Consider the following 144,179-nt stretch of genomic DNA (forward strand, 5'->3'; position numbering starts at 1 on the left):
TTTCAGTTTATAAGAGTGCCAAAAGTATACATTACATGAGTCCTTTCAGAAGGTGGTCCTTCTGGAACTCATGTCAGCATATTTGCTAATTAGAATTGTCCAGTGCTGTGACTATCTTTAAGGATCTATAGTACAGAGAAATACTGCTTGCATTACTCTTAAGGATGTTGGTTTTGCTATGTCAGGTTGTCAATTGTTTAGTCATGCTTGCACTGTTCAATCCCTCTTGCCTGCTCACCTTCTCACTACCGTAACATCCCATAAGTGCTGGATGATTTCAGGGATTTTCTGAAAGAGATTGGTATAATCACCTTTATTATAATATTATTTGTGAAGGGGAAGGGAATATAAACAACAGCAAAGGCTAGTGACCTTAGCCCAGCTCCTGCCTTTGCAGGGACAATCTCCTGTGATACTTCTGCTTCACAACATCAGAGATGGTTGTATATATACCATAAGCAAAGAAAGAACACCTTCAGAGCTAAGCATGGAAAAGTCTGGAGAACAATCTGGCATCATTTTGCATGTCATTTTTCTGAGTGAAAATGCAGGTTCTGGCTAGCCCTGGCTAGAATCTTGCATTAGTGTGAAGGGCAAGGGGCGCTTGTGTGTGCGAGGAAAGGAAATGGCCAGCATCTTCATGAGTAGTTAGAGGTTTTCCAGAGATGAATGGGAAATTAATTGATTTATTTTTGCTTAAAGCTTTTGTCCCTTAGAGCTTGACGGAAGAAGTTTATAATCTTTATAAAGTTTCTGCAGAGAGTTTGTTTTCCCCGTTAACTTGCAGATAGATTGTGTGAAAGGCAAAGATTCTAAAGATGAATTATTTGTGGATTTTATACTGTTATGACCAACTGGTCATAATTTTCTAAATGCACACATACACTAAAAAAGCTTATGAACTCAGTTTTGTTTTGTTTTGTTTTGTTTTTCTGTTCCTTAAATGTGTCGAGAAACCCACTGGTTTTCACTCTTGTTTCTTTGCTTTTTCAGAACTGAAGTAAAATCTAAGCAAATCTCTTGGGATCTGTGAAAACCTAAACTCAAGCCTCTTGCCATTTCTGGTAGATAAAGGGGAAGCAATGTTAGTTTCTGAGACCCCTATCAAATGCTTGCAATATATATAGTTAAAAAAATGTGTGTATACATATATATATATATGTATATTCTGGAAGCTGGAATTAGACAGAAATTGGATAATCACTTGTGCTCAACATTTCGCCATGTATATTTGATACCTCCATTAGTGTCCTGTACATATAAGTTGAAACAGAGTTTTGGAAAATCTCTGAGTTTTGAGCTTCTTTTCTCTTCCCATGCATTACACAGCGTGGGCACCCAAAGTTCACAAGCATGTCTTGTGGCAGAGCTTTTCCAGGTTATCGCTATTACAGATGGGACAAAGCCATAGTCCTTTTCTGGTTCTGCCTCTACCAGTTTCTGACCATACTGAGCCAATTCAAAACATTGAACTAGCAGAAAAATAACTTGGCAAGAAAAACTCTATAATTTTTATTCAGTTTGTCAGCTGAAATGAGCAGGGTATACAGCAGTCTCTTTTGCTGACAATATGTTTCATCATTTTGGCTGTGGTGTTTAGCAAGCACCCAAGATGCCTGGAAATGAAGTAAAGCAATTGCAGTTAGATGGCATTACTTTGAGATTTTGTGCTTTGGTCTCATCAGGTTTCTCAAGTCAGAGAAGGTCATAGCTGGTCAGACGAGAAATCCCTCACTTCTCTTTCTTCTTTTCCCTTTAAAAGCCACAGCTAAAGCTAATATGTACCTGCACCCTGCGCTGATCTTCCATTTAGTCAGAGAGACAAAGAATGTGCAATAGCAAGCCTTTCATTTGGTTGAGAAATCAAAACAGGGACTTGACTTTAAATAGAATCAAACTATGTCTGGTCCAAGACCCTCAAACATCTGTTAATCAGACTCAGGAAATGCTAATGAAATTAGAGTTTATAACAGAGGTACTGCTAACAGGTTGCTGTGTAACCAAGAAGGATCTGTATTATTTGTTGTCATCTCTGAACTCTCCTACATCTGGATAGAAGTTGCATGTGCTCATTAGCACAAGTTTGTGGACAGCAATGAACTAAAACCTGGCAGTCTTTTCTCTGCCTGGACAGTGTAAAATAGTTGGTGTGTGCTGTATCATTTTTAGAATTTCTAGAGGTTGCTTTACCATGGCCCGTATTTTTTTGTTAAACCAGTTTGAATAGATTTATGCAATCTGTATATGATAGAAGGAATTTGAACTTTCTCTAACATCACACTAGTAGTTGGACTATTCACTCTCTTGTATTATTTCTGTCTTAGAAACATCTCAGAACAAGAAAGAAAAAAGGAGAGAGAAGGAAGGAAGGAAGGAAGGAAGGAAGGAAGGAAGGAAGGAAGGAAAAGAAAGGAGAAAAGGAAAAGAAAAAAAAGGAAAAGAAAAGGAGAGAAAAAGAAAAAAGGAAAAAGAAAAAGAAAGAAAAAGAAAAGAAAGAAAGAAAGAAAGAAAGAAAGAAAGAAAAAAAGAAAGAAAAGAAGAAAAAGAAAGAAAGAAAGAAAGAAAGAAAGAAAGAAAGAAAGAAAGAAAGAAAGAAAAAGAAAGAAAGACAATTCTATTATACTTTCTGAAAGGACTCATTAGACTACAAGAGGAAGTGTGCAGAGGATAATTGCATAAGAACAAGCCAAATACTGCAATATTACTGTAGGTCAGAAGAAGAAGGCTATGAAATGTGGGCACCTACACACATCACGGCTACTAAGGAGAAAGGAAAGGTAGGTAACCCTTTACTGCTACAATACTTTATTTCACTTTAAAACATTGAAAATAGTATTTTTTCTGCATTAGAAATACAAATGACACATTTTTCCATGATACCCTGCTGTCCTGCTAGCAAATGTTTTCCGGTCAATCAATCAGTCGCTCAAGCAGTCAAAATCTTTAACCACATAAAAATCTATTGAGAACAAGTTTTATTTACAGTGGTGACCTGGCCAAGAAAGCTCACAAACAGCAATATGTAACATCACTTACAGACATACAATCACTATTGTATATTACTAGAAAGTGCCCAAACATATCACCAGGCATAAATCAATTATATAAAATACCACAAACATCAAATAAACCAATAAAAGAGGGAAGGTCATAACACCACCAGACATGTCATGAATAACTGCTACAAACATCAGCCAGTGATTCATCCAGAGTATGAATAAATATATATATATATGTGTATATATATATGCAAGCAATTCCTTTTAGATCCTTTTGTGTTCTGTTAAAAATGTGTTGCTGTCTTTTGATGTCTATTTTACAACATTACTTCTATTTATATTTCACTAAGGACATTGATTATTTTTAAAGTCTATGTTAATTAAAATTGGGGGTGTTACTTGTTATATAAATGTGCATTTCAGCATGTTTGTTTTGCTTTACAAATCATTGCATATATTTCTGTGCTTGCTTATAAATGGTAATACTTTGCATTTAATATTATAGTTCACTATATTATTATAGCTTTGTCTACTAAAAGAAACTGGACCTAGAACACTATAGGGAACATAACTTGGTATAATTGTCATTGTCATTCCCCCACCCCTGCCCCAGATTATGAATATACATAATTCAAAAACCACTAAGATTTGAACTCTCTGTTTGAAATAATATTACAGACATGTTGTAAGCTTCAAGTCTTCATCACCTCTTAGAGTCTGCACCAGTATTTGTATATTAGCAATAAGGAGTGCATATAAAACCATCATTAAATGTGGTCTTTAGAGAGCTGAGAGCTTATACATAGAACAACATATCTGTAACTGTTAAATACGAGAATTGCAATCAACCCATTTTTAAATGCTGGACTATGGTTTTCTCAGTATGTCTGCATTCATCTGTGTCTTATTCCCAGAGGTCCATGTTAAATGCTACCAGTCTAGAGGGTCCTATTCCTCCTTGCTCCCAACTGGAATATACATTTACATTTTTGCAAGGGCCACAAGAGTTTAACCTTCACAAATTCTGTTTTATTTGATAGTTTGACTCATGCTTTTCACAGGAATAAATTACTGCATTCAGAACAGATGTCCCATGCATATCTCATCTATTTGAATGGAATTTTATGAAATAAATTATATAGAATGTGCAAATTTCCACCAATTGCTTATTCAATATGAAGATAATGTAAGTAAGCATTACTTTCAATCTGTCAATCAAACTTGGCAGAAAATTAGGTAGTATCTCTCATCAGATCTTATTCTTAAAGGGGATGTCTGTGAGCAACCCACAGTTTACAAGGTGTTGATATTGCCCACCATTTACACTCCAATAGTCTTCAGCTACTATCAGCAAGACAAACCTGTCTGCTAAATTGGCAACAAAAGTGTTTCATTGCTGAAAATGAGATTTGCTTTTAAACCTCCTTTATGGCTAAATTGAATGTATTTGAATGGAAAAAAAATGTATGAAAACATTTGGTTTATTTATATACATTCTCTTCCAGATATGGAGCTTATTCTGAAATTCAGAATAAATAGATCATCCAGACTCTTAATCTAGATCCCCTGCTTTTAAACTGATGATATTGGCTGAAAATCAGACTGCTATCATTTCAGATTAGTCATTTTTGCTTCATTGATAACATATGCGCTTAGAAGCAAGTTCTGCACATTTAAAAAAATTCCAACCCTTCTATGCATGCATTTTTCAGATATAGACCCAACTAGTATATGCTAACACTAAGCAATTTGTTTTGCAGCATGTCACATAATTCTCTTTTTTTTTACACCCAATATCTATGATTAAGAAATGTAATACATACTAAGAAAGTCTTAGATAATTTACACGATGCATTAAAGTGTTTTGCATGAGAATATAGTATGATGCAGACAGCAGAAGAATTATGTCTTTCATTAAAAGGTTTGCAACTCAGTGTGCTATGATATAACTATAGCAGTTTTTCTGTCTCGGTGAAGGTTTTTTATTTTAAACACTGCCTTGAAAACCAAGGGATGCATATGCAATAGCACTACTTTAGCTATATGTTTTAACTTAATATCACCTCTTAGTAATTACACACTGTCAGTTTACCTGCTGTCCCAGGGTTATGGGTGAACAGCTATGCTGTCACTGTTCTTCATCTCTCTGAATCTTGATGTAAGCAGTAAAATAAGATGGCATTTTTTCATTATTTAACGTTTTAAAAAAATCCTAGTTCAAAGTCTATTTGAAGCAGTTCATCAAGAATGATATACATTAAGGTCAGGATTAAAAGAAAACCAATTACATGAAAGAAATATGATTTTTGCCATGGATCCTTTATGTGCAAATTAGCATGTGTACTTGCTGCCTAATTTAGAAAGCACCAAAGGTCAACTTACAGGGATGCAGAGTGGCTTTTGGAGGAGTTCAGAATTGGTGTTTCCTGAAGAATTTAAGCGGGAAAGAGGAATGATTCACTTGACAAGAAGGCTTGTGCTTGGGGTAAAACCTAGTCATCATTCAGCAGGGCTTACACTATCTGAAAAAAACATTTTAGCTGGGGACCTGTTTTAACTAGCAACTTGGAAGCTTCTCTGGGTTGAAGTAATCTCCAAGTGTACACAGAGGTTGTCCTGCACCCTATTCATACCTTCACTGTATTGCTGACAGAATAAAAGTGAGAGCTCTTAGCTGATGCAGCATTTTGATGCTGTCTGGCTGTAAGAATGGCTTATAAGGCAGAAAAGGCTCAGCTCTTTGATTTTCAGGATCTGTTTCAGAGAAATTGGGGTCTATTCCAGCAGCACTGCAAAATATGCCAAAAGCCTTACAGGTGTCTTCCCTCTCTCCCATCCACTGAAGTTGAGATCGACTTGCTGTAACATTTTCTACCTGTTTTCATTCTTCTACATTGTCTTCTCATCACTTGTCTCCTTCATTTTGTATTCATCAGTTCTTCATGTTTTCACAATAAATATTTGCTTGGAATATGTAGCTATGAAGCTGTTCTTTCTTTCCACTTCAAAAATCCTCTTCTATATTTTCAGGAAAAACAATGGAGTGTACTTTTTTATAACATCCAGACACCATAACTGGCATTTTATGGAGTCTTTATCTCACCATGTAGATCAGCATGATAGGTAGTTATACTAGTATATTATCATACTATATATTTGAGCTTCTGGTGAAGGTAAGAACGATAATATCTATCTAACATTGGTGGCTATAAACTAAAATGCAGGAGATTGAGTTGTGTATCTGAAAATCCCTATATAATAATATTAGATAGTATAAGAGCTAATACCATTTCAGCTAACTTGTAAAAATGCTGCAGTATCTTGTGCTGAAACAGAATTCCTCTGTTTTGCTGTTTTTGACTAATATAACACACAGACTTAATAAATCCAAGGCGTTTAAAGGATATTTCCATAAATTATTCTGTTAGTATGTGGACTTTGGTGAAATTTGTCAAGCTGTATTAAAAAACAAATTGAAGAAGCAGTAAATCTTTTGTTTGGCCAGAGCTTACTTCTACTTGTGTGCAGAAGGATAATGTTCTACTGTGAGTGCAAAGCTGCCAACACTGAAAATCTGTATGTCCTCCCAAATGCTTGTTTATGAAGACAAGAAAACAGCATGGCTTGTTCTGCAGTGACACTTCACTATAAAGAGGTTGTTGTATTTCTTCTGCCTCCTTCTCCCCACAGACTCTGGCAGGTTGGAGTCACAACCCAGAGGCCTTGGGCAGCAGTGTATTCCCAGAGCGTAGGAGAAACCCTTATGCAACATAGAGCTATAACTACCCCATGCAACACCATGCTCTCAGATTAATGAGAGTAGTATGCAAATTCTTGACTATCGTACTGGTTTTGAAGGGTGTGGACATCTGGATGTCTTTTAATCTGATGGAGTGCTCAATTCACCAATGATACCATGCACAAAGATGCCAACGGTATAGGGCTATTTTAGTCTCCTTCCTGCTAACTGAGCTGAATTCCAGACCCCTGTAGTGAGGTCCCCATCCTCACTAGGCTTGCTGTCTAGTTAATAATTGGCTGCATGAATTACAAACCATCTTCCAAAGGCTCTAGGAATCTGAAATAGTGAAAGTGACAGTGATTCACCTTTTGAAAATGTGGTAAATTAAGCTACAAATGAAAACTGTTATTAAGCTATGACTGGCAACTGCTAGTAAGGCATTTGGCATGTCCTGGGGGCACGGGAACTCAGAATGGGTTGTTGCTACTTTTCAAGGGATGGCCCTGTGGAAATGTATTTATTTCATACCCAATTAGCTCAGATAAAAAATAAGTCTTCGGTCTATCCAATTGTCCTTCAGCTCAGGTATTTGGAGCCAGTGAGCCTTCACCTGATGTAATTCTTCCGAGCCTTCTCCAGACCAGAGCTATGGCAGAACTGGACTATCTCTGAAATTGCTGTTGAAAGATGAGGAATTAAAATTAAGCTCAACCAAATGAAAACTCTCCATAGATTTTCTGGGTTCATCTCTGACATCCATTGTCTTAGTGATGCCACATATCTTGCTCTGCAGCAAATTTGTATGTGGTCTGTAACTCTGTGTTCCCCTTTTTCTAAAGTTCCATATCCTGTGTGCCGTGACTTTCAGCACTGAAGATTGCTCACAGCAGAAGTCATTAGAAGTTGAATTTTCAATGTACTATGTCCTACATGTTACTAATTACTCATCCTCACTCTTGCCAAAATTTGCCATCTCGGATAAGCACCCAAATTTATTGGAAACTTCTAATTTTAATATCAATCTACCTTAAGTCAACAGCTGTGAAATAGAGGTAATAGCGCCTATTTAACTCAAAGAGATAGGAGACGGGTGCTTCACACAAAGTACTGTATTGATAAGGACCAAGGCATTCACCTGACAAAATGAACTCTGTCTTCAGAACGTGCTTCAAATACAGCATAGGAAATAATTCCTGGGACAGTACACCTTTGGTTAGGGGCATACATGCAACAGGTTTGAGTTATTTTTGTGCAGACATCCATTATTCTACCATTTCTTAACTTTAGTGTTCTTGGCTCTGTAACCGTATTATTTGGGTCATCGGTGAAATGTTGAATCAGAGTTGAAGGTCAAGTGAAGAGACAATTTGTCTGTGGTTTCCAGCTTAATACATTAGTTAAATCGCATGTGTTCAAGGATATTCTCATTTAAAAATAATCTAACCCAAAGTTATTCAGGTTTTTAGTATTGTCATTCAGCTGCTGCAGAGATGTCATTGTCACTGTGTGGCAAGTGCTCTGTAACAGCCTTGTTCTGTACTTCTCTTGGTTGCTAACAAGTTTCTACACACAAGGAACTGTAGAATAGTTTTTTAGTTTGCCTTTGTGTCTGGGCTTTACATATTAATTTGAGCTGTAAATTATAGAAACATGCAAATTATATGGTATAAAACCATTAGAAACACTAAGTTCCACAGCTTCAAGTTATCTTAGTTCATATTTCCACAACATTCTCCTCAAAAAACTGGCTGCTCGTGGCTTGGACTGGCGTATGCTTTGTTGGGTTAAAAACTGGCTGGATAGCTGGGCCCAAAGAGTTGTGGTGAATGGAGTCAAATCCAGTTGGAGGCCGGTCACTAGTGGAGTCCCCCAGGGCTCAGTACTGGGGCCAGTCCTCTTCAATATCTTTATCGATGATCTGGATGAGGGGATTGAGTGCACCCTCAGTAAGTTTGCAGACGACACCAAGTTAGGTGCGTGTGTCGATCTGCTCGAGGGTAGGAAGGCTCTGCAGGAGGATCTGGATAGGCTGGAGCGATGGGCTGAGGTCAACTGTATGAAGTTCAACAAGGCCAAGTGCCGGGTCCTGCACCTGGGGCGTAACAACCCCAAGCAGTGCTACAGGCTGGGAGATGAGTGGTTGGAAAGCTGCCTGGCAGAGAAGGACCTGGGAGCACTGGTTGATAGCTGGCAATATGAGCCAGCAGTGTGCTCAGGTGGCCAAGAAGGCCAACAGCATCCTGGCTTGTATAAGAAGCAGTGTGGCCAGCAGGTCTAGGGAAGTGATTGTCCCCCTGTACTCGGCTCTGGTGAGGCCACACCTCGAGCACTGTGTTCAGTTTTGGGCCCCTTGCTACAAGAAGGACGTCGAGGTGCTCGAGAGAGTCCAGAGAAGGGCGACGAGGCTGGTGAGGGGTCTGGAGAACAAGTCTTACGAGGAGCGGCTGAGGGAGCTGGGATTGTTCAGCCTGGAGAAGAGGAGGCTCAGGGGTGACCTTATCGCTCTCTACAGTTACCTTAAAGGAGGCTGTAGCGAGGTAGGGGTTGGTCTATTCTCCCACGTGCCTGGTGACAGGACAAGGGGGAATGGGCTAAAGTTGTGCCAGGGGAGGTTTAGGTTAGATATTAGGAAGAACTTCTTTACTGAAAGGGTTGTTAGGCATTGGAATGGGCTGCCCAGGGCAGTGGTGGAGTCACCATCCCTGGAGGTCTTTAAGAGACGTTTAGATGTTGAGCTTAGTGATATGGTTTAGTGGAGGACTTGTTAGTGTTAGATCAGAGGTTGGACTGGGTGATCTTGGAGGTCTCTTCCAACCTAGACGATTCTGTGATTCTGTGATTCTGTGATATAAATAGAAAAACTATTTTTAACTCTAAGAGAAAATGATATACTATCTCAAAAATTGAATATTATGTCTTGAAGGAGTAGTTAGCAAGAACACTAAAGGACACAGGAAGCTCTGTTCTTTCAGTATATGAAAAGCTTTTGAAAATTACTTGCAGAAGCTCCTGACATCATGACAGAAGAAAGAAAAGAGCCTGTCCCTGGTGGTTAGTAAAATCTAGGATCCTGAGTTCTGTACTCCGAGGTCTTGAAGATTTTGTCTCTTAATGTATTTGACTAGTTCGAAAAATGGAGCAGAAAAAATGATATAATTGTTTCATCCCACAGCCTTACAGTTTGTACATGAATATGTATACCCATACTGTTAGAATTTGGTCCCCTATTTACAGTTAGGCCATTTTCATAACCTCAGGAATAAATAAGATATTCTCTACAAAGCCAATCAGATTTTTTGAACAATGCTTATTGTTAAGATTTAAATTCACATAAAGAAGGGCAAAAAAATTTGTTGGCTTTTTTTTTTTCTCCCCATGATATTACAATGTAGCTATGTGATCATGCATAAATGTGACTTTTAAAGCCAATGGCAGTCTTTGACGTCAACAACCTGATCATTTTAATTATTTTAGCAGAAGTTAAGTGCTTTGTTAAAGACTCATTTTTAAAAAACAAAAAATCAAAATCCTTACTTTCATATCATTTTGTTTATTCCAAAACCATCCATTTTACCAGGTGGATTGAGAAAATGCCATAGCAACACAAATCACTTGAGTCCTACGGCAGGGGCTTAATATTAGAACTGCAAGACCAAGTAAGCAGTTTCTGGAAACTGAGAAAACTACATTTCTAATAACTACCCCACTAATTCCCTGGTAAATATACCAAACATTGTCTTGTCATAGCTGCCTGTTGACTGAGGAACGGGCCCTTAGACTACTGAGGTTGAATGTACGTTTTCTATTTCTGCAGAAATTCCAGAATTAAAGTCTTGCAACCACTAAGGTGGATAGCAAAATTCCCATAAACCTTACCAGACTCAGGGATTTATGCAGATACTTCATCACCAAATGGGAGTTTAATGGTAGTCTCTAACACCACCTGCAAAAATGAAAAGTACCTCAGAATGAGATCTGTACTACTTTGCCATATACTTAAAATTCTTATGCAAAACGTACTGATCATAAGTGAAATATGTTATTTCCTAAATTGACCTTACCTCACTATCATTTATGCATGTTTCAGCATGTATGTACAGACCCATTACTAAATGAACAATCTCTAGGCACCCCTGTAATAAATGAATGACCCTTTACACATTTATAATGTTTTAACATTTATGACACTGCTGTCTTTAATTTTGAGAAAAACAGAGTTTGCCCATAATTTAAATTTATGTGGCTAATTTACTGAATGTATAAAATGAACAATGCTTTATTTTAACATTTAAATTCCCTTAAACAAGGACAGAAGAACAATGTAGTTTATGTTAGCATTTTTTTTCCAATTATAGTACAGATACTGAATGTAGCTATGTGATCATGCATAAACATGACCCTTCCAAAAGAGGCCCCTGGCCTTAGAACAGTTCTTACTAGTGAAATTATAGAAGCTTGGATGGCCAACAGTATCAAGAAATAATTGCGACTTTATCAGGCTGTTCTCAAGTAAGTGCTGTCACTGCCTGAATCTGGTGATAAATTGCATTGATCATGTAGGTTACAGAACCCCTATCAGTATCAAAGCAAAGACATTATATTTTGACAGTGGTGCCTTCATTGTCAACTTCTGGAAGTATTGTACTGTACTACATTGAATGGCTCATTTAATAACTGTTTATAAATTAAACAAGCAGAAAAAATATTAACTATTTGAAATAGCTGGGAAATTTTTTAGAGCACTTAGTTTTAAGAGACACTTCAAATTAGGTAAAAGTTTGAATTCTGGATATCGCAAAAACATTGGCTAATGTTGTTGCAGATAACAAATTGGTGAACATGCATTCTAGAAGGCAACATTAAACATTTTTTTAAACATATATATGGGTGCTTATGGGAGGGTATTATGGTGTCTATGTCATGGTCAGTTAATAGCAGTTACAGAGGAGTTTCCACAAGCTGCATGGAAACCCTGGCTTCAAATCTGACAGGAGTTTTTCATATTATAGCAAGACTCTGATTCTGTATTCCCTTCTTACCTGTGAGTGGTTTAGGATTGCTGTAAAACTTTGAGATTGAACCCACAGTCCTAATATTTAATTTGAATGGTATAGCAGCAGGCTGTCATGCTGGATACTGGTATAAACAGTTAAAATGATATTTGAGAGTATTTTATTAAATTTAAACAAAAGGTGGAATTCACAGTAAAGTCAAATCCACCCAATAAACCAGACAGGTTGTGCTCATAAGCCTTAAGGAAATCTTTTGTCACCCCTTCTGGCTTGAACAGCTAGCCAAAATTCTGACTTTTTTTTGGTTATTTTAGGAGGAAAATTAATGATCGTCAGATACCTCTTTAATTTAGAATTTTCAACTTTCTTAATATGGGAATATAATTTATCAGAATGTGGTGGAAAAAAAAATTAGTTTATAAGTAGTGTAAAGTGAGGGTAGGTGTTGCCATTAGTCTAGGAACACTTTTTTTCTTCTGTACTCAGTATTGACTCATACAGAACAGACTGTTTTACACCAAATCTGTGACTAGAAACTGTCTCCTTGCAGGAAAAAATCCGATATCCAGTCCCTTGTGCTTCTAGTGCCTAATAGACAACAGAAGTTTTGTGTACTTGACTACAGCTTCCCTCAAACCCTTTTTTCACTAATTCTACTCCAGGTCTTCAGAAATGAGTGGCTTCATCCTTGGCCCACCTTAGCTTGCTTCAATAGGGAGAGTTAGGAATTCAAAATAAAGTGTCTCATAGGTTATGTCTGCTAACAAATTTCCACTAATTGACATCAAACTGGTTAATTTCCATATAATAAGTGTTGATTGATTCAAGGGTTTGACTGAACTGGCTAAAACTGTCCTTACAATGATCACTTATGGGCTACCTTTTTGGAACACAGTGGTATATTTAAGGTCTTGCCAGATTTCAAGGATGCTGGGAGTTGGAACAATGTTTTTAATCTTGGCTACTAATTATGTGGCAAAGGTATAAACTGGGCTTTGCAAATCATTATTTCCATTAGAAAGGTGTTGGAAGCAATTCCACTGAGGGCTTCCCTCCTATTTATGCAGCTGTTATTCCCATGGGAGGAGGCCATTGCAGTCCTGGCTGAAACATGGGCTTCTGTTCTGTTTCCACAGCACTTGGAAGAAAAACAAAACAGGACTAATGAAAAACACACACGGGAAATGCTTTATTATTTCATCATCCTCACCTACTGAGATCTGGCACCACTCTGTGTTTAGGAAGAACTTCTCCCGCCCTCCCTCTCTCGCAGTGTGGTTATATAAGGCTGACACTCTGTCATTTCCTGTCAGATCATTTCAGAGGAATTTGCTCTTATTTCCTCCCAGCCTCATCCCCTCCTCCCGGCCTCAGCCTTGGCTGCATGCCCCAGCAGCCATGCTGTGTTTACTTAACCGCATAGAGCGCTGGGCTGTACGGCTCAAAATTCTTGGGCAACACGCACACACGCACATCGCGAGCAAGTTCGCAAAAGTTAGCATTCCCACTCAGGAAACAGACAGCGATTCTTTTGTAAAGAAAGTATGCAGGGGCCAGTGCCAGACCTTAGTCTTTGTAGGCTATGGAGAGGCCTGACTGTTTTCACTAAATGGGGACAAAAATCTTGGATTTCTGTTGGCCCCTATGTCTCTAAGTAAATTTCTCTTGGGAGATACATTTTTGATCATTCCACATATTCAGACTAGGGTCTATTCTCAACATCTCTGTGCATCATGGAATTCATAGAGCATCACTAGCAGTTAACTTGACATTCAAACAATGTGTTAGTATTTGCTAAACATGTCTGGCTCCAATATATGTACCTACAGCACTGCACAAATACATGGTTACTCCTAACATTTTTCTACTTTGGCATACCTGTAACGGACTGGATAGATTAGTTAAAATGTCCATGCCATATAAATGGTGTAAAACTATTTTAGCACCCAACAATGGTGTGAAAATAAACCATGCAGAAACATACTTGAATGATGTGTGAGCTTTTCAGTGGGTAAAGTGGTCACAGTTCATTGTTTGAAAAAAAAAAAGAAAAAAAAAAAGTAATCTTTAGTCACTAATAATCTCCACACTAAGATTTATGGCAATGGATAAAAAGAACTAAGTAAACTATCTGACTGAGAAGTCATTTCTTCCTTCCCTGGCAGCATAGGATTTGTTTAAATGCTGTTAGAAGAAGGCTAATTAAAATAATTTTGCCAGAAGTCTAGGAGATCACTAAGTCCAACACGCGTGCTCTTGATCTAGAATGACAACTTGTTTCCTAACATAAACTAGAACTTTCTTACCAATACAGAAAATTAGAAATCAGAGTGAGAAATTCTTCCCTCTGTCGTAATTATAAAAATAACCATTATTTTGGGTAGCAGTCATAAAATAAATGACAATTGACATTTTGGGAAATTTAAGTTTTATTTAATATTATTGCTAATATTTATTTAATGTAAAGGTAGTAGGCTACCTTCCAGGCCAGGTCAGGATTTAATAGTTTCCATTCTACTTATGATTGATTTTTCTTGTCCAGAAGACTATGAGAATTTTAGAGCAAAATCATCGAATCATGATCTGTATGAGACTGTTATCACTAGCTGGAGTTAACATTTAATACACGTCCCCTTGTACACTAATACAACATAAGAAAAAAATTTGCAGTTTTTCATTTTATGATTCATATCTGTTTTGCTTTCCCTGTTCTATTGTACTCTAAGTAGAGGGAAATAATTGATGTAAAGAAGAAAATAGTATTTTTCCAGTCCCATTTCCACAGTATAGAGATTTCAAGTCTAAAATTAATGCAACTTTTGGAATTTTCCAGTTTCTAAATATATGAAATGGAAGTTAAAGAAATCCTAAATTGCCAAGCTAAAATTAAATTACAATAATGGAATTTTTGCATATATATTTGGAAGTGTATATATCTGGAAGTGTACTTTTTTTTCAAAGTAATTATGTCAGATAGTCACAGGTCTTTCTTTTATGATGTGACCTACTAAATAAGACATTTTAATGTTTCTGAGAAATGGTAGCAGAATTTTAAGCACATTTTCTCTATTTTGTCTAATTTGAGTGATGTCCTTCATAAGTCAGATTACTATCATATGCCATTATTTTCAAGATTATCACTATATACTTTCAGATTTCTTGAGTTTCTTTATATTCTTATCTTTCTAAGTCCTTCATAGCGATGACAGATCAAAAACAATAAATAATGTCAGTGGAAATATTTCAAACCAAAAAGAACATTTATTGTTGTTTAGCTCTCAATGAGAGAGAGAGAGAACCTAAGGAATGCAAGAGTAACTGGCTATTTGTAATAAAATAGTATGGAAAATTTATCACAAATACTGTCATCTCATCTAAACACGATTCTGCTCACAATCACCAACAATAATGATTTTCTTAAATTTTATTCATTACTTAAATGAATTCAGGAATTCTTTTTAACTCTGTTGAATTTACTATGAAGAATTTCCTATAAGTATTCATTACATGGTACTCAAAGTCTGAGCTATGTTTCACAGAGGTGATTGGGCAAGGCATAATACTAGCTTTGACATTTTATGAGTTCCGTTATGGACTGTATGGTCTCACCATCTCCTCTTGAAGTACTGTATTTCTTTCTTGCTGAAAAAATCTGCGGGAAGGTAGAAAACTGGTTACTGAAATGCTGAGATCTGTTCAAAGTATCTATAACAGACAATTACTGTGTTTGAGTCCACTGTCTTCCTCCAAAGCAGGAGTATCCATGCCATTTTAGTAGATGCTTGTCTAATCTGCTTTTAAAGGTTTGCAAGGATTAAAACTCCTAATCTGCAGATTCTATAGCAGCTGTAAGGTACACTAGATTTTTAAATATCGGTTTTCTGGAGAAGAGAAGAATTGAGATTTTCCAGAGAGGGATAGTTTACCTGAGAATTTGCTGAAGTTGCCAGGAAAAGACTGTCACTAGCCAGCAGTGACTAAGGCCTCAGAAAATATAGGAAAGTGGACAAAAAGGAAGGCGGGATGGAAAACTAGTCTTGAAGATAAAAATCCAAGTCATCTCCATTAAATGTACTTTAAAAATATCTATAAAAAAATCCAAGGCAATAAGCCTAGATAAAGAGGGCTATCCTAGGACTGTGATGACTCATTCCTCTGAAGACTCTGAAGAGAATAAATAAGATGAAAGAGGATCTACTGCAACTTTCTGTAGTAACTTCTCATATGGTAGCTTTTTCTATTCTGGGAGCTATAACTAAAATAATTTTGGCAGAAAAGACATACTTATCATGACAGGCTTTATGACAGGCTTTATGACTTATTAACCAGAAGCAACAGAATGACTGAGACAGCGTCTACAGCAGCAGAAAAATTGGAAGATTGTTCTACTGGGAATACATTTTGTGATCTAGTATTTTCCAAGGAAATGTTATTAGACAGAGGGATGAATTTCATATCTATTTTGATGCAGAGTCTGTAGATGAAATCTAGGATTGTACTGCTGTATTAAAAGTACTTTATTATGATTCTAAAAACCTCAGTCAGTATATGCCTGCATTTATAGGGCACATAGTAACTCTAACAGCAATTGTTTACCTCAGGATGACCTAAGAGTCCACAAAATTCCTCTTCTGAAGTCATGTACAGAAATAAAAGGGGCTGTTAGACCTGATAGTAAATGATCAGAACAGAGAAGTAGAAATATTTTTTAAATCCATGCTTTGACAAATATTTAAAGGAAGTGAAAATGCACATTTGGGCAGTAATCTTGAAGTTATATCTATGCAGCTGGGAAGAAAATAAGAAAGCTGTTCTTTACTGCATAATTAACCCCAAACCTACTAAAATTCCTGGAGAACAGAGCAATACAATGATTTTAATAGTACACCCTGAGTCCAAACATCAAGCTCTGCTCTGCCCCATAGATGTGCTGAGATCCTCCTGTAAGTGTAATGGTGACCAGGTGGAGGAGAGGTGGAGTGTTCCCTTTATGAATGGCATCAGTGGGAATGAGGTCTGACTGGAGATGGAGGTAACCACTGGGATGATCAGGAGCAGCATGCCTATGTGGATGAGTCTAGAGAAATGAAATGCATCTAAAACTTTCTCTCTGGCCATCACAGAAAATTATAGGAATTATGATGACTTAATGGTGAGGTTAATTAATTTATGGCATTTTTCCAAGTAAAAGTTCTAGATAGGCACAAGGCAGCATCTATATATGAGGATTCTGCAGTTGCCAGTGGGTGGCTGGGAGTTGCCTCAGAACACAAGAAAACAACAACAGGTGTTTACTTCAGCAAAGGCTTCTGGAAGGGAGGTAAGGGTCTGTGATAATTTAATCAGACCGAAGAAGAAGTCAAGGAGCAATTCTCTGCACTGTTGAAAATGGTCCATTAAAGCTATGAGGAGAGTTGTATTGATTTCAAAAGATAGAGGAGATAGTGGAAATTGGGATGCTTCTCTGACGGGGACTTTTAAGCTTAAAAAATAAAACAAAAAACACATACACTCCTGTATGTGAGACAGAACCAGGGACACTGTTAGATAAGGTGTAAATAAAGTCCTTCACTTTTTAATTGTAAGTAGAAGGCAGAAGACCATTAAGCCAGTTGGGAGACAATGTGGACCTGTGAGAATGCAGAGGGGTGTTCCTGCTTCCCTGCTCAGAGGGACCTCACACTCTGGACTCTGATGTGAGGAGGCCCAAATGTCCTCTTACCAAATGCTGGGGCAGGAGCCAGCCAGGCTCTAAGTCAGGAGAAAGGCAGCTGCCTAATTAATCCTCTTCAGACAGGTAGTCAGAACATTTTGCCAAAACTGAATATCAGAATTTGAATTATTTGTTTGTATTTGTAAGTGCTGACAGTGTGCTAAGTAGCACAAAAGAGAGAGTTCCTGTTTTAAGAGGCTTCCAAAATAAATATAATCTAATTTTTTTTCTGGAGTTTGGCCCAGTGCCTATTAGTAGCCGAACTGTGATACAATCCTAGAGCATAATGACATACTGTGCTCATTTTCCTCTGAGAAAAATGACTGATGATATTGCTTATGAAGAATTTCAGCTCTGTTACATGGGGACACGTGTGCACAGACTGCAGGGCCATGTGTCATTTGGGAAACAAGCATGCATTCAGTATTTTTCAGTGTTGAGGCAGTTGCGTTAATGACCTGACTTTTGCTGGTAATATTCACATGTGTAAAACTCACCAGGAAATAATTAGGAACACAAGATAAAATCTTGATCCCATTGGAGTTAAAAGGAATTTTCCTTTTGAATTAGAAGTTTGCAATATCTCCATTTAGCTTCATCAAGAGCATTCACCTTTTTGTTTTGCTTTTGTGCTTCCTATGTCCAAAACCTACAGCTATATTATGTAACTCCCTTTTACCAACTCCTTAAAGAGGAAAATTAACCTTATCATAACTGTTATATAACATAAAATTTCACACTGTTTCTTGATCTGATTTTTGGAATTTAAAATGATCTTTTTAATTAAAAATTAGAAATCAGGATTTCACAGTGCAAAAGATATAAAAAGGTCCTTCTTATTCTGTTACCTAAATTGGTGGTTTAAATTTAATTGTAAATCATAAAGAATGAGATTCAATATTTGAATATTTGCAGGAAATCCAATTACATACTTTATGCAATGTAGTAAACTGCTATTACCTTACCTAGGAACATTTTTAGCACACACATAAACAGATATGTTTCATCCATGCCTATGACAGGGAAAAGTGGTAGATACTTTTAACATGTTTTACTTCATCGGATTTGAATAGGGTCTTGTTTTTGTGAAATCTGGCTTGAATTCAAGTTAAAACATTGTTTGCTTTCTTTTTTTGTCTTCCTGCCCTTAACTATTCCTTTGCAGTGTGAAAATACCACAGCCTATGGTTGATGTCTTCATCACAGTGGAATGCTTTTAAACTTAATGAAGAGTTGCAATAAATCAGTATACTTCATTCTGCTTTCTATCATCAACACATATATACTTTCTTAGGTATTAATCCCCTCAGAGATTATTAGAAGTCAATAAGACATGTTAAAAATAATTATTATTAACTTTGTAAAGGATTGTATCTAGTATCTTAGCTGGTAGCTATCTTGTCTCCAATGACGTAACATTTATACATTATCCATTCATGTATTCCTCAGAAGATTTAATTAATATATATATATATATAGCTTACGGCATTTAACCACAGTCTTGCCTTAGGATGCTGAAGTTGAGCATGTGCATTTTGTGCAGAACTGGGGCTTTAGTTTAATGGCTCTTTCAAGCCAAGACTTTATGCCCTCCTGTGTTTGTTCAGCACCTACTATGAAACATTATTTTTCGATGCTTCTTAGTTCTAGATGTGGTAAATTACTTCAGGGATAGGCTTTTTCTTTCCCCTTAGGTTAATGGTTCCAGACTTTTTACCCCAAACCCACAGTAAATTTTCACCTCAGCCCTCTTTCTATGATTGTGGAAAACCAAAACAAGTTGCTCTCTCTCTTCTTAGCTGCAGCCTTTGCAGAAATTGAAAGCTGGATCTTTCAATTGACCAATTTCAATTGAGCAAACAGCTGGTCAAGTGATTCTCCAATTACTTCTAAACTTGCAGTTTTAATATTCTTGAAAAGGCTTTGGTCAATTTTTGGACAAACACTCAGGTCAACTCCTTTACTATTAGAATTTTATTGTCTTTTTTCTTTTCTTTTCCTTTCCTTTCTTTTCCTTTCTTTTCTTTTCTTTTCTTTTCTTTTCTTTTCTTTTCTTTTCTTTTCTTTTCTTTTCTTTTCTTTTCTTTTTTCTTTTCTTTTTTTCCAACCAACCTAGTTAGATCCTAATTAAATGTGCTGTACCTGAAACGTGCCTTTTTAAATACTGAGAGTGATGGCTAGGGCAGGTTGTTTGCTTTTGCCTCAGGTTTTGCTTCTTAAAGACAACAAGGAAACTAATAATTGGGTAAAGCATTTGTGAAAGCAATACAAAGCCGAACAAAGAGAGTGTATTCATTTTGTCTGAGAAATTTCTACAGTACATTTGCCTATGGGGTTGTCCCTAACCAAGGTTACCAGCTTATTAAGGAGGTTACTATGGCAACAGTGAAAAAGGGTTTCACAGATTTCTTGATGGCCCTTCTCAGTTAGGCTTTATTCTACTCCTTGTTACAAAATTAAATATACTTTTTCCATGAATAAGCAAGTCTCTCCTGATGGTAAATAACTTCTTGACAATTACAAAACATTAGAAGTCCTTAGAAAGCTGTTTAATAGTTTATTCTCCACAAGGATATAGCATATTTTATGAGATTATTTTTTGGGGGGGTCTAGAAACAAGTTTTATGCTACCTTTACTAGCAGCAAATTGTTAGTATTCAGTTTTTCTTTGAGCCCTGCGTAATAAACCTATAGTAGAGAGACGCCTGACTGATAGGCCATATAAGACAGAAAATATCTTCACACTTGAATTAAAAGCAACTTTTTAAAAGAATACTAAGTCCTTAAAAGAGCTATTTAGAAAAAAAGAAAAAAACTTTCATGTATATTATGAACATCTCCCTTCGGATGACACTGGAGTTATCTCCATGTTGCACCCATGAAAAGGAGTAACCCTCCCAAACTGGATATAATCAAGATATCAAGCTAGAGCTTCACTAGGGAGACTATGCAGATCTCTGGTCCGCTCACTTTTTTCCTACTTTGATACTAGACGTATCCAGTACTTAAAGACATTTATACCTCAGAGTATAACAGGAGAACAAGAGCAGTTCATCCCTCTCAGTACTTTTTAATACTTCTCCAAAAGTAAAATTACTGCTTGAAGTTCTTGGAGACATGAAAAGCAGTGGTATGTTGGATTAGACACACAGTGTTACAGTTTTTTCCTCAGCCATGGGTGCTCCTTGTATTTGTAAATGCAAGCTGAGATTTGGAGTAACAGCACAGTCCTTAAAATGAGAGGAGCTGCCCGCCCCACTCAGGTTTCACAGCATCCACGTTTGTGGGAAAGTTACTCCCTCACAAACTCATTCCAGTCTAAACGTAAGCAGAGCTGTACCCTCATAAGTTTCTGGCATATGAAACGAAAGCCTAAGAACCAAAGACTTTTCCTAGCATATACAAGAAAGTCTGCTGAATTTCAAACAGATTGGATCTGCACCACAGCAGTTTTGGAGCCTCTCAGTGGGTTACTGTTACTTCGGTGATGACTGGGAGGAATGTCATCTGCCCTGTGCAGCAGAATGGAATTAAGAGCGCTGTTTCATATAAAGAAATAGTCAGAGAAAACTTTCTCCCAATAGTTTTAGCTTTGAAATGCCTTCTTTACTTTTGAAGATGTATCAACTAATATATAGGCTAAAGGATTTCCAGTTGTCTCTGCTATTAACATATAACATATATTCTTTTTGCTTTGCTTTGGACTTAACCAATTTTCTCTAAAATACATCCAAGACAGATAGCCAACATCTAAGTTCATTTGGGGTTTGGGAGGTTTACACATTATATATGCTAACTTACAGGAGCCTTGGTTACCTGGAAGTCTTAAAATTAGAGCTCGACTCTTTGTGGGCACTGAATTGGACCCATTGCATTGATTCACTGCCCAGTAGTTTTCACACTGAAATGGATAAGTTACATGTTCATAAAATAGACAAGTCTGCTGGCTTTGCATAAATTCACCAACGATTTACATTGAAACATGTGAGTTTGCCACTAGCTTGCTGTTTGTTTTTGTACAAAGATAGCTGTGTATCTAACTGCTGACTATACTGAACAATTGCATTATTGTAATGTTTAAATTGCTCCTAGAGGCCTATTTTAGCCTGATAAAAATTATAAATGAATAAATTAAACTGTGTTTCAATATTCAGCATTTTACTACTGCTAATAATTTAGGAGTTGATTTTCTTTGCCTATTTTATTAATGTATTTATAGTACACAAGGAATAGGCAGAGGTTTAATTACTTTTTATTTTCAGTGCTTACAGAAATTCAAATTCTGTACTGGACCAAATTCCACTCTCAGGATAGGATATAACTTAAGATTTACCCTTAGCTGTGTATGCAGGGAAAAGGTTTGAGCCTACTGTGATCATTCTATTTTCTTATTTTGTTTTAATTTTTTTTTTTGAGAAGCTGAATTGAAAAATTTTAAATATTAAGTAATCCTTCAGGGTGTCTAACATAATCTTAACAGTTTTTTTGAGGAATGCAGATAAGGAATAATATCTTGAAAATTTATTAGGTATAGATGCTTTTTTTGCAAAAAAAAGACAGAACTAAAAAAGAAACAGTCAATTTGTCAAAACCAGTCTTGTTTGAAATATATGCAACACAAACTGCAGAAACTTCTTGTGTTACAGAGGAGAATAAGTGCTGAACAGAAAAGGTTGGCTCTTATCACAGACATCACTTAAAACCATCTTTTATAGTGCCGTAGGTACACACTTTACACACTTTACAGGGTTATAAAAAGTCCTGGTGGGTTTACAACCCACAACCATGTGCTTAAATACCTTGATGGATCAGGCCCTTAATAAGAACAAACTCACAGTGAGATGAGGTAAGAATGGCATCTAGGGAGGACTGATGGGAGGTTATTAAATGGGAAGCAGTGACACTGTGTGTGCACCCTGAATGAAAGAGGTTCTCTGCCCCAGAGACCCACCTCTGGAGGGCAGTCCTGCTGAGACATGGTGTATTCCAGACTCTCAAGACACATCTTTTTCTTTCAAGTATCTTTTTGCTATTGAACACTGTGAGGCTTCTTGGAAGAAACATTGGTCAAAAAGTAAAGGAAAAAGAAGTTTGTTCTGTGAACAGGGAAATACCTAGCTCAAGCACCACAGAAGTAGGAATACTAGACTTAGCTGAAAATAGGAAAAGTCCATAAAAATGTCATACTTAGTGCTTTTTCAGATATCAGAGGACAGAACTAATGCAGACCTAGTACAGCTTTTCATGCAGCAGACTACAACATTGAAAATAGTGGGTTTTGCACAATTAAAGCAAAAACGCAAACAAACAGATAATTTTACTCATGCTTCCACACACAGTAACACACTGTGTCTCTGTCCTCCAATCTGCTTTTCAGCCAAGCAAAATAAAAGACCAAATACAAGAGTGAAGAGGAAAGTTAATAATCAGTGGAAAAGACGTGTCACCTGTGTGTTGTGACAGCCATGGCATGAATCATGTGCTGCCCAGCCTTTCTCCACACTGGGGGATAATAATGTTCCAAACAGCAAATGGGCTTTTCAAGGATGCACTCTCAATCCCGACCTGCCTCTCTACAATCTCATTGTTCTTAAACCAAAGTACTAATATCAAATGTATCAATTTCTAGCTAAAATTCATTTGAAATTATTTTGCAACTCTTTTCTCCAGCTGGCAAGAAATCTGGGATTTCTCAGATAATACCTTGAGAGCAATAGGAATGTCATTTTTTGTAATATAATTATATAATAAAATGGGGCTGATCTGTGATGGAGATTTCCTCATGTACTTAAATAAATCAAAGCGACTACCAAATTCACTATACAGCTCAAGTCCCTCAGCAGAGTTCCCTTCAGGCATATGAAACCTATATGTGAACAGTTCTTTATACTGTTGCCCACATGAGACCTGAGGATCTAGGACTGTTGGAACAGCCTCTACCAGCAAATTGTGGAAAAGAAAGAAAGTAGGAAAGCTAGCATAATCAAATCATATGCACTGCATGTCAGAACTGCCAGAACAAAAAGTGCTGTCAATCACACAGCCAATGAGTGATGGATATGTGTATTGCACCTTGTCAGAGTCCTGAGTCTGCCTACAGAGCCACTAACCAATTTGCTAGCTCAAACCATAGCTGCCTCAATTCAAAGCAAAGGAATTCACAAATCTTCTGGCAGTAAGCCTGAGATAGATAACTGCCCTTAATAACAACAGAGCTATGGTGCCTAGATTTTTCATGTTAATTCACTGAGGAAATACATAAGAATAATATGGTTAGCTATCCAATGTAACCCTTCCTCCTGAATGCTCTTTCCTTTGCAGGTACATGGTATTCTCTAGAACAGGGAATTTATACACAACTATTCACTGTTTTGAAAGCATATTATTGAATACAAATATAATTCAGAGACTGTAAAGGCCCTAACACAAGCAATATTATCATTCACTTGTGACTGGAGAATTTTTGGATATTCAAACCTAGCAACTTACCGAAAGAGAAAGCTAGTCCATTAAATGGAAACCAGGAACAAAGGATAATCTTAATGCGCTATCTGATTGGCAGCAGGATGTATGGCCAAACCTTCTGGAGCATGTCAAAGTTGTGCCAGCAGATTAGGGAGTAAGAAAGTTTTCTTTATTCCCAACCATAATCTTGCAACATGCGTGGACTGCTTAGACCTCAAGGTAGGCCTAAGAGATATGTCTGCAGTGTTCAAACCATCGCCTGTTAGAAATTAGGATATGTTGGCAATATCAACCCGTGCTTCAGTAAGAGTCTTCCTGCTAAATTGACATGTATCTCATAAAGGTGATGATGAACTATTGTTTGATAGCCATGGTATGAAAAGTGGTGTAAATTGAGCTTTTTTGCATAGTTGTGCCGGTTTGCGTGGGCACACATCACAGAGGCTCTCAGGCCAGGCTATGTGATATTGTTGACATTCAACAGAGCTGCATGCAAGATGAACACAGCTTTCAACCTGGGGCAAATTTACAGGGATTTGAAACACTAGTGTCATTTACACAAGGGAAGAAAGAGGCAGTAACTGCCAGAAAAAAAAAAATCACTATTAGAAGGGCACACAATAAAACAAAGTATCCCCAAATGTTTCAGCATCATCTATGGGACCAAATTCAGTATTGGCAGCTCATGGAGCTCTGTAGAAAGGTACATTCATTGTACATTGTCGATTCTCATAGACCTGTAACTTTCAGTTTCCAGGTCAACTGAATGATAGACTGATGTTTATTGTCACTTTATTTATTTATTTGCAGTAATCCCAATACATATTCAATCTTTTTTCAAAAGCTAAATTTAACCCACACAGTTAGCAAGGGTTATTCCTGCCCATGTTGTTGCAAGAGACTTTCATGAAAAGCACTTGGCTGTGTAGTTCCTGCTCTCTGACAGCCCCTTAGCACTCAGTTGCATCTCTGCACCAGACCTTTGTACACCCCTAGCCAGTCTTCAAATAGCTGGCTCCCAAGATTTGTGTACCCCAATGCTATTTGCAGAAGCGTCCAAGAAGCCCAATACTTCTAGCACATCTATCAAATGATGTGCAGAAAGACCTGCAGGTGATTCTTATTCCAAAGAAAGGGGCATAATTTCACAGAAGTAGGCAATTTAGCTAAGTTAAAATAACAGATCTTTTATGAGTGATATCCAGTAGAGGAAATTCAGAAAGTGAATGGAAAGCAGAAAGAAAACAGACTTAATATCTGTTTGCCAGCAGAGCACGGTAACTTCAAACCTTAATTAAACTAAATGCATGACTGAATTAAATATATTGTTCTGAATGATCCTCCAGGTCAATGAAATTATTAACTGATTGATCTGCAAAGTTGGACAGGTGATGAATCAACCCAAATTTACTCAGTTTTCACCCCATCCCCCCAATGTAATTTGTTCTCGACAAACTGCGTAAGTAGATAAAAATGGATAAGTCATTCAGCTGATAGCCTGTAAGAGTGCTCCTTCCCTATGTGCTGATAGTGCCTAGGTGTTTTTAAGATTAACACTAGGCCCTTTATTCATATATATTTTGGGGATGCTGGGGAGGGGCATGTAAATGACTGCAAGAAAATAAGTAGACTGCAGAAGTTTTATTCAGGTAGCCTAAGCTGTCAACTGCAGATAAGGGGATGGTTACGGTGCAAAAGTCATGGATTTACCCATCCCATGGACTGATAGCCCCTTCAGTCTGCCACTATTTAGAGGTTCAGAAACTCTTTTAGAGGACCAAATATAGTATGACTCTACTTTTAATAGTAAATTTAAGCAAAAAGAAACCCAAAAAACCTCCCACACCAAATAATCCTACACTCCCTGAAAAGATGAGGCACAAAGGATAATTAAATCTCTATTTCCATTGGTTTTGTGCTAGCCACAATTACATTTCTGTAATCAAATGGAAGGTGAAAGAAAACATATAGCAATGCCTCATGCCATAAATAATGCATGAGTGGCTGTCTGAAAGAGTGAAAAACAGTTAACAAACAGGCCAGTTTTGTGAAATGTAGTCCTGTAATGTTGCCAAAGACAACTGCCTAGATTATCTGTGTTGTGAGGGTTGGCTGTGTAAACTAAAGTCACCTGGGGACACGTTAAATTGTCCTCTTGAAGGTCTTAAAAATGTTCAAATGCTTTAAATCATAAATCAGGATCTTTTGATCACTTACTCCCCTACTTTCTGGTCTCTGAGCCTGTCAAATTTCAAAAGCTAAGGGGAATGGAAAATAAAAGAACTTTTAAGTAACTTTTAAGTAAGGCATAGGCCAGAAATGATGTCTTCTGTGAGTTTTGTTCTTCCTTTTGAAATGACACAAAATGACAATTAATTAGGGAGAATGGTAGAATGCAACTAGTGGTGTCATTCTCTAGATTGAGGTTTGAGGCCACTGGGGTCACTAATGATCCCAGATTTATTTTCAAAATGACCAAGTGTTTTAAGAATCTTGTGTTTTATTTTCAAAAGTGACTCTTTCCCATAATGAGGTTTAGGTTCCCAGACCTCTTTTGAAAATATACTTATGCACTTTGATGCATTTTGGTGTATATGAATAGAGGTTTAATATTATTTAAAGCAAAGTAAATTTAGGTGCCAATATACCTTTAAACATTTAACTCTACGTAGGTCTTGAGACCAGAGATTTAAGCTACAGAGTCACTTCTTTTTTAAGGACTTTCCCTCACTTCACACCATATATGTTATGGTTTCTTACCCAATTTGCTTCCAGTTAAATCTAGATGAATATTTAAAACATTGTGAATACTCAGTGGAATTCTTTGGGTGCGCTGACACTGCTAAACAAGTTCATTTTCAAGTTCTACATCCTGAAGATTCTTCTTTGCAGGAAAGCACAACAAAGAAACATTCCTTAGGTTTTGTTTGCAGAATAATTAGTCATGTTTATTTGCACTGGAAAAATTATTAAATAATACCGCTTATCTATGAGGCATGTGATGCTACATCTATGTGGCACACTGAGCAAAAGTCCATTCTAGATGGAAGCCTGTGCTCAGCCCTTGACGCTTTTTGTTAGGTCTGGGAGAGCAAACAGAAAAACTAGAACTCCCATCACTTCCCGGGGCTTCAAAAGCCTGCTTGTTGCTGTGGCAGAGACAAGACAGCCCTGGCCACAAACCTGCCTGCCTGGGCAGAGCCCTCCACCCCATATCCTGCAGAGCATCATTTGACAAAGGTTTAGCAATTCAAACAGCTGTGCTTCTAAGCATTTCATCCAAAGGATGTGAGTGGTGAGAGCATGCGAATTGCAGGCACCCAAACAGGTGTGAACCGTGGGGCATGGACCAGCCCCTGTGCTTCTACAGACAGTGAGATGCTGTAGGCACTCAGACACTGCTTCTGTGAGACTCTGGTAGGTCAGCCATATTTGTAACAGCATTTAGTCTGTGCCAAGGTGCATGAGTTATATGGTGGAGATTTTAGAAATATAACATTGAAAAAAAGGCTTGTAGATCTATTCAATCCTACCTTTTGCTTTGCTTATAATTCAGGTTGAGTATAGCAAGTACAGCTAGTTTTGTTTGTTTGTTTTAATTTTCTGTTTCTCTGCTGTTAGCCCATAGGCTTTTAAACATTTCTTGTGTGTTTAGCAGTTAACTCAGAAACAAAATAGAAGTACACTGATTTTTCTGAGCAACTCATGAAAACTGATCTCACACTGGTAAGGGTTTCAGAAGTTGGTGCTGCTTCTTGGTGTGTGTACATAAACTGCCTCATGGTGAAAAGGGCTGTGTGACATTTAGTTAAATGAGATTGATTGCATTAGATTATACAGATTCAATTAAATCATCTGTTATTCTGAAAGCAATGAATTCACACTGTTCATTAAGAATGTGAAAAACTGATGTTGTATCTGTCTTCCTTTATAACTTGCTCTGTTATAGTCTAGCAGGACATGCTGAGCTGTAGCGTAGTACATTGGTTTAGATTATACTGAATACTAAAATTCATCTCTATCTATGCTGTTCCTCTGTAGAAATGTAAGCCTTTCTGCAGCATTGTTGCAAAGCCAGAATGCTAAGGAGGCAGACTTATTTTGTTGGTTTTCCATAACTACCATCCTTCTTTACATTTTCATGGAAAAAACTCAAAGGAAAATTCTCATTCCATCAACCGTCAGATAAGGCCTGGAAAAGGCCTGCACAGTTGCTTTCTCTTTCCAGCCCAAATTGCTTTGATCAGTCGCCCAGAATGCCAGCATGGGGACCAGAAGGAGCAAACAACTGTCATTTAGTCAGCAGCACATCATGCTCAGTAACACTGATAGTATCAAGGCAAACTGAAGCCTACAAAGCCACACAAGTGTAGAATGGGGAGGGGGCCGTGACTTTATTCCTGTAGCAAACTGACCAGGGTCAGAAATGGCTCCCCAGAATGGATCTTATATTTCTTTATAGCCATGCTAGCATTCTAAAGATACCCACTATTACAAAGAAATATTTTTCGTCTGATCCAAAGTCATCTTCCCTATCCAGTACACAATTCTTTCCCAGATGATTCAGTGGGCTAAAATCATCTATAGTGGAATTTTAAGAGTCATTTAAAGGAAAAATATTTCTTCTGTTTGCCTTTCAGAGTCATGTAAGATCCTTCTGGGGAGACTGCAGATATGCTTGTCTGTTGTGTGTCATTTTGCAATGCACAGGGTCCAACTAGTGTCTGCTCAGAGGCATAACCTGAAACTTGGAAATAAGTGTTTCTTTATACTGGAGATAAAATAATTGCTGGTGTCTTGATAAGGGAGATGATTGTAGCAGTGACTGAGCATGCTGTTGGTGGCTCTTTATTAAGCAATAAGACAGCACACTAATTCCTCTTCAATCTTGGATAAACTCCACACTTATTTTCCTGGTGATGGTAACAATCATTGAGCTCTTGTGGCGTTTCAGTGTCATACTACAAATAGGAAACCAATTAACTCTTTGCTTTGATGGCAGTATTTAATTCTGTATTATTAATTTAAACCTTACTGACTGTGGATTGCCACACACAGTTGGCTTTAAGATGCATGCTGAATCAGGCTCCAAGAAGTACGCAGGCTGAGTTCCCTTAATATTTGCAGCTTTAATGCAGTCAATTAAAATGTGATCAAATGATAAATCACATTCGTGCGTTTCATTTGCTTTTCTAGGGAAAAAAAATGCAACAGCTTGGATTTATGAATCAGATGATCCTTCTAGGGATTAGTGAACTGAGTCTTGAAATCAAATGTTGACCACACTTTTAGAGCAACAAATACAAATTATTAATCTATATTCTTTTCTGTTGTTGCTGTTTGTTTGTTTGTTTAAACCCATTTCCTTAGAATAAACGCTCAATATAGTAAAATGGAAATCTGATGTTTAGAGCCCTGGTGTATATCAACTATTACTGCCTTTTCATATAATGTGAAGTGCAGCAATCATTCTGTGATGTCAAAAACTGTTTGGGCTGTAAGACAGATGGGACTTTCAAAATGAAATGTACCTATGACTGTTTGCTACTATATATATAAAACATCTCATTTAGTCTCATCTGTGATTTTCCAAGAGGAAAATGTTACCACAAGTAATTTATCTCAGTCTCACAGGTTTGGATAATTGAATGACCACCTCCAAACAGGTCTAGCAATTGCTTTTTTTTTTTTTTGCCTTTTTTTTTTATTAAACTAGGGATTTTTCTTTGATTTATCATGAACACTTTCATGCTTGTAGAACAAACAAACAAAATTAAAATAAATACCTCATAACAAAGAATCAAACAAATATTTCCTCATTCTTCCAAGTTTTGTTAGTGGGGTGGTTTGTTGTTGGTTTTTTTTTTTACAGACCTTAGTTTAGTAAGGTATATGTGTGACTTTAAACCCTTTAATCAAATTAATACATAGGGCATAAATAAAATCGCAAGGAGATATATTTCAATACATAAAAAATTCAGAAAGGTCTTTGGTCAATAGGACAGACAGTTGACTACCCTGTCAGGCGCCTAGCTGAAATCCAGAGAAGGAAGGACAGGAAGGCAGGCTTACTGTTTCTGAGGTTGACCTCAAAGGTGGCATTTTTCCAGAGCCACTCATTACAAACTTGGACGCTGGCACTGGGGATATTCACCTAAGGAGTGAATCTTCTGTATCCCTTGATACAGCCACTTCAGCAAGTAACTTCACTGTTAATTCTCTTCACAATGGAAATAAGTAAAGGAGTTTTATGTCTAAAACACTGAAAAGGAACGTTTACTCATTTTAGAAGAAAATGGACTTTTTCTCTTGTGTAACAGTCAAATATTTTTACAACAATGAGGACTAGGTGACATGGAATAAATATTGAAGATTTAATTTTATTTTCATTTAAGCAGAGGCTATCTTATGATAAATTCTTTCTCTGTATACTGAATCATTTAACAACTATTCACTTACTGACCTGCAGAGCATAAGGATGGTTTGCTAGAGAACATTGTTGCACTGTCTGATTCTTAGGCAAGTGAGGTAGGAGTCTTAAAAAACAAACAGAATACTGGAGGAATATAAAAGACTTGCAGTATGTTCCCTATGTTGTAGTTTGTATGAAAATTCCTGCAGTGCTCTTTTATGAAAGGTAGATTATTTGGTGTTTATAAATATTTTAATGACTATTGTCCTGTAAAATAGTGATTTTACAGTTTTAAATTATGTTTTATCTACCATATTCTTTCCTTGCTGTCTCCTTCTCTCAGAAGTTACGTTGTATTTTGTATTGAAGGATGTAATTTGTTGTTCTGCATTTCTGTATTTAAACTTTTGTTTAAGTACATTCTTCCACACATTTCTTTAATTATTGTGTGGAGCTTCCCTCCTATGTTGATACTTTCTCTTAGAATTTTAACTACTGTAATCCAACAAACAATGAATAAACCTAACCAAACTGCCTTTTTCTCACTATGAGGGCAGAAGAGGGCCTGACTGTAAAAGTACCTTTGCTATTATTGGAGAAAAAAAAATGTTTCTGGAAAATATCTAAGGGGAAAAAAAGCAACAGTCCCCAAGAGATAATTAAGTAACATGTCCTACTGTTGATCTCCAACTGGCAGCCCCAGCTACTTCTGATGACAGAAAGCTGCACTCCAATGACAGCAGGAACACCAGCAAGCCAACCTTGCTAGCACTGCAAGCACAGGATGAAGCATCGCTCTGAGAGCCTTGGATGAAGAGTGGGGTGTTGAGAGCTCTGCTCCCAGGTCTGTCAAGAATTGACTGGGATAAACCAACAAGGCCACTTTTAGAGGACTGGAGCCAAAACAACAAGCCAAAGTGTCAGGGGGAAAAAATCAATTTGCAAATGACAGTTTCCAGTGGTAGAGTAATAGACAGTTCTCAGTGATTAAAAGCTGGAAATGATGTTTCGAGCCAAAGGAACAAGAACAGTGATTTGTTTACTTCTTTATGGTACAAGTTTCTCTTTATACCGCTTTGGAAATGGGTATTTTACAACAGTTAAGCCACAATCAAAGTTCACTAAAATCAAAATAATCTCAGGCCAGATTAGTGAATTTCTGGCTTGAGGAAGCATGTCAATACAGAAACACTGACTGCTTAATGTCATGACCTTTCCCCTAAGCTGTTTCTCTTTGGTTCCTGAGCTGCACTTGTTTCTTTTTGCCTTTGAGCCCATGGCCCAGCACCATGCCCGTGCCCCACCATGAAGCACAGGCCAAGGTCATGTTTCTGCAGAGGTCACAGGGCCACCAGAATTCACATTTCTTTGTAGTCACATGTCATTTCTCTCCTGTCATGGAAAAATTAATTAGCTTTCCTTGTATACCCCCATACTGAGAACGGAGTTCTTCATTTCCTTTGAGAGGAAGGGTACTGCTTCCTTTCTTTACTGGGTGAACATCAGCAAATGAAAATCATTACTGGGCTCACTCAATGTATATGTCAGGAGATATTTTAGGTGAAGGGAAATTTCTTTCACAGGACGTTGCCTCACAAATGCTCAATCTGAAGTTCAGAGGAAAAATGAAGTGAAAATGTTGGCTTTCACCAGAGATAGGAGCCTTTTTAAGGCCAGATTCTGTAAGTAGCAGGGCAATTTCCATTACATGAGCAGTTCCATTTATTTTTGCACAAATGTCATTATGCAGAAACACACAGATCAAGGATGAAGCTTTCGCTACTGCTTTCCACCAAAGCCATTATCCAGACTTCTTTCCCCTTCTCTTGGAACTTCTGTTCATACCAAACCTGACATCTTCCATTACCATCTCAACAACCTACATGGATGAATTTTGATGTGAAAATCCTGATTGTTCCCAACTCTAGCCATTATTCCACTGAGCTGAAGTACTCAGCTTCATGAAAATGACAAGGGGGATGTTCCTACACACAGGCTGTTCATTAATCAACACTATATATTTAATTTTTATTTTTATGGTGTGACAATGTGACTACATCCACTCTATAGTATTAGTGAATAATTAGCAGAGAAAGTCTCTGTGACTCAGAAATTTCCTCCTCCTTTACTGGAACAATGTGAAAACCTCTGAATCTAAGCATGTGGAGATGGACATCAGAAGTCGCTAGCAATGCGTCCTTGGCATAAACATCAAAATGATCAGGAATTCATCCTATGCCTCTTTGACTAGCTGTCTTCTTTATTTCCTGTGAAATGGTCTTTACTAGAGTAGTGTAACAAATAATAAAGACAAATTTACATCACTGAAGAACATTTAAGTTTTTAATTACACGTTACAGTGGAAGGACTGGAATCCATATTGATGTGTTATAACAACCCTTATGAATGTATTCTAGCACTGCCATACAATACCTTTTGCAATTTGAACAGTGCTGTAGACTTTCCACAGTTAACTAGGATGTTTTCTTCCACTGATAAAGGGCCATAACATCCCATTTCAGCTACTGCTCCTCTTTTGAGACATGGCTATTTCCACCTTTGAGGGATGGCCTCATCTTCAGCCATAATAAGCCAGGCTATTGTACATCCAGCTGTTACTAAGAAATGCAAGGTATTGTCATTGGCCAAAATTTTTAGCTCAGTTAGTCCACTAAATTTACTTCATTTCCTGGATCAGTGTTAGTCTAATTTACACCACAGAGCAGAAATGATCATGTTTACTGTTTGTGCTGTTGACTTAGGGCCTGTAAAAGTTCTAGTCAAAGCGCTCTTGTGCTTGGTGCTTCTTATTACACTGATGGCATAACCCCTGGTTCACAGAAGCTTAGTATCAAAATCTCTGATGAAGCAGACAAGTACACCTGCACTAAATTTATCACTTCCCTGTGAAAAATCATTGTGACTACTTGCACAGCCAAAGCTGGGCAAATGCTACTCTGCCTAAAGCTGGTTGGGGGTTAGTGGCTGTACAAGCAAGAAGAGGGTGATCAGTGTATCAGTGGTGAGGTGTTGTACCTGTACAACTTAACAAGATGGCAGGTGGGTACAGGTAGTGACTCCTAAATAAAAGGCTGCATTATCATTCTAGTATGTCTACAAGGATGAATGGAATAAAACTGTAACAGTGAGTGCGTTTAGGTATGCAAATATACATTTAAGAACATTTAAAGAAGTCAATGCAGTGTAAAATCATCTTTGCCACGTTTTGTCTGAACTATAGATTGCATTGACTGTTGAAGATCTACATGGAAAGTGAATCAAGTAGCAATCTACTGATAATTGTTACCTTTATTAATCTTAGATCTATTATTTCAGTTCCAGATATGACCAGCCTTCCAAAGGCTGGAATTAATTGACTTCCTATAATTCACATGCGGTAGAACTTTGTACTCCCTTCTGCAATGCTTAAACTTGATATTTTGCTTATAAACATACTGAAAAGATATATTCACTCTTTAGCTTCCTGGAAGAGCTAGGGATGTGAAAGGGCACAGACCAAGGGGCATTTGCTGGATCCTGGGTTGAAAGGCCAGTTTTACTGCCAAGAACAGGCTAGTAAAGGCCAGATTTAGGTATGTTTCCTTGTACTTAGTATTATCCCCCCTTCTCAAGTAATTTCATTGATTTCAGTAAGGAAGAATTGTGGACTGAAATACTAGTTGGTCTTAACAAGGAGAGTGGAACCTGACTTTTCAGGTTCTCTTCTTTTAATAGAGCTACATTTTTTTGCCGTATCCAACTATCTTATTTTTAATTCTGACAGCTGTGCTTTGCCTTATACGTCTTTCAAAAGGCAGAGTGCTAACCTAGCTGAAGAAAATGCTTCACAAATCTGACATGTTCAAACTATCCGCATCAAAAGATAACTTTTTTATCTTCAATTTATTCCGAAAAAAGACTCTGGGGGGTTTATTTCAAAAAATGAAAAATGGGCCAGCAGAAACGGTGGTGTACAGCTCCTATTTATCTGCTTTACAGCTATCAGTTTGATTGCTGGAATAGCACTGGAAAACTAGATGTTTTCTTGAATGTGGTATAACCAACATTCTATTAATACAAAATGAAAATAAGTTAAAAGCGGAAAGATAAGCCTGAGATTTCATTTTATGGACAGTAAAAGATTTGACTCATGAGATCTCTTCAGTTTACCTGCAGAGGATACTGCTCCTGCAGCAAGGGAAGCAGAGCGGGTGTTTTGAGTTGCTTTGTCTCGCATTGAGGTATGTGAATGTGACCTGCAGCTGCTTTTGGTGTGCAGCCACACAGCTGGCTGTGCACTGTGGGGCTGCAGAGTGGGCACAGAGCTCACTGCTGCCCTGCAGGGGGGGCAGGCTGGAGGACAGCCTCTGCTCACACAGGAGTGCTCTCACTCTTTTCCCCAACTTCCTCAGGCTAAATTAAATACCCTTTCTAATGGACTGTTACCTGAATTATCTCATAAAAAATTCAACATGTTCTAGGCACCAGAAGCACAATTAAAAAGTCTTCTCTAGTAGGAAATCAGGTATTTTTAACAGCCCATTTCTTTGATACAACAGTTAATTTAACCACTGCTGTCTGCTTCACATGGGCTGTGATCATTGAAGCTGTTCTATTTTCTGAGCAAAATGGGAAGTGCATGGAGGTACCTCTGCTTCTGTTACAGACACGTCGGAACAGCTTGGGGAGAATTCAAATCTGTCTGATGATCAAATTACAAACCAGCAATAACAGGATAAAGAAACACGTTTGATGCGTTATTGCAGTTAAGTGAGAGCAAGGACAGTCATTAGAAGACATGTGTATCCTGTCCTGCTACAGCTTTTAGAGAAATCAGAGATCACTTAAAGTTCATAAGACGCTTACTTATTTTTTGACTTTTTTTTCTGACACTGGTTGTATTTAAGGGATTGCAATCAGAAATAATCAGTAGTGATGTAAACAAACTCTAAAAGCAGCAAGTAAAACAGGGCTTTTATGATATTTGAAAATTTCTCCTTTGTGGGAGAAACTCTAGACTGCACACATGGTGCCTTCAGGACACCAACTGAGAATAAAGCTGCTTTCAGAGGCAGTAAGTGATTTCATTCTATTAATGTCCAGGTGATTTGTGGTGCCCATTACAGCATCACTAATGTGATGGCAAACATTTCCTGGGCATGCCATGTTTTCAATGTTCTGCAGAACATAGTCAGCTCAAGTGCTTGTACAGTGCCTGATTGGAAAAGACAGCCCCTGGGGTTCATTCTTTTCATCAGTCAAGTACTAATTCTGAAACAAAAGAGGATCTTTTCATTTCCAAAGATGCTGAAATAAACCTGGTGTAAAAGAGCAGAAGGACAGAGTAAAAGAGCCTGGAAAGCAGGTGTATAAGAGTCAATGGAAACAGTCACAGAAAATTTCCATATGCTATTCTTTTCATATAACCTTTGTCATACATTTGCTCCTTATTTTTCCTAGTTGAAAAATCAAGTAAATGTTTAGGCTATGTGTGTATGCATATGTCACCATTTAATTATGTTTGAAAAGACGAGCAAAATAATGAGACACATTTTGAGTGGAAAATAGAAATGAATGTAAATACATATCCACACTGCACACGCAGCCTAGAGGATCCTAGAGGATCTCACTTGCCCACTGTCCTTCTCTAGGGCAAGTGATTCAAACTTACCTGTTTAAAGCTGAATAAAACAGGTGGCTAACCAATCAAAGCACATATATTGCTCATTGTTTTGCTCAGTGGAGAGAACAAGGAAGTTCTGCTCGATGGGACCGGAAGGAGTCAGCTGGTTGCTTGAACCACTGGCTCCTCCACAGCACTGGGAGCCCTGCATGGTTGCACCATGGCGATGTCCATCAGCAGGAGAAGCCTGGGCACGGGGAGCAGACCAGGAGAAGGGAAACTCTGTGACTCAGCCTCTTCACATGCAATAGTGTTAATAGTAAGAAAAGTGGCATGGCATCTACAGGAGAAGATAACTGAGTGTGCATTAGCTTGTGACGGTTGTGTTACAGCTCCTGAAAGAACAGTAGAGCTTGAAAAGCCTGATGGAGCGGATGAGCAGATGGGATAGACAGCTCCCTTGCATCTGCCTGCGTTACATGGAGCTGTTCCAGGAAGCTCTATTTTCTATGGGGATTATATAGTAAAAGCTCCATGTAGGTCAGTGTGTTGAGTTTCCTGAGGTTTGTCTCTTGGGCATTGCAGCAACAGAGTAGGCTGCAGCTGCAGATGAGATGTAGACTCAGTGATACAGTGAATGAAGCTCTGGAGCACAATGAAAACATGTGAAGGGATGAGCACAACTTCAGGTCACTGAACAATGCTGCTGCTAATCAGCTGTCTTTCTCCCACTCACTACACTCTCACTACACTCCATTCCTACTAACAAAGTGAGATTTTTTTCATCTTTTTAGTGCTGTAACAGAAGTAGCTATTGAAGACCTGGAATAATTGTCTAAAACAATATGATTTTAGAATGAAAATACTATCGTTTTATAAACTCAGTCAAGATTTGGATTCTATGTAAACCAAGAGAAACTTTTAAAAGGATGATAGGGTAAAATCAATATTGATTATTAGGAGTAAAAGTGCTATAATTGAGGCCATAAAACCTTTTAAGATCCATCTGAAATTTTCCAGTAAAACTACAATAAATTATTCCTAAAGAAGTAGAATATTTGCATGGAATTTAATGTCATTATATCAGAGCCTGTTTAATAAAAAAAAAAAATGAGTATTACTAATTCTGCCATGAAAGCTATTATAAGAAGAGGATTAGCACAGCTATTTTGGCAAGTTACCTTTTTCTACTAATATTTCATTGTATTCTACAAGAATCTACTGTAAAAATCTCTACATGCTTTTAAGATCTCACTTTTCATTGCTGCTTGTTTTTCTGCTTCTTGGACCTTTCAAATCTGACATATTAGATCTCTTATTATAGCTCAGCAAGAGCAAGCCCTTTTAATTTATGGAGGGCCCTAATTTTTATAATCTGATATCAGTACCAGCTGTAAATCTTTTTAATGATAAAATAAATGGAAATCTAACATGGCATTTTTGTCATCACTTCTTTAATAGTTTCTATCTTTTTTTTAAAGAGTTGTGATAAGTAGAGTTATGCACAGGAATAAAATCAAATAATATTTTGAATCTACATTTACTGTGTTTAGGAGGTGTCTTACTCATGCATTATTCCACGTCTACTGCAAAATAACTTGGAGGTCGTGGATTTAACTGATAGCATGTACTTGTTCTTTGTTCAGTGGAAGGACATCCCAGAACTTTTAACTGCTATCACATGAGAAAGCAGCCATAACTAAATCCTGTTCTGTTTTTCACTTACATACAGTGAAAAGCTTTACAGATTGCTTCTACCAACACAGACTTTTTGATCACGCTTCCTCCAAGATCAAATAATGCAAAATCCTTCCTGCTATGCACAGGAAATCATCCAGAAATTGAAGATGAAGGAGGGCACAATGGCCTGATGGTTCAGGGAGGCTTCCTTCTGCAATCTGACCACTGACTTATTGGGCATACTGTAGGTTTCTGCGTGAAACTGAGAATTTTGCTTTTAATCTAGAAAGTTCTGTGCTGGTTGAGAACCAAAGGACTGAAAGACAGCTTCTCCTGTGTAAAAATCAGCACAAGCAGGGCTGGTAAATCAGCACAAGCTCCTCTGTACGAAGGAGAAGAGGCCAGAGGCTGAGCTGAGCATGGCTTCTGGGCACTCTCTTCTACATTTTGTCTACAGTAGCTTTGTTCTGATGGGCTTCATAGAACAAGGCAAAGCTCTTCAGGATGAGCTGTTGATGCTGCTAGATGAACTGCTAGCTTAGTTGTTAGGAATTATCCTACTTTGGCAAGCTGTACTTGCAAATATTGCTTGATGCAAGCTTGTTACAGTACCTATAGCATATGATTAATATTTACATTCACTTCAGTGAATTCCACTGTGCAAAGGTAATTATCACAGTAGTCAGTTTATGTTGCATTAAACTTCAGATGTGTAAGAGTCCCCTGAAGGAGCATATTAGTATGATATGTGTGTACCCAACCCTGGAGGGGAGGAAATCCGTTTAGGCTTAGACAAAGAGCTGGGCTGCTTTATGGTGGTATTAGTCCTCTGCATCTCAGGGTGTCTGCTCATGCAGAAGGCTGAACGAGCCATGCTGTGAAGCGCCATGTAAGCTGGCATGGCCTTGCTTCAGAGGAAGGTGTTGTGCACAAACTGTCTCCCAGCACACCTGTATAAGCCTTTCCTTGAAAGCAGCTCTGTTTCCCTAAAGAACAGTACCCATCCTGTTGTACAAGTCATCCCAAGATGTGCAGAGCAATGTGGGAAAGGAGGTGTTCATCACCTTGCAGGCATGAACTTCAGAAGAATCATCTGTTTGATTTAACAGTGACATTTGTGAGAAAAAAGGTCTTTGTCTGAACAAGGGTCCTTCCTGTAGACTGGTCTGTGCATGGGAGTTTCTTACCATGGCATGCTGAGAGCATGGAATTTTTCACACTGAGTTCTTGTGGTTTCACACCATGAGGCTTGAGCCTAGCATGGTTCAGGAAAAAAGTCTGGATGGGAAACTGGTGGGTGGGTTTCATTAAATTAATTGGTGGTAAGAAAGCCTTCTGCTCTGCAGCTCCCGCCATCTGGAACAGCCTTTCTTTATCTCTCTACCTCATTGACTCTCGATCTGATTTCAAATCTCAGCTGAAAACATCTCTCTTCTCCTGTGCATTATAGCCTGCAATTTCTCTTTCCTGTTATTATTTCTTATTTAACTCTAACATGTTTTCAGATGGAGCATTAGAGTTACCACACAGCGTTTTGTGACACAGCACTGTTACCCAATCTGCATTAGGCCAAGCAGCAGCAGTGAGCATTTTCCCCCCAGAATGTTAATAGATTTAAATTACCCAGATGCCTGTCAATCATGTCATTTAAAATGTACGTTTCAATTGTCATTTTAATGAATGATTTTGTGGGAGGCTTTTATTACTTTTACTTGCAGTATGCTCTATCTTTCCTCAAGCCTTAAGGAAATTAGAAACTATCCTGAGTGTTAAGGAATCCAGACACTATTGGATTTTTTTGTGTCTCTTGTTTATAACAGTATATCTCTACTACAGTGAAAAATATGACTTTAGGTCATGCACATATCCCAAAATAGCATTAGTCTGAAAAAATTAGGTTGCTCAGACTATAGAGTTTGTAGGCCTCAGCGCTCACTGTAAAAGTACCCTTACAAAGAGGGTTGAGCAATGCATGTGTTGATGATGATGACCCTCATATCTGTAAAGCTTTTCAACCAGAACACATGGGAAAGGGGGTGGATAGAGGAGGGAGGTGAAAACAAATATTCACATTGTGCCTCATAATAAATTAACTGTATCACATTAAATCGAGGTATCTGTTGGAAGGCAACTCCTAATGGCCACTAAAACTGCAATAAACTGTATCAATTCAGTATTAAAAAAGCAAGGGCCCAGATTACAGAACTGTTTGTTGCTGTTCAGATAGGGCCAAATCCTGAATAGTGGTCATCTGACTAAGTGGCATTACTGTGGCTGGGATTTACTGTTACAAGTGTGTGAAAGTCAGAACGGCAAGTTTATAGGGAGGAGTAATATTTTATTAGAGCTATTGCCATCACTGAGAAAAAAAAGACACTCTAAAATTTGAGTGCATAAACCCTCCTTCTGGTCTAAAATCAAAGCTGGAAATGTCAAAGAGCAATAATCTATACTATCCCCATGTTGCTTCTTTCTTGGGAGACTCATTAGTCTCTCAAGAAACTATCAGTGTAGACACTGTTGTCTAGAGATAGCTCCACTGATTTCTATTTCCCTTGCTCATAATCTCCCTTCCCACAGTATATGACAATTTTCTGTAACTGGAACTTCATGGTAGGCAGTGAGTGTTCACACCTCCCTTGCGTTTTTAGATGTGCCACATAACTGAGCCATTCAGCTTAAGCTAAGGTCTTCTATTTTGGAAGCAAGGACAGAATTTAATGGCTTCTCTAATAACATCCATGATATTAAGATTTAGTTTAGAAGAAAGTGTGTGTGCAAACCACATTGGCTCTCTTGTCTCCCAGAGATAATGGCAACTTCTAGGTAGAAGACCTTCTTTGAAAGTGTTGAGGCATATAAGCTTATTACCAAAGGGGCCATGAGCAGATGTTAGGCCATTTTGTTACTTCTTTATAACGTAGTCTTTGTGCTAGACCTATGAATGTGTTTCCTAATCTGGGATTGTCCCAAGCAGTTTGGGACACATGTTGGGGTAATGTGCAGTGGACTGAAATCACTGATCATAAACCATCTTGAAGAGAAAAATATGTGTGTTTACTGCCAGAGATTACGGAGAGTAAAAAACCTGTTTTAAATCAAGAACTGGAGCGATTTCAATTCCTTAAACTAGCTTTGTTTTAGCCTGGAAGCTAGCACTGCTTTTAAATCTCAAGCATCAGATTTAGCCCTCTGTACAAGCAAAGTACTTTGAAATGAAGTATAACCTTGTTTATATAATTTTTGAACATGATCAATGACACTGTAGGAATATACTTTCTATATCATTTATTTATAATTGTCATAAGTAAATAAAGTATGGTAATAACAATTGGGGTCCCAATCCTACACACTATCTGCACTCTTTGAGGTGATTCAAATGGGAATCGAGGGCTCTGCCTTGCTTCAGGGTCCTTTTGCTGCAATTTTCTACTTTCTCCCGAACCCTCTATCTGCAGAATGTAAAAAAAGGAATTCAACAGCCAGATGGTCACCTTTACAGTGTGGTCATCTCGGATGATGGCTGTTTTTTAAAAAAAAATTCACTGTGAACTCTTCAATTATTTCTAAGCATGTCATTTAGATACTCCTTAGAAGGGAATGGATTTCTGAGCCTCCTGTATACCAATCTGTTAATTAGCCTCCTGATCATCCCCTAATCAAAGGAATATTGCAAGTTGTATTTTACAGAGTATTATTTTAGCAATGTTTTGTCATGCTTGGTCATTTCCTTATACTTAGAACTGCATCAGTCAATAACTGTGGGGATATGTCTGCCGTGAAGAGACATCTGTTTACTCAATAGATCTTTTTATTTAATTTTTAATAGAGCTTTTCTTATTTTGCATGGCCATTTGTTGTTAATATATTTATAATGATTACTGTAGCTATAACTCATAACTAATGATTTTTTTTCTAAATCTATAAATATTATTTATTAAAGGATAAAAAGTCAATGTTTCTTGTAGCAGCCATCACAAAAAAGTCAGTTGTTGCAAAATGAAATAAATATATTTCACACCTGTACTGCAACAGATCAAAAAGATAAACCTAAAGCAATGGATTTATGTTATCTAGCTCCTAAAATAATGGAGAGTAGAATTTGTCCCTTACTGTATTATGTTGCAACACAGTTAAATTTCTACACTGCATATTAAAAAACCACTACATTTTAATAGTTTGAAAAAAAAAAATCTATAGAAGTGAAGTTGATTTTATCGGTTTTATAAAACATCTTGATATAGAAGGAGCCAGATTCTGCTGTCTGCTAGCCTGATGTAGTTCAGTGGTTAGAATAGTGGTCTGTAAGAAGGTATGGGGTGAATTCTGCTGTCAATTACACATTTGTACATTTGGAGTAAGTCTAAGGAAGTTAGTGCAATTTAAAACTGCAAATAAATATAGGCTCAAAATCAATTTCCTCACTTACCTGCCAAAATTGAGTTCAGGGTTCAACATACACAGCACTTTTTCCATCTAAAGAATTCATAGCACTTTAGAAAGGTGAATTAATATTACCCCCACTTAAAAAGCTGAACAACTAAGACAGACAAGTGCGTTGGACAGAATCCATGGCAGATGGGTCTAGAGATTGAAGCTCCTGTTTTTTCAGATCCATGATCTCCTCATTCATTCCTGTACCTGAATTTTGAAGGAACATCGTGAATGTTAAGAAATACCCATCTATGGGGATGTTATCCTACTTTTGTTAGCATGAGATTTTTGTAATGACTTTTACACAAAAGGAGAATAAGCCTGTGCATTATTCACCCAAATAATCTTTTGTTTCAATAGATATTATGGGATAAAGCCCCAGTAGTCATTCCCAAAATGCCGAGCTCACAGCTACTAGATGGTCAGTGATGAACTACAGCCTAGTTTGGTAGTAGACTTAATTACTAGGCAGTTTGCAGGTAAATTTAATTTTGCCCTGAAGTGAACTTGTACTCCTGAGTCCTATTCTGTCAGTAGAACCAGCTAGAAAGCAGGCAGCTCGATGGAAGCCTGTTTGTTGTGAACTGATGGAAAGTCCAGTGAGGACTGCTATATCTTGCTGTGTGCGTCCAGTGATTTCTGCCCAGGACATGGTCAGTCTCCTCTGAAAGCTCTCAGAAAACATCAGTCTCACATTGGTTTTACCCTGCAGAGTGCATTTACTCACATCAGGCCTGTTCTTAGGTGAAGACTCCTCCATCCTGTGTGACGTTTTGGTCGGTAGACCTGACTGAGACATTCCTGTCCTTTTTTAAAATTCCCAAACTGTTATCAGTGATTGAGGCAAACATTGGGCTCTCTAAGCCACCAGTTGACATGGTTGTTTTGAGTCTGGCTATCAAGAAGTCAGACACTAGTCAGGTATAAGGCACAGCTCTGCAAGATGAGCAGACCTTGTAGATTAGAATTACAATTGCATGTATCAGTACCAATACATGTCAGCACGTAACTTTTTTTTTTCCAGTAATTTCACTTGTGGGTTTTTTTCTGTATTAGTTTAGGTTTTCCAGTAGGGTGCTAGTTTGATTATTCCCATATTAAAAAGGACAGGTGCAGAGGTTATTCTGTTCTATATTAAACAAAGCTGTAATGCAAACTGTGCAGTTCCTGGCCATCGCTAGTTATGCTGTAGAGCAACTACATAGGGATCTCCATAACTTATATGCAATAGAAAATGCCTTTGTTCAAACCAGCCTCATACACCAGCCTCAGTGAATCTTGCCTCCATTAAGTGTCAGTTGCCAATTACCAGCACAGATGTCCAGATAGCTCCGCTCATAACAGATAACCATTAACAAATATTTTTGTTAGGTGATTGCTCAAGACTGTATACCAGACTTATACCAGAGAGCACCTCACTGTGAAGGCAATATGTGAATTCTTCCCATTTTGGGAGGAGTTCTGCAACAAGTGACCACTCAAACATACAGAAGTCTGCATTGGGTAGTTGACTATGCAGGGGGAATAAACTTTACCTTCTATTTTATTTTAATGCACGCTAACAGATGGATTAGAAAATATAGCCAAATGTCTAATTCCCTTGCACCTTAGAAAATAACAAGTCATACCTGATATTTATGAAGTTATACCAAAATAGTTATTGAATTTGCTAATAACAATATTCTTTAAAACAGACAGACGTCATTCACTTGACCAATGGGTTGAGCCATTCTTACTTAATGAGTGCTACCAATGTATGAAACAATAAAATCAAGACACTGAACATGTCTGAGGGCTACTTTAGGCCAGTGGAGAAGCACTGAGCAGTGACTCAGAGCAGGTCAGAGCAAAGGAACAGATCTAGGCAGCTGTAAGCCATGAGAGCAAACAGGGCAGAAAGGGGAGATGGTTGGTAGGGCTGGGAGTAGTAACAGCGAAGGCTGTGGCAGCACATATCCACAGCTCGAAAAAAAGGGCCAAAATAGGAATTTTCATTGGAATTTTAATGAATTCAGCCATGCTTACGCCATTTTGCGTTTTCTCCCTGTGGTCATTTTTTGTAATTCCTTTGCCTTGACAAGAAGAAAACTTTGTGTGCAGACCTTTATAGTAACTTCATGATTTCTTCAAACTAGAAGCCAGGAAAAGGATTAGAATCACATGACATTTTACTATTAGAATCACATGACATATTTTACTAAAGCCAAGTGCATCTCAGCTATTATTTTCTTGCCAATATTAAACCACAAATCAAAACTTTCTTGAAAAATTGCTAAGTCATTACAAGAGACGTGTGACTGGCTGAGATGTAGTCAGCCTACAGAACAGACCAAACAGGTAAAAAGAGTTTGTTTGTCTTTGCTCAGCTGAAATGGGGAAGCAGAACATAATATACTGAAAACAAGAAACCAGCTCTTGTGAGAAAGAAAAATTATTTCAAAAGGACTAAAATCACCCCCAAAATTTAAAATTGACATCTGAAGTGGGCAAATAAAAATTTGCCCAAATTTGCCAAATTTGCCAAAAATTGCCCAATTTGCCAAATTTGCCCCCATCCGAGGGGCAAATAAAAGTCCAGGGCACTTCATGATCTTGCTTTTTGCCTTTAAATTTGACATAGACTTTAAAAAAATAAACAATGGAAAATAGAGCATAGGCTTTTCTTAATTTGCTAAGGAAGTTATCTGACAAACACTTATTCTTTAGTAATCCTAAGAAACTCAAAGTTGATTTCATTTAGCTATTGTTTGGTGCAAGGTTTATGAAAAACACATAATTCATCTCTAGACAATAACTAATTATTACTGATTACTAAGAAATAAGTCAACAAAGATATTTTCCTGTTTACATTCTTATTAGACTGTATCAAGACCATCTGTATTTTCAAGTCCTTTATCCCTAGGGATAAATAATTTGTGTTGTTCATTGATTATACACATGCAAACATGTCATTTGGATTTGATACACATTTACGAAGCCGGACTTAAAGAACTGAAATGGGAAAACAAGCATTAATATACAGGAAGAAAAGCTTCAGTGTGTAGTCACAGTTGATGGAAAAGTAAATAACTCAGTGAAGTGATTCTGCAAAACTGTTATAGTGATTGCACTGCATCAGAGTTTGTATCTGGTGACTGTTCTAGGAGTTATTATTTCTATTTGCTGCTGCTATTTTTGCAGATGCCCACCACAAGAACATACGCATGCGTGTGCATGTTCATGTGAGCAGTGCTTTGCTCACAGCAGTCACAAATTGCCTGAGCTGCAGAATTCAGATCTAGATCTGGAAAGGGAATGAACAGCTGCAGAAACTGGACATTGAACATTTTAGAGGGTGCTTATGCTTAAAGGCCTAAAGCTGCTGAATAGGAATACGCTTGCTCTCTATGTCCCCCGTTGGCATCAGCAAGCAGACTGGTCTCATTTCCACTTTGTACAACCTCTGTTCCTTCAAACACCACTCTGCTGAACCTTCTGCCACAACTGGAAGGATTTTGCCCTTCCCAGCAGGCTGGGATTCTCAAACTCCGAGCTCATTTCCTTTCTGCCACTGTTTTCATATCCCACCCTTGCACCTTTGCTCTCACATATTGCTAGAGTGATGGTGGTAGTAATGTGAACACTCTCATGCAGCTCTGGCTCTTTTTTTCCTCCCTTTCCTTTCCCTAATTTTCCTGGCTTCAGAAATGGATGTCTCCGGAAAAGGCAGGGAGTGCTGGGGGACAGATGCACGGGAAGAGAGGTTTCCTAGAAAAGGCAGGCAGAACTACTGGGGGATGAGCCTTGCCCCACCCCACACCAGGCAGGAGCTGCACCTTCCCTGAGCACGCAGGATTCTCCCTGCTTCCCCTTAACCTTCAGAAATGACATCCCCATCCTGCAAGTCAGCAGAGTGCCAAGTCTTCACTCAGCAAATGATGCTGAAAAATAATCTTCAAGTGCTACACATTCATTCCCCTTGCAAGAGTCAGACATGTGAGAGGCCATGGAAGGTTATTATGTTTTCTTTTCATTTATTTGTGCTCTGTCTGTGGCTTTACAGTGATCTTTTGTTTTGTGGCTACATTTAAAATTTTTCAGTCTCCTAATATAATAGGATCTGCTATCTATTGGCAATATCCAGTACAAAATAGTAGCTAATAAACTGCTCTGACTGTACTGGGGACTGCTGTACTCATGTCTTTGTATATGACAACCCCCCATGCCCATAGGGATACAGTCACAGCTGTACATCCAGCAGTCACATCCAGCAGGGATGACTTGTTTTTATCTGCTGATCTTTAGTTTGATGGCACAGTGTTCTTCTCTTAAATGAGGTCATAGTACCTGTGAAGCTTAGAAAGGAAATAGCAAAGTACATCTTTTCATCACCACAGTGCCCAAAACAGAAGAACTATGCTTGAGTTGAGCTTTATGTGAGCTACATTATGTTAAAAACACACCTCATTCAAATGGAGTGAAATACCCATTTTAGCTGGTGGGGCAATACGGCTCAGTTAAGTAAAAACCCTTGGAGGGCTAGTGGGAGATTATGTGTCCTGAAGAAGTAACAGGCTTCCTTGTGGCAGTGAGAGTGAGTGTGCTGATCACTGCAAAGCCTTGATTAATGGAGTGATTAAAGCAGCAGAGGGTTAGTGCTCTGGCAGCTGGGGCATAGGAAATGGGCATGGAAACTACTGGTAGAGGGGAAATACACAGCTCCAGAATCACAGGGCTGACTTGCCCTAGCAAACACTTTGATGTCGGAGGTGGGGAAGGATGAAACACATCAGGCAAAAAGGAAAAAAAAACCTCCCACCCTCCCACCCCCCTTCCCAGCCTTGTGCTTACAAGGGAAAGCCCCTGACTTTTGGCTCACTTAGCAGAAGGCAATAAAGCTTCCTATTACGAGGCTTCCTCTGATGTATCGTAACTGGTCTCAGGCTCCAGAAATCTGATCTGTTGGAACAAAACTTACAGTAGATGCTAATAGATTCTCTAGCCCAGCAATGCTGCACAATGCCCTCCATGGCCCAGAAAAAAAAGAAAAAAAAAAAAAAAAAAAACTTCTAATTCAGTCACATCCTTCTTTATTCTTCATCTTTCCAAGTCCCTGACCTATTTCTTTTTCTTGGGTTACTCCACTTTTAAACAGAGATGAGCCAAACTCAGACTGCTTGTGCTCAAGGACTGATTTCCCCCAAAGCTACAGACTGAGAGCCAACTTATTTCGCTGGGTCCTTTACAATGGCAACAAATCTACGTGTGGCTGTTTGAGTTGGTCCCATTAAAGATAAGGATCATCTGCAGAGCTGGAACCTGCATCTGGAGTCAAAATTCCCAAGGCTCAAAGGCTTTAGATCAGATGTCTGGGAATGGAGCCCTTCTTCTTTGCCTTAGACATCTGATCTAAAACAACTTCAAACTTGTAACTTCCTTCAGATTAACCTCAGCTGTGAGAGGCCTGGGGATTCACATTCTTGGTTTACTAGTGTGACTTCTCCATGCCTCATATCACCACAGTTGATTAGAAATATTTTATTAACTTTCAGCTCCTGTCTCATGCATGAAGGTTAATAGCCAAGAATATCCTTAGAGAAGGTACCTTGTATTTAATAAATGAAGACCAGGATGGGGCTTGAAAAGGGGAATAAAATTCCCCATCAGTCCACTAGAGGGTAGCTGCCTCCAGATGACAGCTGAAATCCTTCAGCCCAGCCCCAGACAGTGTGCTGTACTTGCCCGCGCTCTGCTTGACGTGACAAAGCAGCGTTAACAGGATTTCTCTCCTCCTTTTACCCTCAGTGAGCTCTAATTTCAGATTTAATAACCACAGGAATAAAAAATAAAAATGCATCAAAATTCTATAATGACTTTCCTAGAGAAAGATAGGAAAATTAGCACCAGAGAACAGTTTGCATCTGAAATTGCTAGACCTTTAAACAATAGACAAGTCGCCACTAAACAATGGGATTCTGATATATAACCTGCATTAACAAGTTTAAGTCTCCTAATTTTATATCCCTGGTATATTATTTAGTGGTATTTGCGGGCTACAAACGTTGATATGAATAGGATAGTTCATGTGCATTATGTGGAAAGAATCTACATTATATATAATGCATAAAGAAATCTACACAGCATTCAGCATGCCAGCTGTTTCTGTTTATGACACTGAGTTATTCATGAAATCCAGGAAGACATTTTGTAGTAAAATATGCTACCTGCTTGCTTTTAAACTGGTGGAGTTGTCTGTCCAGCTAGCTAAATAATTAAGGGAGTGATGTGAAATTAAATATCATGTTTCAATCCACCTTTTCCCTTCATCAATTCTTTCTTGTAAGAGGAGCCAGGAACTAGAGAAAAATATGACTCACAGGGGCTGTTTAGGTGTTGCTATCATATGTACAGAAGGTAAAGAGAATGATAATATGCCTTTCCTGTCTGTAATAGTGTTCACTGTAGCAAACCTTTCTGCTTGTTACAGTAGAGTAAATGGGGTGTTTAATTTGGGATTCAGTGTAGTCTGGAGTCAAGGTGCAGCAGTTTTATTACAGAATACAATTTTATTGGAGACTGAAGATTTAAATTCCACCATACGTACATCTATACATGGAAGTTCTGCTTTGCAGATACAAGCTGCATACACACACACATAGTTCCTGTATGTTAAACATACTCTCTGATTTTTCAGTCTGAAGGAACCAGGGAATTATGATATGTTTCTGCATTTTCTAGTGCACTGAAAACCCTTGTTAAAATGCAGCCTCCTTTCCTCCAGCCATCAAGAAAAGAAAACACACACGTGCATTCAAAAGGAGCAAGTGCTATTTTTCATTTCCTCTTTAGATTTTTGACAGTACCCGCAATGTCTCCAGTTCATGACCCCCAGAAAGAAGCTTTTGGTTTTGGAAAGTACTTTCTTTGTTTATCTTTTTTTTTTTTTTTTTTTCCAGCAAACAGCAGCATACCCCCCACCCCTTCCCCCAGAAAGGTGTTTAGATCATGTAATCATTTCTCCTGTATTTAGTCTAAATCTTAAGATGGAAGTCTTTCAATGGAATGATTTCCTGGCAAGGCCACAATATGATGTATATATTTGGAAATCAAATTTTTTAGAATTATGACCATGTCATCAAAATAAGCTGTTTTGAAATGCACTGCTAGCTCTCCAAACAGATTGTATGGGAAAAATTGGATAACACTTGGCTTGAGCGCTTAGAAGTCAGTAAAATCAAAACACTGGGGACCGTTTCATTTCATTTTCGTCAAAATACAAATCCATCTCCATGCGCGCGGGGGCTGCTGGTGGGGGGGACCCGCAGCGGGGGCCCCAGCCCCGCACCCTGCACCACGCCAGCCGGCAGGTGGTGCCCGCAGTTTAAGGACATCTGTCTGCTCCCTTCCTTCCCCAAGATTCGGAGATAAATAACATCCGAGCAGGAATCCTGGCTCAGACGGAATATTTAACACCCTCAGATCAAAAAATGTAAAGCTTTTACCTACCTCAGTACAATAAAACCAGCTTTAAGAGCCTTGTTATTCCTAGATTTAATAGCTTAGGGTTTTTTGTTTGTTTGTTTGTTTCTATTTACAGCCCTTGCAAACCAAAGAAAGAAAATAGTATTGCTGCATAGACCATAAATACTGTTGCTGTGGATCTATTTTATACCAGAGAAAACTACACAAAGGTTCTCAACTGCTAGCATATTTCTGTATCATCCATGTTTACTGGCACGCTGTGAAGCTGCCTTCTCTAACCTACCACAGTAGCTGTGTACCTGGGTGAAAGGAAATTATTTCTTCACAGGCAAAAGAGGGGGCTCATCCTGCTGTGGGTAATCACAGACAATTTCCATTTAGTTAGCATTTTCCTAACCCTCTTTTGTTGTGCTCTTTGATATCTAGCTAGTGGTAGCCCAAGGTCATTGCCTGGCAGGGCTGCTATTTTGCCAGCAACGTATTTACACCAAGCTTTGGGATGAACAGTTTTTATCCAACTACTAGGAAAAAAAAAAAAAAAAAAAGCTGAACTCATCCCTTATGAAAGAGACATACTGACAGTCCAAGTATTGACTCCTTTATTCATATGTGCGCATAGCTTTAGAGTGAACTAACACCTAGATCTTGCCAATGACCTCAACCTTGATCTGGAGGGACCATTTATTCACTAGCAAAACATTCATTCTCCATACAAACTGGTCCTGGGACTGCTGCTTGTGTGACATTTGGTCCTCTATTAATAAACACACAAGACACAAAATCACTGTGATTTTGTCCTCTCACCATTTGGGGCTGCGCGTCATGCACACAGCACCATGGCTACTCCTGAGGAACTCTAAATTAGAAATCAGCATTTGGTGGCTTTGTAGATCTCAGAGGAATTACGGGCAGTCCTGAGGCAAGTGAGGGCTGTGAAAGCACTGAGACACACACAAAGGCAAGTACATGCAAGAGAAGCCGGCCTTCCTTTAGATGAGGCAAGGGCATTTTTCATGACCACACGAGGAGCATATTACTGGTCCCAGCTCATCAAAGCCTAAGAACCACCATTTTGCAGTCACAACAGCAATAAAATGGTGGTTTGGACAGGCATGCACACCCACCTCGGCACCAGAGTTCCTCTGCTCACTCAGCAGCCTAGCTCTTTTTCTAATTATTATGAAATGGCAATAGATTTTAGATTAGGAATGAGACAGGAAATGAGGGGAAAATCCTATGTGCATCTGGAAAACACACAGGGTAAAAATTAACCTTGAAGCTCAAAGCAAACAATGTATGTATACATGTGAAAGCAGTCTCTGTATGAATTTTCTAATAACTGTAAGGTGTACCTCCATCTTAAAACTCGTGATTTTAAAATTGAACACAATATGTGCTGTTGTGATGCTGCAGAAGCCAATGAGGTATTTTTAAAAATAAAACCGTATAGCAGAAATAATTGCATCCAACTCTGAGCAGGAATTAGCCTGGCACTGCAGATGATGAACCTTGCTTTATAAGAAGGGGGCTTCATAATATGATGATTTGGCAATTTGGAGGGATGGTTATTTTCATTTTAACAGGCCTCTGCTTAATATATGTCCCCTTGGGGATGTAATGAAGGTTAACAACTTACATGTGGGAAGAAGGGATTTTAGTGATTAGGGAAATTGCCGGCTCCAGTTTGTGTAAGCATGCATGTGGCTGAGACAGAGAGCGCTTCCTCCCCATTTGTGACACCGCTGCACAAAATGTGTGTAAATGAAACATTTCTGGGGAAAAACTGTATGTAATAGAGAACTCAGTCCACCAGGGGTTGAGCTGAAGCTGTGAATACCGGCCTCTGGACCTGAGCTGGTGTCAGAGGGGTTGACGGATAGTTCACATCTAAGGGTGTATCAGCATCTTAGCGAAATTCTTGCCTTGACAAAACAATGCAGGTCACATATTGGGCTCAAGCAGACAGACTGGCAGCTCAAAGAGGCAGAACAGATCATCTTTTTTGTGTCTAATGCAGCAGTGTTTTTCAACCAAACTTCCTATGTATTCCACGCAATCTGAATTCAAAGCTCAGAAGGGACTCCAGCTGAATTTTTCTCTGTAATGTTTCACTTTATAAGATTTGTTATTAAATTACTTCATAATTGATTTGGTATTAAACAGCAAATCAGAACTCTACTTTCAACCAAAACCAGCTGTCCACTTACATTTCTGTGCATTCTTGACCCAGTGTGACAATTACCAGGGGAAAAACATCCCTTTACAATATTGAATGCAGTCCTGCGCCTGGACATTCAACAATATTCATTGGCCCATATAACTTAAACAAGAGCAGTTTGTTAGCCTCATAAATCCAAGATTTGGGCTGAGAAATAAAGGTGCTGTCAATAACCCTTTAGCCAGATAATAGAAAGGGGATTATGTGATTATTCTGTCAAAAAATTAGGTTTTGTGCTTTTAATTGGCATCATATCCTGTCATGAGTCTGTAGGGTTTAAATCACAGTCCACCATGTTTGAGTGAGAAGGAAACCTAATAGTAAATCCTTTCATCCCAGAGCCTGTAGGGTTTTTATGTGAAGTCCTAATTTCTGTTAAAATACTTCCAAAGAAAGACAACAGGAAACAGTAAACATGGCAACACCACAAAAATACTTTTCTGATGCACTATTTCTGTCAGTGTTCAAAGAATAAGTTGTATGGGCTGGAAAGGAAACTGCTGTATCATTAAAAGCCAAGCAGGCTAAAATAGCCACCCTTTTGTAAAATGGCCCCCCTTCCCACCATCTCTCATAAATCTTGTTTCAAACTAGGCTAAAGCCATGGATTGACTTTGCCTCTTGCAGTAATGGCTTGAAACTGTTGTGTATCACAGTTCTGCGTTCAAAGGGAAGCAAGAGTATTTAAAAACAACTTCTGGTGCAGGACGCAATTATAACTGACAGCCAGATGTCTGCCCTGTCTGGTACAGCAAGCTGAGGAGAGATTGCAAATGGTCTTGAGACCTTTGGATCTAAACAGTGCGTCCAAGTGAGTGATACACAGATAAACAACAATACCACAAATCACTGACACCAACCGAGGGGTTGCTGGTACTGATAAAGATTTTAGATGTCAGGCAGCGGCTGACCCTTCCACCCTCCCCTCTCCGATTTTTTACTGGGCCACAAACAAAGCACGTTAGTGGAAAAGGATTCAGCCTACAAAGTGTGTTTATATGTCCACTGCCAGAAGTCCATTTTGCAAGGAAAGTCTCATGAGTATTTGTTTAGTTTACAAAAGTTAACTGGACTGTGGTGAAAGGTATTTGATATTTCGATTAAATTGAATGTCTGGAACATTTGTTGCGTCTTCTGTAGTGCAGGGTGTTCCCCCCAGGTATATTACCTACCAAAAACATTTAAGAATGGACTAACACTAAAAATGGACCCTCTTTTCTCCACAGACTGATTTGATTACTTTAAATAAAAGGCACTGATTTCATGTCAAAGTATGTTCCTTATGGAACTGGGAGCAATTTTTAGAGACTTCTCACTCTCCACAAAGTATCCTATCTCACATGTCTTATGTGAGGAGCATACACACACCTACTGCCTTAGTGAGCACAGGATTAAATGGGAGTACTCTGAAAATTACACAAAGCTTGTGGGAAATCAGCAGAAACCACTCATCTTCATATTCTTCACTAATATTCACTATGGAACCAACCAGTTCAAATGCTTTAGAAGTAGCTGAAGAGCTTTTATTGGTTTTCTGTATGCAATGGGTTGGGCCTTATTTGGCTCTTACGGCATTTTTAAAAGAATGTGCTGTTAAACTGACATACGTTCACTGTATCAGTGTTAGCCTCCAGGGAAATGGCTGAAGAGTGTTTGGACAGGAGTAATTTGAAGCAGTGAAGACATGCAAATAATGTGAACAAAACAGAAGCTAATTTTTCAAAGACTTTTAAAATAAGTAGTATATTTGATCCACCTTTAGGATCACCTTCTCCCTGTGATATTGACTTTTTAAAATATCTTACTAATACAAATTCATCTGTTTTGAATTATCTTGTGTTTTGAAACAAGATTTTGTAGAATTAAAAAAAAAAATCTACAACGAAAACAAAGGATGTCCAGGAGACATCTTTTTCTTATGTCCCAGTGAGAAAATTCACTGCATCACTTTATCACAGGTCTTCAGTGTGTCACAAAGACAGGTCTATATCATTATTATATCATGCAATATCATTAGGATGAAAGATAAGGGACTCCATAATAAAAAGATGTCATCAGTGATGGGAAAATTCCAATTTTGAAAGAGGACCCCATTCCAAATATCAAGCTTGAAGGATTTAGTATCCTGAAACATTTTTCAGGTTGGTTCAATGTCATTGTGATAAAAAGGATGTCACTTAAATCACAGAAACCTGATGCACAAAGTTGTCCTGCTGGATGAATTGCCAAAACTTTTATTCACAGAAGACTCAATTCAACTTGTCTAAAAACTGACCAAAACCTTTGCTGTTCCTACAGCCAAACTTACTTTGTGGAAAGGTAAAGAATGACTAGGAAGGATTTAACCTTCATTCTCTTGCTTCCTCTTTACCCCTCCTATTTGACTCCCATTCCTACAACAGGCACTGCTTGTTTGGACATCACCATTTAGGCCTTTACTGCACTTGACCCATTCAACACATATTGCTATAACCTTTTCACTTTATGGGCAACAATTTTGCAAAAAGTATTGTTGCTTACCCCTAGTGAATTAGAGGCTTGGGCTAAGACGTGTGAACAGTCTGTGAAACTAGGACCACAGTTTTTCGCTGAAGTTTCTGAAAAAGGTGGAGATACGTCTTGACTATATTCATTCAGCAAAATGGCAATTTTCCTTGAGAAAGGGCCACTGTAGCAAAGCCATTCTGTATGATGCTATCTCAGGGACTGTTGCAGCACACTGCAGGCTGTGGTGTAGACGTGCCCTAGCAGACCTTCACGCTAAGAGAAAAGGCCCTGAGTTTATGCTATGCAGCAAGAAAAGGCCGCATTACTTGAAGTGTTAAAGCACTGCAAACAAAACCTTTTTTAAGTGTGAATGAAGATAAAGGCACTAGATTTCCCTGAGGAAAATAGAGTTGCCAAGAGTATGGGTGTGACAAGAAAGACTGTCAGGTTTGAATCTTCTGTGAAAAGACAGATCACATGGAGGGAGGGAACTGGGGCCAAGTGATGGCCATGCTTTGGCCAGCATTGGAGTCTGGGGAGTAATTCATGAAAGGCTCAAGAAAGCCTCTAGAGTCTTTTTTACATCAAACTGGGACATGGACACGTGCTGAGTTTTAAGCATTCCTGCTTAAGTTTGTCATTTTAATAAGCTTTGAATGGTCACATAGCCCAAATCCATTTTGATGTGGTGAGTTTTATTTTGTTTGTAATAATTTTTAAAGCTAATGATTACAATGTAATATTATGCATGGGACTCTTCTTGGAGACAGACCTTGTTTACATGAGAAACTTTTAAATAGCTTTTGCAGTGTAACATGTTCCTTGCTACAGCACTTCAAAATGGTATTTTAAGATCCTGGTATCTGTCATCTATATGACAGATATAAATATCTGTTCAGCCTTGCCTCAGAGTGCATGAGTAAAGCACTGTACACCAGAGGTCAAGAGGGAGAATAAGGCCTGCAGGTGGTAGCAGCCCTCCCCCTCCCCTGTAAACCACCCCAGCAGCATGGCTGGGAGTGGGAAAAGGAGAGGGGAAGACACAACATGGTCTGAGACCAGGGTGGGCTACTGACAGTCTTTGTCGTGTTCTCTTAAAGGCAGAATTTGGGTCAATACGATGATGCTTGAAATTGCTCCTGGCCCCAGCTACCCCAAGGATGGCAGAGCTGCCCCTCCAGTACAGAGCCAAAGGGAAGGCTCTGCCTCATGCATAGCTTTCACAGGGCACACGCATAGCTTTCACAGGGGTGTTGAACGCCTAATCCCTAAATGCTCAGCAGGGTGAATACAGCAGTCTGGTAAGGGTTTCCAATATAAGGTAGGAAGTTCTCCAGTTGTGTTGGCTGCTTATAATTCCTATGGCTAAGTACTGCGCCTCTGTAGTTATGCTGAGTTTGGTGCTTTGAGGCAGTCATGTTAGACTGTTTCTGTATTGCTATGTTCACCATTTATGAAATTGTCTCCGTAAGATACCAGGAAACACACTAAAGAAATGTTAACATTTTCTTGAGAACTAGTAATGAGATACATATGTGTGTGTGTGTGTAGCGCAAGCAAAGGAAAAGAAAATGTGACTAAGCCAAAACAATAAAGAATGAAATGATTCCATAACCACCTCTCAGCTTAAGAACATAAACTACATTACAAGTGATAACTATGCTACTAAGCAAGGAAGAAAACCTCAAGCTTTGTCTAGACAATCATAAATGCTATCCCTTTCTGGTCTCGGATGTAAAACTTGTAGTCTGGAGCTACCATTTACTCCCTGGGAAGGGTTTCTGGACATTCAAAATTGCCTCACTCATCAGAGGAATTTTGGATCCAGCTTGTGCTTTAGATTAGAGTTCAGAAAGAAAATCCAAGGACGTGGGTAGTATCGAGTTAGATAGGAGTTGCATTGATTGAATAATCTGTAGCTGCAGAAACTACAGATATTTTTCTACCTAGTTTCACTTATCTGACTTTCTTATCAGGAAAGCTTTTATGGGGGACATCTATCAGTTTGGACACAGAGGCACAGTGCTCATTGGCATATGCCCATTAAACTGTACTAAAACTACAATGCAGGTACCATTGCAACTGTCTTATTTTTATAAACTTTAATTTTAGATCATTATCTTCATGTATCTTTGTCCTCTTACACATCTGCAGTATATTAATCTCTGTAGCAGATGACTACATAGGAAAGAAAAGGTTAAAGTTTTGATAGGAATGTGCATTTTTTCCAATCTAATGATCTAGTCACAGCTCCAGACTAACTCCCCAGCAATGTAGCCACCAAACTTCAGGGATTTTGATAAAAAATCATGGGACTGTTTATTTAAACTTTGCTGTGATTTTCTCTCTTCCCTTGGTCGCTCCCTGGAGAGTCCTCACTGGGAGGCCTGTTTTGCAAGACCCCATCACCTAGGCATTGGGCATTCATTTGGGAGGTGGCAGGTGTGGGCTCCAGTCCATATTTGGACCTACAGAAAAAGGGTTTGGCTTGTGGTCTCCTGAATATCAGGGGAGCATAATGATATCTAACCTATATGAACCAGGTCTTTCTTCTCAAGTTACAGTAACCAAGTCCCTGGAAATGTTTTCATTGCTTTGAAGGACCCATATTTTTCGTTACATTTTCACCTGACTTGCAAAATGGCAGTTTTCAGCAAATAAATGGTTTCCCTAACAAAAAATAAAAATAAAAATAACAGCCCCAAAAAAAGTACTTATCACTTGTTTTGCAGGCAGTTTTGGTAAAAGAAAATGAAAGTCCTGATTGAAGTCCCTTTAACAGATTCCAGAAGGGAGTATACTTGACTTTGTGACTCCATCATTATCCTTAAATTTATTTTCAGAAATCAGAATGGGATTTTGCTGCACAAATCCAACTTTAATCAACTCAAACAACTCTCATAGAGCATCTTGTCTTCTTTACCTAAAAAATTCTGGATTGATTTTCAGAATTTATTGTTTTCACAGTCATTTTGTAAAACTGGCTGTGGTAACCATGCATATGATAGTGTTAAATTACTACTAATCATTTTATCAGTCCATAGCATACCATAGTTCAGCTTTGTGCTTGTTGATATTAAAAAGTCACTACGAAGCTCACAGAGAAATGCTTTTAAAAACTAAAACAGAATAACATTGTCTCATTGTAGACAATAGAAAAAGTTCCACTGACCCGAACAGATCTAGGATCTGGCCTGTTACAATGATCAATATGCATCTTCTCATTTCCACCAGATTGCCAGTAGATTCGGCACTGTGCTATGTGCCTAGACTATGCTGTGTTTCACAGGTGCAGTCTGCTTGATCACCTATTAAAGAGAATACCAGGACATAGACAGAGGTTATGTGTAAATACAGTAACAGTGACTTCAGATTTCCCCCCGTACACACATTCCCCATGTCTCTAGTCTCATCTTCCAGCCATCCTTGGTGGAGGGGAACATTCCTCCCCACAGAAGTGACCTGACAGTGCCCGTTGGCATCTGATGGACCTCTTGTGGGGCCAGCCTTTGTCCCCAAAGGGATTAGGACCATCCCTAGTCATGCTGCTCCCTCACATTATTCCACTGAGGTTGTCCTCTTTCGTCCACGACAATCCTGCCAGCCTTGCACATGTGCCAGCCCAGGCATGGTTCCTGCATCCTGCCCTTCTGCTTCTTTTTCTCCATGATGATGGCATACTTGCTTCCTTGTGCCACTTCTGCTGGTTAAGAAGAAAACTCAGGCACCTAGGAAAGTGTTAAATTACTTTGATGCTTCATTGATTAAACAATCTGTAGCATGGATACATATTTATATTCAAGGAGTTTCTCAGTTTTTTCTTTCTCTCCAAAGAACAATTGCAAACGCTCCTCTTCCAAGGTTAACAATTTCCAGTCCATCACCTCTTTCACCACATCATTTCATCCTGCAGGTTTCTGATTTGATGGCTGTTATAGGTTTAAAAAGTTTAAATTGACCTTGACCTGCAAACATATGATTTACAGTAGATGATATTGTTCTGGAAAAACAAAACTTCTGTCCTGAAGAAACACTGCATCAAATGATTTACAGTACTTCTTCTGGGTCAGCTTCTGGTGTATTTACTAACACTGTACATTATTTTAATTCCTCCAGAAGCCCTGTTGCTTTTGGAGGCACTCTTCCAAGAGTGAGGCAGAATCATGATATGAATAAATATATCAAAATGTGGTCCACCATTATATTGTCATGATTTTGAAGGTAAATTCTCTGATCACTTCAAACTTTGTCTTCAGGTCTGTTTGCAAAGTCTCTGCGAATTCTTCAAATGTATTTTTAAAATACACAGATAGTACCTGCTTTCTTTTAAAGAAATTCCTATTGGCAGTATCATGAGTTACCTTGAAATATGCTATATATGTTTCTGTTGGAAGAGAAAAGTTCTCATGCTACCTTAGAAATGTGGAAATACAGTCTCACTGCAGGCTTTTGTGGGGCAGGTTTTCAATCACAGTGCATTAAACAATTAATCGTGGAACGATGAAAATATGTCTTTGTGGTGTCCCTGTGAAGCTTGAAAGTTTGGAACAAAGCATGTTAAAGAGGCAAGACTGGCATTAAAGTGTTCCTGGTATCATTGCTCCCTTTTATCTTTTTGGCATGCTCCTTAGGAAACAGCAGAGAAAGAAAAATATGAAATTGAACACAGCGAATTTAATTATAAAACAAAGCCACCCACCTTGCTTTCAGGGTCAGGAAGTATAATCGCCTCCTTTTGACGCAAGAATGAGTTTAACAACATATGTTAAATGAACAATTATTTAAAATAAAAGGAAATGACCTTAAAAACAGCTGCAGTATCTCAGGCTATAGCACAGACAGCAGTGCAGAAAAACAGCCCATTGTGGAACGAGGGCACATGCACAAATGAGAGCACTCCTGCAACTGTACCCTTTCAAAGACAAAGCAAAAAGCAATCATTGCACAGAAGACTGTAAAATGTCTTGCTTGTATTCATTCTCACCAACTTGTTCTGCCTCTGCGTTTTTTTTGTTTTTTTTTTTTTCTTTTTGGCTGCAAGACCAGATCCTAGTGCCCAAAGCCCCTGTTTACTGCACAATGGCACTATGACACTGGATTTTTTCCAGCAAACTGTATTTTAATGAATGTTGCAAGCAGTGGAAAGAACAGAGCAAGCACAGCAACACTGAATGCATAGTGAAGAAGAATAAAAAGAAAACAGCTTTTTGCAACAGAATAAATCCATTTTTATTGAAGCCGCCCACAGTCACATGACGGCGTGGTTGCCTTAAGGACAGCGCAGAACCAGCCCGAAATGGTAAAGAAATTAAGCAGGTCTGCCTCCTCCTCACACAGGCTTTTTAGCCTGTCGACGCGTTGCCTGTCCGTATCCCTCGCAGCGCATCTGTAGAGCTATTAAATTGGATAATCCCTCTGGCCTTTGATACATTTCTGGACATGATTATTTCATTACTCGCAGTATATCAGTAGGATCATAATAAAAAGGACTTCTGACAACCTGCCAAGAGTTTTGTGGCCTTGTAAACACAAAAGTGCTCTAATAAAATTTTATTAAGTGTTAAAAAGTCATAAAAAGTGAAATAACATAAACTACAAAATTTACTGTCCTCAGCAAATGCTGAAAATATCGTCCATAGTAAAATTAAATTAGCATGTAATAGACAGAGAAGCAGTGTGGAGTGGGTTTAAAAGAGGATCCAGGAAAAAGAAAAAAAAAGAGAGAGAGAGAGAGAGGGAGGGAGAGAGAGAGAGGGAGGAAAAAAAAAAAAAAAAAAAAGGAAGAAGAAGAAGAAGAAAGATTGCACTTGAGCTAAATACGGGTGGCGGGGCTGGTTGCCGGAGGCGGCTCGGGCCGGGCGCCAGGCGGCGCTGTGGGAGCGGGAATGCGGCGGCCCCGCAGCGCGCAGCGCCCACCCCCGGGCCGCCGGGGGCGCTCCCCCACCCGTCACGAGCGGTCTGCAGGGATTTTTTTATTTTTTTATTTTTGAGGGGGGTGGGAGGCTTTTTTTTTTTTCGATTTCGTGCAAATAAAAAAAAAAATAAAAAAAAAAGAGAAAAAATGAAAAAAAAAGGGAAATGGAGTGGGGAAAACAATGCGGGGAGAGCTGGGCTGGAAGGCGCCCGGCGGGGCCGGCAGCGGCTCCGGGCAGGGCCGGGCAGGGCCGGGCAGGGCCCCGGCCGCCCTCCCTCGGTGCCGCCGCAGGAGCCACGTAAGTTCATCCTTTCATTTGCCCTCGGCAGTACGGGGGGAGAAGGCGCAGCTGGTGCCGGCAGTGCGGCGGGGATGGGGACGGGGAGGGCGACAGGGACGGGGACAGGGACGGGGACAGCGCCAGGATGCGGCGGCGGGTGCGGGGGCACCTCCCGGAGGCACCTCCCGGGGGCACCTCCCGGGGGCACCTCCCGGGCTCCCGCCCGGTGCTGCCGCAGCTGGGCGCTGCGCCGGGGTTCACCCTCGGTCCGCCGGGAAGGGAACGGAACCGCCTGGCAAAGCAGCCCGAAATTTACCCGGGGGCTGGGGGAGGATGAAACGAGAATAACACAACGGGGAAATTGACTGCATTTTTGCGGGTAGAAAATACTTCGAGTTTCGTTGTAGGCAGGTGAGGAGGAGAAGTGATTCTCATGTGGCCAGGCTGATGTTCAAGGCCAAATCCCGTAGGGATACGAGTGGCTCGCTGCCCACGCCTGGCTCCTCTTCGAGCCCGGGCTGGGAGCGGGGACCACAAGTCCAGGACCGGCCCCGAACGGGAGCGGGCAGCTCTTAGGCAAAAACTGCCCCAAAGAGATGTAGTTCGAGCAGGGAGAGACAGCGTTGTTCTCGCCAAGAGGCGGAGGAAAATAGCACGAAGTACTTTTTAGTAGAAATTCTAAAATTCTGGACGTAATTTGCATTTTAGTAATCTTGGATTCATGCACTGTATATTAAGGGAGGGTTAAAAAGAAAAACTGTATACATATTGTGATCTATTTTGAGTCACATGAACGAATGGGAAAGTTGTAGGTGTAGTGCTTGCTTTAGTTTGAATGTCTTAAATTAAGCGTGGTTTCCAAAAATAGGCATTCGTGTTTGAATATAAAGCTGGCTAGACCTGTGTGCATGTGTGGACCATACAGCATAAAATGTATATTTATCTCACTGATTCAAAACTTGTAGTGTTTTATATACCCTTGTGTTCATCACCTGTGATTAAAAGAATGGGGATATTACTGTGTAATTTATATATATCTTTACTGGAAAATGCAGAAATAAAATATATTTGAATAAATAGCAAAAAAATTTTGCTTTTCTTCCATCTCAGATTTTTATATAAAACTTCAGTAGTCTTACGGTAATGACCGCAACTCATAATGTTCACAGAAAGGAGTTGCACCTTTTAAGCTGAAGAAAAATACCACATGACATTGTCTACTACATTGAAAAAGATGTGAGCTCTGAACCATCTACAAAAATGCGCAAGTTCTCCATGAGAGCTGAATAATGATTTTCTCTGCCCTCTAATGAAATTTTCAGTCTTCTGTCACCAGATATAATGTAAAGACTGCAAAAATGCAAGCAGAAAGTGTAGCAGCAGTGTGATCAAAACATCAAACTTACATGAATTAAAAAGCGAAGCATTACAGACTTCCACATGCATATGGCTAAGGTATGTGAAAGCCTACATTACTTTGAAGAGTTTTAAGTGAAACAAAGGGGTTTGGGAGTTACTTTGCGTTCCTGAACGACTCTTCAGGAACAGCTGTGATATCTTCTGGCTTTTGGCAACTCTTGTAAGTCCCTCTTTATGGTGTGGTGTGCAGAGCCACACCACCATTATGTTTATATCCACTCTTTAGAAATCTAATTCTGTCTCCCAGTTCATCAGTGGTTTGTTATTTCGTGCTGCACTCTGCCTGAACAAGTATGCGTGCAATATCACAGTGTGAACAAGCCCGTTTATTCTCTGGGGTTCGCGGACATGAGTCAGATTATGTGCTTGTGTGTGCAGGATCCAGGTTTCAGTGGTGAGAGAAATTATTTTTTTTCTAAATTGAGCCTTCTAATTTATGGCGGGCGGTGCAGAGCGTGTGACATTACTTTTGCAACTGAATTTTTATATCAGCTTCAAGTGATGTAACGTTCCAACAAAAAGACATGGCAGGCAGCTATATGTTATATTTAAATGGCCGCAATAAAGGTTCGATGGCCAAGTGTCTGATTCTGCATTGAGGCATTGTGGGAGCTCCCGCTGTTTGCACCCAGTTTCAGCCCCACTCATTTCAGTGCCCCACATTGTGAGCTGCATCCCTGGCCGCAACCGGCAGTCACACGAGCCCTGCCTAGGAAAGTTTGCAGTCTGCCTGCCAGAAGGGCCTCAAAGGGTGAGGAAGAAAAGCACAGCCATAGCCGACCAGGATGCTTGCAGCAGGCAGGATGGATGTTGTCTGGGCTCAGGGACCAGGGCTGCACATGTGTCAATTCTTTTGCAGGGCTTCTCTAAGTGCTTGCAGAATTTAAAGGCACACACCAGCCAACAGAGGCCTATCTTCCAATACATTAACCAGATCTTTCTGAGTTGATAAATGGTTTCAGGCTTTTGTTGTTGGATTTTTTATTTTTATTATTTTTACTGTAACACAGCTGGGCCCTACACTACAGAGATAGATAATGGATGAAATCTTGGCTCTCCTGAAGTCAGTCACAAAACTCATTGACTTCATTGGAGTCACGTTTTCGTCGACTGCATCGTAATGTTTGGTATCAACCATATGGAAGAGATTTAGTATTGGCTTTAGAAGAAATAGAATTAGCTCCTCTACAAATGATTTGCATGGGTTGTTATCTGTTTATTTCTCCAGGTAATATAAACGGCAACACTAAGTATAAAATAGACTAATAGCTGCAGAACATTTTGATATCCTGTAACTACAGCATAACTTGACTGAAATCTGAACTTCAAATCAGCAAACTTGGATTACTGTGTGTAAGACCACCAGGTCTGCTCTGGACTGTGTGAGGGCATGGGAAGACATTCAAAGGCAAAACTGACTATTTACAGTTCGTGACACTCTTTAGGACCACGGCGATGTGAAATTGTATGTCAAAGATGCGTTAATACAAGAGGCAGTTAGTTAAACAGGAGCAGCAGTATTAATTTGCAGCCCTCACCCTTGTACATTCAGTGTTATTGAATTGTGCTTCCCCTTGATATTTTGAACAGATGCATCATAATGGACTCCTTAAAATCTGATTTAAACCATAACACCAGGATGTACAATTATGTTAAAAACTGGAGGGGGGGTGGTGGTGACTGTTGGACTCCCAGCCACTCCCACAGTCATCTTTTCACAGACAGTTTTTTCTGATCTATTAGCCTGCCAGACAAGGATGGCATCTATCCAGCGTAAATACTACATTTTTAACATTTGGATGGTGTTTTGAGCAACATTTCTCATCCCCTGAGAACATATTCTTTATAAATACAATATTATCTGCAGCTCGGAGTAAGATTGTGGTAGGATGTGACTTTATAATGCAAAAGGTATTTAGAGAACTCTGTGTATGGACTCATTCTAGAATAAAATTTCTTCCTTTCAGATATTTTAATTTACGGTGAAAATGACTTAAGCACAGCATCAAACACACTTCTTTTTTTTTTTTTTTTCCTGGAATAGGGAGGATCCAGACATAATTTTGGAGGAATAACTCCATGTGTAGACAAGATCTTTTGCTACTTTTTAGCAGCATAATCTGCACTGTGCATATCTTAAAGTGGAAAGCCTCACTAGCATCTTTGGGACTTAATATCCTCATTGGACTAAATTCCTTACTGTGTATTCCAGTAATATCCCACTGACGGTGCCAGATGCTGACAGAGCTCCGCATTGGAAATAATTATGAAAATGAGTTGATCTACATCCACAGCAATTAGTGGATATTCTTAGAGAAAGAGCCCATTCTTAAATTCTCATCTTTGTTTTAAATCCTTCTCTTTCTTCTCAAAGGGAAAATGGGCAATATTTGAACTGAGACCAAGTAAGTTTCTTTTTACATATAGTTATTTAACTAAAACCAACTTGGCTGCTTTGTACAGTCTTGTGTAGGGGAGGAGGAATTGCACCCAGCATGGCAGTTAGATTGCAAGCTTCTGGCTGGTGTGGCTTTACATGATTGAATTATATGCCCTGAAATTTGTGTTTGCAATTTAAAAAATCTGACCTATCTTCAACTACAGAAGCATTGCTTAGGACTGTTTTAATATTTACCAGATACAGACTATTAAACTGGAACAAATATAATCCTGAAAATACCAGCTTCACATTTTCCTTGTTGTAGGTAATTTTCCATACGCATACCTGCTGTTGTGAAAGAATGTCCTTATTTCCTGGCTTTGAAGTACAGCTTCCCCACCTTCCCTTCAGCTTGTGCCTCATGACACTCTGTGTCTTGGGTCCTATGTTTGCCCAAGCTGAATAAAATGTTATCAGCTGCTGCGTCAATCTCGTTTGCAAGTTCCTGCCTGCCGACACCGAACTTGGTGTTCTGGTGGCACGGTAACACCTGGGTGGCGGGGCCGCAGGGGAAAGAAAAAAGAAATTGGAGATTTTTGCAATGTAAGCTGCATAAGAAAGATCATGGCTTTCAAAATGGCTAAAGCGTTTTACCATAGACCTGAAGGAGTGACATGTTAATGTGGCTGGCCAGCCTCTTGCTCGTAACCGGAGCTGGGCTGAGTCCCCAGCCTGCCAGGCAGGATTTTCTCCTGAGCCCATTCGCAGCCAGGGTGGGTGCTGCGGCCTGCAGGCATGCGGCCCTGCGCCAGGTCTTCCTGGAAGAGAACTTGGCCTTGCATTTCCAGCCTTTGTAGCTGCAAAAATAACTGGGATAATACGAAGCCTGAGTAAACTAAGGAGCTTGCAGGAAGCTTGAAATAATGGTTCTGAGAAGTGTGAACCATGCCCATCAAATGTGATACCTTAGAGGCCTGATAACAATGCATTCAGCGTAAGGCAGTATTAACTATTTAATGGCAAGCCGTGCCAGTACAAGTAACTGGCTAAACTGCTTGGCCTGCTGGTAGAGTCAGTCCATGTGCAGAGGAAATACAAACTTCTCAGGACTTCTCCTTGCTTCATGGTTTAGTGCCAAGGCATCTGGCTCCTGTCCCTCTGCCCCCTGGTGCTGCACTGTGCACGGAGCTGAACCAGAACATGTTTGGTGTGCCCTGGGAGGGAGGTGAGGTGAGAAACAACCGTGAGGAATATGCGTGGATCTGCCTCCTCGTCTGCCTCGCTGAGGGCTCTTCAGCAGCACCACCCACGCACAGCCCTCCCTGCATCACAATTAACACCTTCAGCCCCCTAGCCAGGGAAGCCTCAGAGCTCATGTCATTGTAGTGCAAGCAGAGCAGGCAGGCCTCTGAAACCAGATTGGAAGGCATGTCCCTTCGGATATGTACTTACACCCACGTTCTACTGTGTGAGCAAAGTGTCATCCATTCTCTACTTACCATTGTTTAGTGTGTCCAGCATGTGAAAGCCAGAGCTGTTGGGATAGGAAGAACAGCTGAAATATCTCTAATGACATGCAGTGCTAGAAAGTGCTTTGAAGTTGTACAGCTGCCTTCTTTTCTATGATTTCCAAATGCAGAAAGGAAAAAAAAATATATCAATGTTAAAAGCATCAGTCCATCTACTTATGTGTCATTTCTATTCTTCTTATGATGACCTGAAGTGGAGAAAGCAGAGAATTTTCTTGATGGTTATAAAATGTTCGTTATTTACTTCTGAGACAAAAAAAAAAAAGAACTACATAATATTTACCAAAGACCAGAGGCCAACATATTTAGGTATTTCAAAAAGTATATTTTTTACCTAGTTCTGTGACTCTTGATGGTGATCCTGGCTGTGTTGTGGTTCTCTGAAGGTCTCTGGAGTACCACCACCATTTTTCACCATCATCCATCTTCAGCGACGTCATCTTTTTGAAATCTAGCAAATGTTTGCTTCTTTTAGTCCCATTCCTGTCAGATGGATATTTTCCCCATACAAGACAGGGAGAGAAGGACTGTACACTCAGCCTCACTGAACTGACTCCTCAGACCTTGCTAATATGCTGGGGACTGCAAGTTGTGGTACCTCTTCTAAGAATGCCAGTGTAGTCTTGGGTGATCTCCATGGCCAGTTTTGCCACCCAGCATAAGAAAATACCATTTAGGATGAATTTCAGCTTTCTGGGCTCTGAGGATCAAGCCCCAGGCTGCAGATGCCCTTCTGAGCTACTTGCTCTGAGCATTGCACATACATTGACCATCAATAAAGGCTGACAAAAGATACCCCTGCAGTTGATGCAGACCGTGAATACCCAATGCTACGTTCTCCGACATACTGCAACTGAACCTCGTAATGATGACATTCACTCCATGACTATAATTTAATGTCTTTTAGTCATGCATTTTAGATTGTGACTTACTCCATGGAAAACGGCAAGATTATCTGCCAAAGGCCATGGTCTGCTCTCTTGACATAAATAAGCAGGTTCTTCAATTGATTGCAGTAGGAAAGTTATTCTAAAGCCTAGGCAGACCCAGGAGACCATGAAACCCTGGTTCTGCACTTAGTTCTACAAGCTCCAGTGAACACAGAGAGGCTGTGCATGGCCACTAGTTCCCATCAAAGGGCTGGGGTAGATATCAGTACGTGCCTTGGCATGTGTTGCAGCTGAAACAGTACGTTTTACTTTAGCACATAAACTACTTAGAGGCTTTATTCAGTTACTGGCCCACATTTCCTATTTCTTGTATATACAACTCCTGGCTTATAATATACTGTATGAGCCAATAAATTGGAAATCAAAGGCATATCTGCAAGAAACTTTAACAGCATAGTAGGTGGGTAAGAACTACAAATCTTACTTGTTATTCTGCCCAATGACCCAGAGAAGAGAAAGAAAATAGAAAGGAAACTGCTGACAGTTGTATAACCACATAAAAATATTAAAATACCAAGCTGCTTATGAGCATTTCATAATAAAATCCTGTCCTGATAATAGTTTTCATCCTAATTTTGTACTTCTCTGTGACTTTAATGTATCCAAACAATTTTAATTCATTGTTAAAGACATATTTCCTCTATGATTACATCTAGGTACAACAAAATTAAAGCTTTCTAAAATATAATTGCCTGGAAAAGGGAACTGCTGATACACTTTTAAGTGTAGCTCCATGACTGACATCTCTGGCAAGTTGAAATAAATAAATAAAGGTAATTGCTACATTGCTTGAGCAGTGAAGGAATTGCCATTTTATATATGACTACATTACAGTGTTTAGATAAATTACCTGATGTAGGTCAGTAAAGTGGGACCAATTAACTTTTGTCTCTTAGAAAGGCCTCAAAAAAATGATTGTTCTTCATCAAACACCCACTGAAAGGACACCTCAGCGTAATACACTGAGATAAAGAATGGATGCAGGAGGGAAATGTGCTTCTTTATCGGGTAGGTCCTAATTGTCCTTGACAGCCAACGAAAAATCACATAAAGTTTACATGAATTGATTTTATTGTTAATTTGCTTGAAATTTTGCCAGTCAAAAGGAAAAAAGAACTGAAAGATCACCCACTTTATACAGAAATGCTGTTCTTCAAGAAACCCAGGCAGCAGAAAGCTGTAGAATACTTTTGCAAGCTTTTGTCCTACACGGGCTTGCTCTGCTCTTGCTGTCAGCCCTGGCTTTATGACACAGACCTTTCTTCAGTCTAGAGCCACACAAACTTTCCAGATTTTTCAGTGCTGCCTCTAACGTTTATATCTATCTCATGACTATGGGCTGCAATGTGACATTATTCTGGTGCCAAGCTTACCCACCCCTAACAGTTCATAACACATTTTCTCCCAACAGTGCTGGAGATGGCCTGTAACATAAAAAAGCTTTCTCAGTACAGAAGGATGCAGGCACAGGAGATGTTGTTACAAAGCTACACAAAAAAGCCTTTGCTATTTGTGCATGTTTATGTGCATTTCATTAGCAAAGAGGGGAAACTGCAATGGAAAGGAAACCAAGGGGAAACTTCAGTAGTTTCCTTAACTTCTTTTCTGGATGACTGGTGTAAGAAGTAGTGTGATTACTGGCATAAACTCTACCTGATTGCCACTTTAACCTTATTCCTCCCCGTATAACTGTCAATAATATATGTCCAAATATTCAGCAGTATATGATGTTAGCTGTGTTCTGGAAATAAATATTACTTGCTTATAAAAGATTTCAGTCATACAGCATTGCTACCAGAGGTGGGCAAAACACTTCTGCCAAATATTTTATTTACCCAGAAATTTGCCTAAATAAATGTATTTTTAATAACTTCCCAAATGAAATAACTTTTTTTTTTATTTTTTTAGCATCTATTTCAGTGTTTGCATTGTATAGCTAGAGTCAGATTTGCTTGTGCTGGTTGCTGAAAATTGAGGTAGAGATTATTTTCTCAACAGCAAACAGTTTCAGAGTGTTTGATTTGGAGCGAGCCTGTGTCACTCCAGTCTGCAATGAAGTTGTTCTACTGTGTTGCCCTAACCCATCAAAATGGGTTAATGCACTGTAGCCCATGGTCATCCTTGTTACAAGAGTAGCATTTTAAATGAAAGGTCCTGACAATTCAGAAAGGGGGATGAAATCCCATCTTAGAAAGGAGCTTTTCTTTGCTCAGTCCCATTAAGTTGCCCAGCTCATTGAGGACAGACGTTCACTGCATGCACACATCTGGCCCAGCCTCTCTGCATGTAACATCATTCATCACGATCTGTCATGCTAGCCTTGCTGCCCGCATTCCCCCAGCATGCCACAGAAAACTTTCCTCTCTCAGCACCTTTCACTCCCTCGTAGGCATCCTTTGTTCATTCTAACAACAAAATGGTGCCATTCAGGACCTGTAGCAACATAATTGGTAGTTACACAGCACATTCCTTCAGTCACTGAGAAGTCTGTGAGTGCAGGATCATGCTAGGATTACTGCACCATCCTGAACTGCTCCAAAAAAGAGATGTAAACTAATATCTTCATCATGCTTTTTGGCCCAGTGACTTCAAGAATGCTTTTTAAATTTTAATCCTCTGCATGTACATGCTAGGTGAAGCCAGTCTGCAGAATGATAAACTGAGATAAAGTATGGCCTTGCCTTACATGGTGACCAGCAGTGAAACTTGAAGTTTCACTCAAGTGCAACAACTTCCAAAAATGCTGATCTTCCCATACTGATTAAATATTAAACATCTTATTTTGTGTATGCTGGTAAAAATATAGGGGAGCTGGAACAAATGAATGAATCTGAAAATTAATGAAATAAGAAAAATGTTGGTTATTTATTGATTGGTACAGCAACATGCTAGGAAGTATTAAGTCTCTGTGGATTATGAGAGTAAAAAATATAATTACATTTGTTTCAGTGCTGCTGTATAGTTGCTGTGAACCCTGGTGGTCCAGAACACTATTTCTGCTCTTTGAACATAATTTCAGAATTTTCCATTTCGTGCTCCAGCCCTGCCAGCCAAGTAGGTCAGTTCATTACAAGTTTAAGATTATTGAGACCAGAATTGTACAGACAGAGGTATCCTGCTGTCTGTGAAAAGGGAGGCTACAAGGGCAATGCCTCCCAGGTACGACCACCAGGCAGCCCATGCCATTGATAAGTTCTCCACATGAGACTGATGGACAAGTTGAACTTCTGGCTGACCTTTTTTTGCCACTCCACCGCATGCAGTAGTACCCTGACATTGTGCATCAGCATGGTTTTCTGATGGGCTGGTTATCTGTTATAGGCTTTGCCTCCACGTGGAGTACAATTATGCTAGGCCACTGCTCAAAGGCTGATGTTTTAACTTTGAAATTTATTCCATTTTCTTCTGCTGAGGATCTATCTTAGGCCATTTGCAAACAGGCTTCCAATGCTCATACTTAACTCATTGTCAGAGAGGAAGAAGCTCCTTATTCATGTACTTTAGCGCACACACTCTTTTTCAAACTCACCTTCTCCAGCTGCACCCCAAAGCCTGCTTTTTGTATCTTTGTCTTATCCAACACTCCTGCCCCTCCTGCTTTCTATGCTGTCTGCTCCCGGTGACTGCATTAGACTGTTGTTCTCCAAACAAAAAGTATGTTATTTTTTCTCTTAATTTTCTCCATCGCATCCCACCTGTCTTCTCAGTCATCTCAACTCTCTTATCTATCAGGCTCAGAACCTTGGCACCATCATTAGATATTTGCTTTCTTTTGCCAGTCTGCTCAGTATTTCAGACAACCTTTCTGTAGTACACCTGTTTTTCATCTCTTTCTGTATGTGTTCTCTCTAGTCACTCCAGACTATGGAGTGACTCTATACTCTGTGTAGCCTTGCCTTCCCATGGCTCTGTGTGTATTTTTTTAAGTGGATTCAAGTAGTCATTTAAAAGTTAGGAATGCAGATGAACAGCTGAGTGGGTCTGCCTGACAGACCAACCTGTGTTCCCAAAGCAAGGGACCAAGACAAAAGAATATGGCCTTGTTTTGGGCTACCAGCTATACACACTCAAGCTTTGTGAGAGGCAATGAAATTGGATGCAAAACCTGGGCCATGATGCCAGCTATGGTTTTGACCTGCATTCTGGATTAAATAGCAATACAGTTACTTGGAAGGAGCTGATTTTTATCAGCTACTCATCACTGGAAATATGCCCCACAGGTGCACACTGCCGCTAGCTCCTTGTGCCAGTACAGTTAGCAACGCAGGGGAATCCAGGATCGAAAAAAGAACAAACACAGGGTTCCCAGGAGAAAATTACAGAAACATAATCACCACTTCTATTTCAGTTCTTCTGCTCATCAGAGGCTAAAAAGCTGCTTCTAAGTAGCAGGTTTATACCCCTCTTTTCCCAGCACAAGATTAGGTGCTGGCAACGGTATGGCCAACATCCCTGGCTGTTTGCTGAACATACTGAAAGCCCAGCACACCAAGCCCTTATTTCACAGCCCAACTCCACTGCATACTACATATCCACTGCTGCCTGCCCTTTCTTTTTCCCAATTGTTTTATTTCAGCTATTTAGGGAAATGCTTTATTTTTTTTTCTTTCTATAGCTGCCTGCTAATCACTTGGATCACTCTTGGACTTAGACAAATAGCAATTAACTCAGAAATAATAAGCCGTTGAGGTTTACTAACACAGCACCAGCCAGTTCTGCCAGCACTCCACTGTAGACTAACACAGCATTGGTTTATTCACAAAAACCACATTAGCTTACAAACTTCAAAAGAGAGATTATTTGGTAAGAGTCTCAGTTCTTCCCTCTGTGTTTGACGTACAATGGCAATTGTACCACTGAGCCCTGAATATCTTGCTGCTGGAGTGTGACACAGTCCGCGAGGCACAACTGCAATGAAATGTGGATCCTTCCAAGACATTTTATGCCTGTCAGGTTGGCAACAGATTTGTGCTGGTGACGAGACTTGTCGGAGCTGCTAGGCATCGCAGGCCTGTTTCTGTTTACCTTGCCAGCCCATTTGCAGCCAGCTGTTCTCCAGCAGGAGACAATGTTAAAGCAAACACCCACATGGAAATTGTCCGTAATAATTAAGATCCCAAGGCAGCAAGTCCCTTAAACACGTGCTTAATTGGTTTAGTCAGGTGAGTGGTCTAAAGCATCTCCCAAAATGTCTTCTACAGTTGTCCAACCTATTAAAACGTCCTCGAGCTGATACAAAAGTAATTACTTAGGTCTTCCACACATATGTCATTCAGTAATGCCCACATGGCTGCAGTGGGCGTTTTTTTGCAGCTGTCCCACAATTTCTCATATTTTTCGCTCCTCTCTCCTGTTGATCCATTGACAGTACTTTTGCCTGCCAATTTTTCAATTTGTTGATAATTCATCTTCTCACTCTATGTTTCGTTATTTAGAAATAGAAGAGGACATTTCATTCATATTAATAAAACTGATTGTATATCGTATTTCTGTACTCAAAGATTATAGGACTGATGTGGTTTTTAGAAACAAATGTGTTTATTAAATGTGCTTGAATATTACCATCCTGGTCATTATCACCAGTATTTAGAAGATGGTCTTCCCCACATTTTGTTGGTATGCATTACAAGATTAAGAATTTTTGATATACAGAAATGGCAGTGGATATCTGTAGTAACTAATTAATCTTGGAGGAAACCTAACCATTAGATAGATTGTAAACCCTGGTGTAATAAAGGTTGAATTAAAAGATATGACTTATAAAGTGGATACAGCCAGTCATGGACTCAAACATTTCTTCTGACAGAGAACCCTTCCTTGGCAGATCTTTTTTGCTTCTCTTTCTTATGAATGCCCTCTTTGGGTCTGCCAGGTGAAGTACTTTGGACAGGCAGAGTTGCCACTGTGGAAGAGAGACTCTTTGGTGAGTTAAGCAGATAAAACTTCAAGGACACAGAACATAACCATCAGCTGTCCCCAGGAGTGTGTCACTTGTTGGGGACATCAGAGCAGAGGTTCAAGGCACCTTGAACCAGTCTTTGCTGGAAAGCTCTTCTGGTTGTTACTGCTCTGCCTGTAAGTTTAGCACAAACTCAAGACAAAATAGCAGATACGATTCTCGTGTTGACTTTAGTCAAGTTTCTCCACCATGTTTCATTCTTATTCTGACTGGTGGAGGACATATGCACTGAAAATAATGCTTCTCAGGATCCAAGTGCTGAAAACTTCCTGCTCACAGAGCTTGCCTCAGACAGCTGTGTGTCAGCCAAAACCTCCTGCTTGGTCCCTGGCTCCCATGCAAGTAGAGAAGAGCTGAGCTGCTCCTTTCCTCCCCTCACAAACTCCCCAAACCTACCAAGGTGGTCTGAGGAAATACCAGAGAGGGGATCTCAATGCCACACTGTGTGGCTCTCTGGAAAAATAATCCATGTCATCAAAAAATGGAAAAAAGGCTGCACAATGGTTACTGCCAAATGCCATTAACCTGCTATCAACAAAAATCTACACAATGGCATGACAACAGATCAGTATTTCTGTGTATGATGAAGCATAGTGGAGCCATCTGCTCACAGTGTGTGGCCTGCGTCTCAGACTCCAAGAGCATCTGAGAAACTTGTTGCGCCTTTCTGAATGTCACATCCCTGCTACAGATGTTGCCATCTGCATAGTAGTGCAGTGCTCTGTGTCTTACGTACCATGGCATTTGCAGATTCTTAATCTCTTTAATGGGTGTTTTTAATCACACTGGTTGTCAGTTGCAACCACCATTTTCCCCCTCATGATTGGATGGCATGAAATATATTAACGTTGGCAGTTCATTGCTGCAGCAACTTTCAGAGGACCTCAGCCTCCTGAAATATTGCTACATGAAAAAAAAAAATATATATATATATATATATTGTTCCAAATCCATCACACCCAAGAGGATTCACAGGGGGGACAGTGCATGCTTCGCCCAACTGCCACGGTTCCCAGCTGTCTTGCTGCAAAGGGAATGGGTCCTTCTTTCTGCTTAAAGGCGGTCTCGAAGAGGAACGCAGAGGAAATCACTAGAACAGAGAGCTGAGCAACAGCTAAGAAACTGAAAAACTGAATTTCAGTGCCTCATAAAAATCATAAAAATCAAATTCCAGACATTAGGAACTCTTAGCCAGCACTTTTAGACACCACAGATGCTTATTATCATGTCCACATTGTAGGGGTTTTGATAATCTATGATGTAGCATAGATACAGTCACGGAGACTTTACTTACCTGCATTTATCATTCTGGAAAGATCATGTCTATTAATCACAGATAAGAGCACAGCCTATTGTGTCCCTGACAATTAGAACTCTCTGCCAGCAGAGCAGATGCAAACGCCAAGATGAACAAAATGTAAGATATTTTACAGGCTTTTTGCAGAAAATTCCTGTACATATTATAAGGAGGGTCTTGAATTTTTGTAGTGTTCTGCAAGTGAATCATAAGCTGCTCTAAATGCCCAGGCCTTGGGCAGGGATGGCAAGGCCCAGACCTGTTTCTTGCAGTCACAGAGATGCTTTAAATAGGCTTGGGGTGTTGCCTTGTTTTTGGAAGACCAGGTGAAGAGAGCTAATGTTTGCCTCAGTTATGTTAGAGAGAACTCACAGAATATGGGCTTATATGTATAGGAGGTAACCTCTCGGCTGGAAGCCCCAGCATAAAGCACATGGGAAGTTCCCCACATGCAGAGATGAGGGGAATGACCCCTGGAGCTGGGCAAAAGACCTTGCTCTCTGGGCCCACAAGACTTTTCAAAGTCTGTAATAGTTGGCTCTTCTGTGCTGGGATAAGACCAAGGCACTTCAAAAAAAAAGAAAAAAAAAGTAAAAGAAAAAGAAGAAAAAAAAACCCTCTGTAAACTGTGAGTGGGAAAAAAAAATAAGGGAACACATAAGTGGATCAAATAGATCATAGATCTGATCTGGAATTCTGCAGGTCATGCTGTGAGCCTTTGGATTGGCTCGAGGACAGCAGAGACATCCAAGCAGGTCTCTCCTGTTTCAAGTGTGTGACCTTCCTGCTAGGCTGTGCTCTGTCTGCCCATTCCCTTTTATCCCTGGTTTTAACAGCAAAATGGAGCTAGGAAACCTTTCAGTACAAATGCGTTATTGAAATTTTCCCTTGAAAATGTCTCATTTTGAGAAATAAGCACAAAAAAAAATCTAATCAGAAACTTCCCAGCCATCAGAAACAGCCAACTTTTTTCTGCCTGAGCAAGATCAAACCTTTCAGCATTTGGTTATGCATTTTGCAATGTAAACCTCACTTTGCCTATGCATATGCTACAAAATAGTATTTTGTCTTTTTTTTTTTTTTTTGGCAAAAATACAGCACGTTTTCTATTGCTTACATAATCAAGGTTACCATAGGAAAGTGTCTGAACCTCTTCACCTGGCTTTGCTACCTTCCAAAGTACTAAGGTAATTTAAAAAATACGTTGAACTCACAGAAAAAAAAAATTCTGAAGTTCATTGTATTTATTCCTTCTCTTGGTTCTTGCACGCTGTGGATGTCTACCTTTCATCTGTGAAATATCTAATGCGAAAGGCTGTAAAGCACGAACACACAGATTTTCAAAGTTGCTCTGGGTTTGTGTGGTTCCTAGCACAAGGGGGTCCAGGTCACGGCTGGTCCTTGGAGCAGCTGATGGGACATGGCAAGAGTGGGCACACAGAAACCCTGATGAGACAGCTTTGGGGTACTCAGGGCTCCGTCGGAGCTGCATCCTTCAGCTGTGGCAATATGAGGGCAAAGAAAGGGAGGAAGAAAACCCAGGCACGTCTGGGTCTTACCTGAAAGAGGCTTAGACACAGCTGGAGCAGGCCCTCCTCAGTCTCCTCTTTCAGATACAGCCCTAAGGCTGCTTCAATGCAAATAATGATTTACGGCAGCAGCACATGGTTACATCTATAAGAATAACATATTTGTAAGAATTAGTGTATGATTTTAGAGTGTTTCAATGGCCATAAACAGCATTTTAATTTGTTCCTTGATGTCCCTGAAGAAATTATCTGATATTTGAGCAATTTAAATGGGAAATCCAAAGCAGTGTTTTTCAAGTCCTAGCAAAATATACAGTTCTGCAAACAAGGCAGAAATTACTCCTTTTTTTTTTTTTTTTTTTTTTTTCCCCATGAACTGACTTGTAATTCATTTCTGCCGGTGTTCTGAGCTCTGAGTGAGCTTGTTGCTGGAAGACCAGAGACAGAGAGCACATTTTGAGACTATTTGGTTTTTGGAGTTTTACAGGTTTGAAGAGAAACAGAGTTTACTCTTGGTTGCTATATATTTTCCCTATATTTATTTTCAAATCAGCTGGGTTTTCTGCTGAAAACAGCACTCTTATTTTCTTTCCCTTGGAAGGATGTATTTATATTTTTAATTCAGAAAGGTTGCCATGTGGAGAGACTGGAAGTTCTAGGAGCAAGGTTGCAATGTGTGTGATGGGGGCAGTTGTGTATATTCTAGCACTGTGACAGGAATCATAAGTGTGGGCACTGGCTTGCTTGTGAATAGAGGAGCCATTGACATTCTGGGTCCTGATACAAGCTCTTCCAAAAAGTATTATCCTTGTGCACACTGCTTTCCTAGTCAAAAATCCCCCCACTGCTCCTGTGCCTGCTGTCACTGCCACGTGCCTTTGGGGTAAATCCTCTGGCCAATGCAGTGGCACGAAGGAGGAATTCAGCTCCATGACCCTCATTACTTGGGATAAGGACAAGCAGTAGCTAGAGAGACCCCACGTCAGGCAGGCAAAGCTCTTGCGGCACCTCAGGAGGGACACAGGTGGGAAGGATGTGCAGTGAAGGAAGAGGAGGGGATGGAGATGAACTCTCAGGAGGATCTGACCTCCCAGACTAAATGATGCCTTTCCCATACTTTAGATAATCCATCTCACCTGAAGAACATTGATCTGCACACTCTTTGTCTGAAAGGATGTGAAGAACTCCAGAGGGCAGTCTTATGATCTCCCTATGTGGTGGGCATTTCCCACCACAAAAGCCTTCCTCTCAGAAAGTATTTCTGAAAAAGAAGCCTTCCTCTCAGAAAGTATTTCTGAAAAAGAAGCCTTCCTGGTGGGGAGAGCTTGCTTGCAGAGGAAAGCCTCTGAGGATGGACTCTAATGGAAGGAACCCACAAGTCCTTTGGAACAAAACAGTGCCTAGCTTCTGACTAGCATTGTTGCTACCAACAGTCACAGCTTAGAAAACTTCATTTTGTAGTCAGTTCTCCAAATAGGAATTAAACACCCAGCTTTAGTTTGAAAATGAAATTGAACAACTTTTGCATGGGATCTGTTAACATTATTTTTAAGCCAGTTTATGAAAGCATTTCATTCCAGGAGGATGACTAAAATAATCTCAACTCTGACATTATAGATGAGATCCCAAACCCATCTGAAATCAGTATAGATGCTCCCATTTAGTTAAAGTGGCAGAGGTTTTATAGGAAGTGGCATTATTACAGCAGCATAGACATTATTTTTGTTCTGTAAAGGTGAACATTTTGCTCTACCGTTGTAGATCAGATTTTACCTGATCAAAGAAACCCTGTCATCCCATCAACCCTGGCCAGGTATGACATCCCATCAGGACTCTTAAGAGGCTTCCCATATTCAAAGGAGAATCATGAACATTATGGGTGTTTCAACATAATGGTAGGCTTTTTATTGTTAGGTAGCATAAGATGAGTGATTCTGAACTGTTATTTTTGAGGTGAAGTTTCTCTTTTCAGAGCATTCAGAAAAAAAATAAAAGGTAAATTGATGTTAACTGAAGCTTAGGTGCCATTTGCAAGCTCTAGCCCTCTTAAATTTTTTGATATAGAGAAATTTACCTTTACATAAATATTACTCATGATCAATTGAGTCCTAAATAATCCAAAGCCTTGGAAACGTCCTTGGAAAGGACAGGATTTTTCTCTATCTGAGAAATGCTTTCAGAAATGCCAAGAATAATAATGAAATCTATTGAAAAGACAAATTAGTGAAAATGTGTTGGATGCCATTGAACGAGGGTCCACAGGTGCTTTCTGGAACTGGGAATGTTTGGGGCATTGAAAAAAGGGCACAGCTGTCTGTCACTGAGGTGAATCAATGACCCTCAGCAGAGCCTGAAACTCACTAAGTCTGTAAGGTGGCCTGTACAAAGAGAGTTGTCAGCGTTGATGCAATTTCTAGTTAATAAGGGGTTGTCATATGTATGGCATACTTCATCACTGTTTCACACAGCGATTTAGGAGCTGATGTGGCTTAAGCTGAGTGACATTGTAATGGCAGAACAGGGGAAGTCAGATATGGTCTGCGGCTAATCAAAAGGCATTTGAAACTGTTTTACAGGTAAAGCAGATATGTGTCCAAAATAGTGTATTAACATATTTAATAAAATATGTTCTTTCTCTGTTATTGTTTTCAGGGACATGTCCACCCACAAGAGCATTTGTGCAACTAGAAATGTCTGAAAATTCAATAAAATATCTGGAAATACATCAGCCCTGATACCTCTCTACACACAGACCACCTAACGGACATTAGATACTAATGAGCTTCAGCCCGTGCTGAGGTGACATTTAGTTAAATGAGTAGAATCTGTCCAAAAACATTGATTAGATTTGGTTAGGGTACATAAGCATTGCTAAAAATATAAAGTGAAATTACATATGGGGAACCAACAAACGATTTGCATCCTGAAATATTAAACTGTCTCTCATCACCTCACACACATGCTCTTGAATTGTGATGCTGGGCAGAGATGAAACTAGCCATGCTCTAGTATTGACCTAATACAGTCAACACCCAAAATAATATCTGTTTATATAAATATATATATATTTTAAAAAACAACAACAAAAAGCAGGAACATGTTACCTTTGCTTGCATCTGCCCAGAGAGTGACATCATTGAGGTAAATTACTTGTACAGGCAGAGCTAATGTGGTAGGTGTAATGGAGACGCTGTGAAATGATATATTTAGGAAATCTGACATATTTAGGAAATCTATCAGGCAGCCATGATGTTGACAATGTTCAGAATTTGTCATTGGCCTTGAGGTCCATATGCTAGGGAAATCAAGGAAAAACAGAAGTAAATAGTTTTGTCTAAGTAGTTGTGTACCTTGTTGCATAACACAGGTTCAGGAATGAATTGATGGATAACCAGTGATATCAGCTACCTTTTTGCTGAATAAATAAGCATTTAGAAACCCTGCAGGACTCTACCGCATTGCTTCCAATGAGTTCCTCCTCCTACTGAAACATTCTTATCCACATCTTCAAGGCAAGAAACCTTTTGTTGATGTTCTTCCTCTTCCTACGCTTTTCCCAGATTTTACTGGAAAAAGGTCATCTCTACTCATGCAGCTGGAGTTTCTCATCCTTTCTGAAAAACAGCAGGGAAGAAGGTGCAGAGGATTGGAAAATCCTCGGTCTTGTTTTGATGTCAGTAAGAGTTTCAGTAAGCTAAAACAGCACTTCCAGGCTCAGAAAGGACTCTTTTATGACACTGCTTTTGGAAAGAATATTAGTAAATGTTATGTAAGCTGAGCCGAGCTGCAATACTTAAACCTTTCGTTGCTTTTCATGGCAGAGGAAAGAAGATATTATAAATATGTAAAATAAGGCAGTAGTACATTAACATAAATAACACTAATAAATTGTAAAGCTTTGTAGAAAACAGAAAATTGCTAATGGAATAATGCACATTTGTTGATTCTTGGAGCAGACACTGGCCATACATCATGCACCAAAGCAAGTGCTAAGAGCATCGGCACATAACAACGTTATTTAAACTTCTTTTATGGGTGAGATTAAATAGCTATCAAAGCAGCCCATACTGAGACTGCTGATTGGTTCCAAGAGCAACCGATTCCCTTTTCTAGTTTTTGTTTGCTTATAAGAGAATATCACAGGAACTTCAGTGTTTGGGGTTCCTCTTAATATTTACATCCTTAAAGCAATACCTTCCAGGAAGCTGATCACCAGATTATCAGTAATGAAAACTGCCCTCCCAAAAAAAACAGCTCAGAGGTTAAAAGCACAATTTCAAGTAATTCCCTGCTGTGACTATGCCTCACTCAACTTTGCCAGACAACCTCAAGAAAGGATTGTCATCATTCTGTCACTTCATTTCTTTGCTGCTTTGACCAACAGAGGCATCAACAAAATGTATTACAATGGGCGAAAAGCAGTGCAGATGCATGACCAACAGGAACAGAACCAAACCCATCGACTCATCGCATGTAGAGCACTGGTTGCAGTGACAAATAACTTTTGGTCACTTTAGTCTGGCATGGATTTGAATGAAGCAGTAAAGAACATAGGCAACACACACAGTGATCAAGGCTCCTGCAGAGGTGGTTAATGCCTTTATTCCCAAAACAGGGGTTTGTAGTTAAGACTGATTGAGGAGGGTCAAACATGTTCCTGCACCTGACAGGGCTGCACACCTTCTTGAGGTAGAACATGCCCAAGCCTTCCGCCATTCAGCATTAGCAACACAGAACCAAAAGCAAAGCTGCTCTGCTGAGAGGCAAAGCTATCAAACGGCATGCCTCTAGCCAGGGCACATGGAAAGCCTGCTGTTGTAGCCACACTCCAGTAAATTCTGCAGCTTTTTTAACTTGGCCCATCCCTTCTTGTTAAGGTATGAAAATACGTCAGAGCCAAGTTAAAGGGATGAATTGCAGACTGAAAGTCCTGGGTTGTTGATGCTTATTATGCCAGATAAAACAAATAATGGTGGGTTTTTTTCTTGGTTTGGTTTGGTTTGGTTTGGTTTAGTTTGGTGTGGGCTTTTTTTGTTTGTTTCTTTGCTTTTTGTTTGTTTCTTTCTTTCTTTTTTCCCTTTGGCACTAAATGGGCTTTTGAACTGAAAACAAATTCAGATATTAAAAAAGCTGTGGCTGTAAACATGGATAAATTAACAGGAATGAGCACTTTCACACAGGAGAAAATGATTCATTAACTGCTCTTTCGCCATTGTAGAGAGAACCCATTTTTGGCTTGTCCTCAGAGAGTCCAAGGATGCTTATAATACAAGCAACGTTTAGAAAAACTTCATTACACAGAGAAAATTCCAGGCTTCAATTTTTCTTCTTGAGAGAGTTCAGTAGCTGCTTTATTTTGTGTGTGCATTTGTGTATGTGTGTGTGTGTATTTATACACAAAATTAGGTTCTAGCAAAGGGAAAGTGCATTTATGCAAAAAGCAATTCATCAACCACTTCTGTGCTTAGAATTCACTGAGGTAATTTAGATACTTTAATGGCAAGGTAGTTTGGGTAAGGTATGCAATAAACGTTTCCCCCAACCCCTTCAAACAGTTAGAGTAATGGAAAATGTATGCTCTAAATGAATCTTTTCAGTAAAGTAATTCTTGTTTTAATTATTTATCAGTTAGAAAATATGAAATATAATGACATAGCAAACTTCTTTGGAACCTCTTTTCATGTTGTGGGAGCACTCTTACATTAGCTGGAGGTTTATGCCAGCTGTAACTAAAAGGCTAACATAATGCAATATGCGGCACTAATCTGTTTCTCGTAACATTAAATGAGCAGCAAGCAACTACCACTACGAGAAGACCCTTTGGATCTATTATTTGCAGTATTTTTACCATGGCCTTGACCTTAGTGATGTCAGGCATATATTACCTCTCTGCTATAATTTACTATTGACATCATGGATTAAATTTGTTGTTTCAGCTAATGCAACAGAGCAAGCAAGGTAGATTGTGAAAGAAAGCCAGCTGCTGAAATACGAGGGTTGTCAAGTATAAATTTACAAAAGATATTCAGACTGAGCGCAGAAGACAAAAATAAATGGACGGAGAAGCTGTTTTTGACAGACTGCAAAGGGCTAGAGACTTAAACTTGAACATTGTAAATCCAAATGTCACAAAACACTGCTACAGAATGTGAGACATGTCTATTTCTCAGGAATATAAATGGTGATAGGAAACCAAACTTCCAAGATGCTGTGCATTTTTTGAGAAGTCTATCACTATCTCCCAATAAGAAATTTAGTGATCTTTTTCTCTTTGCTTTAAAAGCGGAGAAATTCATCATTTAAATTCAGCGGCCAATATAATAAGTGTATTTGGGGCAGGAAGACTATAAAAATAGCAAAAAGTAAGTTTTGTATAGTCTTCTGTATTTCTAGGAAAGTACATTCCACTGACCGATATGTTCTCTCTGTGAAATTTATTTAATCAATGACATCTAATTAATTCTTGTTTGAGTATTCATACAGATAGCTGACATGTTCATACAGATAGCTAGGTTATGTGCCTGTGGAAGAACAGCACTGTATAAAAATAAAACACTTTATGGTACACTATGTTATTCACATAAGTCAGGCTGTGCCTTGCTGAGGGTTGCTGTGGTCTGTAGGGTGACGTGCTGCAGAGAGGAGCCATGCAGCGTGCCATCCGCACAGCCCAGGGAGGCAGCAAGGCATGCACAGGTCTGCCGCCGAGGCCACGGTGTGACCCACACTTGGCTCAGCTTCCAAATCCTCAAATGGTGAAGCAGGGACCTGAGGCTGAAAAAAGAGGAGCAGCATGCAAGCCAAAGCCTCCGCCTTGAAGGTTTTCAGCTCTGTGTTTGAGTCAGCAACAAGCATGCGCTTTCTTATTTCTTTACAGCTTGAGGGAATAAATCTAACTTGAGGAAATTAAACTCTGACTCCATGACCTAAGTAAGTTGTCAGCGCAGATTTAAGAGGAACATATCGTAGTCACAAGACCATCACTGAAGCAACTGTGGGTTCTACCAAAATATAAATAGAGGGTACCGCTTTGGGATAAATGCAGGACAGGATTGATACCTTTCTGTGTGATATTTGGAATTCCTCCAGAACAACTGGATTCTGCAAAATGCTTTCCTCCAGCGCAAGTCTAGCTGTGGCCTTACTGCCTTACTGATGAGATGGCTGCTTCTGGCAACAGAAGAGCAGGGGACTTGAAACAGAGTTCTGGAAGAGCAGGCTTTGCATTGGAAGGGCTTGGGGTTTCTTTTTTCTTTTTTTCTTTTGCTACCCTAAGTTCCTCCTAAATCAGTTTTAAATATAAAATTGGGATGGTTAAAGCAAACTATCCCAAACCTTGTTTTGACACATGGCTAAAACCAGTGTTAAGATGAATGGTCCTATTGTGCCAAAGATGCTATGAGAAAGGACCGAGGTAGGCCAGATCCAGGGAGCCTCCACGCCCCACTGACTGCAGGCACCTCTCCGGAGCAGCTCAGGTGCACTGTGCTGCAAGAGGCAAGAGCAACAGCACACCACACAAGCTTAGCATTAATTTTGATTCATTTTGCAGATCAAGTTTGTAACGCCTTTTGTAGTACTCTCTGGCGCTAAACGATTTACACCATTTTAGACTTTTCCAATCTTAACATCCATTACTTGTGACAATTCCAGATAGCAATCTAATTTTGGCAAGGCAGCATTCGTACCAATGGCTTCATTCAGCCTATATATCGATTTCCTCTAAGCTCTGCTTTTCTGGGAAAATCTTTTACACTGATACACCTGGCCAGCAGATGTGGCTGTGCTGTTCTACGTGATACAATTAATCTGGAAGGCTGGCGTCACAGTACTTTCCATGATGCTGTGGCAGCATTATTGTGATTCATTAGTGTCACTTCCTCGGCAAGTTGTAATTGGCAGTGCTATATTGTTTCTGTAAGAAGCAGTCACTGTGATGGTAGGAAAAGGAATGGCATATTTTCTTTTCTGAGGCAAACAAAGGTTATCCTTGTTTACGCATCAAGTGTAAATGTAAAATGAACAAGCTCCATCTTTAATTTACCTTTTCTACCTCACTGAAAAGCCTAGGTGTTAGAGGACAGCACTGAGATGCATTCACCAGACAAAAAGTGTTTCCTATTATTAATGGCTGGAGGAGCCCTCTGTGTAATCAAAGGGCACAGCTGTGGTGATATACGGCCAGTGACAAGCGGAGAGATCTTTCCTTCTCCCTGCTACAAGCTCACCAGCTTGCAGCCAGCAACTTCCAGCACTGTATATCTGCAAGATAAATAGCACAAGATATGAATATACGCAGTGCTTACAGTCTCGAAAAGTATTGTTATATCCCCCACATCCAATCATTCTAAATATGACTCGAGTGCATTTTTCACAATTTTAGGGCTATTCTTGCTGTTTGTAAATAGATACAGTTCCTGAGCAGAGATTTAAAGCCCTCTAACAGTGCTGCTTTCTGCTGTCTGATTGGGAAGTGGATGCCTGCGTAGTCAACGGTGTCAGCAGTGTGGCTTTCACGAGATTCATAGCCCTCCTTTGTGGTGACAAGCAGCACTGAGCTTATCTGTGAAAGGAATCAGCTGAAGAATGCACAAGGAATCATTTTTATTTCTCTTATGCACCTACACCAAGACAATCTAAGGAAAGAACTCATCCTCTTTAATTTGAGTGTATTTAAGGAAAAGGAAACAGGTTAGCTGTTTCTACTGTAGTTGTCTCTAGTCACATTTTTACAAAATCGGGCACAATATGTAGCACCAGTCCCTTGAGCTAAGGATGTATCAGAGCTGAGACAAAACTTTCATGCTAAGGGAGCGATCGCCAGTGAAAAGTAAGGCCAGCAAGGGTGCTGAGTAAATAAAAAAGGATGTGCCCTTTCACCTGCCAGACTTCTGTTGCTGTTGGTATAAGTGGGTCCAGATTTCCACAAAAATGAACCTGAAGCTGTCAGTGGGCAAGACCAGCCCTTTGATGGCTCGGTGGCAGAGGGGTGTCCCTGCACACGCGCGCACAGAGGAAGTCGGTGCCGCGCTGACCTCTCCGTGAACTTTCTCGGAGATGCAAAGATCAGCCAAGAAGGCAAAGGTCAGCATTCATGCTGGTCACAAACAAAAATCAGATTTAGCCAGGCACTGGAAGAGTCTTTCTGGGTCCTTGGATTATCTGAGCAAAACAATAATAAAAACATTTTGCGAGGTTGGTTTGCAAAGTCTCAGCAAGCTCAGTTCTGCTCCGCTCGTTTGACAACCTGTTAGAAATGATGTTCATTTTTCCTATGCGATATATTTACGCAGGAGAAAAATGGAGTTAAATAACATGAAGGAAGTAGCACGACATGAGAACAATCTGGGAATTCAAAGTCAGCAGTGATACTGCTTGTGTCATGAAACGCAGAAGTACAAGCTGAAGACATGAAATTATATCTCGATTGCCTATGAAGAAAAACATTGAGTTAAAGGCAAGGCAACAGTAAACGAAGTCTGCAATTTCAGTTATAATTGACTTCCCCAGCTCTTGCGCAGTGCTTGGTATCAGATTATAACACAGTAGTATCTTTGTTTAAATCAGGGGAAAAATAATCAGAATGAAATATACAAGTAATATAATCCTACTTTCAGCAGGTCAGAAGTGAAAATAAATGTGGTGATTCTGTTTCTGCTGTAGCCCGAGGTGGACATTTGCCCAAGTGACAGCACACAAAATACATTCTAGCACAAACCTCCCATTGACTTCAATGGGGTTCTGCTTTAACCCAGGCACAGCAAGTGCTATATCCTAGCAGAAGCACAAACTCCCACCATGGGAGGGTCTTTACTACAGTGCACTGCTGAGATCTTGTTCTAAGACAGGAGTTATTAGGAATGTTACCTTGTTTCCCTTTGCCTTTGTTTTTCTCACTGGCACAGTCCAATAAGGTGATGCAAATACTAAGTTCCACATGGGGCAAACGATGAGTGAAGCACAAGAAGAATTGTACAGAGATATGAAATTTTGGTTACAGATTGAAAAGGGTACCTTTAGCTTGTCATAGTGTACTTTAATAATGGTAGATGGCTCGTTGGTACAGTTTATCTAAAATATTATGAAAATTCTACATTTATCTTTCCAGAAAGTATTCCCAAGTAAAACAAAGTAAAACTTAAAATGTTTTGCCCATGTATCACTAAGGGTCACTTCAATTATATCTCAGCCCTTTTTTTTTTTTTTTTTTTTCTTTTTTGAGACTCATCTGGATTATTTTGACCACTTACCCATGTCTGGTGGCTCATAAGACAATTGCTCTTTCACCAGTAATTGCTCACTCTGGGGCCAGCTTTACTGTGCTTTCCTTTGTTAACAACAAAAAAAAAAAATGTAAGGTTCGTTCTCCAGCTTTTGCACTAGAATACGAATGAAAATGTTTCTGCAAGATGCAGACTTTGCAGCTCTGGGGCATGGCCTGCTTAGCTGTGAGAACCGAGGAGCTTTCAGAGCAGCGAGGTGCTGCTGCTAGCACTAAGGCTGCTTTGTGCCTGCTCCAGCGGTGGGACGGCAGCTCCTGGTCTCTTGGTGCCTGTTCCAGAGCTGGCGGCAGCTTCCAGCTTCTCAGCAAAGGGGCTTGGGGAGCATGGCCTGGGTGGTAATTCTAGATGAGGCTTGGGCCGGGATGATGAAGCAAGGCATAAATTAGACAAGTTCAATGGAGGTGGTATTTAATATACATAATACTGGGAGGGCTTACAGCCAGGGCTACTCCTCTGTCCTGGTTGCAGAGCAGAATAATGGAAAATCTGATCTTTTAATCTTCCTGCAAATATTTTAACTCCTTTTAAAGTCCTTCTCCCTCCAGTGCTGCTGAGTATGTGAGTGCTCATAGATCCCACAGTGGCTGTGGAGCCTCTTCTTGTCCCATCCGCCAGCAGAGAAATATTACCCGGCAGCAAATAGACTGCCCTGTCCAACTTTTACTCAGGAGTATGAAAGCAGCTTGCCAGGGAACACTCTGATCTACACACACTGACTTTTTGAAAAGCTGGAAGAGTCTAAGAGGACTGTAAAAGAGGCTAAGGTCATGCAAATGTTTTAAAATGGTAAACATGATGACTAATAGGCATTCAGCCTATTAATCTGAATAGAGCCATCATGCATGTCTTGGAAGCTTAATATTGGAGGCAAGCAGTAAATAATGAAATGATGGTGGTAGAGCATTCCTCCCTGCACACTTCCAGTCTTTTCAAGCAAACCTGATCTTAGTTTTTTGGGTGAAATGGCAAGTTCCATTGATAAAGCAACATGTACACACTAAATGGACTAAAATCAGCAAACAGCCAATAATAAGTAACTGGCAACTGAAAGCCACCTTCCCCTATTGAGGTCCAGCAGACACCAACCCTCCTGTTCCATAGCTGAGGGTGGCAGGGACACAGCACCCAGACAAGCAGAGCAGAGCAGGTCCAGGAGCAGCAACCACTGCCAGCCAGAAGTCTGTGGATCCCAGACAAGTCCATAGGGCTGAGGCAGGGCTGAGGTCGAGCTGGGAACTCCGGTCAGCAATGCCAGGTCAGCACTGGTGTGGTACAAGGCAGGACTAGGTGTACCAAAGATGGCAAAAGTCTGAGCTTAAATGCAGCATCAGAGCATTTAGTGTTAGTGAAAGTGTTAGCAGGGATATTGGGTCAGTTCTTGATGTATATTATGAAGCTAGGAAAAGGTTTTTAAAAAAAAAGTATTCAAAGAAAACAAGTCAGGAAAACATGCCTTAATCTCTTAAGGTTATCCAAGAGTTAAAAGGTGACAATCAAAGTCTGCAGGTATCTACATAAGGAAGAGAGATTTCTGATAACAAATGGCTATTTAGTCGAACAGAAAAAGGCACAGTAAGATCCAATGGTTGGAAGCTGCAGTACTTTCTCCAGCATGGGCCATTAATCATTGGAACAACCTACCGCAGGATGTGGTAGATCATTTGAAGTCTTTAAATCAAGGCTGCATCTTTCCAAAAGAGATTCCCTCCCTCAGACAGAATCTGCATCTGATGCAGAAAGTGCTACTTGGGGTTTGCACCCTGAATTACTCAGGACTGATATGAAAGTCCTTACAATGTATTAAATTAAAGAAAGAGAGCGGAAAAAAAAAAAAGAAAAAAAAAAACACTGTGTAGAAAAAGAGTGAAGATAAATAAGTGGGTGTTATAGGGCAGCGTAACTGATTCTCATGCCTTGTCACTAAAGTTCACACAGCTACTTACAAGGGCCAATTATGGAAAAGAAGCAGATTGGGGAAAGGAAAAAGGTATTCTTTCTAAAAGACATGCCTTCTATCCTTTAAACATAGTGTGATAAAGGCGTGCTTTTAGCTCGAAGTTCATCTGGTGAAGTTCTGGCTGAGCACAGTGATGGGCTCACCAGTTGTTATTTACAAAGCACGGACTCCTGGGCATGGTTAAAAAGTACCAGTTGGTGCTCTTTCAGTTAAATCCCATTCCTTTCAGGCCAATTTAATCATGCCTGAAAGAGATCTGTAAAACAGAAGCACTTTGAGTTTCCTACAGAGAAAAAAAGAAGACACCAGCCCGTGGGAGAGAATACAGCTCTTATGTCAGAAAGAGCAAATGCATAGGGTGCAATTCCACGGCTACACTTCTGAGTTCAGACCGCCTGAGTTTATGGCCAGAACTGCCATGGGGAGGGGCAGGAGTATATAAGGATGTACGCCACTATTTATAGTAACAGCACTAAGCGTTTATATAATTCTAGTGCTCTGCTCTGATGGGGCTTCCTTTGTGCTGAGACCTGCACAAACACATGAGAAAAGGAGGGAAGAAGACAATCTGTGCCCTGGAGGAGCTCTCTAGCCCCACACCTCTAGCAGTCTGCACAGAAAACCTGAGCTGCTCTTTTGGGGCTGCTGCCCAGACAGAACAAGGACTCTAGTTCCCTACCTGCTTTGAGCTGCATGAAAAATTGTTCTCTCAGATTTGATGTAGACGTTTTGCCTCTGATGTGCAAACAGCTGCTGGATGAAAGTGTCCGTTCCGAGCTCACTGAGCTTTTCATGATCAGAGGGTAACAGTAAAGATCTGGATTCAGAGATTATTCTGGCTCTGCTCCATCTGTCCCTTGGGATCCGATAGTTATGTCCCTAACCCTTCTGTGACCCAAGCATAAGTAATACGTGTAGGATGGCTCAAGATAGTGTATGAGGAAATGAAAACGCATAGTGATATACCTACTAATTTGTTATCTGCATGCCAGGACACATGAATGAGGCAGTGCGTATGCAGGCTGCGTGTGTGTGCTGGACATGTGTGTGCTGGACGTGTGAGTGTGTGCAGGCTGCATGTGTGTGTGCGCATATACATGCTGCACATGTGCATGCTGTACGTGTACACCACCACCACCACTGAAAGATGACAGATTAATTAAAATTGGAAGCTCTGTGGAGTAGGTGTTTTGTGCCTGTATTGTTCCTGGTACAGGAATGGGAGTACAAGCCCAGGTCAGGGCTCTGAGTGCTGCTACAGCACAACAATAATACTCAGTCACAACAGTTCAGCAGAGTTCCTACTGTTGAGTCCTTCAGCTCATTTCACATATTTTGCCATTTACATTGTCAAATCACTTCTCCTCTTTCCATAAGCTTATAAAAACAAACAATTAGCTAAGAAAATATCTAGGGCTTTTCTCCCCCCACAAGCCCATTTTAGTCTTCCTCTTTCTAAAGCCTGCTGTTGGGCTGAGCAATATTATCCCCCCTGGGGTCTGCGTCTCACCAGTGATGGCAGCCAGATGAGGCCATCCCAGGACCATCCCCGCAGAGGCCGAACATCCCTCCGAATTACCCCACCAGTGCTGCTGACTGGAGCAGCCAGTGTGTGGGCGGGAGGCTCAGCTGCTGTTCAGCAGTCACAGCACCGGTAGCCCCGTCTGTCAGTCATCACGGCCCAGATCCCACACTGAAACCTCCACAGGCTTCACATCAAGCCTTCAGCACTGTTATACTTCAGGAATGCGTGTGCATGTGTGTGGTTTCTGGGTGTATGTTTTAATTTTGTTTTGTTTTGGAAATACCAAGCATGTCCTTTGAGACCATTAGAAATGAGTTTTATACAGACATGGTAAAAGACCACTGTAGGCAAGGATAATAAAATATGAAATTATTATGAGAGACAAAACAACTGGTTTAAAAGAGGAAGTGCTGAGTTTTTCAAGCTCAGCAAGTGTGATTATTTTTCTCTTTCATTTTCTGTGTGCCTGTGAGTGTACAGAGTCCTAATTTGAGAACTGGAAAAAAAATGGGTTTGTTTATGAGCAAGCATTATAAACTCATCTATCAGACTCATCAGTACATGGGGCAAATCATAAATTACCATCTCAGTGTTGGCTTTAAGGGAACAATGGCAGTTACCCCATGTGAGGATGTGCCCCTTATTTCTGAATCAAGGAAGCTAAGAGTTTTGCTTCTGGCAAGGACAACTCTAAAAGGAATCATTCCTAATGCAATCTGTCCTTGAAATAAAGCTCCCTCTCATCTGCATTCCCTGTCTCATCTGATATGGTCTTCAAATATACAATTTTCAGTGTTTTCATATGACACTGTTGGGATGGGAAAAAATATTTACAACATGATTCCTAACAGAATCTGCATGAAGTCATCACACGTTTGAGTTCCTGCTAGACATAAATCCATTATCTTGCAAACTGTGTTGCTCACATGGCATTCCTACTAAGCAGCTGCAGATGATAAGAGCTACTCTGCATAATTTGCTTTGAAGTATCTTTGAGACAGGATTAACCAGATGATGTGCTCTTTTTTTCTGTCTTTCCCTCTTTCTCTCTCGTTGTTGTTGTCGGCAGCAGCATGCTCCTACAGAAAGGTTTGTGGATTGCAGATACCCATGTGGTATATGTGCTCCTTGTGAACAGATTGTCTGTATCTTACTGTAAATGTGTTAATGTTTGCACTGCTAGAAATAATGGGCATTTCTCCCACACACAGAGAAATCTGAAACTGCTGAAATCAGCCAGGAAGAAACCACTGCAATTAGCCAGTATGAGTACTTGACAATACCTCCGATTTACCAACACATGATTCTTCTATTTATCTTTCCATCAGCTTTCTTTCAAGTTCAAATATCATTGTTTTTCAATCATGCTTTTGATTGAACCACAATTTCATTAGCAAGAACACTTTGGCATTACTTGAAAATTAGAATAATTTATATTTGCATTGGCTGACAACATCTATCTTCCAAGAGACTGAATTGTTTTGTAGCTTCTTCCAAGGGATAGTTTTGTTGAGTGGAGAACCACATCTTTGCCCATTCGTTTTCTGCATCACTTGTTATACACAATGCAAAGGAAGTGACTATGAAAACGCAAATGAATATCCTTGTCTGAGTAGTGTTAATATGATAGCATGCTGTACATCTGAATGGCTGAGAAAAATGAAAGGATAACAGTCTGAGCTGTGGAAACATGAGCTGAGAAAGTTGGAATTCAGATTTACTTCTTCTTCCTTCTCAACTCCAGTCCTTGAATAAAAGAAAGAAACATTTATTGGACACAAACTTTAAAAACCTTAAACTCATCAGCTTGTATTTGGCTCTTTGTCTTTTAACGCTCAAATGAAAAACCTCATCAAAATTAGATTAAGATGGTAAACTAAATCAAGGTCAACTTTTTATTAACTTTTGCTTTTACCTCGCCTCTTTTTAAAAGCATTTGCTCTGAAATCTCCCGGCCGCCGCCGCTGGATGTTTAGTGGCAATACTGCAGACTTTTAGGTTTTATGGATTCTACAAGAACAATATAACATGATACTGACAATCATAAACAGATACTAAGTTGTTTCAGTTTGGAAACAATTGCAGCCATATAACCATTGGTGGGCTCTTTTATATGAACTTTTATTTTTCTCTGTACAATGACTAACATGGGAACTATCCCCTATCCAATAGAACAGCTTGTATTTGCTCAGGAAATGGTTAAGTTACAGCAGGTCACCCCTGGTACTTCATGGAAATGCTTTGATTTGTCTTCCATACAAAAACAGTTAGAGTCATTTATTTTACTAACTCCCCTCAGAGCAGAACCTCAATACTATCTTAAAAAAATTAACTTCACACATGACTTTGTCAAGAAGCTTATTTCCATCTCAAGAAAGTTCAAATTTCACAAAATCTGGACACTGTGTAGTTAAGAGGACAGACTTTGGAAATGTTATTTCCCTTCTTTTTGCTGCCCATACTACCAATTCAGCTGTGGACTTTTCAGGTGATGTTTATGCAGCACTTCCTAAGCATATAGAAATGTCTGGACTTGACCAGGTCTATGCAGCTTGGCCATTACCAAGAGGGCTCTGGGCAAAATCGTGGTCATGCCTCCAGACTGCATTCTGGCTAGTTCAAAGACTAATCTCATGGATGTGTCCACAGCAGTCATACTTTCTGAAAGCTTCTGACAATTTAAAAAATATTTGGCATATCTGAAAATAGGGAACAATTCTGGACTAATTACTTTCAAAATGGAGGAAACATAGCTGCAGTCCCCCCCAAAAAAGATTGGAAAGGTGGCTTAAAGATACAAATAGATGTAGACGAACAGCATCAGTTTGGGATATATCCTATGCCCCCATCCCCTGAAGAGGCATTTTTTACTATTAAATTTGAATATGTCGTGTAAGGAAAAACAAAGCAAAACAAAACCCCTGCTCCTCACAACTGTACCTCCTGTTGTTTAATTATTGTAGTTTAGTGGTGATAAGTCTAGTTCATCTTGTGCATCCAGATTGGTTGAGAATGCTATCTGGACTTGAAATAGAGAAAAAATAAAAGATTTCTCTTTGTTACAATTTCAAAGCACTTCACATTCACCACAAACCGCCTGCAAACAGTAAAGCTCAGAATACCAGCCTGTATCAAGTCATTAACCTTTTAGGACTCAATCAAAGCAGTGTTGTGTGACACTTTATTAATGAATGCTTTAATGTGGTATATAAAAGCTAACAAACATGGAAACTGGCAATGAATCATCAAATTTAATATTCCATCAAACATTTCATTTTGAAGAATGACACTTCTTAAAAATAGTCCAATGGCATACAAGTTCAGAGGAGTGCCTTTAATGAAATTCATCCCCCTCTTTTTAGGACTTTTCAAAATTGTGTTTAGATGCCCAACAAAAGCAAGAAAAGTACATTAAAAATTGAAGCAGTTATGTGACCTTCTAAATAACATTTGAACATATTTTATGGAATCTGTTGTGAAGAGTGAAGGAAGTTGTCCTTATAAATACACTTGCAGTTTAGGTCACACATTGTCTGCAGTCATTGCTAGGAGGCAAAAGCCCTGTTGTAAAACAGCTGGGCTTCTTGGCTTGGGGCAAAGGCAAATTCCACAGCCAGAAACCTAATTAGACACTTTTGGAATTCACGGCACCCTTTCACGATATGACCTTTTCCTTTCTGTCTTCCCCTCTCTTCTCTCCAGCTCCCCCCCATATGTCCTCCTCCCCCCACCCTCCCACCCCCTGTGAACATTTGATCCTCTCCTTACTAAATATGTTGCTTTTTTACATAAATACTGTCTGCTGGCCAAATCCAACTCTGCTGGTTATTAGAGCAACTTGGAAGTCATTGAATTGATGTAATGACTAAATTTGTCCCTGTGATCCATTTAGCTTCTGAGTGACTCAAAGCTTATCCAGTCTCCTAAAAACTTCCAAAAATATGTGCTGCAGAGCAGTGTGTCAAAGGAATGGTTTAATCCGTGCTGGAAAATTTCGGGAGTCCCCAAAGAATTCTCATCTTGCCCAGGAAAATATTCTGACACTAAAAAACAAACAAACAAACAAAAAAAAAAAAACGCAGAAGCATGTTCTAAACATGACTCATTGCCAGGGTACTTACCTGAATGGGGAAAGCCCAGGTTCAAATTCCTGGCAGGACTTGAACCTGGGTCTCCCAGGTCACAGGTAGGTACATCAACTCCCGGCTGCATACTGGATTTTTTTTTTTTTTTGCCTTTTTTTTTTTTTTTTTTTGGTGGGGGGTGGTGATGGTGACAGTGGTGGTATTGAAGTAGCAATTCTGTTCCAAAACTTACGTTTCTCATTGAAACATTTTGCATATCTGCCAAATATTTTTCAGATCATCAGATAGGTATTTTTCAATAAACAGTATTGCTACAAATTTGCTAACCACCTATCCTCAAACATATTCAAAGCTTTTCTACAAGGATGATAGACTTTAATTTAACTGGTACTTGTATCAAAGAGAAATAGTATTGAAAAGTACCTAGACATAAGGATCTCAGTGTCTTGTAAAATAAATGAATAACTGATAGAAATGAAAGGCTATTAAATGCCACTGAAGACGCATAATTTACAGTGAGACTATTACATATCATTTCCTTGATTTTTTTTTTATAACTTAAGTTGTAATTCTTATACAAACTCATTTCCAGCCAAAGATCATGTTCCCTCACACGGATTTTTCACTTAGCTAAAAATTGCAGGATCCATCCATTAAAAAAAAAATAGCATGATAAATAGGATATTTTAACTGAATTGGGTAATGGAGAACTGCTGTGCCACTCTGGAGAAATGTCTATAACTCACTTATGCCTTCTGGTATTCGTATAACATGTTGACTCATGAATCACAGAGTACCTACCATAAAAAAAAACGTCTCCTTGACAAAAATACATTTTACTCAGCTGAGATTTAGAGTGAAGATTCATGCCTACATTTTTAAAATCACAAATGCTATTGTTACACTTGGGGAGTTGTTTTTGTGTATCTGCGGACTTCAGTAGTACACTTCCTGTTCCAAGTTCCACAAAGCACTAAAGAATTTCTTCTTGTCGTGCTCGAGAAGGATCATTCTCATTTTACAGATGGAAAAGCTGAGGCAGAGGAGCTCATCGAGCTAACCAAAGGAGAAGTGAGGCTCCACTCCTGTTTTCCATGGTTGCCAACACCAGTGGCAGGAAGCTTGCTTTCATTGCAATTACCCAGTAGCGATCCCTCTCCACTGTTACCCCTTTTCAGATCAAATGGGCTTTTTTGGCTTTTGGACCACTCTGCCTGCTTGTTATGGAACTACGTGTTTTTCCCTATTCAGAGGAATTCTAATATATTGTGGTTTTGTGAGGAAAGAAATACGAGGGTCTAGGCAGATTTTACTGAAATAGGTGGAGTACCACGCGATGTCCGTATGCTTTTGTCTCAGCTGGGAATGACAAGCAACAGTAATTGTCACAGTCACTGACAGTAGTAAAGGGAAGAAATTGAACAGGTACAGGGTGTGCAGGGGATGGCCAGAGCTGGGTTTTCCTCCAAGGAAAATGGGAGCTCATCTCTCAAGGCTTGTGGAGCGGAGGGTCAAAATCGGCTGGTACCTGGAAGTGCCAGAGGCGCTGGTAAGAGGAGACCCTGGCAGAGCAAGTCTCAGCATCAACAAAGAAAGAAACAACATCCACAGGGCTCTCTGTGACTGCAGGCAGACACGATATCACCTCTGCTGCTGGGATGAGCAAGGCTTCTGCAGCTGTCCAGCTGCAATGGGTCACGAGTGCTGGCTGCGGGTGCTGTGCGCCCCAGTGCTGCACCTCCAGCCAGGTCTGGTGGGGTGCAGCACCTCCATCATCCTGGGACCCCAAATATCCCTCGTTTCACCTTCCAGAACAAGCATGGATCCATCACACGCTGTTGCCATTTGCACGGGATTAGATATTTAAATCAGAGAAAAATATTGTTCATTATCATTTGCAAGTATCATTTTAATCACAAACTAAACCTCAAAGCAATACTAAGCATGTATGATTGCTACCTGGTCAGCATCATCAAGGTCCTTTGGAAAAACTAATTAGTATGTTACTATATATCTACATACCTCGGAGATAAATGTTGTTTGCATCTCCTTCCCTAATGACAGAGTAGAGATTGTTCAGTAAAGCACCCTACCTCTTAATATGCAGGGTTTGTTATAGGAGCGGCTCAATTCATATTTCCACCAGTTTGATGGTAAGTGAACAGCAGTAGCAATATTAATCTGCAGTAACCTGTCAGTGAACTCTACAGCTAATATGATGTAGTTATGATTTTACCATCAATCAGAACTGAACAGGCCCTGGACAATCCTTACAGCACTGCCTCAAAAAATCTAATTGTGCAAAAGCTTCATCGGTTTCCAACATTTCTTTTTTATCTGTCACAGACTTTTGGCCTACTACACAACCTTTTATTATTGGTCTTATTGCATTAGCTTGTTGGACAAAAAAGAAAAGGCTAAATCTAAGGGTTCCCCTGCATTCCATCATTTGTTACCATGCGGGATCCTATTTGACAGATCCATATTATTTTAGATTTAGATAAATATTATTAGGACATATGGTTTCGTGTGAACTTTTGAACCACTGATTGCCAACATATAAAAAAAGACAAGTAATATTTTCACCTCTACATTTGCATGTTCAAATGTAAAAGAAATATAAAATAAAAAATGGAAGAATTGAGCTGTATCACAGAACTCAATCTTAGATGAAATGTAAAACCACCTTTTTTTTTTTAGTTAATTTTATTCACAGAACAGAAGAGTGGTTGAAAAATGAATTATCAACAACAAATACAAACTTTCACAGAAATTAGAGTTCTATTAGTAATTAAGATAATGACATTTTTCTTTTGGGGCATTTTTAGTACAACCATCTATTATGTAGTTTTGTAGCTTAAATTAGACGTGTGTGTGTAAATATCATAAAAGAAGCACAGACATGCATTCTCAGCGAGAAGCTTTCTTTCAAACACTGGCTGTAAGAGATTACAACTTGCTGTAAGATACATTACAGCCATACATACCATTTCTGGTGAGTTTACTATGCCAGAAGTTCTAGTGTAACTTTTGTGATTTTAAACATATAAAAGCATCAAGGAAGATGAACTATTAACATTATCTGTTTAGTCATTTTAATCTTTTGCATCTTAAATGTAATCAGGCTTTTCAGAACTGAAATTGCTAATCAGCATGTTGGATAAATGTTTCCATTCTAAAATGTGCACATTTAGAGATAACAGCTGGCTGTAAAGAATATATTTATATTTGAGATTTAATGTATCACAAACTTTATATTTGATTTCATTTAGCTTTACTCAGAAACTGAGAATATTTTTGCTAGCATGATCTTTTTTGACAGCAGTTTTACAGCAGCAGAAAAGCACAGAGTAATAAATGAGGTGTGCATACAATGCATTATGTACTCTTTAAAGCAAGCGTGTCCTTTTAATAAAACAAAAATTTTTATGCAGTTTCAAATTATTTCATCTCTTTCTAATGTGAGCCCAATTCATGCAAAGCAGTAAAGATTGTGCATGCCCAGAACACAGACAGTACGTGCTCTTCTGCACTACTGTGATTGTTCATTAATTTAGCAGTCTGTCTAAAAAATTGAGGGAAAATCACTTAAAAAAAAAAAAAAGAACTCTAAAGTCAAAGAAATATTTTGACTATATGAACATCAAATGAATAGCTGAGTTTTAGCCCTCGATCAATCATAATGTAAAGTAATTGTAATCTAATAAAAATAGCCATACAAAATAGGGAAATGGCTGTTGCATCCTGTTAAAAACATGTAGGAATGCAGCTTTGGAACTACTGAGAGAGCCGAGGTTGTGGAAAGACAAAAACAGGATGTTAAATTGTTACGACAATTGGAAGCAACTGATTTTTTTAAGCACCTATCGCCACTCGTGATAATTTGTTAAACTGCCTCTAGGGGGTTCTGTGCGACTGCGATTTTGAGAACACCTACCACCAGGTCAGCAGAGGGAGAGGCACAAAGGGTGTGAGGGGAATTTCCGCTCGTGGAGAAGATGTCCAGCCACGTCCTCATGGCTGCAAATTGGACGGCTACATTAGCCTCAGTTTTCTCTGAAGCAAAAATAGCAAAAGAAAGTGGTTCAGATCTTCAGCCCGCTTTAAAATGTGTACTGTCATTATGTTAATAATAGAAACGTGTTATAATTAATGTAATTACTTTAAACTGCATATATGAATTTTTTAGGCAGCTGTATTCAAAAGCCAACCACAAAATTGTTCATTCCACTTTGTGTTTTTAACAATGATTTAACTTTTTGTTTTGGAAAGCTGTCAGTGAGGAATGCTAGTTTGACTTCATAATTTCATACCCCACTTTTTGCACAAGCTTAGGTCTTTACTGCCCTGTGATATTTCTCCTCTATACTTCACAAATCAACTACAGCAGGTTATACAGGGTTCCTGCTTACTTCAAAAAAAAATCATTAGACTGTTAATAATAGAATGAAAAAAAAATAATGTAAAAGTTGGTGTGGTACAATGCATTGCGCCTGGCCAACCACAAATATAGCAATAGAATTATAAGCTCAGTTGGTTAGAGAAGAATAATGCCACATCCATTAAAATGAGTTCAAAGATTAATAACAGTATAATTAAGAAAAAACCTCAAGCCATTCTTTAATGAATATTTTAACAAGAGTAACAACATTCAGGGATTTTTTTGTAACTAACAACTCTATTAGTCCAGATTTTTCAAACATGAGAACATTTAGTCAGAAATCCCGATTTTCTCCAGAGAAGGTCAGTGAATGAGAAGCTGGATATTACAAGAGTCTGCTAAATCATTCTGGTTTCTTGTGATGCCTGCAAAACAGCTCGCGCACTGCAACAATCCAGTCCTCTCAGCCATCAGTGGCACACGATGGTGGCTCTTAACCAGATGCACTTGTAGTGGAATTGACAGAATTAGAGCATTCAAATAATTCAGATAATGAGATTTTTTTTAACCTTTATCATGCACATGTTTTTTTGGTTGTTGTTATTAAAATTAAAAAAAAAAAAAAAGGAAATAAATGAAGATTCTAGCTGTCACCACTTTTACTATAAATTATAAAACACCTCTAGATATTCAATAGATATTCAATAGTTGAGAGGCCCTATTTCAGCAGAGCACTTGGAGACAGAGTTAATTTTTGGTAATTTTAAGTCAAACCTGGACATTCTGCTGAGTAGGGAGGGATGAATCCAAGGCTGGCTGAACTGGTGTCACAGTCCATAGCTAGGCGTAGGCCTGTGAATGTTTATTTTTGGCCATGGTCCTTCTCATGATGGAGTAACCCCTCTGGGGCTACTGCAAGAGAGCTCGGCCCTCTGCCTCCCAGCACGCTTCCCTTCGCCCCACCTTTGCTTTCCTCCCTCTTTGGCAATCCAGATTGAAATGAAAGTTGGCCAAAATCGAATCAAGTAGCTTGTGGTTTTAGCAGTCTGGGGGACTTTGGGCAAGTTTCGTCCCAGTCTCTGCATGTAGCTAGAGCCAGCCCACACCGCAGGCATGCGGAAACTGGGTGAGGGGTTCGGCAGCCCCTGGCGCGTGGGAAAGGTCTCTGACGGCCTCGCAGAGACAAGGCCCCGCCTTGCCGGGTATTTGTGGCATGGACATTATGACAAGAGTAGAAAAACCACAGCAATGGGCTTTGAGAGGGACTGCAAAACATACAGCAAAATTTGATAGTGTGCAGCTCACAAGAGCGTGTTGCACTTCAGACAGAATATCAGCTGCTCGCTAAGTCACTATACCTGTACATTTCTATTTGGCATTATACTGTGACTGCAATATGAGTTGGAGCAAAACTGTAACCAGCAAGCAGGGAAGCAGAATTTAAAAAATACTCAGTTAGACTGATACATATTAGGTGCATTTTTTTCTCATTTTAAGCATATTTTAAAATAAAATTGTATGTGTTTCAAGACAGTTAAAAAATACCTTTTCTTATACTCAGAAGACCAACTGTACTACAGAGATTACACCAGTAATTGCCTCTTTTATCCCACAAAATAGATATTCATCCAGTGAAAGCAGGTGAGCAGAACAGCATCTTCTCAGCCCTTCCTAACCAAGATGGAGGTCTAAGAAGTCCTGGGTGTTCTAAGCAACCCAAGGGATCCCTTCTGAACTCCCCTTTTCCAAGACGATAGCCATTCTGCGAAGGGTAAGATGTATACTTGACACAAGGACTGTCTCCGAACCAGCCCACAAAAGAGGCGAGTAACATGAGTAGTGAATGTCTCTCTCTTACACTGTGGTCAGTCACAGGAGGCCTCATTCAAAGTACAGTGAGGTTAATGAGACTTTATATGTTTGCTCCAAAGAAATTTGTCTCAGATTCTGTACAACTATGATCAGCTAAGTGGAGAAAGACTAGAAAAATAAGAGAAATCAAAATTCATAAAATTGAAAACAAAATGGGTGAAAATGAATCAAACACATACTTTTCAATATTAAACTATTTATTTCAAGATATTTTCCTTTTTACCATTTATTTCTATTATTAGCCTAAGTTTCAAAGGAAAACATTATTTTGAACATTAAAAAAAAAAAAAGACACACTTTAAAAATTAGAAAAATTTCCCAGTATTTTCTGAATCAAACAGTTCTGAAAGCTTTTTGGTTCCAGTGACTCATTGTTTTTAAGAGAAAACACACCATTGTTTTCTCATGCAGAGCTCTGGACCAGTCTACATGTGACTCCCTATTCCCTTGTGAAATTAAAGGGAGAGGATTGCTGTCTTGTCAGACATTGGATCCATTGCTTAATACTTTCATGAAGTGGGTAGGCAGTTTGGGAGTGTTCATAATCTTCTTTATACATCAAAAAATAATTCATAGCATTGTGTGCGTAATGCAATAAGGAGATTAATGTCAAACTTAAAAGGAGCATTAACAATAAAATAAGATTCATAACCACTGCATGAAAGCACTTGAAACTAGCTGCTCGCCTGGCTATTTTCTGATACATTGACCTTCTGCACAAAGTGAGGGCAGAATTCACAAGCCTGTTCTCCATTCCCATCAGAGCTCAGGGGAACACTTATGACCACAGCTGACCACACAGCCTCTGTGCTTTCATTCTAAGCCAAGAGGCCAATAGTTTCCTTCATAATTGAGCTGAAGGACATTTAAAAATAATTAATAGGATTTGGTGCAACTAGTATTATTTGTTGTGTTGTGTTCATTCTATTTTTTATTGCTTGCTTCCAGAGCTTAAAGACTTTTCTTAGGAAAGGTTGAATACCAATGGTTCTGAAAGTAGTCCCAAGGCAAAGCAGAATATAAATAGCTCCACAAGCACAACAAGCTAAAGGCTCCACTGAGGCGAAAGAACATCAAGTAATTAAAAAACACTGAATGATATAAATAGGGAATAGCCCTTTACAGCTGCAGACCATATATATTAAAAATACTATCAGGAACTGAGTTGTTTTTACCTATGAAACTTACGGAAGTAGCGCACAAACAGGAAGGGTGAAGGTACGGGGGGAACAGTCTGTTCCACGAGCAGAAAGGAACTATCGAGGGTTTCCCTCGAGGAAGGAGCAGGCTTGCCACCCCTTGGAGGAGTGTGTGAGCCACTGCAGACCCACTAGTAGCACCCAGCCTGGCAGTTGGGCTCCACGCTGCTCTTGCCTTTTGTAGTCCCCAGCCAACCTGCTGGAGAGCTGACAGGGGAACCATGTCTAAGTGATGGGCATGGGCTGGACACATGGCCGGGGTCTCCACCACCACCACCTTACATATTTATTCATCTATTAGATCATTACCTACAGCATAACTGTTTGATTTTCACGGGGGCTGGTTTCTCCATACTCTCTGTGATATCCACTGGCAGTGCAAACCCATTCACATGTGCTAGCCCTCTCTGATGGTCCTATATTACCTCGAAGTTCTCACCCATAACACAATTAAATTTAGTAGGCAACCTTCTTCTTGGATGAAGACATTAACAAAAAAAAAAAAAAAAGATTTTTCTATTTCACCCAGATCATTTCACAGACCTCTCCCTGCTGAATTATTTAGGGCTACGATTAACAGATGTAGGACTGCAGTTCATGGGAGAGAGAAAATGAGGACTGGATGTATGCAGGCTCAATTCTTAGCAGCTATCTGACTGCACATTAGAAAGATGTGGTTTTTTTTTCTCTCTTTTTCTGTGGACCCTGCAAACTGGGATTGGCTTTTCCTTTCCACAGGAAGTCCTGACATGCAACCAATGTGCGAGGCCTTCTGAAGTCTCTCGAGCCCCTGAAGGCTGTGTGTATTTTCTTCTAAGTAGGGCCCTACCTGATGTTGCAGCACCATCCATCATGTCAGCAACCAGCACTGCTCTGGGGACATGATTTGTTAGTTAACACAGCCTTTGTTAGCTGGCTCTCCAGTAGCACACACCGATGGAGACCTGCAGCTTTCAGAAAATTTCCAACAATAGATAAAAAAGGGCTTAGTGAAAACCAGGCCAGGTGCAAAATATACACTGATTTGAACCGATCAAAAACTTGGCCAATCATATTCATTATCTAGATTATGTTCTCTACCACAGAAGCTGCACTGGGAGACAGGTTACTTTTTGGATTAAAATCTAGTTTTAATATCCTTTTAAATATATGTAAGGTGCAAGAGCCCTGGGTGGAAACTGGAAGTATATGGACTTTTCTCTGTTGTTTTTTAGCGCTTTATTTATAAATGTAAGAGCAAGCATAGACACAGTGCAAATATTCTAACAACTACCAGTGCACAGGAGTACAAATTGGTATGCTGCATCAGAGAAATAAAGGAGAGGGCTGATAGAATGGGGAGAGTAATTTACTGTGCACTGGTCTCAGCTGCCAGTGATTGCAAAGGGAACTCAGCAGATGTTTTTTTGATAAAGGTTGTTTCTTGCTGCAGCAGCAGCAAAATCCATAGCATTATTCTGTAGGACTTTGCACATCATGATTCTGCCATTTCAGTTTGTCTTAACAGCTGGATGATTAAAAAAAAAAAAAATGTTCCAGTGGATTATTTGAAATTTGTCATGTTGATTTAGTTTCATTACTGTTATTAAATTTTATTCTGGAATGGTTTACATATCGAGAATGCATAATGGGTTTCTGTGTAGCCTGGGATTTATTCCTTGAATGAGGAAAGGACTCTAGTGTGACAAAGTCATAAAGCCTTATTGACTTGATCCTTTGCCATAAACACAGGATTCAAGGAGTTAGGCCGAATATTAAATTGATAGGATGGTTGTATTTTCATCAAGAGAATAACCTCTTCCAAAATAAAACCTCACAGTAAGTCTAGATCTACAGAATTGTTTTAGAATTCTACTATTCCCAGGATAGAATAGGAAAATATTCTCCTAATTAAGTAGGCACTAAGGTTGAAGAGAACCAACATAAATATGCATATTTAATGCACTATCCAGATCCTGAAGCAAAACAAAATAAAATTAAAAACGTAACAAAAATTAAAATTATATTGACATATGGAAGGATTTAAACAAGCAAAAGGATGCTTCTAAACAAAGAAATTCTGAACACGGAAAGGGCTATCAAAATTGAAGCTACACTGAAAGACAAGATGAGCCAACTAAAACCTTATACCCAAACAAATTGAAGTTACAGAGGGTACTCAAATTTGATTTTAGTTCAGCTTTTGGATCTCTTCTTTTCTGATGGGACCACTCACAACTCTAAAAAACCTTTGGAGTTGGATCTAAATTTTGTGGTGTAAGCCAACACTTAAATGTGAGTGACTGCCATTTTGTCACATTCCAATTTGCACGTAGGAGAAAGCTGCCATGTCATATAATGTAAATTATGCAAGATTGTATGTCACCTCAGAGAGATATACTCTTGCTGATTTGTAAATTAAAGACAAACCACAAAAGTTCCTAATTCCTTCATAACATAACTACTCGTGAGTTTCTGCTGAAAGACTGCCATCAAAAGGCAATAAATCTTCAGGAAATAATATCACAATGCTAGCTTTAAAGCACTCATGACTTTTTCCCAACTTTCTCTGGAATATTTCTTCCAAAAGAAAGCAGATGGCAAAATACTCAGTGAGTCAACTTTTGTGTTCAAACACTCCCAGGGGGTTCCATTAATTCGAGTAGTCTCTACAAATGCCCATCTTTGCCCAGCATCACCATGTTTTTTTCCTCAACGTTCTTCACTTTATCAGAAGTATTATTTGAAACCAGCATTGTTATTAAGTGCACTTTGGACGCAGAAACATATCGAGAGAAAATACAAATTAACGCTTGTAGATGAAGTGGATTGACAGATCCAGGGCACGCCCAGGTCCAACCTGGACTGATCTTCTCCCGGTGAGGCCGTTAGATGGGTGGACCATGAACCGACCTTTTTGCTTCTCTGCCAACCTAGCTACGCAAGCAGCAAACCCAGGTCTTCTCTGGAAGCCAAAGACCACCACTGAGCTGGAGTTTCTCAAGAAGCTAAATCACTGTGGAGCATCAGATTTATTTATTTACTGGTGTACCAGGGAAAAACAAACTCCTGAGAAGACAGATTTTCAGAAGAATTCAGTACTGGCGTCATTCTGTCTCTATTGGTGTCAGCAAAATCCACTGAAACAAAATAAATCCAATGATGGACAATTCCAAAAATCTCCCATCCTGTAAACCATGAAGAAGTTCACAACTTCATTAGCGGCATTGCCGCTAACGAACAAAGCCTGGCCGGGTCAAGGACACCGCGGGTGGTGCGGGCGACGTGCGCCTGTCAGCGGGGAGCGCCCTCCCGGCGTGCTGGCAGTGAGGACCTGCCGTTGCCAGGGGTGACAGCACTCGCAGGGGGCCCGGGCCTGTGCGGCCTAGGAGCCAGCGCTCAGCCCAAAGAAGGGAAAAAACATCAGGGACAGAAATGCAGCAGCAGTGGCTGAGCACCAGGGAGAACCCGATGCGAATATAACCGCATTCCTTTCCAGTGCGATGAATAAACATCAGAAAACACAAGGAGCATGTTCCAAGTAACAGAGGGATTTTTCTAAGAACACAGCCAGCTCGCTCAGGTTCAGCAGTGCAAAAGCCAGCAGGGGAGCTGGGGCAAACCCACCACAGCGCACTGGCTTATGGCAGCTTGGTGGCACCTCTGTGCAGACGAGCCAGGCCAGTGTCCTGCTGCACCTCCTGCACCGAGCACCCAGCCTGCCCAAGAGCGAGGGTTGGGCTGCAACATTCCTGCCAGCACCCGCTGGCAACAAGGTTCAACATCCAACCTGGGATGGGAACATCTAACACCTATTTTGAGTGAAGGCAGCCAACAAAACAGCCAACACGTAAATGTAGCTGCTCCATCCTCAGACCACACACATTTGACATTAGTCACCCAAATGCACATTACTTTTCAGGTGCTTTCACTTCTTGAGCTTGCATACTGTGCGGAGACTACTAAGCTAGTCCCAGGTTTAAAAAAAAGGGGGGTTAAATTTTAATAAGCGCACAAAGCTGTTAGCTTGACAGTCCTGTTTTCCATAAAGCTCACATTCATAACAAGCAATAAAGATGGAAGCTTACTGCAATATAACCCACAAGTCTGCCTAAAACATAGATCTGAAGAGATCCCGATTAAAGGTAAAATGTAGTATAGGCTTCATGCCAGATCCATCCCTTGTTTCTTTATAATAAGAGAAAGAGTGCCAACTATGATATAGTTTTATAAGGAAGTCATCTATTTTCTAGTAACATGACTGAAACTGCCCATTCATTACATGTAGGCACTCAAAAGCCAATACTGTTAGTTGACATCACTTTCCTTCTTATCTCTAAGTAAGCCAAGAACACATAACTTTTTCTGATCCTGTTTCTACTTCAACACCAGTATTTACTGCATGCCATATAAAATTAGGCATTCCTCTGCTTGAAAGGATAGAATCAAATGAAAGCCAGAGAACTAGCCTTCTTAATGTGGTACTTTTTGCAATTTTTATCTATTTCTTCCGCAAGATTCCTCTGTAAGACACAAGACTGTAGCAGAACATCATTTGGCTCATTTGGGACTAACATGCTTTGCTTTGAGTCTATTCAGCATAATCACCATAGATTCATAGCACATTGAAATCAATTGCAGACTTTGCATAGACTGTATTGAACTTTAGCTGCATCCCGCAGAGCAAAAAAAGGACAAGATACAGCAGGAAGGAACAATTGTTCTGTCAATTAACTGGTCCACAGTGCACAGCCAGCATATCTGAGGGACTACAGGCAACCATTATAGCATATTCCACAGGAATTTCTGTTCTGAAAGAGTGATCCCTACCTGCACTCAAATTAATTGCTGAAAAAATGTCTGTAATAACAGAAACTTAGCTATTGTTAGAACCTGCCAGCATCTCAAAATCCTGGTCTATCCAGCAATACACCTCAGAATGACAAGTATTAGAAATGTAAAAGCATTGTCAAATCAGATCTCATGTCTTTCTCCTGACAATGCAAAATTATTTCTTCGTGCTTGTGTATGCTTTATTTTTGAAATATACTTAATTTCAGTGTTAAAGTAGCTTGGGTAAACAGAACAAGGAAGAGATTCATTTTAATGATACCTCTCTACAGATCTGATTCATGCCACACAGTTGATTTGCCTCACTTCCATCCTTTTGTTTGCCCATCTTTAATAATAGAGATAGTAATATCTGTCTATTCCCCAAGACAGTTATGCTGATTACTTATCACTTGCCAAAATCTTTCAAATGAAAGAAACGTCACAGAGGCTATACAAGACATAATTTGGCCTTTCACTGCATTTCTTGCTTCCTTTTTCTGTTGAGAGCCAAGACTCGTTTCTGATACCTATCATGTTCTGCTCCTTCTCTCATCAATTATTTGAAGAAGTTACTGCCATCCAAGGTTATGTTTCTAATGATTTTTTAGTTGTGTAATTTAAAAAGTGTAAAATCACTCAATTTCATCTTATTCTGGAGATCACTAACTGTAATTATACATGGAAATGATGAAATGGAGGAAAACCAGATATACTCTCATCCACTTTCAAGGTCTAGCATAAGAAATTCAGGTCAGATATGCTTATTTCAAACAATTTAAGTACGCCAGTGTTTCAGGACAATAGGACTGGCATCCAGTTACAGTGCAAATGTTTGTTTACAAAGATTTCATTTTCCTTGCATATATTGTGGAACTATATTAAAAAGAAATGTTTCTCTTCTGACTCTTTGGCCAATCAAGAGTTGCAAGTAAATGTAAACACAACTAAAAAAAGAATCCTCAACACAAACGACACCCTTTCCCAGAAGCTTCAAACCCCCCAAACCAACTGAAAAAACATGCTGCAAAAGTTTTTTGTTAGCCAAAGAGTTCATGGATATTGCTCTTGACTCTTTTAAGGGCTTTTGTAAGTATTCTTTGATTCTTTGAAGGAAAAAAAAAAAACCTACTGAGAACAGATCCTTTCACATGAGAGGAATAAATGAAATGGCTCTGACACCAAGTTCCTTTTCAGATATTTCCTCAGTGCCAAAAACAAAGATGAAATGGTTGGAGCACTGAGGGAGGATGGGACGAGAATCCTGTGAAAGAAACTGCAACTGATAAAGGACAAATGAGGGAAATGTGAACAAAGACACGCACCCAAAAAATGGACAACCTGCATCTGTAGGACTTACAAGACTTAGCTAAACTCATCTATGTTCACCATGCATCAGCCAAAGAATTGAAAAAGTTAGAGCAGAGGGAAAGGTCAACATTACCAACTTCAACAACAGGAAGGGTATTGCACCCAGACACTCTCGTAAATAAAATTTCTGTTCCTAAGAGTCACTGCTTCAGGGAGTTTTGGCTGTAGAGTCTTTATTGAGGACAGGGAACTACAGCAAATGTGTATCAGTTTTAATAAAAGTATGATGTTGTATCTCGCAGGATCTTAGCTGAAAAAGTAATTCACATTGTCTTGGTCATTTCCATGTGGCTTTCAAGTTGTTGAAGTAATGAAATTACAGGAAATAAGCTGCAATGTAGTGAGGTGGTGGGAAGTCTCCTGGCTACCATGTGGATGACTGCTAGGAACAGTCTGTGTCTGACTTCTTTATTAATGATCTGGAAAAGGGAGTGCACAGCACTTTGATGAAGCTCACAGATACGAGTATGAAAGACAGAAAGATCAGTGTACAAAGAAAATAATACAGAATTTCCTAGAGCAGATAGAACCATGGAAAGAAAATAACTAAATGAGACTCAGCTTTGAAAAAGTGCAGGCTAGGAGGGCATCTGAGAGGGAATAACAGGAAGGAGAAATCTGGGATGCAATAATGATGAAAGAGATCTAAGTGAGATAGCACATGCTAAATGACATGAATTGGCAACATGATATGGTGTGAAAAGGCCAGTACAATATTGAAGAGAGCAAACAGTATCACATAACTGAGAAAGGAAGAAATAGCCACTTTTACTATGGGTGCTAGTGCAGCTCCATCTGGAATATTATATGCATTTCTGGATATTGACAAATTAGAGAGTTCAGAGAAGAGCACCCAACATGATCCAAAGACTAGGAGGATTGATTTATGAGGAGAGATTAGAAGAGTTAAATATATAAATTGCTCGGCTAAGAAATGATTAATGGGGGACACGATAACAGCCTACAAATATTTGAAGAAGACCACCAGTGAAGGAAAGGCATTTTTCAGCAGGATTCACAGAGAACAGCTAAGAGTCAGGAGGTGTGACTGAGAAGCCAAAGCATTCACTGAGGATCAAGAAATGCTTCCCAAACAAGAATTATGATAATCTGTAGAATAATTTCGCCAGTGGAGGGACGGGGATCTTTTACTTGTGGCTTTTAAATGCAGAATTGAAAAATCCTTCAGGAAACACACACACTACAGTCTGAGTGCCCACAACTGCAGAGGTCTGGACCCAGTGAAAGTCCACTTTCTCCACAGAGATGAATTGGGCATAGGAGAAATGACTGTATTTGTAAAGACGCTACATTCTTATTTGTGTTTCTCCCTGTGCTGTTTGCTATTGTGGCATTCAGCAAACTGAAATAAACAATAGCTGCTGCTATAGCAGTACTTTTATTATTTGATGGTTGTGGTGAAATTCTCAGCACCTGTCTTACACTTGTGTGAAGATAACAAATCAGCAGTCTGATATCCACAGAGCACTTCCTGTGACTCAGTTGGCTTTCCTGATGAGATATAGTCAAGATAAATATTATATGCCAGTGCACCTTCCTTCTTTTTAAGGTGAAAAAAAAATAATAATAACTGTATAGCAAAGCCTGACTACTCTGGTTATGTCAGGAAGCTCAAGGCTGGCTAACTCCAGAGAACTGATACAAGCATGGCAAGGCGTAGAGCTGGCAGGTAACTGAAATCCTCCTTCTTCCAGTCACAGGGTGTTATCTAGGGAGACACAACACCACAGTATGTGTCATGCAACAGCAACAAAAGTTTAAATCTTGCCGCTCCCTTAGCTAGATATATCTCACAAAGTTAGATTAATTGTGAGTCTTTCATCTTCTGCCATCTCTGAAAGGCCTTATCTTTATCTCTGCTTTCAGAGGTCCATAAATTTCTTCGTGTTCAAAGGCTCCATCCCTTCCCCCAATCCCTCTCTAGTTCAGACATCCTCAAACTCCAGCATGACTGTCAAGTCTCTCTATTTAATCCCCTTAGATTATCTCCCCCTTTGTACTTCCTTCCATGCCTTTCACCAGTTTCCTTCCAACACTTCACCTGGTCATTTCATCCTCCCTGAACCCTTCTCCTGGCAACTTCCCTGCTACCAAAAATGTTCCCATCATGGGCATCAACACCACTGCTTTCATTTTTTCTGCTACATCTTCTGACCTTGCTGGTCACCTGCCTGTGTGCTGCTCAGCTTGGAATACACCTCGTTTCTGGAAACCCCAGCTGCCACCAGGCTAACCGCAAATGGTTTAAGCAGGGGGTTTCTGAACCACCCCAGTACTAACCTAAAAGGTTCTCATGCATGTAAGTTTTAAAAAGATTAAATTTGTTTGGATGCCTATACTTTTTCTGTGGATGTCTTCCCCACCTCTCCAGAGGCAAGATTATTTGTAAATTCTTGGCAATGGTTATGATTAAAGCCTTCGTGGGAAAAGCTAGGGTGAAATACATTCAGTTTTGACGCTTGCTTTCTGCCAAGTAAAGGGATTTAAATCACTAAACGAAAATGGATTTAGCTTATAACTAGGCAGCTATTTTTTCAGTGTTGTTTTTATTCATATTCTTTTACGTCAGATATGACTGATTCAGGTGAATCAGTCTCCGTACACTAGGTTACCATAATTAGGCACTATACCCATTTCAAAATTAGTTCCAGCTAGTTAGCTTCACTGCAAGACAATTCATGCTGCCAATTGAGAATTCAACCTAGTTTGATGATGGATTCATATAAACAGCAAAATCCATTATTTATACACCGTAGGAAAATAAACTCTCTGGCTGGCCGGGGATATGAAGCATGTGAAGGGTTTTCATTTTAGATGGTTGGAAATTTTAAACTCAAGCAGCTTTTAATCAACATACCATTGAAAACAAATTTCAGCAAACGCATTTCTTATTCAGCAGCAGTACAATGTAACTGAAAATAGAAGCTCCGAAAGCTTTATGGTCTATTACTCAACATGTGCTTATAATAAATTAGATGTAAATAGCAGTTATTGTGTAACAAGAAAAGCAAGAAAAGACGACCAATTTCAATAAGCTGGCAGGACTGAGAAGAGGACCATTTCTGCCCTACTGTTCTGAAATAATTGCTATAATCCAAACATTCACATGTATCATTGTTTTCTATTATTATCAAGTTACAGTAGCTCTACAGCCTCGAGCCCCATAATACTAAAATATTTTGCAAAGCTGATGCCAGTCACCTAGATTATGAACTAGGCACCATTATACTTTAACTATTATCGTAGATGTCAAAATTAAAATTCACTGAAATAGAGCGGAGTTCCTTCTCTTCTACCTGCAAATAAAAGGAAGACAAGCTGGTTTTATTTCTGGCTCTGAAGTTTTTGATATTCTTAACCTTTAACTCTAGGTGAAGATGGCCAATTGGGAACCGCACAGATAGACTGTGAAGCATACACACCCTTCGGACTGACCAATATATGGGCTACAGTTCTTCACACTGGCAACGTAAGAAGAAAACATTATAAAAATCAGTGATGGATTCACTCTGTGTACTAAGGGCCTCTATCACCTCCTGCATTAACCACCACCTCGCATTCCCATCTGGAACCCCTGGAAGCTCATTTATTAGTGCAATGTCATGGGTTCTCTTTAGTTTCTCAACTCAGCACGCTGGTTGGAGGCAGCTGGGTGCTCTCTCCATAAAATGTGTGACCTAGCACAGGCTGGGAGGGCAAACTTGCTCCCTCTGGACTGTGTATCCTTGTGAGCAGAGTGACAAACTGCTTGTTGAACAAGTTTGTGAAAATTTGCTGCAGAGTCATTTGGGGTGGGCCACTACTGATAAGACTTACAGATTGTGAATGGGAACAGAAAATCTCAGTGAGACAGTACAAGAATTAATCTTTTTGATGTGTAATAATAATTTGTCGTGAAATAAAAACACACCAAGTTTGAAGGCAATTTTACAGGAGTGATTGCTCTGACAGAATCAGCATGTGGAGCTGTAGGTATTATAGCAAGCAGCAAGGGAAGCGCTAGCCTAGGGGAAATGTGCACATAGCCATCAGCAGGGCAGGCACAAGACAAAAAAGCTAAAAATTCAGGTGAACTTTTCAGCAGAATCATAGACAGTATTACAGCCGATGGCAATAGAAGTGTTTACCTGACAGAAAAGCAGTATGTGCCACTTCAAGTTGGACAGTGATGCACAAACCAATGCAGTACGAGAATCTAAGTTATTCACAGTAACAGAGAAGTCAAAGGAAGAAGATAAAAGTCCATTACTGAGTAAAAGTATGTCAGTTCTACAGCTTCCTCAAGAGAATGTCTTCACTGGGGAAGCAAAAGAGAAAAACAGCTTAAGAAAAATCTCAGGACATTTTCCATAGCATAGTGACAAATTGCACCTTTTCCAGTTTGTTAGCTATTATATATATCTCCAGTAGGGAAAGGATCAGTGGTACATATTTATCTTTCTCCGTTTACCCCAGGATGAAAGCCTGTAGAAAAGTATGTATGCCTTTTAGCACAAGGTGGCTGGTGCTACATATTCCCAGCATCTGTTGCCAGTATACAGGAGAAATTTATATGGGATTTTGTTTAAAGGTACTAGAAAGGTGATTTATCCTGTGTTGAATAAAAATACCAAGAAGAATACGGCAAGGTTAGTTAGGCATGGATAAACCCTTGAGAAGGACTGAAGATAACCTATGTTGCCTGAAAATTAAAAGCGACACCGGAAAACCTAAGACTCTACACACATGCCAAAGTCAAACTGAATCAAGCAAAAGCTCAGAAAACAAAGGCTCCTCAAAAGTAAAGTAGGCATTGGTTTACATGGGCTGGAAAAACAAATCTATATATCCTATTTTTCTTTCTTCGCTGAGCTAGCCCAAATATAAGACATTACAGATGAGTGTATGTGTCAAAAGCATTGAATTAGTTGTGACGCAGCTGACATAACTATAACTGACAGCAACATTATTTAGCTTAAGTAGTTTGCAGTTGAGTATAGACTTAGACATAATCTTGCCAACGGAACAGTTCCCACCCTAATACTTGGGTAGGAAATGGTGCCAGATTAATAAAGATCTTATTGAAAAGAATCCAGAGCCAGAACCTAATCCACATTTAGAACAACTGAGTTCCAGGATAGCATCAGTGATGCACGGAGCTGTCACCTAAGGACTTTTTTTTTCTTCCTATGGAAAGCTAAAATTCAGACTAGCTACATTATTAGACATTGGAGACTTGCAGAAATGGAGGGTGAAATAACAAAGCAAACTCCTCAGTTAAACTCAGTGTTCTCAAATCCATCTCCTCCCAGAATAAGGGTCAGAGCTGGTACTAAACTTCATGGGGATTTTGAGCTTCCTGGCTGTTAAAGATGTGTGTTTTTAAGAGTAATTGCTACATAAGTAAACCATTCTTTTTTTTTCTTTCTTTTCTTTTTTTTTCTTTTTTGTTGTTGTTGTTTTTCTGCAACCTCTGCTCCATACTCACTGCAGGCCACCAGCATACACTGTTTGCAATCCCCAGCTTGATCCATTCTGTTGACTTACATTACAACGTTGCTCTTTGGCATGCATGAAAGACATCATGATTTTCTCTTACATTGCGTAAATAGAATCAGTCACATATTTAATGCAAACTTGCAGTGTATACTCCTTCACAGAATCACAGAATTGTAGAGGTTGGAAGGGACCTCAAGAGATCATCAAGTCCAACCCCACTACCAAAACAGGTTCCCTAGAGCAAATTGCACAGGTAGGCATCCAGAGTCTCTTTCAGGTATTGCATTTATGCTTAAATTTGTATTTGGAATATGAAACTTTTTATTCATTCAGACTGTTTTATATAAATGCAGCAGGTCTTGATATTTTTTCAAGGGTGATTTCAAAGGGACTTTTTAAATGTTACAAACAGTTAATTGGAAGATCAAGCAATAGGGTGATTTTGTCTAGATCATAAGTATTTTTATTCTAAGAAATATACAACTGTAAACACATTTTTGTCAGAAAAAAAAAGTACAAAATCTAAACAGATACAGGAAAATAATCTAAATATCAAAGGCAGTAGACTTTCATAGCCTCCACCACAAAATACTGAAATTGCCAACTGAATGTAAAGAATTGTGCAGAAAAGAATCTTTTGATTCTTGCATTCTTTTGGCTCAACAGCTACTGCAATTTAAAGAAGCAAATTACAGGCCCTTGCAAGATGAGAGCTTCTAAAGCGCTCAATTACTCAGGAACCAATTTGTTGCTCCTCTTTGATAAGAGTTGGCCATCTGACTCTGATAGATGATGACCAAGAGGCAGACTAACTGCTTAAATATGAACTGCTCCTGGGGGCAGACAATTTTTGCTATTCACTTTTGAAAAAAAAAATGAATCCAAGTGAACCAATGTAAAACTTCACCTATTACAGCTGCAGCTGTAAATCTTCAAATTTCATGGCTGCATATTCTTAGTATGAGAGAGTGCAAAGCATATTCCTTTACCAGGACATGAAAAGCAAAATTACCTGTGTTGGAGCAGAAGCTTAGACATATGCAATTTTTCATAGCTTTGAATCTTGCACGATGCAGCGACAGTGCAACACGAGTTGATTTTCTCCTTCCTTGACCGTGCCTTTCTGCTGCACCAAGGGGAAATCCCCAGAGGTCCTATGGTGATTTAGCACGTGCCCTAGGCTGCACTCTCCAAGTTCCCCTTCAGTGCAGGCCCTTTTCTGCTCCCTTGAGGTTGAGCAGGGATCTAATCTGGAAACTGGTGAGTAAAAGTCTATAAAAAATAGAATCATTGAATCATTAACAATGAAAAAGACCTCCAAGATCATCTGCTCCAACCATCGCCCTACTACTAATGTCAGCCACTAAACCATGTCCCTAAGCACCAGGTCCAACCTTTCCTTAAACACCTCCAGGGACGGTGACTTCACCACCTCCCTGGGCAACCTGTCCCAATGCCTGACTACTCCTTCTGAGAAGCAATGTCTCCTAATTTCCAACCTGAACCTCCCCTGGCGCAACTTGAGGCCATTCCCTCTAGTCCTATCGCTAGTTATCTGTGAGAAGAGGTCGACCCCAAGATCCACACAACTTCCTTTCAGGTAGCTGTAGAGAGCAATAAAGTCTCTCCTGAGCCTCCTCTTCTCCAGACTAAACAACCCCAGTTCCCTCAGTCGCTCCTCACAGGGCTTGTGTTCCAGGCCCTTCACCAGCTTCGGAGCCCTTCTCTGGACATGTTCCAGGGCCTCGATGTCCTTCTTGTAGTGAGGGGCCCAAAGCTGAACACAGTACTCAAGGTGCGGCCTACCCACAGCAGAGTACAGGGGAACGATCACCTCCCTGGTCTTGGTGGCCACACTATTCCTGATACAAGCCAGGATGCTGTTGTCCTTCTTGGCCACCTGGGCACACTGCCAGTTCATGTTCAGGCGAGCATCTGTCGTCACCCCCAGTGCTCCCTGGGATGGGAGCAGACACAGGGGCACTGGTGAAAACACCAACTGGCCATACTGTGCAAGGAGGAGAAATGGGCACAGACATGTATCCACAGGAGTCTGGGTGCGTTTGTGCTTCTGGGTTGCCCAAATTTCCATGAAACCATGTTAAAATTCTACTGCTGCTCAAACTGCCACCATCTTGGCTCGTCACCTCCCTCGTTGTGGGGGTGAGGGAAGGCAGAGGCAGCCATCTTGCAGCACCTGAGCTTGAACTTCTGGGTTGCCCAAATTTCCATGAAAACGTGTTAAAATCCCACTGCGGCCCACTCCGCTGTCTCTGGGCTCTCTCCTCACAGCATCCAGGTTCTGCAGAGGGCAAGACATGGGCAAAATTTACCTGTGCATAAGCGAGTGTCAAAACCAGCAGATCTTACAAAGCATGTGTTTCAAGGGGACCATTTCCACTGGCATTATAGGCAATATCAGCCAGGATGGGGCAAAAAAGTGGAGGACGTAGGACTAGAGGGACTGGCCTCAAGTTGCACCAGGGGAGGTTTAGGTTGGAAATTGTAAGAGATTTCCTCTCAGAAAGAGTAGTCAGACATTGGAATGTGTTGCCCAGGCAGGTGGTGGAATCGCCATCCCTATGGGTGTTTAAGGAAAGGCTGGACGTGGTGCTTAGTGACATTGTCTAGCGGGTGGTATTGGTGGCTGGGGTATGGTTGGACCTGATGATCTTGAAGGTCTTTTCCAACCTTAATGATTCTGTGATGTCTGGGTTGCTGAAGACCACCACACGCATTCATCTTCAGGCCATGGGCATATCCTGTCGCCTCGTGGCGCCAGCTCGGACCGACCAGAAGTTTTTTGTCTTCATCCAAAAACGAAAATTTAGTTGGAGCCGCAGGGGCCAGCCCTGTCTCCGTGCCCCAAGCCCGCTGCCCGGGCGGTCGTTGCGCCGCGCCGCCGCTGGGTGTCGCCCTTGATAGTGCCGCGGCGCGGAGGCGGGGCGCGCGGCAGCAGCACAAAAGGAGCGGCGGCGTTGTTGCCGTCGCCATTTTGGCTTGTCGCCTCTCTCGGTGTGGGGTGTGGGGAGGGGCGGTCTGCCGCCGCCATAAGCTGAGGTTTAGCCCTCGGGGGGGCTGTCAGCAGAGCCGTGCGTCAGGATGTGCCTGGCCCCTTAGCGGCTTGCTCGGGGGGGGAGAGCCCGGCGTGGCAACGCCCTCACGGCCGGGGCGGGCGGCTGATAGAAAGCCTTTCCCGCCGTTTTTCGTGAGGGGAGGAAGCGCGCAGCGACGGGCGGCTGCGGGCCGTGCGAATTTGATGAGCAATTTATACCACAAAGGAATGCGGTGTACTGCATGTGCTCAGGGGGCGGCTTCACGAGCGGCTGATACAATTTGCTGGCAAATTGAATTTGGGGGCACAGAGAAAATCAAATCAGGGACAGAAAAGTGACAAGAATGCTGAGCAAGGGCTTGTCCCAGAAATCACAGATGAAGACTGATTTCACTGCCGTAGAAATGGCAGAGCACTCCCAGCTGCCTGAAAATCAAAATCATGAGGAGATAGTGTAAGGCAAAAGTGCCCAGAAGTTGTTTTTGTTTTTTCCTCTTGGAAACCAAGAGTCAAAGCTGGGGAAACGTACATGCCTTCCTGGTACTTCACAGGAAGGTCCCTCTCAGAGTCATTTTTCCTCACATAGCTTAAACCTTCCTCACAATGATCGCCGAGTTTGGCCCGCGGAGGTGGATGTGGAAGGTGCCTCTGGAGAACACATCTAATGGTGTTGCCTTGTCCTGTCCCCAGCGCACTCCTGTGAGACAGGGTGACGTTCACTTGTGACCCTATGAGGAGAGACGAGGGCAGCACCCGCAGCAAGGCATGGCAGGTTCATCACAATGCCAGGTGTCATGTTTGGCAATACCTTTTCATGGGTATTTCAGGATTATTGTAAAAGGGACATTTCTGTCTAGGGCTGCGGGTTAGCAACAGACCACATCTAGACAAATTCCTATGGCACTGCCATTTGCAGCCGCTCACATGTGCAAGCGTATCGTGAACACTTACTAAAAAAAAAAAAAGTGAAGAAAAATGAAAATGGAAATGAGGAGATGAGAAGCTTGTAACAGAAATCATTCATCATGACAGCTGCGTGCAAAGGTGAAAGATACTTAACACCTTAGGCAAGAAAAGGACCCAAATCTTCTCTGACATAAGCCTTGATGTAGGCGTTTTGATGTAAAAAAGTAGGTTCAATGTAAACCAGTGCAGAATCAAGATTTTTAACTGCTGTGGGAAAGCTGCTGAGCCTAAATGAGGTTCTGTCAGAGACTTAGATAATGTCTCTTTCTGAATTGTTCAGAATGGCAGAACTGGCCAAAAATGAAAACTTTAGGAATTTGTCCCATTCCAAAACTGAGTTTTGCAAGTGAAGTATGCTGTTCAGAATGATCAGCTTTAAAATGCCTTAAGAAAAATGATTATTTTTGGCATGGCATAATTCTGTATTCCATGAAATACAGTGAACAGCTATCATCCTGATTAATCCTGGTATAGCAAAAACACATTGTTTAACTCAAGCAGCCCTTTAAAGTCAGGCTGTTACTTTTCCTGTGTGGGATTTTCTCTCAGGATGCTGCCATCGTTAGAGGGCGGGAATTGGAACTCTCCTTGCATTGATGGTCTTCCTCCTTCCACAAACCAGGTGGAGGGTAGCAGAGTCCAGCCCCCCATTTATATCCTGGAAGGTCTTTGCCCAGCCTGTGATGCCTTACTGAGTTGTGGAAGGAACTAGTGGCAGTGTGTTAATACAATATCAAAAATGTTGCTTTCCTCTTCTGCCCATCTCCTTTCCTACTTGGTCCACAAACTTTTCAAAATAGCTTACTGCAGACTTTCATAGGAGTTTACAGGAAGATATGTCTTACATCTTTGTAATGAACTGAGACATTTAAAGAGAGCTGGGAATCCCCTTGGGAGAGAAGGGACCTTTAGAACAATTCTTGTCACAGCAAACTGCTGTGTAATTTCAGCTTTAAAATTTTGCATGTGAAGTGTCAAATCTACAATCATCAATACCAGCAACACTGATGAAGAAACATTGGCAATCTTTGAGATGTCTAACAATAGCAGCAGGGACAGATTGGGAGCCAGTTGGGTTTTGTTTGTTTCTTGTCATACACATTCACACAGGCCCACATGCTCACTAGTGGTCTGCTCAGGCAACAAATCACTGAGCAGTATGCAATGACATGCATATCTAGATATCTAGACAAGCATATATAGATGGTTTTACCCACACATTCTCCTGGTCAATAAAAGTATTAAATTTGCCAGTTCAGATAGAATTTAGCTAGAATACTCACTAGTTGAAAATGTCTTCAAAACCAAGCAAAACAACGTGTTAAGCTGGAGTTGGTCACTGCTAGCCTGCTAACCTTTGGTAAAGGCAGCTAGGCTGAGTGTCTCTACTGCTTAGCACGAATCAGAAAGTGCAGATAGCTGTAACAGGTCTTGGGGAAAACAGCAAATGTGTACCCGAAGGAATTAATGAATACAAGTTTTTTCTTTTATTTTTATGTTTTGGCTAATCCACCACATTTAGCAGCTTTATTAATTTCCTTGTTTTAAGAATGAGCAATCCCATGTTTTATGCACATTCTAAACACTGCTGTAGCAAAGGTGTAAGGTCCCAAAATCTGCTGTATGCAGTTTGTGTCATGGCCTGACATCAAGAAAGACATAAAGAACAAAAGAGTATCTTGCAAACTACTGCACAATGAGACATACTGATGACAATCCCCATCCCCAAGAATCCGTTACCATTTCTCTACTTGTCAGATTAGATATCATAGAATCATAAAGGTTGGAAAGGACCTCCAAGATCACCTGGTCCAACCATTCCCCTACCACCAATGTCATCCACTGAACCATGTCCCTAAGCACCAGGTCCAACCTTTCCTTAAACACCTCCAGGGACGGTGACTCCACCACCTCCCTGGGCAACCTGTCCCAATGCCTGACTACTCTTTCTGAGAAGCAGTGTCTCCTAATTTCCAACCTAAACCTCCCCTGGCGCAACTTGAGGCCATTCCCTCTAGTCCTATCGCTAGTTATCTGTGAGAAGAGGTCGACCCCAAGATCCACACAACTTCCTTTCAGGTAGCTGTAGAGAGCAATAAAGTCTCTCCTGAGCCTCCTCTTCTCCAGACTAAACAACCCCAGTTCCCTCAGTCGCTCCTCACAGGGCTTGTGTTCCAGGCCCTTCACCAGCTTCGGAGCCCTTCTCTGGACATGTTCCAGGGCCTCGATGTCCTTCTTGTAGTGAGGGGCCCAAAGCTGAACACAGTACTCAAGGTGCGGCCTACCCACAGCAGAGTACAGGGGAACGATCACCTCCCTGGTCTTGGTGGCCACACTATTCCTGATACAAGCCAGGATGCTGTTGTCCTTCTTGGCCACCTGGGCACACTGCCAGTTCATGTTCAGGCGAGCATCTGTCGTCACCCCCAGTGCTCCCTGGGATGGGAGCAGACACAGGGGCACTGGTGAAAACACCAACTGGCCATACTGTGCAAGGAGGAGAAATGGGCACAGACATGTATCCATGGGAGTCTGGGTGCGTTTGTGCTTCTGGGTTGCCCAAATTTCCATGAAACCATGTTAAAATTCTACTGCTGCTCAAACTGCCACCATCTTGGCTCGTCACCTCCCTCGTTGTGGGGGTGAGGGAAGGCAGAGGCAGCCATCTTGCAGCACCTGAGCTTGAACTTCTGGGTTGCCCAAATTTCCATGAAAACGTGTTAAAATCCCACTGCGGCCCACTCCGCTGTCTCTGGGCTCTCTCCTCACAGCATCCAGGCTCTGCAGAGGGCAGGACATGGGCAAAATTTACCTGTGCATAAGCGAGTGTCAAAACCAGCAGATCTTACAAAGCATGTGTTTCAAGGGGACCATTTCCACTGGCATTATAGGCAATATCAGCCAGGATGGGGCAAAAAAATGGAGGACGTAGGACTAGAGGGACTGGCCTCAAGTTGCACCAGGGGAGGTTCAGGCTGGAAATTATAAATATAATTATATATCATTATATAATTGTATATTATATATGTGATATATTATTATATAATTATGTATTATATTTTATATAATTGTACATATATAATAGTGTATATTAAATAATATTTATATTATTATATAAAACATTTCCACCAGCAGTGTGACTATTCATCCAAGGTTTGTCCATCCTCAGTCAAGGAAAACTGTGGCAGGAATAGCTATCCTCTGCTTCTGCTGACCCAGCCATTAAGATGCTGCTGGTGACAGAAGTCTTTATGCAAGAGGATGTCTTTTAGACTTGAAAAGCTTTTTATATTTGCTACTATCAGATGATCTCACTTTCAGACTGCTGAACTGAATTTGAACAGGCAGGTGAGATTCCTTTGCCTGTCAACCAGCAGTTGTAGCAATTGTCCTAACCACAGTTGTTCTAAATAAAATTACAGATGTTGAAGTCTTCCTCTGCTTTGCTGCTAGTAGCAGAACGCAGCTCATGGCAGTTGAGTTTCTGGTGCTTTCGAGCTGGTTTTGAGGGCCATATGAAAATAAGTTGTTTGTCTAACCCCAAGTAAGCAAAGAAGAAGGAAATCTTTCAAACAAATGGTAAAGATCCTCTATCCAGGCCCTTTAATGTAGCAGAAACTAGTCATAAAAGTTTCATTTTTGCAGTGAAAGGATTCTTTTGATGTACAGAATGTAGAATAAACTTTGTAGATATGTTCTAAACTCCAGTACAAGGTGTGTTTACTGAGGGGCATATGTTCTAGATGGAGCTGCTGTGCAGTCCAAGCAGCTTCATGGCCCCTAGGATGACTTGTGCAATTTAGTCAAGCCTGTGCACAACTAAGGTAACTTAGCAGACTTATTATGAGGTTTCATAATAAGTCAGACTCTGGGCACCAGGGAATTTTTAAGCCACCTTACGCTTAACTTACCAATCTTCTCATGATAATTTCCTATTTATTATTTAAAGAAAGTGAAGGTCTTGACAGCACCCATATTCCTGAAGCAATTGCAGTTCATTCATACAGAAACCCATTCAGTATCAAGTAGACTTCAAGCGAGTCGGGGGTCCTTGCTGCTTCCCATTATGAGGGGTTCAGATTAATCAGTAACTCTGTGGTAGAACAGCAGTACTCCTGGTTATGTGGCATAACGCTAGCATGAAGGCAGCATTCCAGACAAGACAGATAGACCTCTGTAGGGGACTGTGGCCCTATCTAAGACAGTAGAGTACGAGTAGAATACTAGGATTTTACAATGAGCTATCCATGTCTGAAATCTGATGAGATGTGTGTTTCTGGCTCAATTCTGACCCTACCCATTCATATTAATTTTTGGAAAGCTTTTGCTTTCATTAGCAAATATGTCTGAATTCTAAATTGTCTGTCAGCCCAAACTGGATCAGTTCAGCTTCTACAAAGAGGTAGTTGCTGAAGCATGTATTTTCCGCTTACACAAGACTTGAGCTTCAAACATTATGGCACTTTTCTGTCCTCTGCTTCTTCAACAATAGAATGTTCCATGGAAATAACTTGGTGCATGTGAATTTCCATGACACCATATTACTCCTGAGCACAAAAACATTTCCTGAATCAGTTGGCCCTGGTCCATGTAAGTGGTATAGAAGGGTACCGATGATAGGAAGGGATCCTTTTAGAAGGAATAATGAGATAAAAAACCATCTAAGTGTCATAACAAATGCTGTGTAAAAAAATCATTTGAATTCCTGCCCCATAGTAATGGCCTTATTTCCAGAATCTGCAAGACAGCAGAATAAATAGCACAAAACATCAAACTCTTTTGAGATTTTACAAGATATGCTGGTTGTGCCAGTAACAGAAAGTACAGGAGGAAAAAATACCTCCATCAAGCTGTATTCAAGCGCTTCCTGATGTATTTAGAAACAACCAAATGACAGAAAAATATGGTATATATTTAAAGTCCCTTATTAACACTTTGTCTGAGTGCAGAATAAGGAAAAAATGCAAAATTCATCAATGAATAAATGAATACTTAACAAATCTGAATGAAGATAAATTGAAATCTTTTTATAAAGACAAACAAATACATCTTTATTCTTTATAACGTAGGGAATAGCTCCACGTTGCACATGACCAGCTATGCTTTATGTAATAGGGTGAAAATGTATTGCTAACTATGTGAATTGAGAAAATATATTTTTAAATTTCCATAATGGAGGAAGGCAGCATGTCTGAGGTTACTAGCATTTTAGATTATTATTACTGAAGACATTTTTTTTACATCATTAGTTTTTAATATAGATGCTGCTTGCTTCTGTTTTGCAATTCACTCTGGTTGGTAGACTGAAGATATAGCATGTGGTGGCATGGAATGTAGGTTCTGTTAAAACTAAGCAAATATTGTACTGATTTTTACATGTATATCTAGTAGAAGCAGTTTTCTACATTTTTCTTTAAACACCCATCAGTCCTAGTCTTACCGCATGTAAGAAAAATCAACATCACAAAGTGAACACATTTATTTTTTTAATATGTCCATTTGGGCAAATGAATTTTCTTACTCCACTAACATTTGTCAAGAGTAAATAAAGATTATCTAACAGTTTATAACAAGGCTGTAACAGTGCATTTCTTCCTCTCTCTTTTACATTCCTACATAGATTCATACATAGGTTTGTTTTCCTTTTTTTCCAAAAGAGACGCATCTGTAATTCAGAAGTATTACATAAAACTGCTGTATAAAGTTTGTCCACTAGGTGGTCCTTAAAGACATATTTAAAGAGATTGGTCCAGGTTTTAAGTCTTCATATTTAAACACATACAAATGAATGCAAAAATCTATTTTAATATCATAATCAGGAGCTGTAGCTAAAGTAATTGTAAACATTGTGTTCCCTCCTCCTGTATTCAATATGTATTCATCCAAGGTAAATAATCTGAAGAATATTTCATACAAAATCCTACCATGCATATGTAAGGACTTCTAAAAGAGCAGGTCATTCAATTAACAGTGAGTAGCAGGGCTAGCTATATATGTGAAGAAAACCTCATTTGCAGCTCACGTACTCTGTTCATACTCCATGGACACTGAACACTTGGAAATAATGAGTTTCATTGGCATTGAGTGGTGCAGGCAAAAGGAAGAAATGATCAGTCAAAAATAGCTGTAAATAATACATAGCACTGACAAGAAAATACTTGCATTCCAAGCACAAGGCTTTTACTCTGAGACAGCATGAGACATGCCCAAGTCTTTCTGGAGAAGATGGAACTTCATCAAAATTAGACTGGTGTGGAGCTTCTCTGAGGTGTTTGCAACAAGTGACTTCTCTAGACAACTAGATCACACAGAGCCACTTACTTTTCTGTTTGTACTAGTTAGTCCCAGATAGGAAGGAAGGGTCATCGCTACAGATGGCACGTACAGCTGAAGAAAACTCCATTCCATGAATTTTGTGGAATGAAAGATGTTCTGATAACATCTGCTATCAAAAACTGAGATGTATCAAGAGCAATAAAATCTTTTCTCACAGTTCTGAGCTTTAGGGATGACAAAATTCAAAGAAAAAAAAAATACAGGAATTTACACCTGTTGAATAGGCAATGATTACAAGAACCAGGTAAAATTATTCATGTCCATCTCCCATATAGGCCAAATGGTCTCACCATTAAATCTTTCTAATTACAAAGTAGACACCTTTTCCAAGAGTTTACTAACTAAATGGAAGAAAATAAACTTTTCAAACACATTTTTATGATAAACAGGGAAACCACGAGTCCATGAAATAGATCTGCCATCATTATGTGATTTTTTTTATTACGTTGCTGTAATTTTTTGGTGTGGTAATGGTAAATTTCTAAATACATTGTACTAATTTCCATATTCATTTCTGACTTAGTTCTGATTTCAAGTGTGTAAAGTATGATTCCATTAGTTGTTACTGATTCATAGCATAGACTGTGTCTTTTTATTAATGAAAGAAAAAATAAGAATGGAGTTATAGAATGTAATGAGGTTTAGAAATGACTTTGCTTCATCTTATAGCAGATCTGCTGGAAATTATTACAAGATTGGCAATTCTAAGCTGCATATTGCTTGTAATACAAACCATGCCTAATGAAAAGAACATGCCTAATCCAAAACTTCAGAAAGGCAAGAGACTCGGTATTCCTCTCCTTCCTTCTGAGCAGGGCTTCTTGCTATAAAGTAGTAAATTTACTCAGTATTACTTTCTAGTAGAAGAAAGAAGTTAATGCTATAACAGAGAAGTGGATATATCATTCACAGAGTATGAGCAGGGTGGAGAACAGGTATTTTTTTCTTGTTACTTATTCTGATATCAACTGAGCTAAACAACTACTGACTACTCTTTCTGAGAAGAAATGTATCCTAATTTCCAACCTAAACCTCCCTTGACACAACTTGAGACCATTCCCTCTAGTCCTATCACTAGTTACCTGAGAGAAGAAGCTGACTTCAAGTACTGTGTGCAGTTCTGGGCACCACAGCACAAAAAGGACGTGAAACTATTGGAGAGTGTCCAGAGAAGGGCTACAAAGACGGTGAAGGGCCTAGAGAGGAAGACGTATGAGGAGCGGCTGAGGTCACTTGGCCGGTTCAGCCTGGAAAAGAGGAGGCTGAGGGAAGACCTCAACATGGCCTACAGCTTCCTCATGAGGGGGAGTGGAGGGGCAGGCGCCAATCTATTCTCTCCAGTGACTGGCGATAGGACCCAAGGGAATGGAGTTAAGCTGTGACAGAGAAGGTTCAGGTTAGGAAAAGGTTCTTTACTGAGAGGGTTGTCGCGCACTGGAACAGGCTCCCCAGGGACATAGTAACAGCACCAAGCCTGTCGGAGTTTAAGAAGCGTTTGGACTGTGCTTTCAGTCATATGGTCTGAATTTTTGGGTAGATCTATGCGGAGCTAGGGTTTGGACTTGATGATCCTTGTGGGTCCCTTCCAACTCGGGATATTCTATGATTCTGTGACACCCAGCTCCCCGAGAGCAATAAGGTCTCCCCTGAGCCTCCTCTTCTCCAGACTAAACAACCCCAGTTCCCTCAGCCGCTTCTCACAGGACTTGTGTTCCAGGCCCTTCACCAGCTTCATAGCACTTCTCTGGACACATTCCAAGGCCTCAAATGCTTCACAAATTGAAAGAGAGAAACCACTGGTTGCTCCGGTGACCTTTTGTGTGTCTTTACTAGTTGTGTGATAGGCCATAGATATTCAATACAAGTATTTTGGAGACAAAGCAAGCTATGTGGTCCTGTGGGTGAAGTTTAGGTTGGAAGAATTATTTGAACTGGCATAGAGTCAAGACTAAAACTTGTGAAGGAATTATAGGAGATACCCATTTACATAATTCATATTTCATGGTAATTGACTTTTTAAAGGAATACTGGTAAGAAAGGAATTTTTTTAAAAAAAAATAGATAAATCCAACAGAATGGTTTTCAGTTTATGGAATTCTGGTACAACATATTCAAAACAAAAAAGTCACAGAGAATAGAAAGAAGACACAAGCCACAAAAAATAAATAAAAATGCTTTCCCCTTTCAGTGGCAATACTTCCTATTTGTTCAAATCTTTATGTAGTAAAAACAAATACAGCCTTTAATAGAACAGTCTTTTCGCATTAAGCTTCTGAACAGGGAATTATCCTCCTACTCTAGCTTCTAATTTCCTCTTCCTGCCCCATATATAAAACAGCTGGGTGCGGTTGTCTGATGAGACCAGCTGCCTTGGTCTCACAGACTGTTTACCCCTTCCTGCCTGCTGTACAAGTTCTTCTATATTTAGGGGAAAAGGAGTAACATGAGTAATTTTGGAGTGATTTCTTGTGGCTGTTTTAATCTCAACGTCTCTTAAGTCCCTCGGAAGCCAAGAGAGTGCTATGTTCATTCCATCACAGAAACTGGAAAGAAGATGTAATAAGAAAGGAGGAGCAATTTGAGAGATGCATAGAAAGTATGGGATGAGAGTTATGGGAGTTTCAGCTGTATGAAAGGAGGAAAGCACTCCTATTAAAAAAAAAAAAAAAATTGTGGAAAGTAGACCTGGTCTGAATGTGAAAGCTAGGCGGATTGAGGCAAAGAGAATTTCTTCAATGACATAAAGAAGCTAGTAATCATGTGGGGTATTTCATCATGATGAAAACTGAGAAATGCTGGGAAGAGATTAATATACTCTTCCTTCTTCCTCTGTTTTAAAGCTATGCTTGGCTTTAGCTGGTGGGTGTATATCCATTAGGTTTCAGTGATACTAATAAAGACTTTTAGTATGAACAAGCAAGTCCTGTGTTATGGAAAACATAATTTAGTTGTGGTACAGAGACAACCTGCAGAAGACTGGAGGAATGAATCTGTGAGTCTTTCAAAAGGATCAGTTAAAGAAATAAGGCAATTGAGATGAGATAATGTCAATGAAACTGAGGGTGGGAGGGGGGGTGACATTTATTTGAGCATATGCACCGGAGAGTGTTTGAAAATAATACACAGAAGGAATGAAATGAAATAAATGACAGTGAGATATGTCTAGGACACAATCATTTGAAACACTAATGACAACATCTTTATTGGAATGTGGGGAGGAAAGCCAGATTGGAAAGGATCTTAGGTGGAAGTGGTGTCAGAAAAACCTACATAATGGTGTTGACAGCACAGAATAAGCTTAGAGATGAAAGGAGAAGTCAATTGTGTTTGGGGGGGGGGGGGGGGAGGGTTGGGTGCTTTTTTTCTATTTCGGTGGTTGGTTTTTTTCTGCTTTGTTTTGGGAAGGGTTGCTTGGTTTTTTGTTTCCTTTTTTAGGAGACAGATTTCTCTGTATTTCCCTTACAGAAAAGAGTATTTAAAAAATAAAAAATAAAAGAATGCAGAAGGGGCCTGCAGGAAAAGTTCGGGAGAAGGAATCAGAGGAGGTCATGGGCTGACTGGAGGAAAACAGATGAGAAACTTATGCATCTACTATAGAGACTAAATGGAAGTGACCTAGGGGACAATGGTGGAAGGCAAAGAGGTAAACAGATAAGGGGAAGATCAAGTCATCCTCTGTCTAGTCTCTTTTGGGATACTGATACAGTCTTGTGCAGTGAAAGGGTGGTAGATAAAGGCAACGAAGATCTGAGTTGAAGTCACAAGGGGCTGCAGTCAAGAAACTTACTTGTGTTGGGAGAGGTATTCTGCTGGGACAAGACCAAAAGAGGGGAGAATAGGTTTCTGGTGGGGAAAGCCATTCTGGTCACAGGCTTTTGCCAGAGACATTCTTGTGCTCAAGAGCAGGGGTGGAGGAAGCAGATGTTTGAGGGACTTGGCAAAGCGGACAGAAATGTTGAGGCACAGAAGAGTTGAGAGGGGGAAGGAGGGGTCAGCATGCAGTGAGAATCAACAGCGTTTGGAGGAGGGGGGCTTGAGAGCAGATGCAGAATTGTCTGCCCTTTGCTGATCCGAGGCAGGCCTTCCTCTTGAGAAATGTCAATTAGTAAAAGAAGCAGCAACATGCATCCAAATACAACAAGGCAACTTAGCATTTGTCTGGAAAAAACAATCAGAAGGGTAATTTTATAACTGTCAGTGCAAACCATTTCACCAGCAGCGAAGAGGCACGTTAGGGTGTTTGGGGAGAGATGGAATCCAGAGAACGCTGTCTGGTTCTTGCGCTTCCCAGCAGACTTCCATTGCCAGGGTTGCAAACAGCAGAGAGAAGAAAAGGAAGCCCTGGAAACTTCAGGCAGTGCAATAAGGTAGAACTGGATGGAGACTAAAAATAAATAAAAATAAAATAAATGTATGAGAGCATCCAATTTTCCATGGGGAAAATAATCAGTTATTCTTTCACCCAGTGAACCATGCCACTGAGCCAGGGTGCCATAGATGTGGGGAAAGCTAAATAACCAGGGTCGCAGATGACTTGTTTGCCTCTACAAAATTAGAGAAAAATGTCCTCCAGTGACATCATAGGACTGTTTTTCACTTTTTCCTGTTTCGCAACATGATGATATTCCTCAGCAGCATGATTCCCATCAAACATGGATTCCCGTTTTATGAACTCTCCCTCATTTTAGTAAAAGAAACATGATTTGGCAAGAATTTTTAGCACAAAAGTTAGCTCTGGCAAGCACATCTGTAAACATTCAGCTCTGCTCCACACAAGGGAGTTCCATCTGCAAATGTTACATCTAGGAGTCAGATGCAGAGATGGGGCAGGATATTCTCAGCACCTATTTATAGAAGAATGTATAAAATACTATAAACTTTGCCACATGTGACCAAAGCCACATGACCCAAATACTAAATTATTCACGTGCACACATACAAACAGCAGAAGCAAAGCAAACAGCTTAAAAAAAAGCATAATTGAACATAAAGGCACCATCAGGAAACATGTTGAGTCCCTTGTCATTTCACATTTCATGCAACACAGACAGGACGCCTTATCCCTTAGGTTGCTAGACATTAATCAAACATACTGCCACACTTGAAAGGATAATGCTATCTAAGGAGAGAAGCCTTTTGTATATTCACTTTGTATTCTTTAAGACCTGCAGACCAAAGTAATGAATGGCATCTTAGACCATTTTTCACATGAGGAGCCAGTATGTCATACAAAATTTCTTATTCCATACCACACTGTCCTTCCATGTTATGCTGCTTGTTTTTCAGTACCAGGATATCCTTTATTACACTTTTTTTTTTTTTTAAGATTATTTCTGGGCAAAAGAATGGCTTTGTTGAACTACCCTGCTCTTTGCATTTCTTTTTACGTAAGCAGTCCTAATAGCTATGTAAGCATTGTAAATCCCCTTTACTTTACTTCTCTCTTTGCCCCATTCTTTCCCCAGAAATATAACAATTCCTGTGGGGTCATAGTGGAGCTAGGAAAAAGGCTTTCGCTTGCTGCTTGAGAACACTTCCAAAGGATTCAACTAGAAGTCAAATTGAATAGAAGAGTGTCTTTTCTACTGACCTGTTCCAGTGGCTTGGATTTTTAAAGATCATTCATTGGCAATATATTTCATTACAATTCTAACTCTAAAATGATGAAGCTTAAGCTGTGATGAGGTGTGTCTTTGTAAATTCCTTTTCCTTCCTCACCACCTCCCTCTCCCCTGTCCATTCTCCTCCTCCAGCCCCCACCCTCTTTCTCTTTTAAGACAGCCTGTTTCAAGGCTGGAAACTTACCACTGCCAGAGTGACAGCATCTTTGCTGTAAAGCTGTTGGGTAAGCCATGATGTGGTCCATGATCTCAGATCCACGTATCCACACTGAGATCAGTCCTGTAATGCCACTGCAAAGCTTTATAGAACAGTTGCTGGAGGATGTGGGCCATAGCCTTGCCCAGCCTTGGAATTGCCATCCACAGAGAAAAATTGTGGTAGTTACTCTACCTTTGGCTTGGTGAGTTAAGCTTGTCCAGTCAGCTTGCATGCTAGGCAAGTTAGGATGACAGCGTAGGTTCAGACTTTAAACAGAGACTAGGGTGCCTCTGGGTCCTCCCTACTTACATGTTTTTCGCATGGTATGGCTTCTTCAGTGGGGAACTCCCCCAAAACAGATATATGGGCTGACACTTAGAAGAGTGGCAGACAAGCCTTTGGAGCTGAAACATTTGTGGGAGTCTGGAAGCACTTTAGAGGCTGATAGATAAGAAGTTAGAAACATCTGAAGTTTTGAGGAGGAAAACAAGATTTATGGTGACTATGAAGAGCAGGAAATCGAAACTGTTAAGAAATCAGCTTCAGGTCATCATAAAGTTCTGATCCCTAGTTTCACATTAAGGAACAGAATGCTACTAGAAAATCCTGCCTGTGGTAATAAATAAAATTAATAATTAGCTACTATATACTGCTTTTCATCTATAGATCTCTGTGATAAGAAGAACATAGTAAAAGTCTAATTTATTGCAGCTAAATAGTTGACTGTTAAACATTTCTTTTTGTGAGACTGTAAATTCTACCTGTTGACATAAGCTCAATCTTAGCTGCTTTCTGGACTGGATTGCTTTATCGTTTAGAATTAACTCCTTGCAGACATTTGCAAGAGTTATTGTTTCTTGCAAGTGTATTATGAAAAGGAGAAGTCCCAAAGGAGAGAGAGAGGAATAAATTGGCAAAAGGCTTCGGCACTAATTGTAACCATGGCTACATTTATTGTTATACAAATCAATTAGGACCATATTTAGTGAGTCTTAATTGAGGAAAACTGTCATTATTTTTACTGCAAAACTTGGTCCTAGAATATGCAATCTTTTAATCACATCATTTGTCTACCACTATAGGAAACATTTTCTTTAGTACACACTAAAAATGTAAGACCATGTTGCAAGGTGTACCTACTGTACATCTTTTTAATACAAGTAATAAAATTCTGAAGTGCCTGTTGAAATAAAATGCCAGGGAGAATTTTTGTATTACTTAAAGACTTTGGAATTTGCCCTCTATTTAACCACAGATTTTGGCTTTAATTCTGAAAAATGATAAGTAATTTGGAGATGCTTTGTTTTTTGTTGTCCCAACTGCAGACCTTTCACATGAGCTCGGGGTTCATCTCCAAATTTGCTTTTCATTGAATGAAGTTCTTTACAGTTGTCCAAAAATAGTTGGCCCAGTTATTGGTCAGTGTTCCAACATACATTTATATAGGTTATCTATTTTTATATTTAATGTATGTGTCAAAAAAAAAATACAAAAACTAAAAGACAAGAAAAAGAAAGTGTGAATTTGTGTCTCACAGTTGTTTATTATACTGCAAGCATAAAGAAGACATATAAGATTAGGACACTGTCTTTATTATATTTTGGGAGAATCCAAAGGCTATCCTTTGTTACAGGTTTGTTATTTGTGTGAACAATTAATAGGGATATACGTCCCTACATGTGGCTGGAAGCTATACTTGGAAGCAAGCCAGAACCCACATGCTTAGACATATCTGATGGCTTAGCGCGATCAGAGAAAATAGACTGGTGACTCTTACCTGCTGAATCTTCTATTCAGAAAAATGTGGAAAAAAGGAGGTAGAGGGAAGCATGGGTTCAAATGTTCGATTTATCTAAGTCATTGGTATTTTTGCCAGACTTCTTTTTAAAGTCTGATGAAAGTCATACGAAGATGTGTATGATCTTTCTGAATTGCATATGACATGGATGCTGGCTGGTGACAATTCTTTTGCGTATCATAGCCTTGAACCAAAGCCAAACAGATGCTTTTGGGAAGTTCAGCTGCACACATAAACTTTGAAGCCCTGAGTCATCATTAGTGTAATAACGGTGTGTTAATGTACTTTGTCCAAGGAGAGCTTCTTAAAAAATCCAATCAGAATTTCCCCAGCCACTCAGTGAGGTCATCCTGGCAACTCAAGTGGCTGGCCTGGTAAGGACACTGCTAAACACACTTTCCTCACTGAGGAAGAATGAGCTAGGAGGGGTGGGAGTGGCAGGGAACTCATGGGGAAGCAGAATGTCTGTTGTTAGAACAAAAGAAGGACTGCATTGAGTGGTGCTGCTTTGGTGATCTTTTTTTGGGAGGGGAGTGAGCGAGAACTTCTAAAAATAGTAAAATGTGATCGTCCAGTACTGGCTTTTTCTGCTATCACCCACTGGAGTTCTGCTTTCAAGATTTATTATATCACTCTTAAATCTCTTGGAGTCATTACAATCTTGCCTTTCATCTAGTCTGTATATAAATAATTGATCATCATAAGGATTGAAAACTGTGGAAATGAAGACAGCTTAACACAGATATTCTTTATGACATCAATTACAGGGGGAATCATTTGATGAGAACAGAGAATATTTCAAATGGTACAATAATGCTAGCTTCTAAAATTACTTTGTATTTTAAATGAAATGTGTACACTGATTGGTTCTGTTGCCAGTTTATGGAGAAAAGTATATTATGGTTCAATGAAAAAGATGGTCAATTATCTGCACACAGTGCTCGCTTCACCCCTCCCCTGCTTCTCTTTTACACTAATATAACTCTGTTGAAGTAGCTGTGTACAAGTGGAGTAATGCAGTGGTGAATCAGGCCTATATTTTGTAAGTAATTTATTGCAAGCATTTGCAGTACTGAGAGAGGAAACGTTCAGGCGTGTTCGTTGTTGAGATTTAAACTCCCTGACCGTGCATTCAGCTGGCAGCAGTCGCATGTGCTGGGCCAGGGGTGTCATAGGGTTATATGCTGAGCGTAGCAGCTACAACAGTAGCTGAGCACGTTTATTGTATTAAAACCTGGTAACATGCTAAAATACTGTAAACAGCATCATTAAACGTGTTGAAAGGAAGTTGAAGTTCAAGTGATTTTTTTGGATACTTTATGTAGTGTTGACTGGTGAATTTATATATTTGGTTAACTGGAGAGGACACTTCCTCTCCCTTTTGTTAGCTGTCTTGTTCAGATTTTGTGTTGTTCCGCTCTTCATCCATGCACAGGTTATGGGTTGGTATAGGACCAATATTCAAGCTACTAAGGGAAACTAATGGGAAATGTAGAAGTATTCATGGCATGCTAGGAAGTGTTCACTATTGCCTGAAGCACCTGTCTTCTGCAGTGCCTTTAGCTGCTAGGATGCAGAACATGTGCAGAGCAATAATGCCATCTTATGTGGCATGTCAGTGGAAAGAATGGCATGTCAAAAATGTGTCTTCATCTGTGTGAATGACCGATAGTGACTCTATTGTAATGGGTACTGAAAAAAAATAATCTCAAGTTAAGTGTAATGTGTTGAGAGTTTGGTTTTATATGAGCTATTTCTAGAATTAGACAACATCAAACAAAAATACCTTGTGTAATTGCTTTATGGTGGACAGTCCCAGGAAATGATAGGAATTGGGTGTGAAAGCAGAGCTAAATGATGACTTTGAGTTCCTGTGCATTTGCAGTCACTGAAGAGCATTCCAATTAGCATGAGTGAGAAAGGCAAATGCTTTTTTCCTTGGGGTTGATGTGGTTAAATGTTGCAACTGCAAAGTTTGGGGAACTAGGACAGGAGAGATTGAAAACTATAAATTTATGACAAACAAAAATTCATGGTGATAGCTAAACATTAGCATTTATCTTGCTGGGGTTGTAAATAAAAAAATACCAAAGCGTGTGCTTTGAAGTCAGATGGTTTTCAAACTGAAATATTTCTACAGACACTGTGGGAATAATTCCTGTACAGATTATGGTAGCTGCTCTTTGTCCTTTGACCAAAATTATCGTAATAGGTCCTAATAGTTCTTTTTTTTATTGTTATTTATTCTTATTGGGGCAGTCCTTAGAAGCCCGCATTACTTATGCCATCTATGTAGTAGTATAGGTAGGCACAAAACAGTTGGTTTGCAGGTAGAACTGTGGAGCGGTATGCAAACAGCTCTTGAGTTCCTTTGGATGTGTTAGTCTGTGGTGTGTAAGGAGTTTGGAGGAGAAACTCGATTTTGGTGTGAAACATTTTAGCTTGGCTTAGTATTCTATGGTATTAGTTAGAAAAAGTACTCATCTTCTCTCTTTTCTCTAGAGTGCTGCTACAAGAAGCAAAATTTTTTCAAACCCCTGATTCCAGACAGGGTTCTGAGAGGCCTTGAAAGACCATAGCCTCTCCCAATTTAAAGTGATATGTATGAAGCAAGAAAAGGATATATTAACATCACCAACAGGCAGGAACAATGACCCACCACTAAATGTGAGGAGGTTCAGCATAGCAGACTCCAGTGCTTATTACCTGTTTAGTTACTCCATAAAATATTGTTTATTACAAGTTGGTTTTTAGAACTCTTCTCTGCCTATTCTTTCTTTTGTATCTTGACGGTGATCATATCTAGCAACATCCTGGAGAACATATGTGTTGCATATTGATCCTGTCAATTATGCTTGCATGAAATCTTGCATCCTAATGAGTATCATTAGATTTTTTTTGCAGAAGCTTTTGTGACATTATTACAGATAGCATATTATTGTGCTTGAAAAGAAAAAAAGTGCTAACAGCAATAACATCCAAACCTGCATACAGACAGCTTTAACAAGTGACCTTATAGACATGCATACGTGCATGCACAAACAAATACACACACACACACACACAGAGCGCTAAGTTGGAGAGAGCACTGGGCATCCAGGGGATCAAAAGGACAGGAGATAATGGAGCTTTGTACAGCAAAGAGAAGTTCAGAGACAGACTGGGCAGCAGAAAGTGTTGCTTGAACTGACTGGGAAGAAAACTGTGTTCCTACCATACAGCAGCATCCATTCTGAATATCACTTAAGTGCACATTTTCCAGGCCAGGTTTGCACAAATAACAATCTGAATACATTTCCATATTTTGGTACCAATCAATTGCATTTAGATGTTTCTTAACTGTAACTTTACATAAAGAAAGATAAATGCATGTGAATAATGATAGGACTTAATTTCCAAGAGCTTGTGATTGCTTTGAGAAGTTAATGGGAAGCACCAAGTGTAATACAATATCTTGTTGATTTAGACAGTAGTTTATTTTCTGTGTTCCTTCATTTGAGAGACACTCAGGTATGAAGAACAGATGTGCAGATGTTAGTCTGGTGTGTAGTGTGCCCAGAGGGAGAAGTGTAGGTCAGGGATGATTTTTAAAACATTTCTGTATAAGTTGTGGGATGTAGTACCTTTAGGGTTTATCTTTCTGAAACTTCTAGATGACATTTCTAAATTGCTACTGAGAAAACAAGCCCTTCCATCTCAATAATATCAAAAGGAAGCTGTGCCTAAGAAGTAACTGTAAGATCTATTCCCACTGCTGACTGATGTAGTTTTTATTTGCTATTTTGGAAAATGCTCAAAGTTGTTTTTCCTTTTCAAATCATAGCAGTGTCCTCTGGGAAAACAAGTACAATGCTTTTGAAGTTGTGTCCTTGCAGTTGCTGACTCCTGCAACTAAAGGGGTAAAGTTAAAGGTGACGAAGCCATAGGATTTTCAGTTGATTATGAATAGTGGTGCACATTCATATTCTAAGGACATTTACAAGAAGTTTGAAGGGAGAGAACTAGGTTTGTCTATGCAAATTCAAGGACAAGTTACATCTGACAACACTAAGTACTGAACTTCTTCAGCTATTCACTTAAGCAGCTAAATCTAATTATAATAATGCAGCCTTTTAAAGTGCTTTAGCAATTTCTAACCCTGGATCTGCATAAGCTTTATAAGGCCTAGCACTGTTTTCACCATTACTGTGGTGTGCGTGAGCCCAAGTCACAGACTGGGACACTTCCAGTTAGATTCTGTGGAGATAGGACAAAAACAGAAATTACAGTAAATTTGTTACATGTTAAAATAATTATCTGACACTCCCAAGGTAAGATTCATGTCATCAGCTTGAGCTGCCTGCAGTTTATTGTCCTGGAACACATTCAGAAATGGAAGGATAAACTGGGGGCACCTCAGTAGTACTTTGATCTCTCCATTACTGCTAAAGGGAGGATGGACAGGCAGCCCAGACGGGACTCCTGTAACTTTCAGACAGTTGAAATTAAGTGAACCTCACCCTACCTTGGTAAAATGAGACTAAATTCCTATTACTACTTCATGCTCACCTTTTACCTTTTTTATTTTTTTTCCCTGAGTTTTTTTCTACGTTTCCAGCTTGTTTCAGAAAGAAGAGGAGATTGCTTTCTGTTCCCTACTCGATACTTTAATGATTACTTGGCTGGCTTGCTGCTCAGCTTCCAGCTGCCTGGAACCTGTGGGTTTTTAGACAGGGAGATACCTTCTAGTAAGGAACTGCACTACTCAATATTTCCCTCATCAGCAACTCCCCAACTTCTCAGCAATAGTATGATTGTTTTATTTCCTGTTTATTGTCTAGAGTGTTGCCATGTAGCTGATCAGTAATATAAAATGTGAAACTTGTATATGTGTGTGAATATATATATACACACGTTTAGCTTTTTTTTTTCTTGTTTGAAGTGTGTGATGTATATGTTATATATGTCAGACAGAAAGACAGCAAAAATGCATAGGTGTAATCTGTTGCTACTTTAAGTGGTATAAGGTATGGTTTCTGGCCCCTAGAGACCACGCTGGACAGCAGGATGCCTCTACTTCATGTCCTGTGTGCATCTGTTGAGTACCTTGAAGCATCTAAAATGGCACTAGGCCTGGTTTAAGCAAGCAACAGGCTTCCATGTGGTATGACTGTATTGGCAATGGAGGTTCTTTGCTACAGCCTCTGCCCCATCTGTAGAAGTTTGAGGTGGGGAGTGTGGCTGTAGCACATTTCATGGGCATGCTTTAGACTAAAACTATTAATGTTTATAAGGCATTTGGAAAGCCTGTACGAGTATAGATTTCAGCATTGTTGTAATATTAAGATCTTCTGAAATTCTGAAGCTTCTGAACACTGTAGTTCTATCAACAACATCTGCATTTAGAAAGAAAGATATAGCCCATCATTACATTTTTGTGTGAGGTTAATTCAACAAAATATTTTAAAATTTGACTCAACTCCTAGACTTATTGGGCTAGTTAGAGACTACTCTAACAGCCCAGATTGTCTAGATACCCACATAAAAATGTAACTCATACTCCTGTAAAGAGTGAAGCTGAAGTACCTCCATGGCAGACCTTTTGGAATTGCTCCACTTGCTTCAGTTCTTGTCCCATTAAAATCATTGGAAAAAAATGTTCTTGACTTCAAGGGGAGCAAGGTTAAACTAGTGCAGAATGTTTTGAAAATTCCAAGCTAGTAATTTAATCTTCGGATTTAACCATAATGGCCCTTGCAAGCTTTTTTCCAAAGCTGCACTCAAAATAAATGATGTGTTAGTCTCTAATAAATGGTCCTTAGTAAGAGTATGTATTATACATCCTTTGAAAAGTCATTTATTTCTTATGGTGGGTTTCTGATTCAGCTGTCTCCCCAGCGTGCCATTTCAACTATTTCTCCCTTTTAGGAGTTTGTATAAACCCTGCAACTTGCCGTGTTTGTGTACAGCAATGCGTGCATCTGGGCGTAAAAACATGAAGAGGATAACCTCAGACTTATTAGCATGGTTGTCTTCAGATTGAAAAAATACTTTCTGCTGTTTCATTTCATAGAATCAACTTCCTGATTTCTTGCTTATTAAATCATGTAGTGTTTATAAAATAAAAGACTCCCAGGCTGTCAGTCAGAACTCTAAAGCCTTTCGCAGACAATAAATTCACATTCCACTAGTTATAAATAGAAAACACTATTGCAGTGCCTGTAAAACACTCTCTCTGATGATTGTATGTTCTACTGCACCAACAAATCAGAAAAAGAGATGGTTGGGATGCTGTTGTCAACATCTTTTTGCTCAGAATTTCCATTGAGCCAATAAATGAGCTTGTGCGGATGATTTGTAGTATCTGTTATCACCTTTCATCAAACTGTGAGGAGAAAGGAAATACGGGATATTCCAGATGGGAGTCTGGTACGTGTGTACTGGAGAATCTGTTTGTATTTCCTCTGATTGTTAGTGAAGGACAGTGGGGGAGCTATTGCTTGGTTTACTATGTTTTTTTGTACTAATGAACATATCCAAGTGACTCTTGTTAATACACTCTAATTTACAGTTCTTCTGGGAGAGGGTATTCATCTTTTCAGTAGCCTTAATCCTGTTGTATGTTTTGCACCACTGTAGTTTAGAACTTACAGAAATTACTCTGCAGAAGAGTAGACTTCCTCCTTTTAGCTGTTGTTAGCCAGCTTTTCCTGTGTGTTTTTATTTATTACTCTTAGAGTAGGTCTCACTAGGATACTTGTTTCTGCAATGTCCTGATTAATCAATACTAATATAGTTTGCTGAACATGTTTTCCACTTGAGTTTCTGGCCCCTTTATTAAAAACAGAAGTATTTGATATAAAGAAATATATCTACAAAGCACCAGGGTTTATTTTTTTCTATAAATGCTGCTATGGAGTGGTATATATCTGTTTGGGGTTTGGATATTCACTCATGAATCATTTGGATTTTTCTCATACATCAGCCACAGAAGACCATCCATACTTGCATTCTAGGAGCAGTGGCTTGTCTCCTGGTAATAGTGAGACAGATACAACCCATTTTGTGTTGAGCATTTAGCTAAAGGACATAAAAAGCAACGTAAAGCAAGTCAAGATGAAGAAGCTTGACAGAAGTTACCAAAATGCTGACTGGATGAGACACGGATCTGTCTAGCCTGTTTCTGTTTCCAGCAGAGACAGTAGGAGAGACTATCTAAGGAGAGCCTGCAAACTTGGCCTTTTCCATGGTCTGTTCTCCTCATGCTCTCAGCATGGGCTGTTAGAGGCCATATGCTTGTGCAGTCTTCTTAGTGGTCATGGACCTGTTTTCCATGAATTTTCCGCTTGAACCTGTTGACATTGTGTGCCTCAGCAGTGTCCTGTGGCAGCAAGTTCCAGAGCTTTGCTCCTTGCTGTGGGAAGTACTCTAATTTCATTTGAATCAGTCTCCCAGTAGTTTCGTGGTGTCTGCTACCACTTTTTCTAGTGTTTCGGGATTTTATTCTGTTAGATCAGCTATCCACTTCCTTTCTTATATTGTAAGCTGTGATCATACACCTTTTCTGGCCTTTCCCTCTCAACACTGAAGAGTTGTAGAGTATGTAGTGTTTATGATAGCTGCTTCATCCCCTTGATGATTTTAGTTGACCTTCTCTGAATCCTTTGTAACTTCATTACAAAATTTAAAGTCATAATGTTGTGCTACAAGTGTGTCAAGCAAGAGAATCTCCCCAATGTCCTCAGCAGTAAAGGTGGAAACAAATAGTTCACTGAGCACCTGGGCTGTGACATTATTATCCATGAGTGTCCTTTTTTATACCTTTGTCATCAAGTGGTCCCACTGATCACAAGATAGCTTCCTGTGTTTGATGTGTTCAAAGAATATTTTATTATCAATTTGGGCACTCTTCAAGTACTTTTTTAGGCCTGTTTATTCCCTGTTTACATTTGAGCTGCTTTATTTTATGTGCCTTTCTGTTCTGATTTCTGCAAGCTTACCAGTTTTTTAAATGCTGATGTTCTGCCATTGCAAGCTGCCATTGCTTTCTTATTGAGCTGTCCATGCTGAGGAGGTTTTAGACTGCTTTGTTTTCTCTCTGGTCTGTGCCACACATATTACCTAGGCTTCTAATACAGTGTATTTAACTGTATTTAACATTGGTCCTTCTGTAGACTTCATGGTTTTTGAACTAACCCTTTCAGAATTTTTGGAGGGGGGTCGTTGTTTGGGCCTTGTTTCTTTGTTGTTTTTTATGTTTTGTTTTTGTAGAGGATATATTATCGTGGAAAGCCTACCCTGCTCTGTTGCAGCAGTCTGAATTTAACTTCCACAACCCTTTTACGTCATGGTACCAAAATGGACTGTGACTACAATCTTTTCCCCTGTCCCTTAGGTATTTTGTGAAAAATTCTGTCTTTGCACCTGACAGAAATTGGCATATGGACTTCCTGGACATCAAAAAAACAGATATCTGTGTCTGAAAAATATAATCTCCCACTTCCACCTAAGCCTTCCTGCCCTTGAAAATTCCCTTTTGTTTCAGAAGCATCCTGTGCTAAAGACGCGGTGACAAAGGCTTACACTGCAGACTTCAGAAGACAACACTGAATCCTTGTATCAGTTTCATGGCTAAAATTGAGGTTAATTTTACAGTCATTTATTTCACTGGTATCCCATTTAAGCTTCTCAATTCAGATAATGCTGCAATACCACCAGGTAATAATAGTAGCTTATGTTTGCACTTACAAGAGCGGCTAATGCCCAGATTGCCAGGCAGTAGCCCTGGGCAGAGCTCACCAGTTAACCCAGACTCCTGGCTGATAACATTGCAAAGGAATCCCTCTGACTCAGGGAGAAGATGGTGAATTAAGTTACTTGCTAGCCAATCTGTCCTGCCTGATGCAAGCAGCAGAAATAGTGGGCTTGAAGGAAGGACGTATTCAAGGAATCTCTGCAGGAAAGCAGGGATTCACCACTGCCTAAGGATACTGAGGAGGAAAGAGTGTTTAAAAAAAGACATTTCAAAGAATGAGAAAAAAGGGAGATTGTCCTTGTTTTTAGTATGGAGAGGAGCATTTTTTGTAAAAGTTTGGCTAGTCTGCTCCAGGCAGGTGAAGAAAACAAAATTCATGAGGGATAAAGTGAAACGTTCTCCTTGAACAGGAAAAAGTGGGGGAGAGGGAGAGAGAGAGAGGGAGAGACATTCACCTGAAATGAAAATAAGTGTGTATTTCTATTGCTTACATTGAATTTTTTATTATTATTTACATTGAAAACTTTACTTCATCAGCATGCTGAAAACAGAAAACATGAAACCCCTGAAGAGATTTGAAAGCAATGAAAATGTTTCAGATTTTCATTAAAGAGGGTAGTCTCTAAAGACAAGAGAGCTTTCAGAACCTAAACACCTTTAGTGCTTCAGTAAACCAAACCAAGTTTTGCCTGGCAGCTGGAAGATATCCCCTGTGGGTCCTTTGTGTTCCTGTCTACAGAGTTGACTGAGTAAATATGCAGCAACAAGGAACATTCTTATACCCCGTATCTGGCATTTGCTGGCTGATATTTTTAACTTAAGGCAGATACAGTTCGATAATGTTGCTTGCACAGCTCAGCAGTATTCATCAAATATGGAAATGACTTTTATAAATTCACCTTGCTGCATCTTCAGCTTGTAACAGCTGTCAGGTTGCATTTTAAATTTGAAGAACTCAAGTGTGGGCTTCTGGGAGGGTGTTAAATCACCACTGGGGCTCTGAATAAGAAGTGTTAGTCTGTTCCTGGAGACAGAATACATTAAAAGTATTAAAATACCATAAAAGTAAAGTCAGCCTGAAGAGCGTATGAAGTCTGTAGCAGATAAGGTGACAGGAGGTCAGAATTCAGAAAAATATCTGTTTGAAAAAGGAAATGTTTTCTCTGCCTAAACTGGTATGCATTTCATGGGTACCAGATCTATGACAAGCAATGCAAGGAGTTTTACAGACTAAGGGCAAGCAGACTGGTGGACAGCTTGGTGGGTGGCAGGGCAGAGAAATGGTCTCCAGGTTCTAGGGACAGACTGGACAGGGCCTTCCCTTTCTTCACTCTGCAGACTGTTTGGTCATGGCTTGAGCATGAGGCTCTGCCCAGATCTTTCTGTGACAAAAGTGGGTCTCTAAATTGGCTCCTTTCTCTAACCAAACTCAGTACAGATCACTGTTGAAGCACTGAAGACCACCTTCAAGATCTTCCTCTTGACATGTCCTCATTTTGGTTCCAGCTATTTTTAGATCCACAAGCATAGTGATTACTTTTTTTTTTTTTTAAGTAAAAATTCAAACTAGCCAGTGATGTATGCATATTTTAATATTTTTTATATAGCTGGAATTGTGATTGCCACAGGGATATTATGTGATCATGTTTGGGTGGAATAAATAGACAATGACGCCAGAAACTTGAAGAGAAAGCTGACTGTAATACCACAAGCTGTAGAGGATTTAGGTTTTGAGCAGCTTTGTAGTAACTCAGTACACGTTTCCTGTGTGGGTTGATGTTTGTGCTAAAACCTTTCACTTTTTGTGAATATTTTCACAGATTTACAGTGATTACTCAACTGTTTACAAGGAACAAAATGTGACCCCCATTAATCATAACTAATCAAATTCAGCATGTTCAGTCATAAAATTTTCAGTCATTCTTTTCACTTCTTTCATCTTTATTCATATTTTCCAAGTTACTCATGAGTCGTAAATTAATATTTACGGTTACCACATGCTGGTATCTGAGAGCATTTTTTCTTTTAGTAGATATTTAGTTTAACCTGTACATAGCCAGGAGAGCTCTGAACAAGAATTGCTTTCTTTCTGTGAAATTAATGTTCAGGCAAATTGCAGTTCTCGTGGCTCTTGGAGATTTATCTAAAGGAGAGGGGAGGACAGTAGGGTAATGGGAAGCTTGCTCTGCGTCTTGCCAGAGTACCTCAGCTCTGCTTCACAGGGCTAAGGGAAGTGCTTGGCCTTCAGGTTACTCAAATCTTGTCACCTCAAACAGCTGCCATGTAGCAGACTGGCCAGTTTTACCTGATAGAGCTGCTCATCTCTGTGTGGATGGAGCGAGAGTGGCAAACTCCTCGCTTGTATGTTTTCACATGTGGCCTGTGGTGGGTGTGAGGTGCTGCTTCCCAGAGGTTCTCTATCCATTTGTCATTCCTGCAAAACATTACATCCCCACTTCCAGAGGCTTTTCAACTTTTTGCAGTTACGTAGTAAATGACAATGAAGTACTCACTTCTGTTGCTTTTCCCTATAGCAATTTTTAAGGTCCAATTGGAACTTTAAGTGCAACTAGTGATTGTGTCACTGCTGGCTGGTTGCTGACTCCACTGATGGTTTGAGGCCTGCATGGTGCTAAACAACAGACATGCTGAGTTCTGGTGTGTACTTGAAGAAAGGCCATTAAGAGTTGAAATGTCAGCAGGGACCCCATGCACCTGTAATAAATGTAAGCTTTGTAATTAGTAGCAAGCTGTCGCAGAGGGCTACAGACATACTAAGATTAATTTTCACAACGGCGTGCCCAAAGTTGTTCTATAACATAAGGCAACCAGTTAACATTGTCAAGAAAGACTATCAAGTTTCTGCATGTCAGGCCTGATCACAGAACGAGCCTGTAGGTTCCTAGTGGCAGCAGCCTTCTTTCCATGCATTTGTCTAGAGCCTACCACACCACTTGAGTGAAAACCAGAATACCTATAAAGGTACACTTCCTTTATGAGCACATCTTTGTTCCTCTGCTGCGTCATGCATCAAAATCACTATAGTAACCAATATTTACAGGGCAAGGGGAAGAGAGTAAAAAAAAATGCCAAATTCCAAGTGTATACATATATATTTTACTCATAAGCACTGGAGTTGCCAGAGAGGTAGTCGGCAAAGGGCCTGCAAAAAAAAAATTCACAAGTGGAAGAACTCTTCTGGCTACCTTTTTAAGGCTTTGCTAGTGTCTGTGGAAGACAGGTGGTTCTGGATTAATATAAAGAAGCCTCAGCTGAGGGTAAGTGACACTGGAGCACACTTTAGGCAAAAAGGCATTTCAAAAGGTATCATAAAGCACGTCTAGACTGGAATTTGTAGTTGAAAGGAAAAACTATTATCCTTTGGGTTGAAAAGTAACCCATGGCTTTAGGCATTAGTGAGTTTTGATAAATGACCTGGTTTTCCCTCTCCCCAGTGTGGGAGGCAATTGGTTTCCACTGTAAACCTGGACTGTAGACAATTTGCTTTATTGTATTTGTAGCAAAGGTAGCGTAGCCTAATGCAACAGAAAAAAAGAGGTTTTGAAAATGTCTTCGTTGTGTGTTTATTTGTAGAAAAAATACGAAATAACTATATCGCACTTCAAACTTGAAACTTTCCATGTGTTTATTAATGTATGGGATCTTTTTTCTCCCATTTAATGAAGTGGATGTGTTTTCTTGGAATACACATTAGCATGATTTTTGGTAAGTTATAAATGTGACATTGCTATCGCATATGAGCTGTTTTGGTCAAGAGCCATGTTAACTGCCCCATCAATTACCCGTCTAAATGCCTGTCAAATTAAGAAACTGCAGCTCTGGGCCCCTTAGGGTTTTTCCTTCTTTTAGGCAAAGACTTTTTGTTTTCACTCAGTACTTTTGATCTCCTTATCTTTCTGGAAATTTTCTTGCTTTTCTTTTTTCTTTTTTTTTCCTTTTTGAGAGAGAGGGAGAAAAAAAGTCTTTGTCTATGTGGGAAGTAAACAGGGCCTTGTGAAATCTCAAATGCCTCACAATGCTGAAAGAGTCAGAGCATTTATAATTCCTTTGGGACAGGTTACTATTGTGAAGGCACATTTGATGTCTTGGGTAGAGTAGCAAAGTTGCAAAGGTAGTTGCTGTTATATCTTGTTCTGTATATTATAAAAATGCTTACCATACTGTGCAGTGTGTATGTTAGCAAATGCTGGCATTTCAGCTGTGACTAGGTATACATTCACATATAATTTCCTCTTAGTATATTGTTGTGCAGAACTTTTTCTATTTCTAAGAGTCTAAGACAAAATATCTGTGCCACTTCAGAACACACAGGTACTTAATTCTGTATGTTCAGTAGACCAAACATTATTGAAATGAATGTGGTGGAACACAGCTGGAGTTAAATTAACTATTGTTCTCACAGGGTAGGCTAGATTAAAATCCATGAAAAAGGAAAAGTTAAAAATCCTATTTTTATTTTAATGGCTCCAAATTCAAGCCTATCTCAAGATGAGCAGCTGGCAAACATATGACATTTTTTCCCCCACAGATCTTATAAAAACCAATTTCACATCCATCCAGCCCTCTTTTTCTAAGGGTGCTTGCTGGCACACCTTTCCTGAAGGAAGCGGTCCACCTGGGAAGGTTGTTGGGGTGTTGGCAAGACAACAGACCTCGTGCAGAGACAGTGCCCAGTGACTGGGAGCAGGGCACCCCCAAGGAAAGCCCAGAGCTTGTCCCCAGCTTCTGACTGACAGGTGTGTGACTGGGAACCTGGTGCAGGCTCTCTGCAGCACTGCTAGATGTTCTTCCCCTCCCAGAGAAGCTACCAGTAGATGGGAAGAGCTCAGAGCTTCCTTTTCTACCTGTACTGCAGTATTCTGTAACTCTGATGCTGCAGGGTTGTATGAGAACCCTGCATAGTCCTGAGAGTCTCTGTGTAACATTATTTGGCTTATACATATTTTATTATGTTTGGTTGTTGGT

General features: G+C 39.8%; 1 long non-coding RNA gene across 2 annotated transcripts; it reads left to right on the forward strand.

Moving 5' to 3' along the window:
- The first annotated feature begins 2,328 nt into the window (after positions 1-2,328).
- LOC126913361 (uncharacterized) lies at positions 2,329-112,227 on the forward strand. Of its 2 annotated transcripts, none has more exons than XR_007708517.1 (3): positions 2,329-2,777; positions 99,355-99,505; positions 110,378-112,227. It is a non-coding gene; the product is annotated as an uncharacterized LOC126913361 (long non-coding RNA). The 2 variants fall into 2 exon arrangements; XR_007708518.1 differs by lacking the exon at positions 2,329-2,777 and adding an exon at positions 60,348-60,458.
- The last annotated feature ends 31,952 nt before the right edge of the window (positions 112,228-144,179 follow it).

This window comes from Cygnus atratus, chromosome 6 (assembly GCF_013377495.2).
Source record: "Cygnus atratus isolate AKBS03 ecotype Queensland, Australia chromosome 6, CAtr_DNAZoo_HiC_assembly, whole genome shotgun sequence".
Lineage (NCBI taxonomy): Eukaryota > Metazoa > Chordata > Aves > Anseriformes > Anatidae > Cygnus > Cygnus atratus.